Source organism: Oryctolagus cuniculus, chromosome 9 (assembly GCF_964237555.1).
Source record: "Oryctolagus cuniculus chromosome 9, mOryCun1.1, whole genome shotgun sequence".
NCBI classification, from domain to species: Eukaryota; Metazoa; Chordata; class Mammalia; order Lagomorpha; family Leporidae; genus Oryctolagus; species Oryctolagus cuniculus.
Window position 1 is genome coordinate 70,209,674 of NC_091440.1, and position 144,179 is coordinate 70,353,852.

Sequence of the window (144,179 nt, forward strand, 5' to 3'; positions counted from 1 at the left end):
CCTTGTTACTTTGACTTTCACATGTGTCAGAGCTAATTTGATGTCACCATAATTAACTTAGGTCTTCTTGCATAAGTAATCATGTTTATTCTCACCTCTTCGGGCTCAATTCCATAGTCCTGGTTATGTGTCTGTTATCGATGTCTTTTTTTTTTTTTTTGTCTGTCCCTTTCTAGTAGTAGTATCACCTTCTTTTAGATAAATTCTCCTTCTCCCACCCACCCAACTACAAGCTGTTATTTCAGTAAGGCAGGCTGTCTCTTGCCCTCTCCCACCCTCAAGCCGTGGCTATGGTGTTTGCCAAATCCAGAGTCCTTGCCTCGCATTGTTTCAAGTTAGAATCAAGGAACCAGGGAAGCAGGTATTTTTTTGACTAATAATAAACCAGGCATCTACAACTTCCAAGGTGTGGGAGGAGACGACATAGAAAGACAAAAATATTAGAGTCTGAGAAAGACATTATCTTGCATCTGGGACCATTTGCCCCTTGCTCATACCACAGTTAGATTACCTGATCAATAATGTTCTTTATGGCTCATTTAGTTTCTGATTGGGTCTCTGTTATTTGCAAGCAAAGGCTCAATACAATACCTCACCCTGAACTGTCTCAAGCTTTTTGTAGAAGAGGAAGAATAATTATTTAAAACCATTTACTTAATAATTTATATACTTTTCTACTCATAGAACCTGTCTATTTCTACAGTATCTCAAGTGAATATAAATATAGAATCCTTAGAGGAACATCTTGGGGAAGCAATATCCAGGAAATTCAGTGAAATTATTTTACAAAATAATTATGCTTCCATCTTTAACACACCTAGCTGTTTCAGGCTTCCCAGTTTCTCTGGAGATCCAAATAGTGATGTAGTTATTCATTACCATTTAAATATGTCTAGAAGCATTTAGCAGTAAACAGAACTTCTGAGGCTGTGTAGGTAAACTCACCAATTGACATACCAGAACCCAGAGATGTTAAGTCACCTGCCTAGTATCACACAGCGCTATGTCAAACCCCAAACTAGAATCTAGCTCTCTTGACAACTCATTCAGTGGCTGTTTCTATGCACCATATCCACAGCCCTTTTTAAGTCAGATATTAGGGGAGTGGTGGACTTCACTCTTCTTTGAAAAGCATTGAGGCAGGGCTGCCATTGTGCTGCAGTAGACTAAGCCATTGTTTGCAACACAGACATCTCATATTGAAACACCACTTAAAGAGTCCTGCATACTCCGTGTGCAATCCAGCTCCATGCTAATATGCCTGAGAAAGCAGCAGAACATGGCCCAAGTGCTTGGGTCCCTATCACCCAGATGGAATTCTGGGTTCCTGACTTCAGCCTGGCCCAGCCTTGGCTATTGTGGCCATCTGGGGAGTGAACCAGCAGATAGAAGATTTCTGGCTCTCTCTGTGTATCTCTGACACTTTGCCTTTCAAATTAATTAATTAATAGGTATGGGGGGGAATGCATTGTTTCTTTATAAAAAGAAATTGACCTTGACCGAGCACAGATGGTCCTGTAGTTTGGAATGTCACCATTGGGTCACCTAGCAAGAGACTTGCAGGGGAGAGAAGTAACGATTTTTCCTCATCCATCACAAGGTCTAAGGCTCCTGTAACAAAAGACAAATTCACACAAGAAAAGCCAGCAAATGTATGTAATACAAGTTTTTTGTGACATGAAAATCTTGAGAAACGAAGACCTGAAGAAACAGGGAAGCAAGTATTTTTATGAAGAGGCATGCAGAAGTACGCCTGGAAGATAGCAGAGCACGTTCTAGGGAAGATAAACCGAGGGGTACGTAGCAAGGCCCGTCTCCAGTTTCTTTGTGTCCCTGTATCCTCAGAGATGGGGACATTTCATTCCTCCAATATAGGGAAGATGTCTCACCTCTCGAATGCGGGTTTAATGACCTACTGCACAGGAAGGTCAGATAATTCTTTTATGGCCTGCTTCAGAAGGGGAGGTTTGGGAAAACTTCCTGCCCCTGCTGCCTCCTCAAGTGCTGTTGTTTGGGGGTAGGGCTACCTTGAACCCCATCAGACCTCAGAACAGGACCCCCAGACTGACAGACGCAGAGGTGTGGGGTGAGACATTCTGGACCTGGGCTTAATAGAGTCCATGGAGTGTCTTAACTGCTTTTATTTTAAGCTTCCTTATTTATAAACTGAGGTTAATAATAATAATACCTATGCTGGTCTACCTGTCTCCAGAACTTAGCAGGTAGGATCAAAGAAGCAGTGTGTGTAAACATGCCCAGGAGGGGGAAAAGAATATTCTGCAATGGTTTATACATATATACACACACACACACACATACACACACACACACACACACACACACACACATATATATATCTCCTCTTTAGGATTACCAGGCTGTCTCTGTCTAAAATCCTGTTGTGTTTTTTATAAGAACCTGCCATGCTATTCTGAGCCTCACACCTCACCTTTCCTGAAATGCCTTCCCTCCTTCCTTCCTCCTCGTGAGCCCTTCTGCATGCTCCAGGCACAAGGTGCCTGTCTTGTGGGCTTGCCTGTGAGTCCCTTCTGTGGAGTTGGTGGCATACTACTGTATCCTGCTTCCTCTGGCCATTGCTTTGGGTCTCTTTCTGAAACCAGGAGCACCATTTTATATACTCTCTCCTTCCACAGTACCCAATAGCAGTGAGCTGGCAGTAGGTAAAACTTACTGAGCAGCTTAATAATCCCCGAGCCAGCTGCACCTGCTGTTCAGAGCCAACTGTGCACATCAGTTACTAACAGGGGGTTCAGCAGTATCAAGCTGGTAGCTGAAAATTGGCAGAGGTGGAGATATTTTCACCACAGAAGTTGGCCAGTGCTGCAAATGCCCCACCTGCCGCTGCCACCCGACAGCCCACTGTTAACAGCACATCAAGACAACTATATTGCAGGTCTACCACAGAGACACGATCACAGTTCTTGAAATGGGAGCCAGAGCTGGTAAAACTCCAAGCCCAAAGGTAGACTGAGTCTCATTAAGGGTGCCCACATTCAAATGAGATCTCCACTAAGTAAAAAAGCAAAAGCTTCCAGATCTCTCTACTTTAATCTCAGTGACTTCATGTTTACATCAAGAGTATTTAAAAGAGTGATCAGTTTAAGTTCATAACTGATCATAAAGATAGGATTAAGCATCGAAAGGATCACATAAATAAGACCAGTGTCTGCTAATAATATTTGATAGAATGAATTAAAAAGGAGAGAACGATCCAACATGGGAAGTGGGATACACAGCAGACTCATAGAATGACAAATGCCCTAAATAGCACGCTGGCCTCAGAATCAGCCCTTAAGGCATTCAGATCTGGCTAAAAAGCCCATGAGAGTATCTCAGGCATGGAAAGCCAAGTTACTGTGGCAAAAAATGACCTAAATGAAAGATCTCTGTGAGTGAGATCCCAGTGGAAAGAAGGAGCCATCAAAGAAGGAGGTACCTTTCTCTGAAGGGAGGAGAGAACTTCCACTTTGATTATGGCCCTGTCTAAATAAAGTCGGAGTTTGTGAACTCAAGAGGCTTCCATAGTCTTGGGAGCTCATGACAAGAGCCTCAGGCGATTACCAACATCATAAATAAGACTGTCAGTTGTTAAATTAACAACAGGAGTCACTGTGCTCTTGTTCCACATGTAGGACCTCTGTCCTTAATGTGTTGTACTATGAGAATCAATGGTAAAACTAGTCTTCAAACAGTACTTTATACTTTGTGTGTCTGTGTGGGTGCAAACTGTTGAAATCTTTACTTAGTATAAAGTTGATCTTCTCTATATAAAGCTAATTAAAAATGAATCTTAATGAAGAATGGGATGGGAGAAGGAGTAGGAGATGAGTTGGTTTGCATATGGGAGGGTGGGTATGGGGGGAACTGCTATAATTCAAAAGTTGTACTTTGGGAATTTATATTAAATAAAAGTTTTCTGTTAAAAAAAGAGAAAAAAGTATTTAAAAGGCAATAGAAACAGGGAAAACGGGAGATAAGGGTTTTTGCATCATTACTGTGGGGTTTATAGAAATAAACTCTCAGTTAAAAAATTCTTTGAAAATATACTTGAAAAATACAGAGGCCTTACAACACTTTCAACGTGACATACTTAGTTGCAGGCGGAAATATGATTGCAGGGCCTTTGTGTTTAAATCTCAGCATTCATGATATTGAACCTTCTTCTCAGCTTTACTATGAAAGAGTTTTTGTTTGAATGAAGAGGAAGTGTGCACTTATGGAATGTCTCACATTCTGCAAATGGTAGCTTAAGAAAGTGGGAGATCCTGGACACTGACCAGAGGCGATTAGTTTTTTTAATCCCTTTGCTTATTGCTACATAAAATATTGCAGCATTAGAGATCTCTGTGTTAAGAAATAGGATCCATCTAAACCTTATATCCCATGTATGTGAGTAAGTACACTTGTAAAACAATTATTTTCAAAGCATTTGCCTACAATCTCTTAGCACCTTTGGTGGCTGTCACAGCTGCTGAGAGCGGGTAGTGCAGTCTGGGCTGCAGAACACGGGGGCTGGGAGCAGTGAGGCTTCTTTGTCTCTTGGATCTCACCTTTGATCACCGCCTTTGTCTCCTAGATCTTGCATTTGATCCTTCTATGGAGCCAATGCAATTCCTAATCTGCTTTCAGAGAACTCCTGCTATAAAAGAAATGAATGTAAAAGACGGGAAAGGGGGGCCAGGTGTGGCATACCAGGTTAAGCCTCTGCCTAAGTCACCAGCATCCCCTATGCGTGCTGGATCATGTTCCGGCTGTTTCCCTTCCAATCCAGCTCTCTGCTATGGCCTGAGAAAGCAACAGAGGATGGCCCAAGTCCTTGAGCCCTTGCACCCTCATGGGAAACCAAGATAAAGTTCCTGGCTCCTGGCTTTAGCCTGGTCCAGTGCTGGTCCACTGTGGCCATTTGGGGAGTGAATCAGTGGATGGAAGATCTCTCTCTCAATTCTGGCTTTCAAAATAAACAAATAAATCTTACCAAAAAAGGGGAGAGGGGAAGGAAGTCAAAGATGGAAGGGGACACAGAAGAGGAGGAAACAGGAAGTAGAAGGGTTGCGCTTTTGAAACACAAAGCCTGGAAAAGAGACTCAAGGAATCAAATTCTAAAAGCTATGAAACAAAGTAATGAGAGAAATAGAATCCTAATCTGGAAAAAAAAATGTGTGACTTACAACAAATATCAAGCTAGTGACTCGAGAACCTTCTAAAACCTCCTTGATTGTACCAAAGGGCAACCTGGCCTAAGGCATCTTCATGGTCATTGACATCTGTGAAATAAGGGTGGGAGCTGTCAATGCTGAAATGATGAAGAATAACCTTCCAGGAGGAACCCTAGAGCTAGTCTGACCTAGCATTGACTGGTGCAAGTTAAATGCATTCGTTTCATTAAAGCATGCGATGCTCAATTGACTTTTCAAATTCCATGAGACCATGAGAATTCCGGCTCTGCTAGTGAAGCTCTCACTCTTACAGTACCGGTACCAGAGCCTTGTGAGTGTTTTTTATAAAGAGAAATCCATGATGTTTAAAAGAGCAATCATTCGTAGGAAAAATTCCAAAAGGAGCAGTAACATATAATGACGAAAATGCCAAAGATATGAAAAATAAAGACAAGTATTGCAAGACACAATGGCTCTGGATGTTTGCTTTTATGTGACAGATGTTTTTAACCAAAGCTCAGCACTGGCAGTTTGAGTCCACTTCTGATTTCAATTTGTGTTCTATCCCCTTTTCATATGATGTCTACTCATAACATCTGTGAAGGCTCTGAAACCTGAATTTGACAGGAGAAAGTGAATAGGCTGCTTTTGGAGTGCTTCCATTAAGCCCACGTAATAGACTGTTAACAAAAATCTTAAATGGCTATTCTGATCATCAACAGCAATCTTGCACAAATTAAACTAGACCCAAAGGGCCCAGTTAACCTTAAAATGCCTTACAGACATGTAACATAAATTACCCGCCCCCCAACTTTGGAGTAGAAATAGGGTTGTTTAGTATGAGTCAGATGCACATAAAAAGAAGTTAGCATACATGTTAGATTCATAATGACACAGAGACGGGGTTTCATGTTCTCTACCAGGAAACCACACTTGTGTGCATAGAAATTCAGTTAGGCCACAGCCAACCTCCTTGCTTACATGCTAAGTGGGTGCATTGTGAGATGTAGATTTGCACAGAAGAACCAGCTCTCTGATCTGTTCAAGGAGGTCCTAATTGCTGCGGAGGCACGTGAGGAACATGCAGGACCATGTAAGCTGGCATAAATGATAAACTGATGCCGCCGCCGGCAGCCAAGATTAAGCCAGCATTTCTTCAGTTCAAACCCACCTATCAAGAGATGGGTGTAATTTGTGATTTGAAGTATAATTATAGCATGAATCAAGGGGAAAATACTCCTTTAAAAAAATCTGCCTTTCTCTATTTCAGCCAGATCTCCAGAGGTCTGTCCAAATATATTTCCTGAATTTTCGCTCATCTCAAATCCTGACCTGATCTGAACATTTGCTGTAGTCTCTAATTCTCACATGTGTTTGATAGCTTTGCTGAGGCAACTTCCTTCCAGCTGCAGGGAACATGTGATTTCAGCCCAAATCAATAGACGTGAATGAGAAATCCAATTCATGCTAACAAGAAACAATCAGAATTACGAAACTTCACTTTGGTGGGCTTACTCATTTGAGGAACACATGTCCTTTCAACTCTGACACAGCTCTAGTAGATACTCAGACTTGTCAACAACCCAGGACTCTGGTGCCCTCATGGCAAGTTTTTTCATCAGCTAGGAAATGCCTTCTTCTCCCATCAGCTCAGTCACTAGTTCAGAGTCATAGGAAGGGTACATGGCCTGTACTTTACCAAAGTAGCTTTCGCAAAACTGACTTCTTTTCCACATCTCTTGGGGACGTTTGATCCCACTGGACAACCCACCATAGAACCTGATTAGTTCAAGCCAGTGGCAATCCCTATCCACAGAGATTAAACCATGGGTATACACATCATCTGAGGTGGGTTAGGCAGAAGAACTTATATTTCATGCTTCAGCGTAAACCAGGAATCATGTATCCCTCATTGCCACTGACAGCCGCCTTGTGAGCTTGAGATCCAATGAAACTAATGCTGCTTCACCTTTGGGGTCCAGTTATGTAGATAAATGCTCTTGTTGGTTATACCAGCTTCAGTTAGGGATGTTAATTCCTTTCAGTTGAAACTATTCAACTAATTCAAGTAGTCTTACAAGCAATTTGTACTCCCATGTCTCTAAAATTTTTCTAGAGTTCAACCTTCAATCCAAAGAGAGATAGTATACTCAGTATTGTCTCTTTTCCCAGAACTAGAGAATTGTGATGATGCAAGTGTGTGAGCTCTACTCAGTCAGAACAGATTATTTTCCCAAGACAATTCTATGGTCATGCAATGAGATTTTCCTAGCCATCTGCCAAACAGACCCTGTTATGCATTAGAATGCTGGGCTGGTCTCAAGATGGAACTCCCGATACATGAATAAATGTACTTATATAGAAGTATTTATGTACTTTTATTTTATTTGAAAGAAGAGAGAGAAAGAGGAGAGAGAGAGAAAGCGTGCACACAATTCCATCCACTAGTTCACTCCCCAGATGCTAGGGCTGAACCAGGATAATGAAACCAGGAACCCAGGTCCAGATCTCCCGATGGGTGGCAGGGACCCAAGTACTTGAGTCATTATATGTTGCCTTCCACAGTACAGATTGGCAAAAGAAGGGGCGTAGCTGGTACCGGAACCAGGCACTCTGATACAGAAGGCACCCATCTAAGCAGTAACTTTGTCAATGTGCCAACACCCAGCCTAACGTGCTTACATATAAAAGTTGAGTTGAATAACTTTTTGTTTTAGTTTATCCAGTTTACTCCTTCTCTTGTTAGGTGAAATCTAAAATGAGGAAGTGACTTTACTAAGGAAACAACTGAGTCAGGACCGAGCCCAAGGTTTGCGCTCTCATGTTTGAGCCCAGGGTATGCTTGACCTGCTGCCCTGGTTCACTGAACTGTCCGCTCCATCCCAATACCCCTCCCCATGACACATGAGCATCACATAGCATTTTGAAATAAAACTTATGAATAGATAGTCAAGATGTCTGGATTTTTCATGTTTACTGTACTAGCTATTGTGACTGCTATTGATGTTTTCTGAGAAATAAATAGCTCTGGTGCTCAGATGCAGTGAAAACCTATGGGGGCTGGCGCTGTGGTGTAGCAGGTAAAGCCACTGCCTGCAGTACCGGCATCCCATATGGGCACCGGTTCAAGTCTCGGCTGCTCCACTTCCAATCCAGCTCTCTGCTATGGCCTGGAAAAGCAGTGGAAGATGGCCCAAGTCCTTGGGCCCCTGCACCCACGTGGGAGACCTGGAAGAAGCTTCTGGCTCCTGGCTTCGGATCGGCACAGCTCTGGCCATTGTGGCCAACTGGAGAGTGAACCAGCAGATGGAAGACCTCTCTCTCTCTCTCTCTCTCTCTCCCCCTCTTGCTCTCTCTCTCTGCCTCTCCTTCTCTCTCTGTGCAACTCTTTCAAGTAAATAAGTCTTTTAAAAAAAGAGAGAACCTACAGAGAAACAAACCTTTGTCATGGGAATTTCTAAAATTTTTTATTTTTACTTTTAAAATTTTAACTGACTTTTAATTTTTTAAATTTTTTACTTTTAACTTTTAATGTAAAAATTGTATGTAGTTACGTGGTGTCCTGTGATGTTTTGGTACATGTATACGTTGTGTGATGTAAATATCATGGAAAACATACCTTCTCAAGCCTTGAACATTTCTTTACAGTGAAAATGTTCAAAATGAGCTCCAAGTTGAGGTTCAGCATGAGTTGTTTGTTTGACAATGGACATTGCCCATTGCACTTAGGTTTCTTTTCTTATGACTTTTTAAAAAGATTTATTTTATTTGAAAGGCAGAGTTAGAGAGAGGGAGAAGGAGAGAGAGAGCTTCCATCCACTGGTTCACTCCCCAGATGGCCGCAATGGCCAGGCGGAAGCCAGGAGCCAGGAACATCTTCCAAATCTCCCATGTGGAGCAGCTGGGACTCGAACTGGTGCCCATATGAGATGCCTGTGCTGCAAGAGGCGGCTTAACCTGCTGCACACAGCGCCGTTCCCCTTAGATTTCTTTTCTTAAGTGTGTTCTAAAATAATTAAGAGGGATTATTTAACTTAAGAAAACCTATATTTTGGTATAAAAAGCAGAAACAGCATGTTCACCTTTCATTTTAAGCCTAATCTATATGAAGTACTTAACAAGGAAAATTACTGCCAAATAAGCCTTGGAAACATGATTTCCAATATGTCCCTGCCTTACTCACGAGCACACACTGGCTTCTTTGCCCCTTCATCCTCCAGCCTGGAATTCCCTGGCTGATTTTCAAAGCATTCTGTGACCACACATCACCAATTATTCAACTATTTCACTTCATCACCTCCTGCGCTCTCTAAAACATCTGCGCTGAAGCCAGAACCTTCCATTTAGCAACGTGCTCTGGTGCTTGGGGAGGTCGCCCTCGCAGGTTTTAGCGCACATTTAGCCTGCACTGGTGATTGCTCACCTTCAGTGCATCCGGCAGGGCTTGTTAGGAACCCCTCCTTCTTCCCGAGGAGCCCAGCCCCCACTACTCCCCCCTTACCTTCAGTCCTAGGACTGCTGCTGTGGGATCAATCGCTGTGCTTTGTTTTTCTCCTCGTTCCCTGGGTGTAGATCTTTTTGAACTGGATTGCAGAATCCTTAAGAATAAGCAGTGATGCTTCTCTTTCTTGGATTCCTTCTATAAAGTACAGTATGGGATTCCAGAGGCCCCCTACAAATGCTTGATTTTTATGGTTACACAGAAATAATTGGAGCAAGAAAGCAGAGGTTCAAGGGCTGTCCTCCCTTGCTATCCCACCCTTCCCCAGCCTGTGTTGCTGCTGGTCCCCCTCTCCCCCAGAAGAGGCACCTGAGGACTGACAACCGGGCTTTGTTGTTTGTTCTCTGCCTTTCTACGGCTTCTGAGCAGATCAGCTAAGATCTTCAGGGTCCGGCGTTGTGGTGCAGTGGGTTACGCTGCCACTTGCAACACTGACATCTCATATCTGATTGCTGGTTCATGTCTTGGCTGCTCCACTTCCTATCCAGCTCCCTGTTAACACACCTGGGAAGACAGCAGAAGATGACCCAAGTGCTTGGGCCCCTACCACCCACATGGGAGACCCAGATGGAGTTCCAGGCTCCTGGCTTTGGCCTGATCCAGTCCTGGCTACTTTGGTCATTTGGGGAGTGAAGCAGCGGATGGGAGATTCTCTCTCTTCCACTCCCGGTTGCTCCTCTTCCAGTCCAGCTCTCTGCTGTGGCCCTGGGAGTACAGTGGAGGATGGCCCAAGTGCTTGGGCCCTGCACCCGCATGGGAGACCAGATGAAGCAGATGGCTCCTGGCTTTGGATCGGCCGGCACACCAGCCGTAGCGGCCATTTTGGGGGTGAACCAATGGAAGGAAGACCTTTCTCTCTGTCTCTCTCTCTCTCTCACTGTCTAACTCTGCCTGTCAAAATAAAAAAAAAGTTTCAAAGAACATAAATGACATTGATATTGCCTTCTAGTTTTAAGTAGGATAGGACCTAAGCTTTTTCGGCAAAGTCCCTGTCCCAAAATTCCCAGGCAGTTGCGAGTGTCTGCAGAGATACAAAGTTATTTCTAACTTCTAATCTAAATGTCTTCTGGCTCTGTCTCAAGCCTGTTCCCTTTATCACATCCCCAAATGGAAATAGGAACTTTCTATGCTAAAAACAGTTGCCCGTTGGGGCCAGTGCTGTGGTGCAACTGGTTAACGCTCTGGCCCGAAGTGCCGGCATCCCATATGGGTGCCAGTTCGAGACCTGGCTACTCTGCTTCTGATCCAGCTCCCTGCTATGGCCTGGGAAAGCAGTAGAAGATGGCCCAAGTCCTTGGGCCCCTGCACCCACGTGGAAGACCCAGGAGAAGCTCCTGCGTGGAAGATCCAGGAGAAGCTCCTGGCTCCTGGCTTTGGATCAGCACAGCTCTGGCAGTTGTGGCCAATTGGGGAGTGAACCAGTGGGTAGAAAACCTCTCTCTCTTTCTGCCTCTCCTCTCTCTGTGTAACTCTGATTTTCAAATAAAATAATAATAATAAGAAACAGTTGTCTGCATCATGTAACTTTTTTTTTTAATATACTTACCAGCGTGCCTTCTTTACACATCAAGGTCATGGTGCTGTATTTTGTATCTGATCTCAGCTTTACAATGAGTGGCCAGGAGTGGGCGTTCGGCTCAGTGATTAAAGTTGCTGCTTGGGATACCCATATAGCACATCGGAGTGCCTGGTTCAGGTCCTGGCTACTCTGCTTCTGATCCATCGTCTAGCTAACGTGCATCCTGGATAGCAGCAGGTAGCAAGCGGTCCTTGGGCCCTGGTCCGGCCCAGCCCTGGCTATTGAGGTCATTTAGGGAGTAAGCCAGCGGATAGAAGATCTCTCTGTGTCTTTCTTGTCCCTCTTTCAAATAAAACAAAAATACATTTAAAATTTTTTTAAAAAGTCAACCCTTTTAATCATCAAATACACAAAAATACAGATAAATTTTGCCACATTTGATTTAACTATTTTGTTCAAGTCATTAAGATGAGCTACCTTTGTACCATTGTCTGTTCTTTCTCTTAAAGGGTAGTGACTATTCTGAAAGTGGGTGCACATTTTTCCTGGCCATTTTAAAATAACATTTATACATACAGACTTGTGGAGATATATATACACACATATGTATTATGCATGCATATGTTACAGTTATATAAGTTTTTGAGGGTACTTTAAAAAGTTTGTGGAAAAATAGAATGAAAATGTAAGTTTTATTTTGATACAAAATAGAAATACATGCATAGTTTCTCATAATAAGCGCTTTCCATAAACTTTATTATGAATATATATATCATGTATAGTATGCACCATTTTTGAGTGATCATATTCTTTTTTTAAAAAATTTATTTATACATTTTAAAGGCAGAGTAGAGAGAGAGAGAGAGAGGGAATCTTCTCTCTACTGGTTTACTCCCCAAATGGCTGCAACAGTCAGGACTGGGCCAGGTCAAGGCCAGGAGCCTGATACCTGATCTTGGTCTCCCGTGTGAGTGGCAGGGGCCCAGACTCTCGGGCCATCTTTCATTGCTCTCCCAGGCACAACATGGGATGCAGGTGTCACAGGTGACAGCTTACCCCAGTATGCCACAGCCTGGCCCCGAGTGTTCATGTTCTTTACATAAACAGTGTCACAGTACAGGGATCATTCTGGAATTTATTTACATGTAAGAGCATGTTCATAAAATTTCTCCAGTTGACAAAATGAACCTATTTCATTCACTGGCTTTCTACTGTGTAACAATGATATGACTTGCTTCCTCATTTGTCAGTTGATGGGTGTCTGGTTTTCTTCTGTTATAAGCTCCATATCAAACACACAGGTACTCATCAAAGTATGCACAGATTAAAGTTTCTCTAGAATGTATGCTTAGAAATGAAATTGCTGTGGTGTAGGTTATACACTTTTCTATTTTGTAAATTTTCAAAAAAGGTTAATTTAGTCAAATGCATTATTCTTTTCTTCCATAATCTTTACTTTTTGAGTCTTGTCTTCAGATCATAAAAAGGCAGAAATGTGGATCCTCCTTTTCCTTCAGGGTCTCACTGAAAATGTCACATCCTGTGAGTCTCTTCTCTCCACCTGTTTCGCTCTCTGGTCCAGCTCAGCACCCTATTTCAAGATGCTTATCACAATTTATTATTATTTTGATTATTTATGTTAACCTCTATCCTCCCAACCAGACTATAAGCTCCACAAGGACAAGAAACTGTCTGTTTTGTCCTGTGTATTACCTTTGTCATTATTCACTGGACCTAGCACAGTGCCTGGCTCACATGTAGGACTCAACAAATATTTGCTGAGTGAGCGAATGAGTAAGTGAAGCAGTGAGAGAAGAAGACCTGAGGATGAGGAGGCGTCAGCCGGGAGCAGAGGACTCGCAGGAAGTGCTGGATGTGAGTGGAGAGAACTTTCCTGACGAGGGAACCTGTATTAAGTCCTTGAGGGTAGATGGGGTGTGGCCCACTGGGGAAACAGAAAGAAGACCCGAGACTGCAGCGCAGTGACCCGAGGCAGCCAGGAGTCCTCCTGTAGTGGCTGAGAATGTCACACAAAGGAGTCTAGATTTTATTTGAAAGGTTGTTGGAAGCCACTGGAAGGATTTAAGCAAAGAACTAACTTGCTTTGTTCGTGGTTTTAAAACTGTGCTACCCAGGGGCCGGTGTTGTGACACATCAGGTAAACCCACTACCTTGTGATTCTTCCATCCCATATGGGTACCAGTTTGTGTCTCGGCTGCTCCATTTCCAACCCAGCTCTCTGCTCATGGCCTGGAAAAGCAGCAGAAGGGGGCCCGAGTGTTTGGGACCCTGCTACCCACATGGGAGACCCAGATACAGCTCATGACTCCTGGCTTCGGCCTGGCCCAACCCTGGCCATTGTGCCATCTGGAGAGTTAACCAGCAGACGGATGACCTCTTGTGTCTCTCCCTCCCTCTCTGTAACTCTGACTTTAAAATAAATAAAATACATCTTTTATTTTTAAAAAAGAAAAAAAAAACTGTGCTATCCAATATGGTAGTCATTAGCCCTATATGGCTATTTAAATTTAAATGAATTAAAAGTGAAATGAATGATTCAGCTTCTCAAATACGCTACCCACATTCCTTTCCAGTGTTCAAAAGCCACACTTGGCTAATGGCCTCCCGGACAGCACACCTGCATTCCCATCACTGCAGAAGCTCCGCTGGGTAACATTCGAGAAAACTGCATGTGGCTGTGTGGTGACCGGGTTGGAGGGCGCGATTCTAGCCTGCTAGAAAAATCAAACCCATCCAGTGGTGGATCTGAGAACTTTCTGAAGTGTCTAGAACTGCAGTCTTGTTGAAAATGAGTTATGAGTTCTGAAAGGGCAATTTAGCAGTTCAGAAAAGTACAGATGGTCCTACACCTCTGTAATCATGCTGCTTTCTCTCTCTCTCTCTCTCTCTCTCAAGATTGATTGGTTTATCTGAAAGGCACAGTTACAGAGAGAGGAGAGACAGAGAGAGAGATCTTCCATTCTTTGGTTCACTCCCCAGATGGCCACAATGGCCACAACTATGCCTGGCCAAATGCAGGAGCCAGGAATCATGCCATTTTCCAAATATTTTTAGAAACTCTCAACACATTTTGAGATATGGCTCTAAAATTTGCACTGCTTTCCAAAACTAAATATATCTGAAGACTGGTCTGGAGATAATGAACGCAAGTCTATTAGCAAATTTACTAATTTGGATCATGTCTATATATTTATGGAAACATTAAACATTTGTTTACTTGAAGTAAAATCTCTTTAGCCAACTACCATAATATTGGCTTCCTGTCAGAAATGATGCACCCAAATTTCACGTTTTACATTTCGTAGCGATGACCCAGCCCTCACAAAATGTTTATGTAATGGTAACTGCCCAGAAAGCAGGCCATCTTATATATACATTGGATCTGATTAATGACATAATGGTGGTTTCCCCATGTTAAGTCATTAGCCCCAATGTGGTTTTCAGCCTAAATGTGCCCAGAGTTGAAAACAAAGTTCATTGTGTTATCCACATGTTAGGTTGTGGTCAAAATGAGCACCTTGCCTACAGCGATGTTGTCTCAACTGCAGATTGCAATCCATTACTAGACTGTAAAGGCAATTCAGTCAATTTTATCAGTATTGAATAAAAGAGAGAAACCTAGTAGAATAGTACCACAGACATTAACAGTACGTGGAACACAATGTGTGTAGGTGTTACTTGATGAAAACTTTGTTTTAATCATTGTATAATTGCTGAGTCACCTTGAAAAATGTGGTTTTGACTGTGGACTAAATGAAAATATTTTTTAAAACGCTGGGTTTCTTTCAGGTTTTTTGTTTTATTTATTTATTTATTTATTTTTATTTATTTATTTTTTATTTTTTGACAGGCAGAGTGGACAGTGAGAGAGAGAGACAGAGAGAAAGGTCTTCCTTTGCCGTTGGTTCACCCTCCAATGGTCGCCGTGGCCGGCGCGCTGCGCCCGGCGCACCGCACTAATCCGATGGCAGGAGCCAGGTACTTCTCCTGGTCTCCCATGGGGTGCAGGGCCCAAGGACTTGGGCCATCCCCCACTGCACTCCCAGGCCACAGCAGAGAGCTGGACTGGAAGAGGGGCAACCGGAACAGAATCTGGCGCCCCGACCAGGACTCGAACCCGGTGTGCCCGCACCGCAAGGCAGAGGATTAGCCTAGTGAGCCGCGGCGCCGGCCCAGGTTTTTAGTTTTAAGTGCAGTTATTCTTTTGGCCTCAGCCACGTAATGATCAAGGCCCTTGTGTATGCACTGTTGTGCTTTCTTAAAGCTCTTTGTGCAGTGTTTTGTTTTAAAGATTTAGTTTATTTTGAAAGTAGGAGTTATGGTGGTTGGGGGGGGGGGGGTAGACTGAAAGAGAGATCCCCCAACCGCTGGTTCACTCCCCAAATGGCTACAATGGCCAGGACTGGGCCAGGACAAAAAAATGAACCAGGAGCTTTTTCTGGGTCTCCCAAGTGGATGCAGGGGTCCAAGCACTTGGCCTATCTTCTGCTGCTTTCCCAGGCGCATTTGCAGGGAGCTGAATCAGAAGTGGAGCAGCCAGAATTCGAACTGGAGTCTGTATGGAATGCTGGCACCACAGGTGGAAGCTTAACCCACTATGCCACAGCTCATTTTTTTTTTTCTTTTTTAATATGAGAGGCAGAGTGACAGAAAAAGGGACAGACAAAGACAGAGTGACATCTTCCTGCCACTAGTTCACTTTAGAAATGGCTGCAACAGCCAGTGCTGGGCAAGGCCAAAGCCAGGAGCCAGGAGCTCCATTGGGGTTTCCCATGTGGGTGGCAGTACCCGGGCCATCTTCCCCTGATTTCCCAGGTCCATTAGCAGGAAGCTGCATCTGAAGCAGAGTAGCTGGTACTGGAACCGGCCCTCCGATATGGGATGCTTTCACTGGGAGTGGCGGCTTAACCTCCTGAGCCACGACACCGGCCCTGGTCAGTTCTCTGTTGGAACTCATCTTTCCCCCTTCAGTGGCATGCAGGTCTCTTTTGCTGTCCATGAAGCTGCCGTGGCAGCTGCTGCTGTGCAGCCCTTGTCCTGGTGGTTCCTCCCCCTGGGGCACAATGCACTTAGATATTCACACCAGAGGCCTCCCACTCTTCCTTGTGCAAAGTTGACTGCCCTTATGAGGCTCACCCTGACCATTTCAAAATGGCAGCCCTCCTGGTACTCGTGAACCCTTTGTCCCTGCTGTACGTCTTCCCTCCATGGCACTAGCCAGCTACTATCTCAGTTTAGAACTGTTTCATTATGTCTGTTGCTTGCCTGTCAGCTTTTTCTAAATGTAACCTCCAGGAGGGAGGCATCTTTGTGTGTTGTTTACGGATATGACTCAAGCAATGGAACAATGTCTGGCACAGAGCAGGTATCAACGAATAGAACTGCGCCAATTCAGACTGCTCCAGAGATGGGAGGTTGGTGGGGGAAAGAGGCACCGTGCATCAAATATAAATGTACAGAAGTTGCTGTTGCATTCTTAGATCATTTCCTGCCTTTCATCAAAACTTTCCAACTCTTCTTCGAAGCCTCTCTTCTCTTACATTTTCTTGTTACAGGGCACATTCCTCAGTTGGCTCTAGAAGACATTAGAAAAAGAGCTTCTACTAACTTACAGAAATCCAACCCAGAGGAGTATATTGGAAGTTTTAAATGAGCTCTTGTTTACAATTTATAGCCTTAATATCACCAATCTAAGCAAAATCAAAACATGTGCCTCTACTGATCTTATTTGTCCAATATAGGAAATGAAATAGTAAAGGAGATAAGAAAAAAAAATCTTGGGGGGTTGATTGGTCTGTGACATTCAATAAGGAAGAAAGATAGCAGGATGATTGTGATGGGCTCTGAATCTCCTGGAGACACAGTTCAGTGAGGAAAGTGAGCTGCAGCGTTGGCTCCACTGCTGTGGCAGGAGGTTTATGCCCAGGAAACATGGCTTTTTTTCCTGCCTGAAATTGTCCAACATAGTTAAAAAGAGAAGCTACCATCGCACCTAATGAAGACAACAATGCCTTTGTGTATTTCATCCAAAATGATAGCTTGATTAGACCTTGTTAGAAGGAACATGTATGAAGTAACTTCAGTTTTTGAAGAATTTGATTCTTATTAAATAAAACATTTTTGGAAATACTGATAGAAAATCCATTCTGAGTTGTCTGAGGCATGTCATCGTCTTCTGTTGGTTCACGGAAAACACATCTGACTTTAGAAATAACAAAGAAGGCAACTTCAGGTAGGTTGAGGTCACATGAATAGCAAGCAAACAACAAAAAACTCACAGACTCAGCAAGGGATGTCTAAAGATTTGGCCACTCCTTGTAATCACTGTCTTAACCCGTTGCTTATTTATTTAACATACTGTTAGAATTATGTGAAAAACTGAAAGTATTATTATCTTTTTCTTTTATCCCCAAATTTATACCTCCTCTATCCGAAGCTGTATTTATGGTTTGAGCAATTTGAACATAAGTTCAACAGTAAATCTCCCTCCTAATTCATTGTTTAACTCTGAAGCCAGAAATATTGCACCATAGCTTGCTCATACTTCTTATTTTTTTATCTTAACCCACATTTTAAATAAATGGAAATGTCTGAACAGTTCCCGTCCTCATAAAAAATGATAAAGTCTGTTTCATTATAGTCTTGTCATTTTTTAAAAGCAATTTAGTCAACTATTGCCAACGCTATGCAACAAATATTTTCATCTTTGAGGACAGAACAATCCTTTCACATTTTAAATCAATGTTAAGTCTTTTTAAAATCTCTTTGGTTTCTTCCCAACTCCAGAACAAAGGCTGCTTGTCTTGTTATAAATTCTTCACCTCTGGAAATCTTAATAAGAAATACACAAGACTCATTTGCTCTGCCTGGAGGTTTTGATGATGGCATTGAAAAAGTGTACTTCATATTTATGTTAAAAATGGAGAACTGCAGTCACTTTTAGGGGACACTCTTTTATTCATTCAATTATATTCCTGGAGAATTAGAAATATTAGACAAACTATTGAAGAAGAGTAAGTTTTCAAGAATGTTACTCTTGCATGATCAATATAATTACAAGAATAAACATGAACTTGACTTTGCAATACCTCCTCTTTAAATACTGAACCAATATTACTTATTTTTGCTGATGGGCAAAACATTGGGTAAAACTCTCACATTACCAGAAAAAACTGTTAATCTTTGGCAATACATAAGCTACATTTAGCAGTTCCTGTTCCTGTTTTCAAACAATGTGTTACAATGAGCTAGTAAAATATCTTATTACTACTTGAAGGGTCTTTACTGATAAAAGAAAGCAGCAGATATGGACTGCTTTGGTGTTATGAATACTTGCGTATCCCTAAGCATCTCAGTTATAGAGATCATTGGTAAAAGAAATCAGAATTTACCAAAAGAAAACCAGAATGCTATTCTTGAGGAGCACAGGAGGAAATACAGAGTAAAATGAAACTATATTAAAAATATTAATAGAACAATTTTATTTTCTACAAAATATTTATTTTATTTATTTGAAAGGCAGAGTAACAGAGAGAGAGGGAGAAAGAGAGGGAAAAAGATCTTCCATCTGCTGGTTCATTCTCCAAATGGCCACAATGGCTGGGGTTGGGCCATGGTGAAGCCAGAAGCCAGAAACTCCATCCGGGTCTCCATGTGGGTGGCATGGACCCAGTAGTTGGGCCACAGGTGTTAGTAAAATGGCTCAGTCTTACCTATGGTGCGATCTACAACCTGTCACCATCCTAGGGTCTACCCCCGCTGCCATTGCAGGAGGCCAGGTGGCCACATGGCCCAACCACTGGTGTCAAGCTCCATCCCCACCATAATGGGATTTGCTACTCCTACTTCCCTGACCACCCCCAGCAAAGTTTTAAAAGAACCTGTTCCGGAACACGTGGCTCTCTTTCTCTGTCTCCTGATCTCTCTCACTGTCTCCCTCCCTCTCTCTCTCTTCAGCTCTCTCTTACACTCTCCTTCTCTCTCTTTTCCTTCTTTGCCCCTTCCCTCCAGTCTGTTGGGTTTCCCCCAATAAACTCCTTCCCTTACTCCGGTGTTTGCTGTGTTTTGTGGGGCCTTACATTAGGTGCATTAGCAGGGAGCTGGATCAGAAGTGAAGCAGCCAGTACTGGAACTTGGGTTCTTATGATATGATAATGCTGCAAATGGCAGCTTAACCCACTCTGCCACAATGCTGGCCCCACTGAATAATTTTTAGAAAATACATAGAAGTAGAAAGAAGTGATTTAAGGACTATGATGGCCAGATTTTAACCACCAATCTTTCGTTTTTATTATTTTTAGATGTGATAATATTCTCTATACAAGTTTATATCCTGCTTTTGAAAATAAATATTTTAAGTAAAAGTAGTCAACCTTTTAGTATTTCTCAATTTATTAACTTGTTAGGGAAGGCATACTTAGAAAAAAATACACACTTCCAAAGCACTGCACTGTAGAAAATATTAATGATGTATCTAAAAGTAAATTAAGTGAGAATAACTAGGCCATCAAGTTACAGAAATTACATGAAATGTATAGTGATTGCTTAGCTTCCCAAGCAGCAAAATGTGATTATAATTTTCTGATCTGTTTGATCACAGTAGCTTTCAGGTACCAAAATACACACTGGAATTCGAATTGCTTACATTTTGTAGGTACCTTGATTTTATATAATCATGTATCTAATGTTTATAACTGCATATATTTGCAGGCATCCACAGACAACCCAGGTAGAAATGTATCAACACAGTATCAACATGCGTCAGCCCAGGGAGCCAGAAACTCCTCTGCAGTTTGTTACTCAGGCAGCCACTAAGACCAGAAGGTGGGATATTGGAAAGAAACTATAGGATTTGGGGTACAGTTGGGTGATTTGAGAGAGGGTCTGAGGAAGCCAGGATTCACTCTAGGTTGGATGCTGATGGAGAGCAGAACCGTCTTATGATTGGGTAATTCAAGAGCTCATCATCTAAGGGGAGGGAGACAAGAGTGAGACTAAAGCTGTGATTGGTACGGAAGTAGTAGCCCTCATTATAGTCAAGAGATTGGGCTCTTTGGTATTTTGTGGGTGGCATGGTAACCTTGTTTGTATCTGTGCTTAGATAAAATTATGAGGTGACCTTGCTTGGTCTTTATCTTGCTCTCAGTAGCAGCCTTGTCTGAGACTGGTATTCAGTGGGATGGCTGACATCTAAGGGGAACATAACCTGGTCTCGCTGTGAGAGCTGGGCCAGCGTCTGGACGTCAGGGGCTGCTCTGTCCCATCTCCGTAGCTGGAGTCACTCGTATTCGCTAACTGGCAGGTCCCTTGGCAGCCAGGACAAGTCAGCCTCAGGCTGGGCTGGATAAGAAAGCAGAAAGGGAATATTCTCCCTGGAAACCGTGGTTCAGGACTGCTCGTGGGCCCAGTGCTAGCCAGCTGACCATCCGAGGGCTGACTCTCTCTTCCCGTCTCATGCTTGAGGACCGTGTTGCTTTCTCTACTGCCATTACACGAGCTTTTGATCACAAAACCTAAGCAAGATAGTAACTTTTCTCCTGATAAAAATGGTGACAAATGTAGTTTTTATTTCCTTTTGTTTGACAGAAGCATTCTTTTAAAATAATATGTACAAGAATCCTTCTATTATGCTGCTCTGATCACCACTATGCATTGCTGAAAGTCGTTTGTTTCCATCTGGTCCTGGTCCTACTCAGTTCCCTCTTTTTTTTTTTCCTAGGAAATGAACATCTGTTCTTTCTGGCATTTGGAAGATTCTCTCTGATGCCCTATTCAGACAAGCTTGCTGCTTCCTCCTTACTCTTTGGAGAACATCTTCCAGCATCTCTATACCCATTAGTATGACTGGAATGGACCAACATCAAAATTAATTCATGCAATATTTTATGATACACTCAATTTGTTCTTATTACAAAACTTGAGAATACTCCACTATCACTGTCAGTGTGTGTGTTCATACAGCTTTGTCCTAGGCACTGGGACTTTGGGGTGTGGAGATTAAGAGCCTAGCCCCTTGCCAGTGGTGCCCCCACAGGTAGTTACTTGATCTCTCTGAACACTGTGCTCTTTCTGTCTAAAATGTGAGTGGTCATGCTAGCACTTACCCTCTGGGCCGCTGGAAGGTTATTGAGACAATCATAACTAAGGGCTTAGTGCTGTGCTTGGTGCGGTGAACACTCAGAGCCACTCTTGACCTTGGAGGATCGAGGGGTGAATTACTATATGCTCTCTCCCCTCTGAACATTGACCGGCTTCTCTACAAGCCAGCCATTGGAGGCCTCTCCCTTAATCTTTGGGAAGCTTTGGGATGTGGGAAGAGGAGTTCTGAAGAAGGCATTGTCCACGTGAGCTCTGGTGCAGGTGCTGGTGCAGGCTGAGAGGGGAGGGAGAAGAGTGAGACTGGGAGACGGCATGGGAGTCTTGGCATTGACAAGACAATGCCAAGTGCTGGATGGGACAGAGGGCAGCATCATGGGCAGCTCCTTGTGGCCAGAATATGGATGGGGCTTGGAGGGTGGGTGGTGCTGGGGACTATGACTGGAGGGTAGGGACCTGGAGCCAACCTTTATACCACCACAGCACCCCCTTTCAAGAAGCCACTAAAATTATTTTTGGAAAAAATGAAGTGGTCTTAGTCCATTTTATGTGGCTATAACAGAATACCTGAGACCAGGCAATTCACAATGAACAGGAATTTATTGGCCTTGTGGTTCTGGAGTCTGGATGCATCTTTGGGTGCATGCACATTTATACAGTTATAAACAGTCCATATATTTATATAAAGTAAGGGTAACTACAAAATTTGGGCAATGTAGGATTGAGAGGACTCATCTTGCTGAATCCTAACATGGCCAAAGTCCTTTAATAGCCTCAAGTCCTTTAATAATCGTCATCCATCATTCATCAGGGTGGTGCTCTGATGGTCTGAACGCCTCCCAGCATTGTTGCATTGGGGATGAAGTTTCCAACAGGTGCTTTTTGGGAGATATATTAAAACCATAGCAAGGGAGAAGGGAAACTAGAAAAGAGGCAGAGAGTTCACTGTTGGCATTCATAGGTCATGCTGACCGTTGTCCAGGGCAGCCCCGCCTCTCTTATATGATTTCTCCTGCTCCTCATTCCCTTGTCCAATCCTTCTATCACCCCTCTCCATTTTAGAGAACCCATTTTTTTTTATATACACTTGATGCATGGTCTTAAATATGCTTGGATCCTTGTGAACCACAGCATTATTTTATGCATGTTTTTCATTTAACTACATGGCATTCTGCTATCAATCATTTCCTCTGTCTGATTTTCTTTTTTCAATATAAAGTATCCATGTTGCCATAAGCACATGTAGTTTATTACTTCAAACTGTTGCATAGTCCACACATAGCAGACACTGTAGCATTATCACAACAGTTTGGAGCAGCCTAAATACTGCACACTAGGGAATGGTTAAGTACCCTTGTACATCAGTGGTGTGAAGTAGCATTCTTCCAGTAACTATAGCTCTAGATACCATGGGAAACATGTTTATGGCAGACAAAATGTCTTCATACTGTGAAAACAGCTGCATAAAAATACATATTCATATAAGCAAGGACTGGAAAGGAACAGGGGAAGAATGAGAACAGTTTTGTGTGACAGAGCGAGAGACTGCAGGCAAAGCTGCTTCTTCTTCTTCTTTTTTTTTTTTTTTTTTTTGACAGGTAGAGCTACAGACAGTGAGAGAGACAGAGAGAAAGGCCTTCCCTCTGTTGGTTCACTCCCAAAATGGCCAATATAGTTGGCACTGTGCCGATCCGAAGCCAGGAGCCAGGTGCTTCTTCCTGGTCTCTCAAGCGGGTGCAGGGACCCAAGCACTTGGGCCATCCTCTACTGCACTCCTGGGCCAGCAGAGAGCTGGACTGGAAGAGGAGCAACCGGGACTAGAACCCGGCGCCCATATGGGATGCTGGCGCTGCAGGGAGAGGATTAACCAAGTGAGCCACCGCGCCCCGCCCATGAAGCTTCTCTTATAGCTATTAGTATAGGACCATGCTGTGCCTGGGGATTTGCCCTGTACACCATAGCTTTTCCCATAGTACAGTACTGAGGGAGGGAATAGATCTGTTGTTTGGCCCAGAATTGGCACAGGGCACCCCTCCTGAACTGAGAAGGCCTGCTCTCCACCAGGTGTGTCCTGCGATCCATGTTAGTGACATTTATGTCGCCCTATGGGAAACAGGCTTGACATTACAAATCTTTGCAGTAGTCTGGGGCAGATCTACCACTGTCAAATGTTAACTCTTTTCCAGATTAAGCAAGAAAAAGCAAAGTACATAGCAGTCACGCATACCATTCTCCCACTTCTGCAAAAAATAAGACCCATGAACTTGTACTTGCATGGGAGATCTCAAAAAATAGACAAACCATCAACAGTAATTGCCCCTGGGGAGAGGTATTCCAGATCTCAGGTGGGAAGGAGACACACTTTACAGTATAAAAGAAGGATTTTTCTCGTTCATCTTAAAAACCATGTACCAAGCATTACTTTTTCAATTAAAATTTGTTTTAAAAGTTTAACCTCCCCAACCCCAATTTCATGATACTTTTGAAACACTGTTTTTAAAGTGTCATACTTTTTAACTCATTACAAAGAGCTTTCTTAGATATAATCATAGTCCGTGCTCCAAGTTGTTCACCTTTTTGGTGATGAGGACTAACCTGGGTCTGAGGACTGCTGGCAAGTGGGGCACACATTAATCCGACATGAATTTCAACCCACGATGCCACTGACACATCACATTCAAAGAACGAAGGGCCATGTCTAAGTTACTTTAGGATCTGGGTGTGACAACCGCTGTCCTTAACACAGGCTTGCTCTTGTTACCCAAAGCTCCATCCTTGTCAGTGGTGCCAAATCAAAATAACCAGGACAAGGTTTGAGGATAAACAAACGAGAAAGCTTAATCTACAGGTGGATGAGAAGCTAGCAGATCCACATCTCAAGAACCGGCTTCCTGCTGAACCCCCCCCCCCCCCCCCCCCCGCCCAGGCTTTTCAGGAGGTTGCAAAGGAGGTCACACTGCTGAGCGAGGTGCTGAAGCTGAGTACTGCCTATGATGAGTCTGATACCAGGGTTATCCTGGATGCCAGGGCAGCTACTTGGAGATTCCATGGCTTGACTTTATCAGGAGGAAGACACAGCAGGATATTCCGTACAATTAAGTAGCTACGAAACGTTACTTGGCTGAGAGCTGAAAGGGAACAGTATTGAGAGACTCCAGTGTTTCATTAATTAGGAGGCAGCCCACACAGCCTAGAATCCATGCCTTTCGCCTCTTGAATTACTCATACCCCTTTGCATTCTGTTAAAATAATTTCAAATATCGGGCGCAAAGATTACTTTGCAACTGCAGCCGGCTTTCTCAAGGCCAGCTTCTGGAAATCACAAGCAAGCACTGCTTATCTGATGGAACTCTTTGGTCAGTCTCAGGCTCAATGGTGTGCAGTTGTTCAGCACGCAGGAAAAGGAAAAGGAAGACCTATTTGGTCCCGTTACACTGCGGGAGGCGGCGAGCTGCCTCTGCCCTGCGGGCCCCGCCGCCCAGTCGCTGGAGAGCCGCAGGGCAGTCGCCCGCCCGCGGTCAAGGGGCGGAGGGGAGCGCGCGAAGCAGAGCTCCGGGCGCCTCGGCCTGGTTCTCAACTTCCTAGGCGCTCAGCAAGCGGCGGGCTGCACCCGGAAACGCAGCCGCTCGGCCCGTGCCGCCTCCGGGGCCCAGCGCGCGCCACCCGGAACAGCCCCTCCTCCCGCCATTTTCGGCAGCCGCCGAGCTGCGGCCGGCGGGTGCGGGGCCTGGGATGCCGCGAGGGCCTCCGACGAAGCAGGCAGCCATGGCCGCGGGCGTGGACTGCGGGGACGCGGCGGGCGTCCGGCAGCACGTGTTCCTGCTCCCAGGTAAACACGCCCCCGCGCGGAGCGGCGGGGCGGCCGGGCTGCCGGCGGGGCCGGGCTCGCAGGTGCTGCGCTCCCGACCCCCGTGCGCGCCGCCCCGCGCTCCGGCTCCCGCGCGCCGCCGTCCTGGGCGCGGGGCCGAGTTCCTCCCAGGGGACGGCGGGATCTGCATCTCGGCCACACGGCCTAGGCAGGCGCCGTTTGGAGACCCGGAAGCACTGTGGGGCGGCGGGTCCTGGGTCTCGGCCGCTCTGCGTGGCCGCCCCGGGTGTCTGCCCAGGGAGGGGTAACTTGGTGTCCGCCGCTAGGCAGCTGGCCCAGCGACGGGGACCTACTAGATAGGAGCCAGGGGTGCGAGTAGGCCCAGAGTTGCCTTGGAAACAGTCCTGGGACAGGCCTGGGCTGGCCAGGCAGCAGGGAAACGGGAGGAGGGTCGCTGTTGGGCCAAACGCCATTTCTGGAGAGTGATGTTCCCAGGTGGGCCAGAGCCACGTGTTGCAGCCTCCCTGTGGATCTGACCGCTTTGGTGGTGTAGCCGTGGGGAGAAGATGCCCTGTTCGCTGTATCTGGAGTTGAGATACAGGTCCGCAAACGCGGAGTGTTTTTTGCAGCAAATACACTCTGATGGTGATACTGGTCTGGTTTCCCAGGAATGGTAGATTTTGAAAATGGCTACACGGCAGTTAAGAGTAGTTTTTGCTTGTGTGTTTAACTTTCCCTTCTGACTGTAGAGTGGATGAGTTTTGAGCATGCGGTTCACCAGAGGTAGAACTTTCTGAGCCGCTCCTCAAACCTGCTCTTGGGGCCCCGGTCACCAGAGAGTGGATATGCCTGTTTTGGTTGGGAATGCACCCCGTTGTGCCTGGCCTTTTTGCATTGCGGGTCTCTGAGATGCATCCACAATTACTTAGCAGTGGTTGGTTTGTTGGCTGCTTGGTGTTTTTGCAGCTGCTGCTGTTTCCCTGTGAGCATTTGTATTATTCAGTTGTGAATTAGACTGCAAAGAGCATTGTTTTTTTTTTTTTTTTTTTTCCTGAGGTTTTTGGTAGCTACAAGCGCTCATTTCTCTGGGATGTGTTTCCCGAAGTGGCGAGGCTGAATCTGGGTGCTTGCGTGTTCATGTCCAATAGCCTAGTGGTTTTCCACCAGCAGCGCATGGACTTTGGCAGGTTGGCGGGAAAATGGAATGGACGCGTAGGAGACTCACCGTCGCTCCATATCCTCGATGGATGTGCTTCCATGGTAAAACACCTGACGCAGAATTCAGGGTTGGACGGACTTTAGCAACAGGCTGCCTGGGTACATGGGATTCGCTTTTCGTCAGACAAATCCTTTCTTCCAGTTTCGTCACCCCAGTACAATTACTTACATTTGCAGGGTAGAAAAACTACCCATGCTTTCAGAATCCAGTGCGGTTTCTGCGTTATCATTCAGATACCCATAATAGCCGATGATCCTTTCAGTTTCTCAGGTTGTTCTGTTGATTCAGTGTTGATCTGTCTTCACTGAAGTGCGTTTGTGTCCTCCTTGCAGTGAACACAAAAATCTTCAAAAGAATTAAATATTCTTGTGTCCCCAGCGTAGCAGGTTTAGGTTATCGGGTTGTGGGAAGAATTTCAGTCCGTTGGATGAGATGCACTGTGACCTTTAAAAACACTGGAGGTGCAGCTGCTCTTAGGGAACCGATGGGACTGTGTGGCCTGGCCTCCGGATAGCCGGTTCCTGGGCAGTGACAACTTCAGCCGCCTTCCCTCCAGTTCTTCAGGCGGCCTTTACTGCCACCTACAGGCTCTACGAGGACAAACATAGATTAATGGTTAGAGAAGTGCAACAGTGGTTCCGCGAACTTGAGGCACAGCCATCCACCCCATCAGCTTCTCAATCTGTAGTCCTGGGCTGAGGCCTGAGAACGTGCGTTTCTAACGAGGTCACTGCTGCTGCTGGTCTGGGGACTGCCTCTGGGAACCCCGACACTGAGGACCAGCCCTTGAGAGCTAGTATGGGGTATGAAGATGGCCAGACAGAGGTTTGGCTCTCTCTGTGGCCGGCCAGAGTTGACGTGGCCGGGGTAGGAGGCCCATCCTCCCAGATGCACTTGTTATCTTTCCAGCAGATGGGAAGACAGCCCAGTTAGTTATGCATTCAAGAGCAGGGGACTACCTACCCTCACCACTGTGAGGATCACACTGTGGCTTCGGTGAAGTTGGACCCTTAATAAACAAAAAATGCATTATGTAAAACTTTACGAAGTGCAAGGGTACTTCAGAAAGCCTGTGGAACTATGAAATTAGAATACAAGATTTGTTTAGTGTAAATATTTTTTGAAATCCATGCATCATTTTCCCATAATACCATAGAACGAACTTGCTGAAGTACCCTCTTGTTTGGTAGAGACAGCCTGTATTCAGTTTTAGAAAACTTCTGGGTCTGGAGAACTTCTCTCCGTGCACTGGAAAGTGAGTGCATTGTTCAACAGGCCAACAAACTTTTAAGGGATTTATCCATGAGAGAAATGCAAAGCCCCCAACCTTGGGATGGCACTTGTTGCCAATACTTAATTCCCATTACATGACAAGCTGCCTACCACAGCAGTATATTTTATCTCAAAGGATGTATTTAAAAGTTGGATTTAGGTTGCTATGCCTCTCATTTCAATTTGTTTGGAGAAACCGAATATTCCAGAAAAACAAAAGCTGGAACTTGGAAGGGATGCTTGTGGGGTTTTCAGCCTCAGGACGGTGGTTTTCATAGGCAGGTGGAGACAGAACTGCACCCTAATTCAGCACACTCAGCCTGCCTTTGAGTTGGGATGGTCTGAAATGTTTCGAGCATCTGGGGAACATGAGCCTATTTGCAGTATTAGCTACAGAGACCATTAGCGTTTCTGTTTTTTGGGAATATGTTAGAAGTTCCCATTCCTCTTTGTTGCTGTAATAGTATGTGTCACAGTCATATTTTTAATATTCTACAGTCCAGGTTTTGTACACTTAACCAGTTCCACTAAGTTAAGCTGGAGCCTGGTGTAAGGTCAGTAGATCCAGTGAGTATAGGATGGAAGACTGCATTGATTGTTGCCAGGAGCTGATCCATTCACAGGGTTTATCTCCAAAGAGATATTAAAACATTGAGAAACTATACATGTTGTGTGAGGAAAAAAAAAAAACAAACACATAATTTCAGGACCATTAATAAAACTCATTTGTTCCCAGGTAGGCAGATTGAACCATCAGCAATGCTTATCAAGTCCCAAGAGCACACTGGGCTTCAGATAGAATAGTCAATTATGTTGTTTTGCAATAAAGTTATTCCTCTTTATTGCATCATCATAAAAACTATTCTTGGAGGACTGATATTGTGGTACAGTGGGTTAAGCCTTCCCCTGCGATGCCAGCATTCCATATGGGTGCCAGTTCCATTTCTGGTTGCTCCTCTTCTTATCCAGCTCCCTGCTAATGCAGGAAAAGCAGCAGAAGATGGCCCAAGTGCCTACCCCTCATGTAGGAGACCAGGATGGAGTTCCTGGCTCCTGGTTCCTGGCTCTGGCCTGGCTCAGCTCCATCCATTGCAGCCTTTTGGGGAGTGAACAAGTGAATGAAGATCTCTCTCTCCCTCCCAGTATTTACTCCAGTAAATAAACTGGAGTTTATTTACCTTATTGCCTTTCAAGTAAATAACTAAATCTTATTTTTTTAAGAAAAGTCATATTTGTTATTTACTTCTGCAGAGATAGCATCAGTAATGGCCAGTTTCTGGGGGACAATTGGTCACTCCCCAAGGCAGTTAAGAAGCCCAGCTCTGCCTGCATGGACACCTCAGATACTCACACAATGGCAGTTTCTTGCAGGGGGCATCCTGGTGGTCACAAGAAATTGTGTCAGAATTGTCTTTCCGAATGGAATGCAAAAATGGATGTGCAAACATTGCGTGAGTGTATGCTGCAGAACTGCTGCATTTAAGGACTAAAAAACATGAACATAAAAGGAAAAACTAATTTTTCAGCTTAATAATGGAGAAAATGAATGTTGATGTTATTTCTGATTCCATCCGTGTACTTTTTTATAAGTCCCAAAGAAATACCTCTTCTTTGGGGAGAAAAAATAAGTCAACGTCTAAAGTGTATGGAGAGGGAGAGCTGTTCCTGACGGCAGTGACCTCAGCTACCCTCGGGCCGGCACATGATTAACCTCAGAAAGAAAGTTCAAGCAGGCTTCTTCCTGTTTGTCAAAACTGTGCATATGAGGGTACTCCAAAAGTCTAGGGAAATCCAGATTAAAAATTAAATTCCTGGACATGCAAAACAATTTTGAAATGATGCTCCCCCCTCCCCTTCCCCGAATACGTGTTTTCCACAAATTTCTCCAAGAGCCTCATTGGTTTGTGTTTAGAAAGTTCCCCTCCGGCCCACACTGGGACATACAGGGCTTGCTCATTGTGAAGCCTCCACTTCCTCATCCCTGCGGTGGGAGAACAGTACCAGTCTCATGGGTGGGAGAACAGTACCAGTCTCATGGGATTGTTGTGTGCGGGTGCACCCCAAGCTCCTGGCCCCAGGCCTGGGACAGACAGACTGGATAGTCAGTAAACATCTACTGAAGAGTAAATGTCACACATTCTATCCTTTCTCTCTCTTTTTAAATTTTTATTTATTTATTTATTTGAAAGAGTTACAGAGAGAGAGAGAGAGATCTTCCATCTGCTGATTCACTCCCTAGATGGCCACAATGGCTGGGCCTGGGCCAGGAGCCAGGAGCCTGGAGCTTCCTCCTCTATGGGTGGCAGGGCCCCGAGCACTTGGATCATCTTTTGTTGCTTTCCCCAGGCCATTAGCAGTGAGCTGGATCAGAAGTGGAGCTGCCAGGATCTGAACCGGTGCCCATATGGGCTGCTGGCATCGCTGGCAGCAGCTTAACTCACTACGTCACGACGTGAGCCCCTCACATTTTTTTTTTTTTTTGGCAGTGTCTTTGCTTGCATTGCCCTGTTTCTTCCTCTGCCACTGTTATCCAACTTCTACCCTTATTTCAAGGCTGGGTTTAACTTTATTTTCCATAAAGCATAGCCATTTGCTCCATGTCAACTGCTCTTTCTCTGAGCTTTCAACACTTTGTGTCAGCCTGAAACCTTATATACCCTTCTCTACCTTTTCAGCCAGGGCAGATTCTTATTTTCCCTTTCAACGAGTTCAGGGGTCACCACCACCAGGAAGCCTTCCCGCCATGCTTCTCCTGTTACTGTCCCACTTAGTGGTATCTCTTTGCTTATATCTTTCATTATGATTATTCACTTCATTATCATTTTTATATGCAGGTACTTCAAAAAGTTCATGGAAAAATGGAATGGAAAGATAACGCTTATTTTGGTACAAAAAATTTTTAAGTCCATGCATAGTTTTTTCATAATACGCATTTGCTGTGAAAACCCCTTGTATGCATGGATTTCAAATAATATTTTGCAGCAAAAGTAAACTTCCTTTAATTTCATTTTCTACAGACTCTTTGAAGTACCTCCGTATGCACTGAATGCTTAGAGTGTGCCAGGAGCCAGGAGTACCCCGAGGCGTCCTTCCCAAGTAGCGGCTGGCTTCTCTGGGGGGGGGCACTGAACTTTCAGCTTCAGAGCACAGCCTCTCCGGGGGCCTCTGGAAAGCAGAGCACGTCATGTGGCACTTCTGGACGGCTGTTCAGACTTTGATTTCCTTTTCCAGGGATGACTGCTGGCTAAGCTGCAATGGGCCACCCGGTGGAAGGGTAGGAAAGGGATCCAGATCTGCATGGTGTGGTGCCTATTTCATTGTCTGCCCGGGACAACCAGCCTGGAGGCTGCAGGCTGCCTGGGGTCCGAGCAGAGAAGCCTCCCGCAAGGGCCTGTGTCCCAGTAGCACCTACGAAGGCTGGTTCTGGTCATCGGCTATGCCCCCCCCCCATTGTTTTTATTATTTACTGTTTGAGAGATAGACAGACAGACAGCTTCTATCTGCTGGTTCACTCCCCAAATGCCCACAGCAGCCAGGGGATAAGCTGGCTGGAGCCAAGGCCTGGGAACTCAGTCTGGGTCTCTCATGGGAGTGACAGGGCCCCAAGTACTTGAATTGTCACGTGCTGTCTCCCAGGGTCTGTGGTAACCGGAAGCTGGAGGCAGGAGTTGGCACTGGGAATTGAACCCAGGCACTCCTGTCTAAGCCACTAAGCTAAATGCCTCCTCCATCTCGCATTGTTTTCAGATTTTTGTTGTTGTCTTTTTAAATCTGTTTTTGACTAATCTTGATTTCCACATTTTCTTCCAGTGTTTTCTTTAAGAACTTTTTATTAGAACAGTCATACCTACCTTGTATAAACTTCAGTAATAACAAAAGCAGAAGAAGAAAAAAAAAAAACAGAAAGCTTGTCTGTTATCCTGCCATTCAGAAAGAGCGATATTTGAGGCGTTTCCTTTCAGTCTCTGTGTTGGTGTGTATCACAAAATTAATTCCATGTTCTTAAATTTAAAAATTTTTTTTCTATTTCTGCTTTTTCCTGCCTACTCTTGCTACTTATTTACAGTAATGCTAAACACTCAGGGACAGTGGAGTTGCTTGACGGTACTGCGTGGTACTGTTTATTTCTACACTGAATCTGACAGTTATCTAGTGAGCTAGGGGGTTTGGATTTTGATGTGAGCAAAGCCGACAGAGAACTTTTTATGAGTCACGCTCTCGGTGTGGATGAAGTGTGAGTGTCATTGGGGTGCCAGTGTCGTTCACACGGTAGAGGGTGCGTGTGTGGAATGGGTTATCGTTGAAGGTGGATAAAGATGCAAAGTGCAGAAAGGTACAACAGTGGTGAAGACAGAGTCCCATAGCCACCGTGGGCACCAGGGCACAGTAGGACCCGGTGACAGCTGTCCAAGGCAGGTGAAACTTGCCAGCTGACCATAGCCTCTTGCAAACCCCCTGGGTGTGCTTGCCTTAAGTAGGATGCCCGTTTGAATGGTCCCCACATCTGCCTTCGTGTGGAAATGATTAGCATTTTGAAACATGGATTCATGCGTCCGACTTGTGTGTTACAAAAGCTACCTTGAGCTTCTTGGAGCAGGTTCACGTGTTCCCAGAAGGGGCCGGCTGTGCAGTGGGGACGGGGGAGGTGGCTGCTGGTTTGAGTGGGGACATCTGCAGCAGGGCGTCCAGGGTTTCTGACCGCCCAAGTGTTAGCTTCCTCTCCTCAAGCCTGCTTCCTCCTCCATGGCAAACAGGCTGCCCACTGCAGCCAGCCTCAGCTCTCTGGGGCCTGCGGGGAGAGGTCTCATGTCTTCGCTTAGCTCTGGTTCGAAACTTTTCAAGATGGCCTCTGCCAGCCCAGAGCTCTGGCGACAGCGCTTAAACTTCTTGGGAAGGCAAGGCACGTGCTCATTGATGAGGTTAGCGTTCCCAGAAGCTGCTAGCACCAAGGTACTGGAAAAAGGAGGATTTTGCGGCCATCCAGCAGCAGGGAACCAGAGGCCTGGCTGTATTGTAATATCTAAAATCTCAAGAAAGTGAACCGGACCATTTAGGACACACTGTTATGTGAGCACCGGGGTGATGATCTCATCTTTGTTTTATTAAATCTTCTTGATGCCGGAACAGCCTAAAAGTAAAGTGGAGGGTGCTTTGATGTCTGGACTTGCTTTTCCACGTAAGAGAGAATGCGCGTTTGTTCACTTGTGCCAAAAATCAAACGGGGCCACCAGTGCTTCCAAGTTGTAAGAACACGGGGCACAAAGGCGGCCCTCACTCTCGCTCGCTCGCTCGTTCTCTTTCATCTCATGTCTGAGTTTTAAATGATTAGAAAGAATTTGTCTTAACCAAGAGAGGGGATATGAAAGAGCTGCCAAGTTTAAAAAGCTGGTTGACAAATAACTTCATCAGCTGTACAACAGCCTCCGCTACACGGTCCGTGCACGAAAACCAATAGGCCGTGTTGGCTGACTTCACGACTGACTGTTCAATGTTACCGAGTGATTAAATCTGTTGTTTTCATGGATGCTGGGTACCCCAGCCTTTAAACACTGAAATGTCACAGGGAACTGGGATGTGTGTTCAGCCATGTAAATTAACATAGTCCCTAATAGGAAGGTCAACTTTCTTGCCATTGATCAAACTGGAGTTTATTTACTTTGATTTTTTTTAAAAATTATTTATTTGAAAGACAGAGAGACAAATAGTACTCACATTCACGGGTGTATTCTCCAAATGCCTGCAAGGGCCAGGACTGGGCCAGGCCAAAGCAGGGAGCCAGGAGCTTAGTCCAGCACGCCCACATGGGAGGGCAAGGACCCAACTACTTGAGCGTTCCTTGCTGCCTCCCCCAGCGTGTTCATCAGCAGGAGGCTGCACCAGGAGTGGAGCTGGGATTCATACCCAGGCATCTGATGTGGGAAGCAGGTGTTCCAATAAGCATCTCAACGGCTGTGCCAGACACCTGCCCCGCTGTATCTGTTTCTGTTACTAGATGTTTCTCTCATGCACTCTTTGACCCCATCCTTTCTATTTCCGGCCTCCCCAGCAGTGCGGTGTACCCGCTGGATTGAAATGGGGGCACTGACGAGATGCCCCTCCTGCGTCTGAGGCTGGGAGCACAGCACAGGAAAGGGAAGGCAGTTTGAGATGACTGTGCGATGTGCGATAGGGGAACGGTCATTTCAAGATAATGACCGTGCTTCAGAGCTGTGGTCTGTGTTTTCGGAGTTAAGGAGGGTGGAGTGAAGAGTTTCTTTACAGTATCAAAGTTTAAAACGTTGGCCCTGGGACAATACTCGTCTGACTTTAAATTCTGGCTCTACAGTTGACAGCACTGGCCTTCTTCATCCGAAGGAGAGAACACTAACATTGTATTATATAACCCATGGAAAGCACTTACCCAGTGCCTGCGGGGCAGTAAATGGCCAATACATAGGTACATATGAGCTGTTATTTTTAATTTTACATTTGTTGGCCACCGGTATGTTTTCTTTAAAGTTCAAATGTCAGGGAAGTGACAATCAGAGTTTCATTTCTGTTGTTGTTGTCGAGCAGTTTAGATCAGGTTGGTGGACAGAGGGCAGGTTTGCTGTCAGCGTTGATGGAGGCCCGTGGGACACACACTTGGCTCTTCACGGAGAACAGAGAGACCAGACTGCTGGGAGTCAGATTTAAGACCCAGAGCGGCCGGGCATGGGGTGACTGGGAAGTTTAACATACTGTCAGAGCTGACATGGCCAGCAAGACTGATACCTGCTTCTGATTTGCCTGCATTTTTTTTCTGCTTTTGCAAAAGTACTCTTTTAGCCAACATGGCTGTGTTGCCTCATAGGTAAGAAAAAAAGCATCGAAAAGAGAAAGTATAAAGCTTACTCTTGAAAGCAGAGTGTGAAATCTCATTTTTCAGCATGGTTTTGGAAGAAGGTGTTTCACGTGTCTATTTGCTAGATAAGTGAACTTTGGCTCTTTGAGTATCAACACTTGATTTTATCATCTCTAATTGAATTTTTTCTAAAGCTGAGCAACACGTTCATGTTGCCTCCCAAGTGCCAAAAGCTCTGCTGAGTGCTCTACATTATCTTGGATTTTACACATAGAATGCACTGGGTTCTGGCTTTTCCACTAAGACACTCGGGATTCTTTCTTGAAAGACTGATTGTTACACCCTTAGGTAACTCTGTGCTTGGAATTGGTGGCTGTTATATTTTGGTCTTATTATTCCCTTCATGTCCTTACCGTTTTCACAGAATTGAAAGATGGAGAACTGATTCTTAATTGAGTACCTATTATGTGATCTAGGCCCTTTCTCTTAACATTTCATTTCAGTCTAACAAGACCCTGTGCAGTGGTTATCGTTGGGCTGATTTTATGGATGACATAAATGAGGCAGAGAGGTTGTGTACTGTGCCTCGCTCACTGCCGAGTAAGAAGAGGGCCTGGGATTGGAACGGGAGCCTCTCACTCCAGATCCAGTGTGCTGTCTGTGCTGACATCATTGAGGAATGGGCTATACTTAAAAATAGGTTTAAAAATAAAGACCCTTTGCCTCGTTCCCTCTCTTTTCTGATCCTTTTCCATTACCTAAAAACAGGATTTTCTCCTTCCTAATTAATTTAGCTGTTATCCAGGTAAAAGAGTAGAAAGTAGAAAAGGACAGAGCTCCCAAGCCTGGCGGATAAGGAGTGAAGCCATGGGCTAACCCAGAATTTTCTAAATTTAAGAGAAAATTCCTATTCTGGTAGAACCTTTAATTTATAGTCACGTGTAATTTTGTGGCTATACAAGGTATAGACTAAGGAATTTATCAGAGGTGTCAGCAATATGAATTTTTTTTCTCATAGTAAGCTTTCAAAATGCAGTGAGGGTAAATCTCCCAAAAAGTCAGTGCAAACACCGGCAAAGATGGGCAAAATCAATTTTTTTCAGAACTCTTGAAGTTAGCTGAAGACTTCCAACAATCTAAGGGGTGTTGATTCAAGAACAGCTACTGAATCTCATTAGGAACAGTAGGGTTTGTGGCATTGTAATGTGAACTACTCCCACCTCCCTCTCCTCCACTGTGCAGTAGCCCTGCGAACCAGTAGCCTCGCAAGTGCAGGGCACCACAGACTGGTCTGAAGCTCCTCAGAGAGTTCATCTCAGAGCAGTGTCCCTGTTTGACTGGTCTCACAGCTCTCTGGGAAAGTCTCGTTTGTAGGACATTATTTGACCTGATGTGGAGCTCAGAGACTTTTTTCTAAGGGAAAAGCCCTATTCTCAGGGCATTTGTCAGAAACAACCAGTGGCAACTGTTTAAAATTGTGGTTTCTGAGAAGGGGGATACCAGCTGGCCAAAAACTTAAAGGAAAGATATGGGGAGTAAGATATCCAGAGGGGCTTTGAGAAGCTCTAATACACTCCCAGGGAACTAGAAGACTGCTTGATTTGCAGGGCTGCGTGCATGCCCAGGAAAGACCTGAGGGGGCTCAGACTCTCACGTCTGGCTGACCATGGGGCCTGGGAAACAGCACTTAAAAGCTAAGACAGAAGTTTAAAGATCAAAAGTTGAAGGCATGCCCAACACATAAACAGCTGCTTAGCAAACGCTGGGAGAATTACTAGTGCAGTTTTAGCTAACTGTCATGCTAACTGGATAGAGGCCTCTTAGCTGCATACTACAGGGAGTGCAAACTTCACTGAATTAATCCAGGAAGGTCAATAAACCAAGAACAAATCCTGGGGGAATTCAGCAAGGGGAGTCTGATTTCTAGAACTGCCACATTTGTTATTTCATGATCTCAGATGTCCACTTTTCAAAGAAAAAAATATGTATGAGAAACACAGGAAAGTATGGTATTCCTCACATAGACAGACTGTGTGGAAAAGGAGTCAACAGAAACCATCTCTGAGAGGGCTGAGATGTTGGACTTACTCTACAAAGACTTTTTTTTTTTTTAACAATTTATTTATTTATTTGAAAGGTAGAGTTACAGGGTGGGGGCATGGAGAGAGAGAGTGACAGAGACAGAGAGATTGATCTTCCATCCACTGGTTCACTCCCCAAATGGATGCAATGGCTTGGGCTGGGTCACCTCAGGGCTGGGCCAGGTGGAAGCCCTGAGCCTAGGGTCTCGACATAGGTGCAGAAGCCCCAAAACTTGAGCCATCATCCTCTGCTTTCCCAAGTACATAAGCATGGAGCTGAATCGGAGGCAGAGCAGCTGGGACTCAAACCAGTGCTCATAGGGGATATTGGCATTGCAGGCTCTGGCTTAACCTGCTGTGCCATGATGCCAGCCCCTCCGCAAAGATTTTAGCCAACTATTATAAATATAACCAAAGAACTAAAGTAAATCATTTCTGAAGAATGAATAGAAACTATGACAATGAAGTTTTACCAACTAGTATCAATGAAGAGATAGAAATTCTAAAAAATATATAAATTATTACATTGAAAAGTATAATAACTAAAATGAAAAGTTCACTAATGGGCTCAAATGATTTGATCTGGCAGAGGAAAGAATTAGCAGAATTGAAGATGGGTCAGGTAAGATTATACAAGCTGAGGAACAGAGAGAAAAAATAATAAAGACAAATGACCATGGCCTCAGAGTCCTGTGGGATCTCAGCAAGCATGACAATGTACTCGTGAGCAGAATGGGAGTCCCAGAGGAGACGAGAAGGGAGGAGAAAGGGTATCTGAGGAATTAATGTCCAAACATTCCCCAGTTTGATTTTTAAATTCATTAATCTATACATTTGGGGAGTGCAGCAAACTCCAGATAGGATAAACTCAAGTAGAGTATGGCTACATGCATCACAGTCAAGAGCCAAAGACAAAGAATCTTTAAAGCACCAACAGAGAAAGGACTCCTCAGTGAAGTTAGCAGTGACCTGCTCGTCAGGAACCTGGAGGCCAGAAGTGCAGGCGATACCTGTTCAAAGTGCTGAAAGAACAGAACTCTCAAAAAAGAATTCTGTGTCTGTCCAAGTTACCCTTCCAAAATGAGGAGAAAATTAAGACAATCCTACAATTCGAAACTGAGAGGATTCATCCCTAACAGATCTTTTCCATAAAAATCATAAAAGCAGGCCTTCAGGTTGAAAGGAAAAGACTAGATGGGAACTTGAATCTACACAAAGAATAAAGAGCACTGTTAAATATATAGATAACCATAAGAATGCAAGTGTATTTTTTAAAAAATATTTTGTTTATTTATTTGAGAGGTAGACTTGCAGACAGAGTGGGGAGAGACAGAGAAAAGGGTCTTGGGGCTGGCACTGTGGCATAGCAGGTAAAGCCTCCACCTGCAGTGCTGGCATCCCATATGGGCGCCAGTTCAAGGCCTGGCTGCTCCATTTCCAATCCAGCTGTCTACTGTGGCCTGGGAAAGCAGTAGAAGATGCCCCAAGTGCTTGGGCCCTGCACCTACAAGGGAGACCCAGAGGAAGCTCTTGGCTCCTGGCTTCAGATCAGCCCAGCTCTGGCCGTTGTGGTAATTTGGGGAGTGAACCAGCAGATGGAAGACTTCTCTCTCTCTCTCTCTCTCTCACTCTCTCTCTCTCTCTCTCTGTGTGTGTGTGTGTAACTCTGACTTTCAAATAAATAAATTAATCTTTAAAAAATAGAAAAGAATCTGCTGGTCCTTTCCCCAAATGTCCACAATGGCTGGAGCTGGGCTGATCTGAAGCCAGGAGCCAGGAGCTTCCTTCAGGTCTCCCTTGTAGGTGCAAGGCCCAAGCACTTGGGTCATCTTCCACTGCTGAGCCATCTTCTACTGCTGTCCCAGGCCATTCGCAGAGAGCTGGATCGAAAGAGGAGCAGCCGGGACACCAACCAGCATCTGTATAAATCTTTAAAAAATATATGTTAATTGTAATTTCCAGGGCAAGTACTAAGTGAATAACTTCCCCAAAAGCAAAAGAAACAAGGAAACTAAGAAGATACTCTAGAAAATATCCATTTAACACAAAAGAAGGCAGAACAGAGGGAAAAAGACATGGCATATAGAAAGAAAAAAAGAGCTAAATGGCAGACAAAGGCCCAACTGATCAGTAATAACATTAAAGTGTAAATGAATTAAACAGTCCTAATAAAAGGCAGTAATTGGCAGAATGAAGGGGAAACCTGCATGATCCAACTATATATTATCTACAACATACACACTTTAGAGTCAAAGGCACAAACAGGTGGAAAGTAAAAGGAGGGGAAAGACATTCCATATAAGCAGTAACCAAATGAGAGCTGCAATAGCCATACTGAAATCAGATGAAGTAAACTTTAAGATACATGCACAAAACAACTATTATTGTACACGAAGAGGGATATTTTATGATGTATCAGGAAAACATTAACATAATCCAGAAACTACCTGAGCCAAAAACTGACAGAACTAATGGAAAATACAGACAATTGAACAAAAATAGTTGGAGATTTCAAACCCCAGTTTCACTAATGTGTAAAACAACAAGGAAACAGAAGACTTTACCAACACTACAAACCAACTAACCCCAACAGACAAGAATCAAACATTCCACTCAGCAACAGTGGAATACACATTCTTCCAAAGCCAATGTGAACACGATATATGACAGGCTAAAGATACACCAAATATGTCCTCCAAAAACAGTGGAATAAAAATAAGAAGCAATTACAGCCCTTCTAAAAATATCAACAAAGTCAATAAATCTTTAGCTATACAGAAAGAAACAAGACTCAAATTTCTAAATATAGACCAACCTTACAGCAATAAGAAAAAGATGAAGGGAGTGTTGCGAACAACTGTAAACCCACAAAACACATAAAGGGATGAAGTGGACAAATTCCTAGAAAGAAAAACTCCCACAATGACTCAAGAATAAGCTGACAATCTGAATAACTCCACAATGAGTAAAGAGATTAAGTTGCTAAATTAAAAACTTCCTACAGAGAAAAGCCCAGTTTCATTGGTGCATTCTACTAAACATTGAAAGAGTTAACACAATCTTTCATAGACCTTTCACAAAATGGGAAAAGAGGGAATACTTCAAGAAAAGGTAGCTGCAGCCAACATTCCTTATGAACATAGATACAGAAATCCTCAACAAATAGCAAACCAAATCCAGTATAGAGAAAGATTATGTACTGTGATCGAGTGGGATTTATCCTAGGAATGCAAGGTTGGTTCGACATGCCAAAAGTCAAACAATGTAATAGGTCATTTTAATATAATAAAGGACAAAACTTATATAATCGTTTCAATAGTCACAGAGAAAGCATTTAACAAAATCTGACTCCCTTTCATTATAAAACACTCAACAGTGTAGGAATAAAGGTTATCCATGTAAAACCCACAGGTAACATCATGCCAACACATTTCATATGAAACTTTTTTTATGTGAAAAAATGAGAATGTTTCAGATAGATTGGATCAAATAAAATATATTACCAAAATTTATTTTGGGTATTCTTACTGTGACTCCTAGAAACATGTAAATTAAATGCATGTCTCATGTTTGTGGAAAGTCTGTTGGACAATGTAGCTCAGGGGCTTCCAAGACTGATAGATCTGAGTCTTACACCTTGTCCTGGAGGGACCTGGGGATTGAGAACTGAGGTTAGAGCAAGAGGGCTAATGACCTGGGGTGCAGAAGAAGCAAGGAGCATGTAGGGATGTGCTAGATGCATTCTTTAAGGGAAGACAGGAGCTTTGCTTGTTTACAGCTGTATCTTTAATGCCTAGAACAGTGCCTGAACTGGTAACAAAATGAGTAATATTTAAAAAGGTTCAATAATACCAAATGGTATTCAAGTTTTTTTTTCAGCACCCAATACTTACCTAGTCCTGCTATGGAAGTACAGAATCTAGCAAGGCAGTGGAGTGTGGACAGACATGGCTTTTGGTCATCATCCTATCATAAGCTGAGTTTCCAGGATGCTAAAGGGGAACTGGAGGATCTGGGGAATGGTAACTTCCCTTTGTCAGTATGAGTTTGTTGCTGCTGAGTTTTTTGATTACATAAGCAAAATCTTTGCATAATAACTTTTGTTTTCATAATTAGGGAGCTATACTTAGATTTGAAGCCTGCATTTTATGTAAAATCACTTGACTTTCTAATATCAGCTCCTGACTCAAAATTTTTAACATGAACCAATCAAACAAAACTTTTGTGCCAATTCTCTTTTGTTTCCTTTGCTGGAGATTTTAGTTGAATATAATCTCACTTGCGTATTTTTGCTTTCATTGCCTGTGCTTTTGGGGTCATATTAAAAAAAAATCTTCACCCAAGCCAATGTCCTGAACTATTTGCCCAAGGGTTCCTTCTAGTAGTTTCATAGTTTCTTTATTTTTTTTTTTATTTTTATTTTTTGACAGGCAGAGTGGACAGTGAGAGAGAAAGACAGAGAAAAAGGTCTTCCTTTTGCCGTTGGTTCACCCTCCAATGGCCACCGCGGCACTGATCCGATGGCAGGAGCCAGGTACTTATCTTGGTCTCCCATGGGGTGCAGGGCCCAAGGACTTGGGCCATCCTCCACTGCACTCCCTGGCCACAGCAGAGAGCTGGTCTGGAAGAGGGGCAACCGGGACAGAATCTGGCACCCCGACCGGGACTAGAACCTGGTGTGCCGGTGCCGCTAGGCGGAGGATTAGCCTGTTGAGCCGCAGCGCCGGCCTTATTTTTTTTAAAGATTTATTTATTATTATTTTACTTGAAAGTCAGAGTTACACAGAGACAGGAGAGGCAGAGAGAGAGGTCTTCCATCCTCTGGTTCACTCCCCAATTGGCTGCAACGGCCAGAACTGCACTGATCCAGAGCCAGGAGCCAGGAGTTTCTTCTGGGTCTCCCATGCGGATGCTGGGGCCCAAGGACTTGGACCATCCTCTGCTGCTATCCCAGGCCACAGCAGAGAGCTGGATCAGAAGTGGAGCCGCCGGGTCTCGAACCAGCGCCCATATGGGATGCTGGCGCTTCAGGCCAGGGCGTTAACCCACTGCGCCACAGCACTGGCCCCAGTTTCATAGTTTCTGCTCTTACATTTAAGTACCTGGTCCATTTTGAGTTGATTTGTGTGTGGTGAGATGTGTGGGATTCTAGTTTCCTTCTGCATATGGATGTCCAGATTTCCCAGGACCGTTTATTGAAGAGACTACTCTCCCTGATGTATATTGTGGGCACCTTTGTCAGAAGTCAGCTGTGTGTTCTCATTCATACGTACTGTTAAAAAAGTACTGTTAAAAGTAGAAGGAAAAAGTTTGACTCAAGGACAAGAAGTAAACAAGATAAGGAGTTGAGTCTGTACAACCTTGGGTGAACACAGAGGCTATCTGGGGAAGAGAAGGCGCCTTCTGTTCTTCCAAACAATGTTCTAATCAAATTGTGTGGGAATATGGCCCCGGCCAGGCCAGTTCACAGACAACTTTGAAAACATTTGCCTCCGGCTGATTGGCAAGCACTGCTAAGGTTAAGGACAGGTAAGGGGTTACATAAGGGAAGGATATAAGAGTAAGAAGAAAAACAAATGAAGGTGGTATTGATTGCTTCCCGAATGCTACATGCCTTGCCTGTGATGCTTTATTCCGGTGCTGTGGTTGTAAGTTTCTAACGGACGGGAGTCTTTGTAAATAAATCTTATCTTTCTACTTTCAAGGGTATGTGGATGTTTATTCGTGAATCGAGCCTCTAATATTAGAGTCTGTGCACAGCTCTTGGCCATATCACTATCTAGTCAAAACAGTGTGGAAGCTAAAAGATTAGATCTTACAGAATGGTAGAATTGTGGTTACGTAGGCTGGGAAAGGCGGGGTTAGGGATAAGGGACAGGTTGGTTAATGGGTATAATGTTACAAATAGGAAAGATAAGTTCTACAGTTCTATAGCACAGTAGGATAATGATAGTTAATCATTATGTACCCTTCCTTCCTTCCTTCCTTCCTTCCTTCCTTCCTTCCTTCCTTCCTTCCTTCCTTCCTTCCTTCCTTCCTTCCTTCCTTCCTTTCTTTTTACAGGCAGAGTGGACAGTGAGAGAGAGAGACAGAGAAAGGTCTTCCTTTGCCATTGGTTCACCCTCCAATGGCCGCTTGCGGCCGGTGCGCTGTGGCTGGCGCACCACGCTGATCCAAAGGTAGGAGCCAGGTGCTTCTCCTGGTCTCCCATGGGGTGCAGGGCCTAAGCACTTGGGCCATCCTCCACTGCCCTCCCAGGCCACAGCAGAGAGCTGGCCTGGAAGAAGGGCAACCGGGAGTACTGTGCATTTCAAAGTAGCCATAAGAAGGGCCTGTGATTGGAAAAGCAATTTTGATTCACTTGGTGCACCTGACTTGCATACTGGAGTGCCTGGGTTTGAGTCCTGGTTCCACTTCCGATTCCTGCTTCCTTCTAATGTGCACCCTGGAAGGCAGCAGTGATGACTCAAGTAATTGGGTCTCAGCTACCCACGTGGGAAACCTGGATTAAGTTCCTGTCTCCTGGCTTCAGCCTGGGCCAGCCTTAGCTGTTGCAGGCATTTGGGGAATAAAGCAGGCATGGAAGATCTCTACCTTTCTCTTTCTTGTTGCCTTTCAAATAAATAAAATAAATAAGTAAAACATCTTTAAAAGAAGTTCGCAGATTATTGAAAAAAACAGTAGCTGGATTTTGAACATTCGCAACATAACGATGAACATTTGAGTGATGAGTAAACCAATCCCCCTAATATGATCATCAATCATGCATTGTGTATGTGTATCAAAATATCATCCTGTCTCCTGTAAATATGTACAATTTTTATGTATTAATTTAAAAAAAATTTCTGGGGCCTAGGCTTGGCCCAGGAGTTGATGAAGTGAATGCATAATTCCCTTGACTCCTTAGCCATCAAATCAGAGCACTTAAACAGACTCCGTCTGTGATACGTCTTCTGTCGTAAAGTTCTTTCTTATTCTCTTAGCAGCATTTCTTCTTAGCAGTTGTTACATTTGCAATCTACATTTATGTGTATGATTATTTGATTTAAGATCCATCTCTTTGGGGCCAATGTTGGGGCATAATGGGTAAAGCTACCACCTGCAATACTGGCATCTCATATGGGCATCAGTTTGTTTCCTGGCTGCTCCACTTCCAAGCCTGCTCCCTGCAAATGGCCTGGGGAGAGCAGTGGAAGATGTTCCAAGTGGTTGAGACCCTGCTACCCACATGGGAGACCTGGAAGAAGCTTCTGGCTCCTGGCTTCAGCCTGGTCATCTGGGGAGTTAACCAATGGATGAAGATCTCTGTCTCTCCCTCTCTCTCTTTGTAAATAGGACTTTCATATAAATAATAAAGATGTTAAAAAATCTGTCTCTTATTACTGACGCCATAAACAAGAGTGTCAAATTGTTAAGTCAACAACAGGAGTCACTGTGTACTTACTTCTCATGTGGGATCTGTCCTTAGTGTGTTATCCAATGTGAAGTAATGCTATAACTAGTACTGAAACAGTATTTTACACTTTGTGTTTCTGTGTGGGTGCAAACTGATGAAATCTTTACTTAATACATACTGAATTGATCTTCTGTGTATAAAGATAATTGAAAATGAATCTTGATATGAATGGAATGGGAGAGGGAGCGGGAGATGGGAGGGGTGTAGGTGGGAGGGAAGTTATGGGGGGGGAAGCCATTGTAATCCATTAACTGTACTTTGAAAATTTATATTTACTAAATAAAAAATTTAAAAAAAAATCTGTCTCTTCTATGGAACTTCCGTAAACTTCAGATGGGCAGGGGACAGAGTCCATTTTTGCTAGTCAGTGGTTGGTAAGTGGGTAAGTGATGCGGGCCAGAGAGACTGCTTCAGAGTTGCATTGTGTAGTGAAGAAAGGCAAAACAACCTGGATACAGTGTCTCACTTGGAATTCTATGCTGAAAGATTCCATCCAACAACATGTTGTCTGTACACTGTGAAAGCAGATATTTTCCCCACTAAATAGACGTTTTAGTGTTATCTATATTGTATTTCCCAAAGCATATTTCAGAGAACATTGGCATTTGCAGCATAACACATTAATGTCAGTATTTATTTGTAGTTAGTAATTCCAAAAGTTCTTTTAGCTTGACATTTTAGGCTATAGCTAATCCTCTGGATTTACTGCTCTTCATGGGAAAAATAGAAGCATGGCTTTCCTTGGAGAGTTATTAGAAATATACTTTTCAGACTTTTGGCTTTTTAAATTTTTAATTATGTTAAACTCTGGAGGAATGGGAAAGTGGAAGGAGAATGTATAACTCACTAGATGCAAAATGTTCTATTGAAACAAAGGAAGTAAACGTCGGCAGTAATTCACCAAGTGGAAAGTCTACCATGGCAGTGAATCCAGATAAAGTGGTGTGTGGCTGATGTGAAGCCGGCCAGCCCTCCGGGGCCTGGAGACAGAGTGAAGACGTGGGATGCTGGGCAAGGGAGAAACAGCAGGGCACTGGGGGCACCACTGCTTGCTTTTGTCTTTAGGAGGAATTTTCAACCCTGCAGCCGTTATCCTGTACATTCTTTTTACATTCTTATCTGGAGTGAATTACAGAAAGGGAAGTCTTATAAAGATTCTTGAAATTGAATCTGTATGATTCCATTTATGTAAAACTCTCAGAAGGACAAAATTACAGAGCTGCAGAGCAGATTAGTGCTTGCCAGGGGTGAGGGATGGGGCAGAGGGTTCTATCAGCTTTTTGCTTTGTGCATTTTGTAGCTCTGTATTTGTTGCATAAACATTTAGATTTGTTTAGTCCTCTTAGTTAATTGACCCTTCTATCATTGTGAAATGATGGTGTTTTTCCCTGGTGATATCTCTTGTCTGTTATTAGCATAACTGCTTCCTCTTGCCTTTGATTAGTGTTAGCATGTTAAGTGCAGCATATCTCCTTCATTTTACTTTTAATCTGCTTGTATCTTTATTTTTTAAAAAGATTTATTTGAAAGGCAGAGTTACAGAGAGAGAGAGAGAGAGAGAGAGAGAGAGGGAGGGAGATGCAGAGAGAAAGGTCTTCCATCCCCTGCTCCAGTCCCCAAATGGCTGCAATGGCTGGGGCTGGGTCAGGCCAAAGCCAGGAACCTGAAACTCCATCTGGGTCTTCCATATAGGTGGCAGGGGACCAAGCACTTGGATAATCTTCTGCTTTCCCAGGTGCATTAGCTAGGAGCTGGATCAGAACTGGAGCAGCTGGGACTCAAGCAAGTGCTCATATGGAATGCCAGCATGGCAGGTGGTGCCTAAACCTGCTCTGCCACCAGTTCCTCTACTTGTATCTCTAAAATATGTTTACCATAGGTAGCATACAGGTTGTTTTTTTTTTTTTTTAAGAATTATTTATTTAAAAGGCAAAGCGACAGAGAGGGAGAGAGATAGAGATATCGAGATCTTCCATCTGCTGGTTGACTCCCCAGATGGTTGCAATAGCTGGGACTGGCCATGGCCAAGGCCAGGAGCCAAGAACTCTATCCTGGTCTCCCATAGGATAGAGGATCCTAAGTACTTGGACCATCTTCTCTGCCTTTCCGGGAGCATTAGCAGGAAGCTGGATAAAAAGCAGAGAAATGGACTTGAACCAACATTCTGAGTGGAATGCGGCACCCCAAGTGGCAGCTTAACCCACTGCACTACAGTGCTGGCCCCAGAATTTAGTTTTTATCTTTTTTTTTTCCCCAAATCCTGTTTGACAATTTATGCTTTATAATTGGGGTGTTGAGACCATGTACATTGAATGTGATTGCTGTATTAGGCTTGAATTTGTCATATTGCTCTTTACTTCCTATTTGTCTCATCCATTCTTTATGCTTTTACTCTAACTTATTTTTTATTATCTTCAAAGACATGTTTATTATTTATTTAAGAGGCAGAGAGGCAGCATCTTTATTACTTATTTGTTTAAGAGGCAGACGGATGGACAGACAAATCTCTCATCTCCTGGTCCACTCCACAAATGCCAGCAATGGCCAGGACTGGCCATGTTGAAGTTGAGAGCCAGGAACTCAATCCAGGTCTCCTAGGCGGTTGGCAGGAACCCCATTACTTGAGCTATCACCTGCTGCCTCCTAAGGTTTATGTAGGCAGGAAACTGGAGTCGGGCCAGAGCACTGGGTTGAATGCAGGTACTCTGCCCTGAGTCAGGTACGTTTTTTATGATCATATTTCATGTCCTTTGTCATATTGATGACAGTATTTGTTGTTTTGTAATTTGTTTATTATTGACTTATTTAAATGATCAGATCTACCTTAAGTGTTATTATACTTCTTTACATAGTAATAGAAACTTACTACAGTATACTTAAATTTCTCTTCTCCTTGCCTCTATGGCATTGTCATCATGTATTTTATATATATCTGTTATAAACTCCCCCTAAATTGTTTTTATTTAAACATCCAATGACCTTTAAAGACATAATACAAGTCCAATTTATTTACCAGAGTTGCCACTATTCCATGTTGCTAATTTTCTGGTTTAGATTAATATTTTCATATAGAATCACATTCCTTCTGCCAGGAAGAATTCCTTTAGCATCACTTACAGTGTGGGCCTCTTGCTGATTCTTTCCTGCAGCTCTCACAAGTGTTCGCAAAAGTCTGCGTATCATCTTTATTTTTCAGAGGTAGTGTCTCTGGAATTCTGGTGTTTTCTTTTAGTACTTTAAAAATGTTTCTTGGTTGTCTTCTGGCCTGCACGGTTTTCACACAAAAAATTTGCTGTCTTCCTTCTTTGTTCATCTACATGTAATTCGTGTTTTTTTTTCCTTCTTTTGGCTGCTTTTAAGATTTTCTGTTTATTACTGGTTTTGAATTATCACCATGTTTATTTCTTGCTGTCTCTTGTGCTTTGGGTTCATTGAGTTTCTTGGGTGTGTGGGCTTACAGTTTTCATCACACGTAGAAACATTTCAGAAATACTTTCTGCAAATAGTTTTCATATCGCTCTGTTCTCCCTTGTCTTTTGGAAGCTTCGTTACACGTATATTGACATGCTTTAAGTTGTCTCACAGGTCACTGATACTCTTCCTTTTAAATGTTTACACTGTGTTTTCATTCTTTGTTACTGTTGCTTTAAATTCATTAATTTTCTTCTGCCATTAATCCCATCTTACCAGATCTTTAGACATCTGGGTCTTTAAAAAAAAAAATCTTTCAGGTTTCTACTTAACTTTTTTACAAGAGGAATGCTGTTTTTAACACCTTTGTCTGTTAATTCCAATGTATTTGATTAGATGCCAGATTTGAATTACCTTTTTGGGTGATGAATATCCTCCTATTCCTATAAATATTCTTGAACCTCATTCTGGATCACAGTTAAGTTACATGGGGAGAGTTTGATCCTCTGGGGCTTGCTGTGTTAAAATCAATTTGGTGGGACCAGAACAGTGTTTAGTCTAGGGCTAATCATACCTTTTCGAGTTTCTTCGTTACACTCTGTGAATTGTGAGGTTTCGTGGTCTGTCCGGGAATAGGTGCAGTCCAGGCCCCCTTGGGAGGGTCGTGCTGTCCCCTCTCGTCTACTCAAACTGTTCTCTCCCAGGCCTTGGGCGTCTCGTCGCATGCCTGCACGGAGAGGTGCCCTGTGCAGTACGGAAGAGCAGGACCCGCTCCAGGTCTCTAGGGCTGGCAGGACTCTCCGTTGCCTGCCATTCGCCCGCTTCTCCCTTGGCACCGCGCCCAGGAGCCCTTGCAGGGCTGGAAGCGAGGGTGGTCCTGGCTCACCTGCTTGGTCCCACCCCTCAGGATCGGGTCCTGCGAGGCTTGCCGTCCGGTGTCCCGAGTGCATGTTTTGTCTGAGTTTTGGTTGTTTCAGGTGGGAGGGTACGTTGAATTCCTCTTACTCCATCTCAGCTGAGAGTAGAAATCCCAAAATGAGGTTGCTGCTTTCCTTTCGAATATTTGATGTCATTATTAGTTTAACAAAGAATGCTGTATTTTAACCATTTATGAGTAAGCCAATTTCTAACCCTATGTGCCAGATTTAAGTTTATGAAGAGGGGACTGGCGCTGTGTCCTAGCATCCCATATGGGCACCATTTCGAGTTCCGGCTGCTCCACTTCTGATCTAGCTCCCTGCTATGGCCTGGGAAAGCAGTAGAAGATGGCCCAAGTCCCGCGAGGGAGACCCAGAAGAAGCTCCTGGCTCCTGGCTTTAGACAGGCGCAGCTGGGGCCGTTGTGGCCAATTGGGGAGTGAACCAGCAGATGGAAGATCTCTTTGTCTCTTCCTCTCCCTCTCTCTCTCTCGCTCTTTCTCTCTGCCTCTGCCTCTCTGTAACTGCCTTTCAAATAAATAAATATTCAAGTTTATGAAGATCCGCAGTGGAGCAGAGGGCGTGGGGACCACAGAAGAGAGAGGAAAAGTTCCCTTCGTGCCCTGAACATTGTTTTGCTCCTTAGGTAGATTGGGTCTGTGGTCCCTTACTAATCAGATTCCCTCCGTTCCTTGTGGAGAGGGACTCTTTCCAGGAGCCCTCTGTCTGTGTCCTTCAGAATTTGCTGGATTAGCCATAAAATTGACATGGTCTTGGTGTTTTAATTTACATGATTGAAACTTTGACAGTTAAATATGGTAGAGGAAACAGAAGGGGCTAACCTTATTGGATAATAAAATTTAGATGTAATTAATTATTAATTAATACTATTAATTAATTAATAGTAATTAAACTGTTGAAGAACGGATGCTAATATAGGCTGACTAGTGAATTGAAATACTGTTTCCAGACAGACTTATTTTAAATATTTAAATATTCAAATATTTTATATTATTATATATAATATAATATATAATATATGTATATATTATATTATTATATAATATTATAATAATATGTATTATACATATTATTATATACATATTATTATAATATTTATATTTTTATATTATAATATATTATATATATAATATAATATATTATATATATAATTATATAATTATATATATAATTATTATATATATTATATATATAATATATATAATATAATATATTATATATAATATATTATATATATAATAATATATTATATATATAATATAATGTATTATATTATAATTATAATATTATATAATAATATTATAATTATATATATTATATATATAATATATTATATATATATTATATATATAATTATATATATATAATTATATAATATATATATTATATAATAATATATTATATATTTTGATATTTAAATATTAAATATTTAAATATTTTAAATATTTAGTGCACTGAAGTGATGAATATTCAGTAGTGATGCTAGTACAGCTGGCCAACCAACTCACTGAAAAAAAAAAATTCTCATTCGATTCCCTCTCCCTATCTTACACCGAGATATTCCAGATAGGTTAAGGATAACATTTTAAAGTATTATAAGAAAATACAGGCAATTTATGAGGAAGAGAAGACATTTCTAAGTATGACACGAAGTGTTCAACCATACTGCAGAAGTGATTACACAGAGATTTTATATCTTTAATATATTTTATATCTTCCACGTGGTAGGAAAAAATTACAAGTAGAGTTTAAAACAGAGTTAATATCCTTACCCTATGAAGATTCATAGAGTAATAAAAGAAAGAAAAAAAAGGAAGGAAGGAAAGAAGGATACTCCATAAGGAGAACAGGAAAAGGACATGAACAGGTAATAACAGCAGTAAAAATATAAATAATAAAATATTTTTATTTTGAAAATAATCTTTAGAATTATAATAATACAAATTATACCGGTAATATATTTCATTTATTTTACATTTCTTTTTTTAAAGATTTATTTTATCTATTTGAAAGACAGAGTTACAGAGTGAGGAGAGAGAAAGAGAGGTCTTCCTTCCGCTGGTTCACTCTGATCCGAAGTCAGGAGCCAGGAGCTTCTTCCAGGTCTCCCACACAGGTGCAAGGGCCCAGAGACTTGGGCCATTCTCGGATGGTTTTCCAGGCTCATTGGCAAGGAGCTGGGTTGTAAGTAGAGCAGCTAGGACTCGAATTGCTGCCCATATGGGATGATGGCACTGCAGGCCAGGGCTTTCACCTGCCCATGCCACAGCGCCAGCCCTATTTTACATTTCTATTCAATCATGTTAGGTACCTTCAACAGATGAACTAATTTAATCCCTTGAAAAGCAAATATACTAATATCCTTTTGTAAATGACAGTTGAGATAGGAGACTAAGACTCTTGCCCACAGTGACAAAGCTCTTAGCCTAGATTAATACCCAGTCCATCTGACACTACAACACTGCTCTTCATCAGTTCTCAAATAAAAAAATCAACACTATCTGAAATTCTACTTACAGGGAAATTGGTAATTTGCTCAAGATTCACAGTTTGTGATAGTTAAAATTTTTATTTTTTAAATTTTTATTAGGGGGAGAGAGAGAGACTATGAATGTTCCATTTGCTCATTCTCTGCCCAGATGGCTGCAGCATCCACGGTGGGCCAGGCTGAAGCTAAGGTCCAGAAAACCCACTCTGACATCCACAGGGGCGTCAGGGACCAAGTAATTGAGCCATCATCCATTACTTCCCAGGTGCACTAACAGGGCACCAGATCCAAAGCAGAGTAGCTGGGATTGCAACTAGCATTTTGGTATGGGAGCACATGTTCCAAGCTGTGGTTTAAACTGCAGCTTCCTGAGCTAAAAATTTTGGAAAGAAACACCATATATATGTAGAAGAAAGGTAAGCAGAGTAAAGTCAAGCGAGCAGCAAAGCAAATATATTTTAATTTTGCGAATTCACCTTTTCTTTTCAGAACATTTAAAAGATACTTCAAAGAAGATGAAAAATGGGCTCATGTTTATAAAACTGGTTAGCCCGTGTTCAGGTACGTGTCCTTTCCCTCTGGTGATAATAACTGCAAAGTCTTTAAACATTGTGACTGATAAGTATGCAAGAGATCTTCAGATGGTTACAAAAATTGCATATTATGAAAAAGATCATGCGTGGCTTGTAAATTTTTGTGTACCAACATACTTATCTTTTAATTGTTTTTCTGCAAATGTGTTGAAATTCCATTGTATTCTTTTCTCGTGTGTCTTCTTTTCAAATGGCTTTTAAAGTTGAGATGGCAGGTGAATAAAGCAAGCCGATGACATTACTATTCGTTCAATGTAAACATTTTTAAAATTTCTTGTAATTTTAATCCCCAGAACTGTTCAGGCATCAGGATTGCTGGCAAAGCAAAAAAGTAGTGTTTGAATTCTCTCTGAAAGCAGATTAATTTTCTTTGGCCTTTATAAGCCAACTTTTCTTAGAGTAGCTATCCAACATTAGCCTGCATTTATATTCATTTGATGTTATAAAGTAAAATAAACAAGTAGAGTAAAAAAGCAGAAGGCTTCTACTTGACATGCCAAGATTTTGATTAGTTTTATTTTTTGACTGTACTTTCCTTATTTGTTCCCATCAAGAAATAGTACATTTTTTCCTGTCAGAGAATTTTTTATTAAAAGTATTGTATATTGAAGAGATTCATATTTTATTGGCAAACAGTTTTATTTTAACTATATACAGTGCGTTTTCTGTTTTGTCTTCTAAAGTTTTTCAAGGCAACATATTAAAAATACGCTCTATGTGGTGACATGGGTGGTGCTCTTGTTCCGCTAATTGATAAGGTTTGGAGTAACACCTCATATGTGGCACATTGCAGCATTCCCCTGGTGACTGTAATACTGAACAGTGCAAGTGTAGGCGTGCCGCTGTGTTTATTTGTTGCTGTAGAGGCATAAACACAAGCAATGAAAGGAGAAAAGAAGGCTTGACTTTCCCTACTGTTCTTTTCCTCATTATGAAATGGAATGCACTCGATCAGCCATATTATTTGAAACTTGGTTTTGCCTAAGACAGGGTTGAGGTGAGAAATAGTTCTTCAAGAAAATTTTAGTTGGCGGTAAAGTTTCTAGGGCATTTCACACAAATATAGGTCCAGGGGAAAATCAGCCACCGTGTACTTCTAAAATTCCTCTTTCAATTTTCATATGTAATGGAAGAATAAATGTTTTTTGTCACATTGGCAGTGAAAAACTAAAGTCTAATATTTGGTGGGCACTTGCTATATGCCCAGTATTGTTTAAGGAGATATATATATTCTGTCCTGAAATCCTTAGAAAAATGCAGGTAGGTCTGGTATTGCCTGCCTTTTACAGATGAGGAAACATGAAGGTTTATGTAACTTTCCCAAAGGCACGAGTGATAGAGATAAGGTTCAGTCATAGGGCCCTTGACTCCAGAGATTGTGCTGTAGTTGGGGGGAAAAATCTGTGGGCTGCAGAGAGAAAAGGTGCTGGTGTGCGTGGGCTCCTGCCACTCCCGCGTCCTCCCCGCCCCCATGGCTACGAACAGGCAAGCCCTCCAGTGTGGCCCTGGTGGCTTAAAGCTGTGCCTTTTTCTCTCGCGTTGGCCTTTTCCCCAAGTGTGGGGAGCCACATGCTGCCTTGGAGACAGGGCCCCGCGTGCCAGCTCAGATCATCCGGCTGCACCATTAGGTCTTGCCTGCATAGGAGTGAGCTTTCCCTCCCGATTTGATGGTGGACTTGAAGAGAGGCCTTGTAGCAGTTAAGATAAATGACTCGCACTTTTGAATTCTTTGGTTTAAGTTCAGTGAGGATTGTAGAGCTGGAAAACAAGCATGTGTATAATAGCTCTAAGCTTTCCTTGGAGTCAGTTTGTACAGTGTGTATTTATGTATGTTTATGTTCCTATTAGGAGCATTCCTCAGAGCGCTTGGGTAGTCTTTAGATCTGTGTGTGTGTGTGTGTGTGTGTGTGTGTGTGCGTACACGCCCGCAAGTGCAAGTGCATGATAGAGAAAACCTACAAATAAAAACCAGATTTGTTTTAACAGGGGAAGGAGCCATGTACTTGTTCAATATGAGTCTGCAGCAGCTGTTTGAAATCAAAGTCTTCAAGGAGAAACACCATTCTTGGTTTATAAATGAATCAGTTCAATCAGGTGAGTGACTAATAGTGTATATTTCCATTAACTAAACACACAGTCCGGTTTCTTCATCCTTCACACATGGAGCTATGGGAGTGTCCACTGGTTTGGAGTCCCGTCAGGGGTTTAGCTGTCCTTGGAATCAGAGCAGGGTTTAATCAAGAAAAAAGGGAGTGATAATTTGAGTACTGAGTTTAGGTCACCACCTGTGTGTCTTTGATGGTAGGAAATTTTAAACTGACGTCTCTCGTTGGCCTCCTAAGACACGAGCAAATCTTCAGTCAGAAGTTAGATGGGCCGGTGCCGCGGCTCACCAGGCTAATCCTCCGCCTTGCGGCGCCAGCACACCGGGTTCTAGTCCCGGTCGGGGCGCCAGATTCTGTCCCGGTTGCCCCTCTTCCAGGCCAGCTCTCTGCTGTGGCCAGGGAGTGCAGTGGAGGATGGCCCAAGTTCTTGGGCCCTGCACCCCATGGGAGACCAGGATAAGTACCTGGCTCCTGCCATCAGATCAGCGCAGTGCGCCAGCCGCAGCTTGCCGGCTGCGGCGCCCATTGGAGGGTGAACCAACGGCAAAAGGAAGACCTTTCTCTCTGTCTCTCTCTCTCACTGTCCACTCTGCCTGTCAAAAAAAATAAAAGAAAAAGAAAAAAAGAAGTTAGATGATCTTTGGGCCATTTTGTTGACTAGGGACCATTTCTTTAAGGATCTTCAAGCTTTTAATATCTTATTTTCTTGAAACTGGATACTGATATAGCTTCTAAGGTACACTAGAAAATATAACAAAGGGCTGTTTTGCTGCTTTGCCGTGTGCATTTCTTCCTCCCCTGGCCCCCACTAAATTTCTAGACTCAGCTGGGAGAAGGATAGGGTGAAACCCCGTTCTTCTCAGGTTCCGGGGCTTGCTGAGTCCAGGTGGTGAGCAGGTGTTGGAGGTCTCCCACGTGCCTTCCACCCACGCCCTCATTGTTTCCAGCAAGTGCTTTCTGTGTCTCCCTAAGCCTTCTGCTTTCTGTTGGCTCTGTGTGTCACCACACTGTTCTAAGACATTTCAGGAGAAGGGTTTATTGCTTATGATGAATTTTATGTACATTTATGCATGAGAAATGTGCAGGGGTTCTCAGTCCCCAAATGCAGTGGCAGCCTGGGTGTAGCCTGGAAGGTGGGAAGCATAGATTTCATTTTCATCCTTGCTGCCATATGCTTGTGCCCATTGGCAGTCTGTGAGTCACAGCTTCTGTTGTGATGTACTTGTGATTGGTGTAGCTAGACAGACACAGAAATATCCAGATTGAAACTGGAAAACATTGGGAGGCTGTGATTGATCATTTGTCTCAGTTGGTACCTGCATTTTTGAAAAACAGAATTTCATTTTTAGAGGAGTTTTAGACTCACAGCAAAAGTACCTACCTATCTTTCAGCATTGTCTTCTGTTTAATTAATCTGTAAGAAAGAACTGTTTTTTTTCTTTTTCCCAAAGAAACCTTTTATTTAAAGGATACAAACTTCATGCATTTCATAAGTACAACTTTAGGAATATAGTGATTCTTCCCACCATACGCACCCTCCCATCCCTCTTCCTCCTCCTCCCTCCCATTCCCAGTCCCATTCTCCACTAAGATCCACTTGAAAGAATTGTTTTTTGGCCGGCGCCGTGGCTCACTAGGCTAATCCTCCGCCTTGCGGCGCCGGCACACCGGGTTCTAGTCCCAGTCCGGGTGCCAGATTCTGTCCCGGTTGCCCCTCTTCCAGGCCAGCTCTCTGCTGTGGCCCGGGAGTGCAGTGGAGGATGGCCCAGGTACTTGGGCCCCTGCACCCACGTGGGAGACCAGGAGGAAGCACCTGGCTCCTGCCATCGGATCAGCGTGGTGCGCCGGCCGCAGTGCACTGGCTGTGGTGGCCATTGGAGGGTGAACCAACGGCAAAGGAAGACCTTTCTCTCTGTCTCTCTATCACTATCCATTCTGCCTGTAAAAAAAAAAAAAAAAAAAAAAAAAGAATTGTTTTTAAGAATAGCCACCAGGCTATTGTTTTCAGAGCTAGAAAATTGTTCCTAATTTCTGAACATAATGCATGCCTCCTTTAAAATGAACTTTAAGCTCCTGATAGTTATTTCCATAAGCTTTTAAAAAATAAACAAGTAAAATCTTAATGTGAAATTACTTCTTTTTGTTTGTTTACTGTGAAGTGCACACTTATATAAAATACTTTAGGGTGAACATTTCTTGGCTGTAAACTTGGTTGCTCTCTTAGAGAATGAAGTTATCTGGGTTCCAGGAATTCCCACAAATCCAAGGATGCTTGAGTCCCTTGTATAAAATGGCAGGGGCCTGCATTGTGGTGTAGTGGTTTGTAAGGCAGCTGTTTGTGACACCAGTGTCCCGTATGGGCACCGGTTCAGATCCTGGCTGCTCCACTTCCAATCCAGCTCTCTGCTATTGTGTCTAGGAAAGCTCCTGCACTCTTGTGGGAGACCTGGAAGAAGCTCCTGGCTCCTGGCTTCAGCCTGGCCCAGCCCCAGCCATTGCAGCCACTGGGGAGTGAAACAGCAGGTGGAATATCTCTCTCTCTCTCTCTCTCTCTCTCTCTCTCTCTCTCTCTGTAACTCTGCTTTTCTGGTAAATAAAATAAATCTTTAAAAGAAAAAAAAAGCATAGTGGGCTGGCACCATGGCTAACTTGGTTAATCCTCCGCCTGTGACGCCGGCATCCCATATGGGCACCGGGTTCTGGTCCTGGTTGCTCTTCTTCCAGTCCAGCTCTCTGCTGTGGCCCGGGAGGGCAGTGGAGGATGGCCCAGGTACTTGGGCCCCTGCACCCACGTGGGAGACCAGGAGGAAGCACCTGGCTCCTGGCTTCGGATTGGCGCAGGGCCGGCCGTAGCAGCCATTTGGGGAGTGAACCAATGGAAGGAAGACCTTTCTCTCTGTCTCTCTCTCTCACTGTCTATAACTCTACCTGTCAAAAAAAAAAAAAAAAAAAAAAAACCATAGTATGCACATATAGCCTGTATGCATCCTTGCGTAGACTTTCCATCTCTCGATTGCCTAATCCAATGTAAATTCTATATAAGTGGTAGTTATTCAGGAACTTCAAAAAGTTAATGGGAAATAGAAGTTAAAAGATAAGTTTGGGGGGAGTGTTTGGCAGAGCAGTTAAAGATACCACTTGGCATGTTGCATCCCATCTCAGAGCACTCGGGTTCAAGTCTTGGGTCCACTTCTGATTCCAACTCGCTGCTAGTGTGCACCCTGGGAGGTAGCAGGTGAAGGCTCCAGTGGTTGGGTCCCTGTCACCACCTGGAAGATACAGATTGAGGGCAGTCCTCTGGCCTAGCCTGACTCAGTCCCAGGTTGTGAATATTTGGGGAGTGAATCAGCAGGTAGAAGAACTCTCTGTCTCTGTCTCTCTGCCTTTCAAATAAAATGAAAATAAATTAAAAAAAAATTTAAAGGTGTTTAAAATTTTTAAAATTTAAAAGGTGTCAAAACCCATGCGTAATTTTTTCATAATAGGCTTTTTTTTTTTTTTTTTTTTTTGACAAGCAGAGTGGACAGTGAGAGAGAGAGACAGAGAGAAAGGTCTTCCTTTTTCCATTGGATCACCTTCCAATGGCCGCTGCAGCCGGTGCACTGCATTGATCTGAAGCCAGGAGCCAGGTGCTTCTCCTGGTCTCCCATGTGGATGCAGAGCCCAAGCACTTGGGCCATCCTCCACTGCCCTCCTGGGCCACAGCAGATAGCTGGACTGGAAGAGGAGTGACAGGGACTAGAACCCGGTGTTCCGGCGCTGCAGGCAGAGGATTAGCCTATTGAGCCGCGGCGCCGGCCCATAATAGGCATTTTTGATAAACAATTTTTAACTATTTATTTATTTGAAAGGCAGAATTACAGAGAGAGAGAGAGATCTTCTATCTGCTGGGTCACTCCTCAAGTGGCCACAACTGCTGGGGCAGGCCAGAAGAAAGCAGCCTAGAACTCCATCCAGGTCTCCCACGTGGGTGGCAGGAGACCAAGCACTTGCACCATCTTCTACTGCCTTCCAGGTGCATTAGCAGGGAGACGGATCGGAAGTGGAGCACCTAGAACCCAAACCAGTGCTCATATGGGATTCTGGCATCACAGGCAGGGATTCAATCCACAGGACCACAACACCAGCTCCTTCCGTAAACATTCTGAAGATCCCTTGTGTAGCATATTATATAGAGAATAATAACAAGAAAAAAATGTCTATACATTCAGTAGAGATCTAAGTTTTTTCCTAATATTTTGAATCTGTGGTTGGTTGAACCCATGGATGAGTATCCCTGGGATATGCAAGGCCAACTGTGCATGCGTTTCCTGGAACCAAATAATAGGCTTTGGAGGAAGTGAAAGGATCGCTTGTCTTTCCTTTTTTTGAGAATCTCCCTTGTTTCACTTCCGTGGGCAGAGAGTCTCGGTGCTTGGAGGGGAGATCCGTAGAGGAAGGAGAAGTGGGGAGCAGGCAGGCTGCTTTGATTTGCCTTTTCCCCGGCAGCCTGGAGAGCCGTCTGCGTCGTGCTGCAGTTTTGTGCTTGCGTTTGCTCGGTCATGTCAGGCGTACGCTGGCCTCTGCCTTATTCCTCCAGGGTGGAGCTTGGGGTGGCGTCCCTGGTGATTACCAACCCATGGGCTTTGAGTCACTGGGCCCACACACCAAGGTCGGAGCTCCATACAGAGAGAATGGTACTGCTTTCCATATCTTCATCCTCAAAAGCACGGGACGTCGCATTGTGTTGTTATTTTGTAGATAGATTCACGATAGATTCATGCCGTACAGGCTTCCTATTGTTGGCCTGGATCACCTTCTCTGCTTCCTCCAACCCCTGCTGTTTTGAGAGGTGGGAGGAGGCTTTGTAAAAATGATTTCTAAGGAAGAAGTGAGGAAGGTAAAGATCAATTTCCTTTTGAAAATTTTTATTTACTAATTAGAGAGAGTGAGACAGTGCTCTCATCTGCAGGTTTACTTCCCAGATACCAGCAATGGCTGGGGCTGGGCCAGGGCCATAGCCAGGAGCCAGGAACACAATCCAGGTGCCCCATGTTGGTGCCAGGGACCCAACTACTTGAACCATTACCACTGCCTCCCAGGATCTGCATTGGCTGCAAGTTAGAGTCGGAAGCCAGAGCTGTACTGAAACTGGTCACCCCTGTATGGATTACAGGCAGATTAACCAGTGTTAATTGCTAGACCAAATGCCTGCTCTCTGTAGATCTTGGCTTGTTCTCCCCATCCAGGAATTTAATGTGCTTGGCGTGATATTGTTGTAGGTGGGCGTACTGGGTAAAATTGATCAGGTTTGTGAGCTGGAAGACCACACCTTCACCACGCCCCTGTGTGACCTCATGCCCCTACCAGACCACACCTGTGTGCCCATCTGCCAATCAGACTAATTAACCACTCCCCTTTGGAAGTGGATTAAAGGCCTGAGACATGGTGGGCCCAGCCCCTTTTGCCCTCTTTTGCCGTTATAGCCCTTTGCTGCCCCACGCCTTCAGGGCACCCATGCTCTCTGCCTGTGCTCTGCTGCCTGGGATAAGCTGTTAACAGCTGCTCAAAACGCTTGCTGCACGTGGCTTTTGGCCTGCTCTCTGCTTGGTATGGATTCCAATTTAATTTCCAGACTTTCCCATCTCCCTTAGATTAGACTAACACCCTCACTCTCCTATGCATTTCTCTCACTAAATAAAAAGCTTAAAACTTACCACACTGGGGCCGGAGCCGTGGCTCACTTGGTTAATCCTCTGCCTGCGGTGCCAGCATCCCAAAGGGGCACTGGGTTCTAGTCCCAGTTGTTCCTCCTCCAGTCCAGCTCTCTGCTGTGGCCCGGGAAGGCAGTGAAGGATGGCCCAAGTGCTTGGGCCCTGCACCCGCATGGGAGACCAAAGCGGAGTGGGGCTGGTTCCTGGTTTCGGATCAGCACAACATGCCAGCTGTAGCAGCCATTTGGAGGTGAGCCAACGAGACCTTTCTCTCTGCCTCTCTCTCTCACTGTCTAACACTGCCTAATTAAAAAAAAAAAAAAAAAAAAAGACTTACCACACTGCCTGGTTTATTTGTACCAGTATTCAGAATTCTATTCTGAATATGAGGCAAGAGCCCACATGGCTTATTAATATTTCAAATTATTAATAAGCAAACCGGTAACATAATCTCAAGCTGTTCTGTCTTTTGAGTCATGTAGAAGCAGAGGCCTATACCTGAAGACGTTCTGAATTTTGGATTCCACATATACTCATGTTTGTCACCACGTGGTTTTCACATTGAGATTCAAATGAAATAACCAAGTTGTCTTGCCAAACCATTTAATTCCCGTGTCCTCTTTTAACACGCAGGAGGTCTTCTCCACTTTGCCACACCTGTGGACCCCCTGTTTCTGCTGCTCCACTACCTCATGAAAACCGATAAAGAGGTGAGTTTCCCAGTTGGGGATTTACAGTGAGTAGCCTGAATGGACTCTTGTTTGCTTGACCCTCTCTTCTCTCCTTTGAATCCTCCAAATGTACACTCTGCACTGCAGATTTAACTGGGTGATTGCAGACCCGGCACCCCGGGTGCTTGTGGGTCGGAGCCTGAGGAACCTCGCTTCAGTCTTGACCTCGGTTGGCACCGGCAGGCCCCTGAGCTGCCCAGCTGCCCTGAGTGGACTCCCGTGCTGTGTTCCTCACTGATTGACAAGGCCTCACCATGACAACGTTTGCTTTCCAGCCCTCCTTGGATTGGAATACCAAACAAATGCTGAGAAACTGACCAACCCTCCCGCCACCCCCCTAAAAAAGACAAGAATGACCCCAGGACTTAGGAGAAGAAAGATTTATCTCCGGGTGAGAAAGACTATGAAAGAAGTAAACTGGGGCGTGTCTGCTAAAAGCTGCTTAAGGTGCAGCCTCTAGTTGCGAGTTAAGAAATTCCAGATGAATGCAATTTACCTTTGTGACATGAAGAGTTTATGACTAGTAGTCGTAATAGTAATCGGCCCAGCTAGAGGTGCTAGGACAATTTGGGCTTCAAGATACTTTGTCACTTAAAATTATTGAAGGTTTCCCAGAGCTGTGTTCCTGTGTGTTCTGTCAATATGGACTCTATTTTAACTGAGAGGGAACAGGCATTCAGCCTAGTGGTTAAGATGCCTGCATCTCGTGTAAGAATCCTTGGTTCTGATTCCTGGCCCCTGCTTTTGGCTCCAGCTTCCTGCTAATGCAGACCCTCGGAGGCAGTGGTGATGGCTGAAGTAGTTGTGTCCCTGCCACCCACATAGGAGATCTGGATTTCCTGGTTCTTGCTTCCAGCCCTAGCCCAGCTCCCACTGTTGTGGACATCTGGGGATCTCCCTCCCTCTCTCTGTCTCACAATTTCAAAAAACAATACCCAGACATTTAAAAATACTCTTTTTTAAAGTGCAAATCATAACCCTGTTGCATGTTAATATAAATAGCACATTTTTAATGCAATGACAACATTTAATGAGGCATGTGGCCTTGTTTTACATTTGTGAACATCCCTTTACAGTCTGGCTTAATAGAAGACAGCTTGTTGCTTCAACCTGGTTCTGTACTCTGTTTCTCTATATTGTTTTGGTAGAAGTATGTGAAGAATGTGTGGCCTCATACAGATATGTAGTTACAAAAGGGGGGAATAGTACAACAGCTTTTTCAGGTAATTGTGGAGTTCTTCTTCAAAACTCAGCAAGGGGTGGTTTTTTTAATAGGTTACTTGCAAGGTGGAATTGGCAACCTGGTCAATGCACTTTGCATGCTCTGTTACATTGAAGTCCATTGGTCTTACTTGTCCTAAGGATAGATCTTGGGGGCCAGTGTTGTGGCTCTGTGGGTTGAGCCGCTGCCTGCAGAAGCTGGCATCCCTCTGCTTCCAAGCCAGCTCCCTGCCAATGGACCTGGGAATGCATTCCAAGAACGGCCCAACTCCCTGGGCCCCTGCATCCATGAGAGAGACTTTGGTGGAGTTTTAGGCTCCTGGTTTCAGCCTGCCCAACCTCGGCCGTTGTAGTCATTTAAGAAGTGAACTAGCAGAGAGAAGATCTCTCTGTCTCTCCCTCTATCACTTTTCCTTTCAAATAAATAAAATAAACCTAAAAAAATAAGCATTTCTTATTATCCACTTATGGTTTTGTAGCATCACATATTGATCATTTGGAAAATACTGGTTTACTCTTCCAGATGTTAATGCAACTCACCCTGCACACACATATAAACCCTCTGTTAATATCACCTTTGATTTTGTCAGAAAGTTCTATACGTTGGGAAGCTATTATAGAGGCAAATATACATTTTCTACACTTCTGATTTTTGCTTGGAAGCTCAAATATTACCATTGGCTATAAGTACTGTCCATAGTTCCTCCCCTCATTCACATCTGCCCAGTACCCAAGGCTGAATGCCTATCATTCGTAGAGGATTTTTCAAGTGAAATTTATAGCCGGGAGAAAGCACCCAGGTCGGCTTGCCACCCAGTCACCCAGTCACCTAGTCACCCACGTGCTTCCCCTTAAAGTGAGCCGTGTGCCTTGGCATGGGGCAAAAGTGCTTTAGCCACACACTCACCACACAGGCTTATTCTTCCTTCTAGGATTTGCTTAGGATATTCTTAAGTGAAACAGGCATTTTTTTTAGCTGCATGTACATGGTGTTGAAGAATGCTGTGACAGACGGCCTGATACCAGTTGTGCACTGGTGCGTTTGAGTCATCTGTGCAAATGCCAACACCATGGAAAGACAAATAGCTTCTTGGCATGGTTAGGAAAATAATTCTGAGCTTGGGGAACCCCTGAAAGGGTAAGGAGGACCCTGAAGATCCCATCAACCACAATTTGAAAACCTTTGAATTGTTAAGAAATAGGTGTTAAACTCTTTAGAAGAGTCTGCCTTTAATTCAATTAAAGTTGCAGTAAATATTGATGGTAACAAAACTGACTTAAAACTCCAGGTCGTGTTCTCAGTTGGTGCTGCTTAGCTGCTTTATCTCTCCTCCTTTTCTACCCTCTGTCCTTTCCTGAGAGTCAGGGGTGTTTTATTCCTGAGTTTAATCATGGTTCCCATTGCCTGGAAGCTGCAGACAGACTGGTACCCGATGCATCTATAGGAAACCAAAATGGGCATTGTCACCCACAGGAAGCCTTGGCAGCTTGCGGGGAGGAAGCTGAGAACGTCAGTTGGCTCTCATATGTGGCATTTTCTAGGACAAATTATCAGAGGAAGCCGTCAGCCAGCCTCGCTGCACAGATGGATGGACATTAACCCTCCTTCCACTCTTTGGTGATGTTTCCCCATCGCCCATTGGGACCATTGAGTCTTGGGGACTGACCTCACTGAGGCCCTCCGGGAACCTCTGGGGTGCTCCGGCAAGGTCAAGTTGACAGCCGCAGAATGGAGCAGAAATACCACTCAGGGAGGTGGCTGGTATCCATATGAAACCATGGTAATCTGCCTTCTCCAACGCTAGAAATGGCCTTTAGAGTGACACATGAGGTGTTTATCTGTTTCCTTCCCTACGCTTCAGACACAATCATTTCCTATTTGGTAAAAATATTGGCATACACTTTCGAAATTTGAACTGCTCTTTTTGAATCACAAGATGTATTTTAACATCTGTAAAAATAACTCTTCTTTCCAGCTATCCCAAATATTATTAATTTTATCTTTAAAGCAAGCTGTTTATTGCACTTCCACAAGGAAGTGTTTTCTTTGCCATACAGATGTATATGGCAAAGAAAACAAGAATGAAACACTAGTTATTTATGCAAGTATTTTATCCCGTGACTCATATGATCTACATATAAGTGGAATGTTGTTTTAAAATAGTGAAACAGGGTTGGGCATTGATGCAGCTGTTAAGATGCCACTTGGTGCACGCACGTTCTGTGTCACAGCACCTGGGGTTAAGCCACAGCTCTGCCACTGATTCCAGCATCTGCCAGGCCACACTCCGGGGAGCAGCAGTGATGTTCAAGTACCTGGGCCCCTCGCACCCCGGGAGACCCAGATTGGGGTTTCCAGCTCTGGGCTTCAGCCTGGCCCAGCCTCAGCTGTTGCAGGCATTTGACACATGAATCAGTGGGTGGGAGATGTCTGTCTGCCTCTGTCTCTTTCCCACTTTGTCTCTCTGCCTTTCAAATAAACAAAATAAGTGAATAAAAAAACTAAAAAAAAAAAACACGAAATGTTTTAAATATTGGTAGATCATGGAAGAAAATAGATTTAAGGTTGGAATCTGAAGACAGTAAGGCTTGGGAAATGTGTGATTTGAAGGAACAAATAGACATGAAACGGAGACATTCCTTTCCGCTTGTTGCTGTAACAGAAAGTCTGATGAGCTGTCACACGCACTGCCCCATGAATAAGATAGCACCCCTCAAACCAAAGAATGCTGCATTTTTCACAAAGAGAGCTGACCAGCTGCAGTTTTTCTGTCTTAAAAAGGAGCTGTCACTGAGACAGAAAAGGAGGGTGAGCTAAATAAAGTGGGCCGTGGTCAGAACCCTACATCTGTCACAGAGTCCGGTGTCCCCAAGGCAGCTCTGCTTCTCCCTACTATGGCTAAGGTTAAGAATGGCTAAACCTGTGTGCGAAGAGTGAGGATCTGGAATCTTAGCTGGCCTCACCCAGCGACAGCCAGGCCTCGTAAGCTTCCCTGGCAGCCTGCTTTAGCCTGGCTGCAGCTTCGCTGGCCTTCCAGCTGTCTTGTCTTTTAGTCTGCTCTCGAGTTGGGCACGTTGTCAGTCAGCTCTGGCAGGAGTAGATTCGTGTGTTACATTTCTCGTTCTCTGGTGGGCGTTTCTCTCTGCAGCCTTGGAGTGAGGACAGCGGGGGGAAAGAACATTCTCACCCAGTCTGGCCTTGTTCCAGGCTTGTGGGCTGGGTGGCACTCTTGCAGTGTGACCACGGCAGTTCTTCAAATGGAGCGGCCAGACCAGCCCCAGGCAGGGTCTGTGGTTTCTAGAGCTTTTCTGGAATGGTATCCCTGAGTAGACGCACTGCTTGCAACCCTTGTGCTCACCCACGCTTCCTGGGGTGCAGGGAGGTCAGTTCTAGCGCCTGCCCCAGTTCAGGGATCCCTTAGATGGGAAGCAGCTCCAGGCTAAGTGGGAAGGGCCAGCCATGGGGAACGTGCCTGTTTCCCTCCTTTGCACGTCTGAGTTTGTTGATGGAATGCCTATGTTCTGACCGACCAAAGTGTTTTTTTTTCCCAGGGGAAGTTTCAGCCCCTAGATCAAGTTGTGGTAGATGACGTGTATCCAGATTGTGTCTTGTTGCTGAAGCTTCCTGCACTTGAGAAGCAACTTCGCCACGTGACAGAGGAAAAAGGTACGGTCGGCGGGCCATTGGATTCAGGCCACGGCTGGGAGGAGGGCTGTGCGGTGCTCTGAGGATGTGGCTGGGTTAGGCTGCCTGACCCTGATGCTTATTCGGTGTCATCCAGACTGGCTTTCGCTTGCCAGCACTGTTCCTCCATCGCATTGGGTTGTTCAGCGTCTAGACCTGCAACTGGTGCCGTCTGGTGGCCTCTGTCCCTAGGGGTAGGAGTCTCAGGTGTGGCTTTAGTCTCGGTTCCTCTCCTCGGGACTAGTTCTGTGACTTGGAGCAAGTCACTTAGCTGCCTTCTGCCGCAGATTTCACATTTGTGTGCTGACGTGAGGCGTATACTTGAGTATGAATGGAGGGCCGGCTGACGTAAGACGCCAATGTTGAACACCAGCACTGGGCTGTGGGGACACTTACAGTAGATGCTGCCCTTTCCCGCAGTTTGTTTCAAGAATCACGGGGCTCAGGACAAGCAGGGCAGTGTAATGGAGGTGAACCCTGGATTTTCTGGGGCTCTACAGGACAGGCCTGGGTTAGGTGGAAGATGTGGGTGGGGAGCATTGTGTAGCTTTCCTGGGGGAAATGACCCCTAAGTGGAGTCCCGAGGGGACGTGGAGTTATGGAGAGGTTTGTCATGTTTAGAAAATTCCAAGGAGTTCGGTGTAGCCAGAGTGTAGGATACTGGCAAGGAATGAGGTAAGACTACAGGGTGAGGGTCTAGATGGGAAAGGGTTTTCTATGCATTTGGATCTGACCTAAAGAATGTAGTATGCCTAGGAAGCTTTGTGTAGGACAGTGCTGTAGCATGAGGAGGCCAAGGCCAGGTCCAAAAAGGGCTGTTGCAATGATCTAGACTGGAGAGCACAAGACCTTGATCTTAGGTGGTAGAAACAGAAGGAAGACAAAACTTAAAGGGGGTTTCAACCACAGCAGGTGGATCGGTGGCATCAGGGAGAAGCAGGCAGCAAGAACGACTTCCAGGCTTATGCCTTGGTGCACAGAAAGTGCAGTGGTGGCTTCCTGGAGTCAGGAAACATGGGCCCGAGGAGCAGCTTGGGGAGTGAAGAGGTGAGTGTTGTGTGTACTCACTTGAATCTCGAGGAAAGGCAGTGAGACAGTGTGTAGGATTGTGTCTCGGCAGGCTAGGAACACTATACAAACTGAGCATCGGTGTCTAAAAACCTCGTTGGAGTAGTTTCAGGGCTAATACCCAACATAGCATGGGTCAAAGATGGTGCGGCCAAGTATGACAGTCCTGGGACCCAGGAGAGTGGTGATTCCAAGAAGTGCAGGCCCCTGGTGGCAAGGGGAGCCTCTCACTGACTCGCTGGCTTCGTTTCCTGTGGAGGGCTCCCCTGATTCTCACAGAGCCCCCCTGGGAGTTGCAGTTTGGATCTCAGGGGTGTGTGCTGCCAAGGTTTTATCAAAGCAGCCCCATTGAAGACATTCCTGATCTGGATGTGACAGGAAACAGCGATCTTGTGGGTGACAAACGGAGTAGCCTGTGAAAGTGGGAAAGTGAAGTGATAAAGCATCATTACAAGGCATGTCAGTTTTTTGTCAATTTAACACAAGTTGAAAATGCAATTAATTTATTGTCCAGAACTCTGCCATTAACTGTGTATGATCATTCAGCTTAGAGCAGAACTCAGACACCCAGATTCTGACGCTGTGCAAATGGCTGTATGTCTGTTCACTGTCCGTGTCTCTGGGCAGAATCTCTTCTCCTTCCCAGTATGCGCCGAGCCCCTGACCACTTACTGTATAATTACATGAACTTGTGTCCTCATCTCTTTCCGTCCTCAACATTGGCTGACTGTTGGAAGATCTGCACTTCTGTTTTCAAATTACGTTATCAACATTGAAATACCAGGATCTAAAATCCTGGGCCACAAATTTTTCATCTTTTTTTGTTTTACATGATAGTAAGGCCAAACAAAGTATTTCAGATTAAATTCCGTACAGTAAAACATTGGGCAGCTTTGTCATGAAATTCTTCCCTTAACCAACTGCAGCCGATAAATCTTGAAATAAGGGAAGGTTTAAAAACAAAACCAGAAAATTTTCAAGAGGGGAATAAATGGAGTAAAAAGATTATTTATGCCTCATCCTTAAAAAGGCCTGTTTGTCGAAATTCACATGAGTCATTCCAGTCACTTGCTGTGCTTTTTTTTTTTTTTTAACCCAACACAGAATTGTGGGAAGTGTTTTTCTTTATGTAAGGTGTGTGTGCACAGTCAGTGTACTGAGATTGGCGGCTTCCTCCCTGGAGATCTGCAGGGCGATGCTCAGCATTCTGAAGTTTGCAGCTGGCTGTTAGAGCCTGTCAGAGTGGATATGTGGAAGACACGCACCCTAGCACAGCAAGACTGGACGTCCACTGTTTAATCCTTGCAGTGATGTCCTTTGGTTGTTATTCTTAGGACGTGCATCTTGTACATGCGAGGAATCCAAAGCTGAGAGAGTTTGAGTCACTTGACCTACATTACAGAACTTGAAGTGGTAGAGTTCCCATGCCGGTGGGATACCAATAAGATACTCTGTTAGAGTTTTTAAGGGGATGGTTCAGGTCAAAATAGAAACCTACCTTTCTGTGAATCATATTTATCCCCTCTAGTTTCCTTTTCTCTGGTGAAAAACAAGGAGACAGAAGATGGTAGAGAGATAGCTGAGAGGACAGGCAGTGTTCATCGCTGTGCCCAACCTCCTGGCATTTTCAGCACCCGTCCCCCATGTGACCTGTCGTGAGGATGTAGGCTGCTGGATTGGAATTTGGATTACTGTCCATTTCTAAATTAGTATTTGGGGTCATCCTCTATAATTGACCTACGGATTTTTCAAGGATTATATATTTATTTGTTTGAAAGAGGGAAGGGAAGACAGAGACACAGGGAGAGAGCGCGCTCATCCCCTCAGTCACTCCCTAAATGCCCACAACAGCTGGGGCCGGAACAGGCTGAAGCCTGGACCCCAGAACTCCATCTGGGCCTCTTCATGTGGGTGGCAGAGACTCAGGCACTTGAGCCATGACCTGCTGCCTCCTAGGGTACACATTAGCAGGAAGCTGGAATCGGGAGTGGAGCCAGGATTCAAACCCAAGCACTCCAGTGTAAGGTACAAGCATCCTGAGTGGCGTCTGAACCACTGTGCCAGACACCTACCCCTGCTTCTAGATTTCTTTACAAAAGAGAGAGCGAAGACCACTGATGCTTGGTCAGGTAGTTTCTATGACAGGGAGCAAAGGTGAAGAAGACAGCGATTTTCTGTGACTTCCACCCTCTCCACACACACACTTGCGCAGAAAGAACAAGGCCTGAAACACTCAAAGGCCCCAGACAGCTAGTTTGACGTTAAAACTTGCCTGCCGTCCCAAGTGTTTGTGGCATTAAAGATCTGCTTAAGTCTTCTACGTTTGTGGGAGCTTTCTCCTCTTGCCTTCTCCCTGATGAGTAGACCCAGCCACAGTTATTTGTACCCGGAATGATGATGGCTGTGACCTTAGCCCTGCCTGCTTTATTAGTGATGGAAATGATGTGTCTCTGTTTGCTAGCTCTGGGGCCCAGAGCTTGTGTCTTGCCAAAGAAGCTCACGTTCAGTGGTGAGATGACACGGGAAGGGACTAATAAAGGGTCCTGAACTCCATCTTGAATGTAACACTCTGTTTCATATTGCAAGCCAAAGCTGCGCTGGGCTGTCTGATGTGATTAACAGGAAGAACCAGGAAAACTTACCTGATTAAAATATCCCAAGTACACTTGCCAAGTTTCTGTCCCCAGGAGGCAGGGGGAAAAAAAGAGACCATATGAGTTTCTCGGTTATGGAAAACATTGAGAAAGTAGAAGTGAAAATGTGCTCTAGGCAGTTTGTTCAACAATACATCAGGGAAATTCAAGTTTGTGAACTGATTACCCAATGGCTGAACATGTTATTTAATTGTGAACTCACTTTTATTCCATCTTTATTTTGTAAACCCAATCTTTCCAGATGTTTGAGACCAGTTTTATAGGCACCAGACACATAAGGGAAAAAACCTTTCCAGCATATGGACATATTATCTAGCTGACTAACTCTCCAAATATTACATTTAGGACACAGATGAACAGGCAGTGGTACTTTTCATAATTATGGGTAGTGAACATTTTAAACCTTCTTGGCTTTTTTAAATTTTTGAATTTGAAAATTAAGCAGTGGGCATACACCGGGCCCTTGTGTAGCATTTGGGGACATAGTGATTGTCTTGTCCAGGGAAGGTTTAATATATAAATGCATTTATAATTTTAAAACTTCCTAGGAAGAAAGCGCCAGGATCAGTTGACTTCACTGGTGAATTTTATTGTACTTCAAGGGAGAAATATTATTCAAAGAAATAATACTTGTTCAAACTCTTATATGAAATAGATGAGGATGGAATTTTTTGAAACCAGAATTGCCAGTACCCAAATCAGTGTTAGAAACAGAAAACTAGATCAGTACTCCCTATGATCAAGGATTGAAAAATCCTTAATAAAATACTAAAAAATCAAGTATATAAAGATCAAAAATATAAAACACAGTTAGACTTTGTTACAGGTACATAAAATAGGTTAAGCACTAGAAAACAAATTAGTAAAATTCATCATATTTACATACTACCAAGAAAACCTGTATGATTATCTCAGTAGATATAGACAGGGCATTTGACAAAATTTGAACATAATATAAGTTCTCAGCAAATTAGGAATTGAAGGGGAACTTCCTCAGTCTGCTAAAGGAAGTTATGGCAAACTACAACTAACATCATCTGCATTTTAAGGCTGAACATATGTTTTCCCTAAGATTGGGTAACAGACAAGGATATAGCAGATTCATTAAGACAAGAAGGAAAAAAAAAACCATATAGATTGGAAAGCCAATACTAAAATTGTCTGTATTCATAGATAATATTGTTAAAAAGTCCAAAGGAATCTTAAAAAATAAAAAGTTACTAAAACTAATAAGTAAAGTTTTAGGACACATGATCAATAAACAAATAGCAACTATATTTCTGAATATCAACAGTGAACAACTGGATAATGGAATAATAACATCCATTTATACTGTCATCAGAAATCATGAAGCTCTGGTGATAAATGTGACACAGTATGCACAAGACCAGTATATTGAACATTACAGAAAACTTTTAGAGAAATTAAAGAAACATTAAATGAATGGGGAAGTATACCATGTTCATAGATTCGAATATTAAATACTGTTAAGATGTTTATTTTCTCCAATTGCCCTATAGGATCAATGTAATGCTTAAGAAGCTTTTTAATTTATTTTTTGGTAGAAACTTACTGGCATAGAATGTTTATGACCATCTAAAGGCCCTATAATATAACCAAAACACTTTCAAAAAACAAATTTAGAGAATTTATACAAAGTGTGATTTAAGGAACTACTATAAAGCTGCAATAATGAAGAAAATATGGTATCGTATAAGGATAAATATATAAATAAATGGAACAGAAAAGAGAATCTGGAGATGAATTCACACATAAGTTTAACTGATTTTTTTAAGGTGTCAAGATAATTCAGTGGGATAGAGGATAATCTTTTCAACAAATCTTGATTCAAGAATTAGATAGCCCTATGAAAAAATAATGAACATTGATCCTCATCTCCTGTTCACAGAAAAATTAGCTCAAAATTGATCACTTGGAAACCACTGGACTTCTAGAGGAAAACATAAAGTCTTTGTGACCTTGGGTGTAGACAAACATTTCTTAGGACACAAAGACCACTAACCATGGATTATAAATTGCATTTCATTCAAATTAATATCTTCAGTTTCTAAAAGACATCATTAAGAAAAAGGTTAGGATTTGTGGGAGAACTGGAACTCATTTATCCGACTGGTGGAACCATGAAATAGTACAACTATGTGACACTTTCTTACCACTCAGCCGCTCCACTCCTAGGTATTTACTCAAGACTTAGGAAAACACATCCATGCAAAGACCTGGGCAAGAACGTTCAAAGCACCCTTTCTGGTTGTTGTTTTTTGTTGTTGTTGTTGTTGTTTTTATAGTAGCAAGTTTTAAAAATAAGCCCCATTCCGGAAACAACCTAAAATTTTTTAGTAGGTGGTTGAGTAAACAAATGTATGTATCTATATGGAGAATCCTGCTTCACAATCAAAGGAGGGAACTATTGTTAGCTGCAATGAAATGGATGAGTCTCACAGGAATTTTGTTGAGTAAAACAAGATAGGCACAGAAAAGAGTGCACCTGTATGATTCCATTCCTGTGGGGTTCCAGAATAAAGCAAGAACTAAATTGGTGATGGTATCTCAGGGATTATCTGAGGTCTGGGTAGGGGTGGGAGATTGGCTATGTGAGGGCTCACAGGAACTTGTGGAGGTGATGGTCATATGCCTGCATACATTTCTCCAAATTCCTCAAATTGTGCGCTTAACATGAATATAGTAGCATATGAACATGGTATGCAAATGAAGCTGAACTTTGGAAAATGATGTAGCCCTAGAAGCTAGGCCTCCTGATTTCTGATTCCTAACAGTGTTTTATTTTCTTCTTACCTCCACCACTACCCCCTCTCCCCCACGCCCCAAACCGAGAAAATGTCAGGTTCTTTTCACTCCTCACTTCCCACCTCCCATAGGATGGGGTGATGGCCTGCATGAGGCAAAGCAGGAGTACCTTCTCAGGATTCAGGCCTGGCTAACCCAGAGGATGGCTTGGGAGGAAAACACAGTTTAATCTTAGACTCACTGAACCTCAGCTCAGAGCTTTGTAGGGCTCTCACTTGGGTTTATTTAGTCTTTTTTGAATGAGGTCATTAAGAGGAAGGTACCGTTGGCCTTGAAGGAGGGAGCTGCATAGCTGGGAAGAGTTAGAGAAATCATCAGAGCTTTAGAAACAGAAAGAAAGCAGCTTTGTGTGTGTCATGCTGGATTGGTTGTTTTGCACGAAAATGGGGGTGATGGGAATATTGAGGAAGGTGTAGGCCTCACTGATGTTAGTAAAATGAACCTCACACCCACAGCTTTGAGTCAGCTCAGGCGGGAATCCCAGTGCTCCTGTTGGACTGCCCTGTGACTTTGGACAATTTCCTTAAAGTCCCTCAAACCTAAGCCGGGCACAACTAATGGTTTTCACTTGAGGTCCATTCAGTGAGAAAATGTACACAGAGAACTCAGCACAGGCCTGAATAAACATTCATTTCTGAGGGGGACCTGTTACAAATTGCGATTTTCATCGTTTTTTCTTATTTAATGTTAAGTGCTGGCTGTGTGGCTGGAGTTGTGCTATAGGCTTGGTCTGGATTGTCTCATTGCACGCTCAATGTAGCCCTCAGAGACAGGCTTCAGGAGTGAGATTTCCCAAGGTGCCAGTGCGTGCTGCACTGTGCATGGGCTCCGTGTGTGCTCTCCGCCTCTGTGAGAGATCTTGTTCAAGAGGGTTAGGGGCGGCCTGCCCAAGGCGCTCAGGAAGCAACACTGCAGTGGATTGTGCACATCCTTGCAGAGCACTTGTGGGTACAGGCGAGAGAGAAGTGAGCCATAGGCTCAGGGCGGGATTTCTTAGGAGAGACTTGCACACTGAGGTTTTTATAGATTCTCTGCCTCGGACAATGAATGGAACTTCTAATTAGCCATTCCACAGCATACATCTTTTTTAATGATTGCTTTGGGCTTTTAAAGTTCCCCTGATTTGTGCAGAGGGTGGGACATTGCTTCTGGAGAAATTGAGTCCAGTCTTAGTGGCCTTACTTCTCGGGTGGGCTGTCTGCCCAGGTGGCTGGAGAGAGGAAATTCTCACACCTCTGACAGCAGGCCGTGTGCAGCTAGCTGTCCCTCGTTATTCCAGCTGTGTCCCACTCCACCCTGTCCCATCTTGCCCACCATGTTGATGACCACAGCCTAAAACAGGGAGGAAGAGCAGAGATGACTGGGGGCCTCCCAGCCCCTCTCCCTTGCAGACCATTTAACATAGTGCAAGCACTGGATAAGCGCTTTCCATTCCCACCCCTGCGTGCCCTCAGCACTCACAGGTGGTGAGTGTGCGCAAGGCTGCAGGGTCTCCAGTCATCATAGTGGAGCTCCTGCCGCCGAGGGGGCCTCGCCAGCATTCCTGGCCCACAGCCTCCTGCCCACCCTGCAGATCTGGGCCTCCCTCATCAACTTTCCACCCTGCTGGGCAGCCCTACAGAGCTCTCAGGCTGTCAGCCCCTCAGCTGCTGGAGTCACACAAATCAGCACGTAGACTGGGGTGAGGATTAAGGGAGTGGGAGAGCAGGGTCCTGGCCCTGTCTGTGTGATGGGTGCAGGGGTGGAGTGAGTGCTTACCAGAGCTTACACAGAGTAATAGCAGCGTCTGGCTCAAGCCAGACAGATCAGACGTCTGGGGGCCTGCCCTGCTGTGGGGGTCATAAGTCTTAACCCAGAGGTCTTTTCCAAGGTCCTGGGATGGTGGTTCGGTAACTGCTGTGCACGCTAATGTCCTGCATTGGGAAACTGCTGGCAGTCCTAGCCCCGAGCCCACAAAGGCGATTCCAGCCTTGTTCCAGTGTTCCTGTTGTGGAAGCCTGGGCCCAACACCAGGTGGTGGGAGAAGGAGGAGGTGGGAGTTGAATCCGGCCACCCTCACCCCGAAACTCCCTTAATGGAGTGAGTTAATCTTTAAAAGGAGCTGACTTGCAGCCGGGGTGGGCACAGGAATGGCAAGCCATGGATCGACTGGGGCCTGGCTAAGGGAGCATCCACGCTGCAGGGGCTCAGTTTCAGTCCCGCTGGACAGCCAGAGAGGACTGGGAGTGTGAGATCACCAGGAGTCCAAGGCAGTGGACTAGCAGCCTGCTGAATCTGTACTCAGTGAATATGTAAATGAACTGTTCGGGTCCCTTGGGCGGGCATTTGGGGGGCAGTGGGTAAGCCACCTCTTGAGTACCTGCGTTCAGAGTCCCTGCTCAGTTCTCCGTTCCAGCCTCCCCCTAATGCAGCCCACCGAGAGGCAGCAGGTGATGGTCCCCACCACCCAGCTGGGAGGCCAGGGTTGAGTTTCTGCCTCCTGGCTTCCGCCCTCTGGCTGTTATGGGCATTTGGGGACTGACCAAGCAGAAGAGAGCTTTCTTTCTCTTGAAGTAAAGTTTCAAAAAAAGAAACTCCTGCGTGGAGGGAGCAGCTGGGGTGGAAGTGCCACCCTGCTGCTTGCACAGAGAGGAGACCTGGCGATGGCAAGTGTGACAGAGGACACCGTGGCTTCAGGACCCGGGGAGTAAAGCTGAGTGGGTTGTGCGGGGGGAAGTGTTACTTATCACAGGTGAGACTTTATCCCCAGTAAGGGCCAGGTTGAGCCTGCCATAAATCCGAACTCCCCTGAAATGGCTGCGGTTCTGTTGGTACTACATTTAAAGGCAGATCTATCTTTTCTTTTATGCTCCATTAGCCCCACGGGGACAGTACAGAACAGTCAACAGGAACCCTCCTCCTCCACCCCAATGTGTGCAGTGAATATCATAGGCCCCAGTGTTGTTTCAGTTTTTGATTTCTGATTTTATTTTAGCAAGGAATTCTTTCACTGAAAATATTGAGGTAAATTTAAAATTAGAGAAATGGAAGTCGCTTAGCATGTCTGTTTGATGAATTTGGAGAACTACTTTTTTCTATGGATCTTTGTGTACGTTGAGGGTTTTCTTAAATTCCTACTCAGTTAGTGGTTGGATGATTCCAGAGGTCTCTTGAGTTTTATACATTGAAGTTTCTTTTATTTTTTAAGATTTATTTATTTATTTAAAAGGCAGAGTCACAGAGAGGCAGAGGCAGTGAGAGAGACAGAAGTCTTCCATCTGCTAGTTCACTCCCCAGATGGCCACAACATCCCGAGCTGTGCTAATCCAGAGCCAGGAGCCAGGACCCAGGAGCCAGGAGCTTCTTCCTGGTCTCCCACGTGGGTGCAGGGGCCCCAGGACTTGGGCCGTCTTCTACTGCTTTCCCAGGACATAGCAGAGAGCTGGATCAGGAGTAGAGCAGCCAGGACTCAAACTGGTGCCCATATGGAATGCTGGCGCTTGTAGACCCGGGCTTTACCTCACTGCGTGACAGCGCCAACCCCGTATACATTGAGTTTTTCAAGAACATAAACTATTATGAAATGTTCTTAAATTGTGAACTTTTATATGATATAACCTTAGAAGTTTGTTTTTTGTTTAACCTGCTTACTGAGTCTTTTTTTTTCCTTTTAATTTCATCCAGAAATTGACAACAAGAAATATTATAAGTATAGCAAAGAGAAGACATTAAAGTGGCTGGAAAAAAAGGTACGGTACCACTGTAGTGCCTTTTAGTAAAAGAAAAAGCTTCATGCTCCTTAAAGATTTTTGGAGAGGGCAGTAAGTCTGAATCCAGACATCATCCCGCAGAAAGAGGAAAGCGCAGTGACAGCCTGGGCTAAGGAGAAGCCAGCCATCAGCTTTCTGCCCTCCCCAGCGGTGTGTCTGGACTTAGCTTAAGGATGGCTTTTGACCTGCACCCTCCATCTCCCCGAGCCTATCACTGAATAAAAAAGAATTCTTGTTTCTTGCTATTTGGTGGTATAGAGTTGAGTCTCCCGAGCCAGACGATGTCAGGCCTTTTGCTGTTTGCTGCCGACAGTCCTGCCCGTGTCCCCTCGGGTGACGTGTCTCACGCACAGCCCACCGGGCATCAGGGGCAGACGACGTTTGGGCTTAGGGGAGCCATGTCCCGCTCTCAGTGTCCACGTGCTGAAGAGGGGTCATCCTCCAGGGAGGCCGTCACTGTGTCTTAGTGAAACGAAGCATTTTAACTTGGTATTAGATCTGGAACAGTGTTTCTGCAGTTGACGTGCTAGGTCGCAACCAGTATTTCTCTTGGAATGAAATGGATTAGCATAGGACAGAATGTACTCAAACATGGCACAGAAGAAGGACAAGTAGTCAGTATGGCTCCGTGAAGCATAACTTAATATATAAAAAGTCTGTGAAAAGTGGGATTAAATGATAAAAATATTGTACAATCTGTACATTCTTTCCTTGTAATACATATTTTCCACAAACTTACTCAAGACCCCAAATATTTCTTACTATTGCTCATAGTTTGAAAAGAAACACAACGTTGTAAGCTCCTGGTCTAAGAATATCAGAGACTTTCCCATTGATTAAGAAATCCCACTAAACGAACTCTATTAATAACAAGCTTTTTATGAGATCGGTGTGCACCGGTCCTTATATTATACAAGTTTCCTGAGATTCTCTTCTATCGAAAATGTGAAAACCGTATTTGTTTGTCATTTCATTTTACCAGCCACATGGGGAGCCTGGGAACCTGAAAATGGAGCCTTTGAAATTAGTTGGGCTGCTCAGGCACAGAGTAGTGAAAAGACTTAAAAGGTGCCATCGTGTTTGACTTTTCATGTCCTTTTCACATCTGCGGTGGTAGTAGTCTGTGTATGTGAAGAACGAGGGTAAATGGTGAGCAAAATCTTGGCCCTTGGATTTTTGCTCTTAGCAAATGAAATGACATGATTAGCAGAGGGAAATTTATACTTATCATGTTTCCTAGGAAGTGAGAAGTATATATATTTATTATCTATTTTGTTCAAACAATTACTGCATATAAACTTTGTGCCAGGTTTTATTCAAAGGGCTTGATAGATTGTAATTCATTAAATCCTCACAACAATCCTTAGAGGCAAATACTGTGAGGTTACTCTACAAAGTTCTTGGAACAGTGAACTTAAAATGTAAGCCCATTTTGGTGCAAATATTTTTTTTAAATCATGCATAGGTTTTTTTTTTTCTTCTTCTTCTTCTTCTTTTTTTTTTTTTTTTTTTTGACAGGCAGAGTTAGACAGTGAGAGAGAGAGACAGAGAGAAAGGTCTTCCTTCCATTGGTTCACCCCCCAAATGGCCGCTATAGCCGGCGCTGCACTGATCCGAAGCCAGGAGCCAGGTGCTTCCTTCTGGTCTCCCATACGGGTGCAGGGCCCAAGCACTTGGGCCATCCTCCACTGCCTTCCTGGGCCACAGCAGAGAGCTGGACTGGAAGAGGAGCAACCGGGACAGAATCCAGCACCCCAACCAGGACTAGAACCCGGAGTACCGGCGCTGCAGGTGGAGGATTAGCCTAGTGAGCCATGGCGCTGGCCATGCATAGGTTTTCCATAACACACATTTTCCATGAACTTTTTGAAGAACCCCTGTATACATGGATTCCAAAAGTTTCTGCTCTGAAGTTAATTTATCCTTTCATTACATTTCTCCACGAGCATTTTGAAGTACCATTCACGCCCTTTTCTGAAAGAGAGGATCACTAAGTGTTCTGTGATCACAGAACAAACCTAAGCAAGCAACCCGACTCAGAGGCCACGCAAGCCTCAGAAATTCACGTGTTGACATCATCCAGAAATGTCATTGCTGCTCAGCCTCTCCAAACATGCAGCCCCCTCTCCTCTTCTGGTATCTAGTGAAGACAGTGTAGGTTCTCAAAAAGAAACAGATTGAGGGCCATTGGGAAAGTCCTGGATTTTGAAAGTTAAGTTGAAAATACAGGTTGAACCTGCCTTCCCCAAAACGCTTGGGAGGGGAGTGTTTGGGATTTGGGATTTTTTCAGATTTTGAAATGTTATAATATACATAATGAGATCCTGGGGATGGGACCCGAGTCTAGATATCAGATTCCCTTCTGTTTCATATGCACCTTATAAACATAACCTCAAGGTTATTTTATACATTTTTGAATGTATCTTTCTGTGGACTCTGACTTGTTACATGACACCAGGGGTGGAATTTTCCATTTTGGAATATCATGTCAGGATTCAGAAAGCTTCAAGTTTTGGATTTTTTTTTTTATAACCTATACCATGATTTTCCCCAATTGGTTACTTAACAGGTTAATCAAACTAAGGCTGCATTAAAAACCAATAACGTGAATGTTGGTAACCGGGTACAATCAACTGCATTTTTCTCTGGAGACCAGGTTGCCAGTGACAACGAAGGTAAGTAAATCATTTCATCGCATTGATTCTTTTTTTTTTTTTTTTTTTTTGACAGGCAGAGTGGACAGTGAGAGAGAGAGAGAGACAGAGAGAAAGGTCTTCCTTTGCCGTTGGTTCACCCTCCAATGGCCGCCGTGGCTGGTGCACCACGCTGATCTGAAGGCAGGAGCCAGGTACTTATCCTGGTCTCCCATGGGGTGCAGGGCCCGAGTACTTGGGCCATCCTCCACTGCACTCCCGGGCCACAGCAGAGAGCTGGCCTGGAAGAGGGGCAACCGGGACAGGATCCGGCCCCCCGACTGGGACTAGAACCCGGTGTGCCAGCGCCACAAGGCGGAGGATTAGCCTAGTGAGCTGGGGCACGGGCCGGCATTGATTCTTATCTAGAGTTAAGTTGATTGCGTGTGAATGCTTGGGATTTAAAAAATCTTTGTCACAGATGTTTCACATTCTTGCCCATGTACTCACAGATCTTGGGAAAATGGGCATGTTAGTGCAGAATCAGAAGCTAATTCCACCATGGATCACTGTGTCACTGCCAGTTGACTCACTCCTTCAGCAGGTGGTTATTTCACACTAATAGTGATCAAACTCCAACAGCCCTGGCTGTTTGTGGAGAATGTGTTAGGCACAGGCCCTCTGCTAAGTTGCCAGTGTCCAGACATTATCTCATTGGAGCCTCCCACCGAGTCTCCTGAGTCAAGGTTCTATCCCAAGTGACACACCAGTAAATGACAAAGCCGAGCGCGCGACCGGCGGAGCCTGTTTTGACTCTGCGGCCCACTCCCCTCTCCATCTTGTGCTGTTCCAATGGCTGCAGCTCTGTGCATCTTATTCCCAAGGAGCGCATTTCCTAAGCTAACTCTCAGTGTTTGATTTTAGTCAATGAAGTCACTTGCCAGTTTTTTTCTTTTAGTTTATTAAGGGACATTGTTTTGCTTTTCCAGGATAGTATTCTATTAAATATTTTTTATATGTATAGTTTTTTTAAAAAGTTATATACGGCACTTAGGACCCACAAATTGTGGGACAGAAATTATCCTGATTTTAAACTCCACTTCAGTGTCCCCTTGTTGTGGATAAACAACCCTGTAATATCTGGTTGTAGGCATTAAAAAAGTGAAAATGACCAACAGTGGCCTATTTGTGATTGACAGGCATGTAGGCAGAGTCTGGTTGGCCGCGATCTAAGGTGAAACACTTCACACATGCGCAGAACTGGCTACTGCCAGTCAGGGAGTGGGGAAGGGCACCTTGCCGCTCAGAGATTCTCAGCCGCCCTTGCCTTTAGTTGGCTGTAACACGGGAAGAGGAGGGCTGAGTCACGTTAGGGCGAGGGAGCGAGGGAGGGATAAATGGGTCAATACAACCAGAGATTCTGTTTTTAAAGCAGGAAAGGGATGTTGGCAGTTATGTGGACAGACTCATTTTAAAAATGGAGAAGTGTGGTTTTTCATTTTCCAAGAGGAAGATCGCTTACCCTGGCTGGTCAGCAAGGCCTGTGGCTCTGAGACCAGTGCTTTCCCCATGTTCTACCTGCGATGGAACTTCAAGAAGTTCATAGGAAGTGGAATTAAAAGAAAAGTTTGTTTTGGTCAAAATTGCCTTTAGTTGGTGTCAGAGCTGCATTTTATTTTATTTTTTTTAAACATTGATTTATTTGAAAGGCAGAGTTACAGAGAGGCAGAGATGTACAGAGGTCTTCCATCCACTGGTTCACGCCCCAGGTGGCCACAATGGCCTGTACTGGGCCAGGAGCTTCATCTGAATCTCCCATATTGGTGGCAGGGGCCCAGACACTTGGTCCATCTTCCACTGCTTTTCCCAGGCCTTTAGCAAGGAGCTGGAGCGGATGTGGAGCAACCAGGACTCGAACTGATGGCCATACTGGCATCACAGGTGGCGGTTTTACCTGCCATGCCACAATGCCAGCCCCTCCCGGCTGCATTAAATACTGAGACTGTAGATGCTTTAGAATTGATGATTATGCATTCTGCTCAGTTTTGTTGTTGTTGTTCGTTTGGGAGAATCTATATAATGTTCAGGATTCTTATAAAGCCAAGTAGAGACATTACTATGTAATACCTTATTTCTCTTAAATGATCATACTCATTTATTCTGTATTGAAGCTCACTCAGACCACAATAGTTTTACAAACCACATGAGTATTTCCTGTTGCTACAGTGAATTTTGAACGTTATTTGCAGGGACCTCAAGGATGAGCACATGGGTTTCTGTGATTACTCTCATTTAGTGGGTATCTACTGTGGTTACATCTTCTTGTCATATCTTTGACTTCATCCTGATATTTCCTTACCAATCCTGTCACCCTGCTCCTCTAAAAGATAGGTATTCTTATGCTCATTTTACAAATACAGAGACAGAGGCTAGAGCTTCAGTGAATTCCTTAATGCCACACACAGAGCCGGAGTTTGAACTCAGGTCAATTTGACTGTGAAACCACCATCATCATTACTCATTTTTTTTTTTCCACTCTCCATTCTGTTTCTTTCAGAGGATTATCTTCGTTATGCCCATGGTCTGGTATCTGATTACATCCCTAAAGAATTAAGTGATGACTTAGCTAAATACTTGAAGTAAGTGCTATTCATTCAGTGCCTTTGTACGTCTTGATTTCTTCAGCAGTGGGGTTTCTGCATGGCTTATCCTGTCCCTGTTTGTGATAACAGGTCATTCCTGACTTAGTTGGTGTACTCCACTCTGGTTTGGAGGTGATTTTTTTCATGAGTATTGATTGGAATGAGTTGACTTGGTGGAAGCCAATTGCAGGAAGCAATGAGTTTTGGGACTGAGATTATTGCTTTGTGTAATTTTAGAAGATAAGCTTAAAATTTTACCTGCAATGAGACTTACTTAGCTTGATTCTTTGGGATAATTTTAAGAAAAAGAAAGGTTGGAAGGCAAGTAGATAGTCTGTAGAATGTGTATGAAAATTATGATTCAGGCTTTGTATCTTTTTTTAACAGATTTATTTTATTTATTTGAAAGACAGAGTTATAGAGAGAGGTAGAGACAGAGAGAGAGGTTTTCCATCTGCCGGTTCACTCCCGAAATGGCCGCAACAGCTGGAGCTGTGCCAATCCACAGCCAGTAGCCAGGAGCTTCTTCCGGGTCTCCCACATGGGTGCAAGGGCCCAAGGACTTGGGCCATCTTCTGCTGCTATCCCAGGCTATAGCAGAGAGCTGGATCAGAAGAGGAGCAGCCAGGACTAGAAACGGTGCCCATATGGGATGCCGGCACTTCAGGCCAGGGCGTTAACCCACTGCACCACAGCGCTGGCCCTGCTTTGTACCATTCTTAATATTATCAGATAAAGTGAAACCCTGTGTCCTTGAGGGATGGAAGAAGAGTTTTAAGTATGACTTCTTGTGTATCTCTTCCTTTATAAAGATCTTAAATATAATACAAACACTTTATTTTACTTTATTTTTTAAAGATTGATTGATTTATTTTAAAGAGTTTGAGGGGAGGAGAAATGCAAAGAGAAGAAATCTTCCATTTGCTGGTTCACTCCCCAGCTGGCTACAATGGCAAGGACTGGACCAGGCGAAAGCCAGGAGCCAGGGGTTTCTTCCAGGTCTTCCATTACGGTGGCAGGGACTCAATCACTTGAGTCATCTTCCACTGTTTTTCCCAGGCCGTTAGCAGGGAGCTGCATTGGAAGTGGAGCAGCTGGAACTTGAATCAGCTGGGATGCTGGTGTTGCAGGTGGTGGCTTTACCCATCACCCCACAATGCCAGCCCCAATATTTTACTTTTATTGAAGCGTTTATTTTCTAGAGTTTAGCAGTTGTTAGGATTTTATGTGTGTGATGATGTGTAACTTTTATTAAAATCTCAATTAGAGTCTTGTATTCCTCTGAGCAATAATATAGTTGCGGTTTTTAGCAACTTCCTTAGATCCTGCTTGCCTTTTTTTTTTTTTTTTTTTGATCAGTGTCTATTTCTTATGCATTTTTGTGGATACAGTGTAAAAAGCAGAAGTAGCTGGTTTTTATAGTAGTGTTGAAAACCTACTCTACATTAATATTCATACCTTTCTGCTTAATATTTCCCTGGGTTTCTTTTATTTTTTAATATTTATTTTATTTACTTGAAAGGCAGAGTTACAGAGAAAAGGAGGGAGGTCGGGGGGGGGGGGAGAGAGAGAGAGAGAGAGAGAGAGAAAGTAAGAGATCCATCTTTCATTTTTCTGTTTCATTCCCTACATGGCTACAATGGCCAGGGTTGGGCCAGGCCGAAGCCAAGCACCTGCAACTCCATCTGGGTCTCCCACATGAGTGGCAGGGTCCCAAGAACTTGGGCCATCTTCCACTGCTTTCCCAGGTACATTAGCAGGGAGCTGGATCAGAAGTGGAGCAGCCAATGTGAACAGGTGCTCACAGGGGATGCTGATATCATAGGCCATGGCTTACCCCTTTGGCCCACAATGCTGGCCCCATTCCCTGGATTTCTTACTGCTTATGCAATTAGACACTGTCTTTACATTCTGTTCTTTGTTGAGATTCTTTTCTTTCCACTGAAAATTTTCAAGTTTTGATTAAAGATTTTGGGAGAAAGATATGCCAATTAAATATCTCTCTCTCTCTCTCTCTCTCTCTCTTTCTCTCTTTTAAAGATTTATTTATTTATTTGAAAGGCAGAGTTAGAGAGAGACAGAGTCAGAGACTGAAAGCAAGATGTTCCATTAGCTGGTGCACTCCCCAAATGGCTGCAATGGCTTGAGCTGGGCCATTCTGAAGCCAGAACCTGGAACTTTTTCCAGGTCTCGCACACGGGGCAGGGCCCAAGCAGGTGGGCCATCTTCTGCTGGTTTTCCAGGCACATTAGCAGGAAGCTGGATGGAAGTAGAGCAGCTGGGATTTGAACTAGTGCCCATATGAGATGCTGGCACCTTAGCCACCTGCTATACCACAGCGCCGGCCCCTAAAGTTCTCTTAACGGAAGAAAAGATGAAGTGTAGCTTTTTGTCAACTGCTAAAACAGTTTTCACTTTTAAATATAGACTAACATCTTTATTTATGAAGAAAATGTACTCCAGTGCCAACATGCAAATTTACCCAAGCCAAAGAAAACTGATTCCATTTCAACAGTGGGTTCTAATTTTATTTTTTAGTTTCAGAAAATTCTGATACAAAAAGTTAAGTTATGAAATGAAGATTGGTTCATGTAGAAAAATTGTGTTCTTCACACTGAAGTGATTGAGCAGTAACATGTATGGAGGGACAGTTTTAGAATGAAAAGTGGGACTTACTAAATCTTGAGTTGGCCTGGTCTTTCTGTTTGCTTGTCTCTAAAAAACCATGACTGCAATTCTTATTTTTACCTTCCTCAGGCTTCCAGAACCTCCAGCTCCATTGCCAAACCCTCCATCAAAGGTAAGAAACTGTGACGAAGAGATCTTTGGGGGACTTGGAAAAATATTAAACTTTGACCGCATACTAATGAAGGGATAAAAGTGGCCTTGATGAAATAGAAAAACAGGAACTGAGACAAACAGTTCCAGAAACAGTCGTGGGAAATGGGGGAGTAAACTGGTTCACAGAGAAAGCAGTTAGATACTACTCAGAGATACAGGCGACAGAACATCCTGTTATGTACATAAGCCCCCTCCTCTGTGCTTGCTCAAGCTTAACAAAGAAACCGCAAGGACATCAGGCACGTAGCCACCCGTTTCTCTTCCTCAATGACCCCCCCCAACATACCCTTTCAACCTAGTACTTTTCCACTGACAATACTTCCCTACCCGCTCCCAAACTGCCATATTAGGTCAATTGCTGAGAATTATCCAATGAGCTATTTACACCAAGTAGAATGTTAATCTATGATAATTGTGTGGCTTTTCGCTTTAAATACTGCGTGTAATCGGGGCTCGGGGCTCCTCTCTTTCTCACTGCTTGTGGCAGCAGAGGGCCCATTTGCGCAAATGAAATAAAACTGCCTCTTGCTTTTTGCATCGCCTGGTCTGGAGTCTGTGTTTCTGGGGTCATCACAAAAGGGCACCACTTTTGGGGTCCTTCATTTGGGGGCTCGTCCGGGAATTGGGAGACCCCAGACTCCCACACTCCATCGGCCTGACGGAGGTAAGTTTGTTTACTTGTATATTATTGTAATTGTGGTTTGTACTGTTTGTCCTTGTCTGCCAGGGAGACGTGGAATCCCTCCTGGGGCGCCTGTGCAGGCTCAGTATTGGACCAGTCGGGGAGACAGACATGTCCTGAGACCCCTGGTCCCACCCTGGAGGACGCTCCAGTGGTGGTCTGGGAAGAGGGGAAAGAGAGCATTTCCCTTCTTCCAGGGGAGAGTCTGGCCAGACGGCCGCTCCCATCTGAAATTTTAGTTTCGGTTTTGTCTCGGTCTGTTGCCGCGCAGCTTGTGATTTGTGTTCTGTGTGTCGCTGTTTTTGTCGTTCTTTATTTCTTACTGTCTCCCCCATCTGTCGTCCTGGGGCAACAATTAACAACACCTTTGAGCCTGACTCTAGGACACTGGAAGGAGGTTTGAGAGATCGCCCGCAGGTTGTTGATGGAAGTCCGCAAAAAGGAGTGGGTGGCGCTTTGCACCTCCGAGTGGCCCACCTTCGGTGTCGGGTGGCCGAAGGACGGAACCTTTAACCTTGACTTAATTTTGCAGGTTAAAGACCAAGTCTGCCGTAAGGGTGGAGGGGGACATCCAGACCAAGTGCCATATATCACAGTGTGGGAAGACTTGACCCGGAAGCCCCCGCTTTGGGTTAAACCTTTCCTCGCACATGGAGACATCAAAGACCGTCAGCAGAAAGAGAAGGAGGAAGTTGGTGGGGGTCCCAGGCCTCCCCCGCTTCCCTCCTCAACTCCCCTGATCCCCGCTCCAGCAGGAACCCCAGTGCAAGGTCCCCCGCCAACCTCCGATCTCTATCCCCTAAAGGAACTTCAACCACCGAAAACAACATGTCCACCCGTCCTTTCGGGTGGACAGGAGGACCTCCTCCTTTTGGATCCCCCACCGCCATACAACCATCCGGCATTGAGGGAGGTGCCTTCCTCTGCCCCGTCCCCGGACTCAACGGTCCAAGAATCAAGGGGACCACAACCCACTTCCCTACGAGACCCATCACCACCAAATACTCACCTGCGCCTTCGCCGAGAGCAAAGGGAAGGGGGGGATTATTGGGCATCCCAGGCATTCCCATTGCGTTCGGTGTGGGGGGAGTTTCAGTATTGGCCATTCTCTGCATCAGATCTCTACAACTGGAAAACCCACAACCCCCCATTTTCTCAGGACCCTCAGGCCCTCACAGGTCTGATTGAGTCGATTCTGTTAACCCTCCAACCCACTTGGGATGACTGTCAGCAGCTCTTACAAGCCCTCCTGACCACGGAAGAGCGGCAGCGGGTTTTCACAGAAGCCCGCAAAAATGTGCTGGGGGATGACGGCCGTCCCACTCAGCTACCTAACGAGATTGATGAGGTGTTCCCGCTGACTCGACCAAATTGGGACTTCAATACGGCAGCGGGTAGGGAGCGACTCCGTCTCTATCGCCAGGTTCTCCTGACAGGTCTCCGGGGGGCAGGAAGACGCCCCACCAATTTGGCCAAGGTACGTGCGATTGTGCAGGGTAGTGAGGAAACTCCGGCAGGATTTTTAGAAAGGTTAATGGAAGGATACAGAATGTATACTCCCTTTGACCCACAGGCCCCTGACCGGCAGGCCGACATAATCATGTCATTCATTGGACAATCGGCCCCGGACATCCGCACAAGATTACAAAGGTTGGAAGGCCTGCAGGGATATACACTCCCCGACTTGGTGAAGGAGGCAGAAAAGATTTATAACAAAAGAGAAACTAAAGAAGAAAGGGAAGAAAGAGTACGTAGGGAACAGGATCAAAGGGATAGGAAAAGGGATAAACAATTAGTAAAGGTCCTGGCCACCATAGTTGCAGGGTCAAAAACAGGACGAGACAAGGGCAGGCAAGACAGGGACCAGGGAGACAAACGGAGACCGAGAGTGGAACGAGACCAGTGCGCCTATTGTAAAGAAAGAGGACATTGGGCCAGGGACTGTCCGAACAAGGGACGGCCAAGACCCCAGCAGAGAACCGCTCCGGTCCTTTCATTGGAAGACGACGAATAGGGCCAGGAGCCTCCCCCTGAGCCCCGGGTAACCCTGAAAGTGGGAGGCCGACCAGTCACCTTTCTGGTCAACACTGGAGCCCAGCATTCTGTTCTTACCACAGCTGAGGGCCCTCCAGTTCTAAGACATCATGGGTCCAGGGGGCCACCGGAGGAAAACTGTACAAATGGACTACTGAGCGTAAGGTTGACCTGGCAACAGGGCGGGTCACGCATTCGTTCTTACTAGTGCCGGACTGCCCATACCCCCTGCTGGGAAGGGATCTGCTCTCAAAGGTTGGGGCCCAGATCCCAAGACAGGGGAGCCACAGTAGTCGGCCCCGCAGGCCAACCCCTCCATGTGTTGACCCTTCGGCTGGAAGACGAACACCGCCTTCATGAGTGCCCCCTACCAGCTCAGTCCCAAGTAACATCTGAATGGCTTACTAAATTCCCCCAGTCTTGGGCAGAGATGGGAGGAGTAGGGTTGGCTGTCCGACAGCCCCCGGTGATAGTAAGCCTGAAGCCCACGGCCGCTCCCGTATCTATCCACCAATACCTTATGGCTACGGAGGCAAAGGTTGGAATTCGGCCACACATACAGAGACTAATAAAACTGGGCATATTAAGACCTTGTCAGTCACCTTGGAATACACCTTTGTTACCAATCAAAAAGCCTGGCTCCAATGACTACAGGCCAGTGCAAGACCTACGGGAAGTAAACCGTAGGGCTGAGGACATTCACCCTACGGTCCCTAACCCGTATAACCTGCTGAGCACCCTGCCCCCGACCCGAACTTGGTATACGGTGCTTGACTTGAAAGATGCCTTCTTTTGCCTAAGACTGAGTCCCCAGAGTCAACCTCTCTTTGCCTTCGAGTGGAAAGACCCAGAGACTGGGTTTTCGGGACAACTAACGTGGACCAGGCTTCCCCAAGGGTTCAAGAACTCCCCTACACTGTTTGATGAAGCCCTACACCAGGACTTGGCGGATTTCCGGGTAAGCCACCCAGAGTTAACTCTCCTACAATACGTGGATGACCTGTTGTTAGCTGCAGAGACTGAGCAGGGTTGCACCAAAGGTACGGAGGCCCTACTCCATAGGCTGGGAGAGTTAGGATACAGGGCTTCCGCGAAGAAGGCCCAACTTTGCACCCAACGCGTGACCTACCTGGGTTACGTATTGGAGGGGGGTCGGAGGTGGCTGACTGAGGAACGTAAAAAGGCCGTAGCGCTCATCCTGCCGCCTAAAAATGCTCACCACCTCAGGAAGTTCTTGGGCAGCACCGGCTTCTGCCGCCTCTGGATACCGGGTTTTGCGGAGATGGCAGCGTCCCTGTACCCCCTTAACCAGGACAAATTCCCCGTTCATCTGGGGAAGGGAACAACAATTAGCATTTGACAAGATAAAACGAGCCCTCTTGGAGGCTCCTGCATTAAGCCTCCCGGACCCCGCTAAGCCCTTTACCCTCTATGTGGATGAGAAAGGGGGAATGGCAAAGGGTGTCTTAACTCAGAATTTGGGGCCCTGGAAAAGACCTGTGGCGTGCTTTTCAAAGAAACTGGACAGTGTCGCCTCGGAGTGGCCCCCTTGCCTCCGCATGATTGCGGCTGTGGCCGTCTTGGTGAAAGACTCGGACAAATTGACTCTGGGGCAACCACTCACCATAGTGGCACCCCACGCCATCGAGGCCGTCATCCGCCAACCGCCAGACAGATGGCTCTCGAATGCCAGGATCACCCACTACCAGGCCATGTTGCTCAACCCTGAACGGATCCGGTATGGGACTGCTGCCTCGCTCAATCCGGCCACCCTGCTTCCTGAGCCGGGGTCTGAATCACAAGTCGACCACGACTGCCACCAAGTGTTAGCCGAAGTGCACGGGACCCAAGAGGACCTGACCGATCTACCCCTGCCAAACGCAGTCACCTGGTATACGGACGGGAGCAGCTTCTTGCACTAAGGCCCGGCTTAGAGCCTTGCAATTGATCCAGAGGCATGTGTGGAAACCGCTGGCGGCGGTGTATCAGTCCAAGAGCCCTGCAGTACCTCACCCCTTCCAGACAGGGGACTCGGTCTACGTTCGTAGACACCAGACTAAGACCCTTGAACCGCGCTGGAAAGGGCCCTACACCGTACTACTGACAGCGCCAACAGCAGTGAAAGTGGACGGAATCGCGGCTTGGGTTCACGCCTCTCACATCAAAAAGGCATCAGAAAAGGAGGAGAGTTCGGCCAAGGACACAAGTGAACCATCGAGATGGAAACTCCAGCGCACTCAAAACCCCCTCAAGATAAGACTTCTAAAAGCTGCCTAATGTTTGTAATCATTAACCCGTTGCTTGTATTGCTTATGATTCACCCTAGTCTCACCCTATCCAGCTCGTCCCTCCCTAACCCCCATGGGCCGCAAAAGCTCACTTGGGAAGTGGTCTCCCCTTCGGGTAGTGTGGCCTGGTCAACCAGCGACACTCGAGTACCAGGAATGTGGTGGCCTTCTCTCCACCCAGACGTATGCCAAATAGTCCTGGGGCTAGATACCTGGGATCTACCCAATCAGGACGCCGTACCCCACCCCTCCACAGTTCCGGAGCCCTTCCTTTATCCCCCAGGAAGCACCACCACCATGGGGGCGGGATGTAGATATCGAGTTCGGAGATGCCGACTACGTCAACTTGAATTCTATGTGTGCCCCAAGGATGGTAGAAGACAGGATCAGATCTTCCGGTGCGGAGGGCCGGAGTCCCTATATTGTAAGGCTTGGGGGTGCGAAACTATGGGGGCGGCACACTGGGGGCCTTCCTCTGGGATTGGATTACTGTACAGCATAACTTCACTCCTGAGGACTCAGGTCAGTGTTCACTCCTCCTCCCAGTGAGTCGGGGGTCCACTTCCCCATGTGCAAGCTCCCCTACGTGCAATCCCCTTAATATTACCTTTACCACCTCAGGAAAGCAATACGCAACGCTGTCCAGTTGGATAAAAGGGAGAATCTGGGGTTTGCACTATTATGTTTCTGGTACAGATTTTGGGGTTTGGTTCAAAATTAGACTAAGAATCACCTCTCCCGACCCCCTACTGGTAGGGCCCAACAGGGCTCTGGCCCCTGCCTACCGACCTCCCCTGCCTGAGATGACCAAGCAGCCGACTTCTAAGGGAACAGGCTCACCGGCGCCGACCTCTATGAGGACAGGCTCACCGGTTCCCCTCACAAGCCTACCTGCAGGGGAGAGAGCAATGTTGCTAATACGAGGCGCCTTTTCGGCATTGAATCTGTCTCACCCTAACCTGACCAACCCCTGCTGGTTATGCTTGTCCGCAAGCCCGCCCTACTATGAGGGAGTAGCTGTCGTTGGAACCTTCAATACCTCCTCGTCCCACCAGCAGTGCCCTGCCGTTAAACCCCTGATAACTTTGGCGGAGGTCTCAGGGAGGAGATCCTGTGTCGGGGACCCACCCTCGGCCTACCGGCGCCTCTGCAACACCACTGCCAACTCCTCCCTGGTGGACCGGAATTCGTACCTGGTGCCACCCCCCCGGAACCTGGTGGGCATGCTCTCGCGGCCTCGCTCCCTGTGTGTCCACCACTGTTCTCAACGGGACCGGGGATTTCTGTGTCCTGGTGGCACTCGTCCCGAAGGTAATTTACCACCCAGAAAGCACACTCGAGGAGCGGTACGACAGCACTATAACCAGGTTCCGTAGGGAACCGGCCTCCGTGACCCTAGCAGTGCTACTGAGCTTTGGGGTAGCGGCCGCTGGGCTGGGCACAGGGACGGCCGCCTTAACCCAAGGAAACAGCAGACTAGCGATCCTTCAACAGGCGGTGGACGCGGACATCATGGAGATAGAACAGAACCTCCAACGACTACAAGAGTCCCTCACCTCCCTCTCAGAGGTAGTAATCCAAAATCGCAGGGGCTTGGACCTGTTGTTTCTAAAAGAAGGAGGGTTATGTGCTGCTCTCAAAGAAGAATGCTGCTTCTATATAGACCACTCCGGGGTAGTAAAAGATTCTTTAGCCAAACTAAGAGAGCGGCTGGAAAAGAGACGACGAGAAAGGGAACAGACTCAGAGCTGGTTTGAGGGATGGTATAACAGGTTACCCTGGTTGACAGCCTTGCTCTCCACCATAGTGGGCCCCCTTATTATCTTAATCCTAATTCTGACCTTCGGGCCATGCATTATAAACCGATTACTCTAGTTTGTTAGGGACAGGCTGTCCACCGTGCAGGCATTAGTCCTCACGCAGCAGTACCAAGCCCTGGCCACCAGTGACCGTATTGAAACCCCTCACCAACAGCTTTAACAGTAACAGGTACACAATTTTAGGATTAAAATTAGCTCAAGGAGAAAACGGGGGAATGAAGGGATAAAAGTGGCCTTGATAAAATAGAAAAACAGGAACTGAGACAAACAGTTCCAGAAACAGTCATGGGAAATGGGGGAGTAAACTGGTTCACAGAGAAAGCAGTTAGATACTACTCAGAGATACGGGCGACAGAACATCCTGTTATGTACATAAGCCCCCTCCCCTGTGCTTGCTCAAGCTTAACAAAGAAACCGCAAGGACATCAGGCACGTAGCCACCCATTTCTCTTCCTCAACGACCCCCCCCCACATACCTTTTCGACCTAGTACTTTTCCACTGACAATACTTCCCTACCCGCTCCCAAACTGCCATATTAGGTCAATTGCTGAGAATTATCCAATGAGCTATTTACACCAAGTAGAATGTTAATCTATGATAATTGTGTGGCTTTTCGCTTTAAATACTGCGTGTAATCGGGGCTCGGGGCTCCTCTCTTTCTCACTGCTTGTGGCAGCAGAGGGCCCATTTGCGCAAATGAAATAAAACTGCCTCTTGCTTTTTGCATCGCCTGGTCTGGAGTCTGTTTCTGGGGTCGTCACAAAAGGGCACCACTTTTGGGGTCCTTCACTAAATCCATCTCGCATGGAGTGATGCTGTGTGGAATATAGATTATACTGGGCTCTCCATCCCTAGTTTTTTTTTTTTTTTTTTTTTTCCCCTGTGGAATTTTACCTGAATGGTAAATAAAGTGCTGTGAAAACCAAGTTGGTTTTAGCAAGACACCTCTATGAAAATGTTGCAGATACATGGTTAAAATGAAATCATCTATAGTTAGCTGGATCAATCAACTTTATTAATTTCTAGAAATACTCTGTGTGTAACTAAAACTCATTTTGCCAAATCTAGCTGCCACTGGGACAAGGATGCAAGGAACAAGATTTTTGTGACACAGAGTCCTTTGAGCAAGGATGACCTTTTTTTTTCCCTGAATTTGAAATGATATCAGAATTTGTCTTATTAGTTTATATATTTATTATTTTATGTATTTGAGAGGCAGAGAGACAGACACACAGACAGAGAGAGAGAGAGAGATCAAGCTCCCATTTGCTGGTTCATTCCCCAAGTGCCTGAAATGGCTGTGGTTAGACTGGATCAGTGCCTTCTCCAGGTCTCCCACGTAGGCGGCAGGAACCCAGTTACGTGAGCCATCACTGAAGCCATAGGAAGCTGGAGTCAGGAGCTAGAGCCAGAGACTGAACTCAGATACTGTGATACGGGACACACGTGTCCTAACCACTAGGCTAGCCACCTGCCCCAGTGATGAACAAATTAATCTGTAACTTTTATCTGTTAGGGGAAATCCCATGTCTCCCCCAGAGACTCTCAGACTGCTACCCACCATTCCTCTACAGCTCGTGTTTGTCTCCCAGACCTGGGGAGCAGAGAAGCCACTCATACCCACACTTGGCTGCAGACTGTGGCGTCCCTCAGGCCAGCCCACATCAGATGGACAGGGACACACACAGATGGACAGCTCCCAGCTTATCAGGGAGAGGCCCTGAGCACCTGCCACATTCGAGGATATTAAACAGTTTTGCAGCCCCTCCATTCATTCCTTGGCCTTCAAGGTGGCCAGCAGGTTCAGGATTTTTCATCTCATGTCCTATTTGGAGGTCGGGGTGGCTCCAGAATATCCATGACTTTGCTTTTCAGAAAGGACTGAAGATGAAAAGGGCATCATTGTTAGTGGTGGAGGAAGGGACACGTTCAGTGTTTACTGTCCTGAGGAACAGCTCTGAGCTCCTGAGTCAGTTGCTATGAGATCCAAGAAAGGCCATTCCAGGCCAGACACACGCTTCTTCCTGTCCAGCAGTTAATCGCGGCTAGTACTTCCAGGGGACACAGAGAGGCAGAGTTGTCTTGCTGTACCTAAGAGGGTAGGCACTGTGGAATGGCTTTTCTTACTTCTCTCTCTCTGCAAATTAAGCACATTTCTTTCTCCCGTACATCGGTCTTCCTTGGTAGCTTGCAGATCATTCACAAATTGGTCTAAAGCTCTTCTTGAAGGCTTCATAAAGCCTTGGGTACCTTCTGGAGTGATGCACTTCTAAGCTTATTATCTACCCCAGTTTTCTCATTTTATTTCCAGAATGTAAGTCATGTGTGATTTTGTCACTGATGATTTAGCTCAAGGGTCAGCAAACTTTTTCGACAAAGCCCAGGTAGTAAATATTTGAAACTTCCTGAAGCCAGCAGATGCGCAGCTCTGCTGTGTGCAGAAGCAGCCACAGGCGATACATACAGGAGTCAGCGTAGCCAGGCTCCAGCAGAACTTCACTTATAAAGACAAGCAGCCAGCTGGATTTGACCCATGAGCCGCAGTTGCCAAGCTCAGATTTAGATCTGAGCCAGGTCCTCCTGAGTCTCGGCCTCATCTGCTGCCTTGTTTTCCCCACTCCTTGACGGTCATCCCCTGGGGTGTGTCTTCCTGGGGTTCTGGTGTGTCCATTACCGGGTGTACTGTATCATGTACTACAGTTTCAACAAGCATAGGGCATGTCTTCTGCACGCTCTCCTGGGTGTGCCCAGGATTTGATGGATTTTTGCAGTTGTGCGCTTGTTGTGTTAAAGAAATCAAATACATCCCTGCAGCCGTTAAGTCCCTCTGTAGCTGGATTGTGGCTGATAGCATGGAGCCTGTCATCCCTACCGTGTATTGCATTTTTTTAAACTACTATCATGTGTCTGTCTTTGTTGAAGCTCAGTTTTCAACCCTCATCCCTTGCGTCTTTCGTATTTGGCACGGTCAGCCAGCAGAGCTAAGCACAACCAGGGGACTGGAGGTGTTCCCAAGTTCCTGCTTGCAGGTCATTTATAACAAGAAGAGCAGGCCCAGCGTTAATCCCTGTGGTGCGCTGCTGTCTCTTCTCCTCCTTCCAGAACAGGACCCGTGCACTCAGAACCACCGGCACTGTCTTTCTGAACCACTTATCTGTCTCTGCAGAAACATTCCCCACACCCATAGGATGTGGTCTTTTAAACAAACGCACGTTTCAGTCAGTGCTCCAGTCCTGATATTTGTGAGTGCGTTCAACAGTGTGCTGGGAATGCGTAAAAACAAGTTAGGTGCGGAATCCACCACAGCCGTTGTCTTTTGTTTTCTATGAGCACTTATAACTGATGTCTGGTTTGGTTGTGAGCGATTAAGACACCTGAACAAGTCAGTCCTCTTAGCCGATGTTCTGTATTCATATGCGAGTACCTTTCATCTTTTTTTTTTTTTTTTATGTTTTGTTTACTTGTTTGAAAGGCAGAGAGACAGAGAGAGATAGACAGAGGCAGATCTCCCATCTACTGACTGATTCCCCAAATGCCTGCTGAGCCATCAGGGCTAAGCCAGGCCAAAGCCAGAAACCCAGAATTCCATCCAGCTCTCTCATGTGGCTGGCAGGGACCCAGGTACTTGCACCATCAACTGCTGCCTCCAGGGTGTGCATTAGCAGGAAGCTGGATCAGAAGCAGAGCAGGGACGCAAACCCAGGAACTCGGACATGGGATGTGGGCTAAGAGTTCTACTCTCCTGGATGAAAATACCCTTCTAATAAAAATGCACATCCCCATACACTCTTTGCTGTCTTAGTGGAAATAAGTAAGTTAAGAAAGTTGTATGTATACATACACTTTATGCTGGTAGGGAGTTTGTGTTTGATGAACTAGTCTTTTTTCTTTTGACAATTCATGTCCTGGGTGTTGCTATCTGGTCATAAGGATGTTTTCCCACATTATGTGATATATGCCCAGGATGCCTCTCTGTTTTCTGGAGCAAAGAAGTTCAAGACATGTATTTTTATCCCCTTGTGCTATGTGGGTGGCGGCCTCTCACCAACTCCACTGGGTCTTTGTGTAGCAGAAGGGAGGGCATGATAAGTGAAGCTGGGAATGAAAATGTGTTTCCCAGCTTTGGGTCTTGCCAACCCATCATTTCCACAAAGACCTTGAAGATCCATAAAATACTGCTTGTGCTCACTGTACAGCCAGTTCTTTGTTTTAACCAGCAAGACCTAGTGGCCCTGATGTTGTACTTATTACTGATTAGGTATGGCATGATAATTTTGCATTATTTAATTGAGAGTAGAACTACAGACAGTAAGAAGGAGAGACAGAGAGAAAGGTCTTCTCCACTGGCTCACTCTCCAAATGGCCACAACAGCTGGAGCTGAGCAGATCTGAAGCCAAGAGCCAGGACCTTACCCTGGGTCTCCCATGCAGGTGCAGGGGCCCAAGCACCTGGGCTATCTTCCACTGCTCTCCCAGGCCATAGCAGAGAGCTGGATTAAAAGAGGAGCAGCTGGGACTAGAACCGGTGCCCATATGGAATTCCAGCACCGCAAGTGGAGGATTAACCCACTGTGCCACAGCGCCAGCCCCACAGTTAGCTCTTGACAAGATTCTCACATTCATTGGTTCAGAGTGCTCAGAGGAAAGGTGAAAGTATGCCATGATGGTTTGACGTAGCTGCATTGGGCCCACCAGAAAGAGAGCTTGTATAAAAATAACAGTCACACCCCACAGCCTCTCTGGTGACTAAGCTATGCTCTGTGCCTCCCTCTCCTGACTGCTCACTGTGCGAGGTTACTCTCCTGTGGGTGAAATAAAATCGTGAATTAAAAGGAGGTAAGAACATGAAGCTATACAAAGATGGCAATGATAGAATAATGCTGTCCATCTCTTCATAAGTGGATGTAAACCAGCTTAGGAGATAAATGAAGCTAGGGGTTCCAGCTGAACACCTGCCCCACCTTAGAGGGAATTCTTTGGCTTCAGTGGTCTTGTATTTACCCATGGATTGGCCTTGAAGTCAGCAGTCACCTGGATGCTTGCCATCCTTGATAGAAAACCTGTGGTTCTGCGAGTGTCGCTGGATGAGCTGAGGGGCCGGGTCGTGTGCCAGCCCAGCCACAGCCCACCATGGAGGCTGCTTCTCAGAAGTGCCATGTGGCTTCCTTCCCCACACAACCTGCTAAGCATAAAAGTACACTGGCAGAAAGTCATCCCAGTGCAGCTCTGCGCTTCATGCAGCCTCTGTGTGGGGCTAAATTACACATTTTTTGTGAATGCATTGATGTGTCATGGTAACATTTGACAGCACTTCACTGCTCTAACATTGCAGAAAATAAAGTTATCAGATGAGCCTGTAGAAGCAAAAGAAGATTACACTAAGTTTAACACTAAAGATCCGAAGACTGAAAAGGTATGTGTGTCCAGGTGGAGGCATCCTGCAGACTCGGTGGGTGGTGCTACATGACTGTCCGGCAACAGTGTGCACTTGGTTGTGTGATTGCAGTTTTGACCATGAAGAGGTACTCACTGACCTTTTTATGAGTTAGTTCATACTTGTGCATGACAATGAAAATGTTGAGTAGTTAAGACTTTTCATGAATCAAAGGCAATCAATACACTTAGCAAGACTGGGCTCAAACTTTGCTAGGTATAATAGAGAGACAGGATGGGAGGAGTTTCTATGAGTAATATTTTGTTAACCCTACTGCCCAGAATCTTCCTGAGAAATATGAAAATAAAAAGATTAATAATTCTACCATTTAGTAATCATGCCAGCAAATATTCTTATAATATTTCTTACCAAATTTATCTTATTTATGTAATATGAACACATGGAACTTTTAAAATTGACATCATAGTATCTATATAGCTTTTGGTTCTGCCCTCTTCACTTAGCTTTATGTTGGGCAGTGTCCACATGTCATAATATTCCTCAGTCATGTGTGTTATTTTATTTCATCATATGGAATATTATATAATCACGTATTATTAATTATCACATTATTTTGGACATAAAGGATTCTTCTGGTTTTTTTACTTGTTTTAATGACATTATAACCATTCTGTGGTCTGCATCTTTGATTATTCCATTAGACACAATTTAGAACTAAAAAGTGAGAATTTAGAGAATAAACTGTTTCATAAGATTGAAATACATATAGCTAAAGGGCTTTCCAAAAAGGTACTTAAAATTTGTGCCCCCAAACATTGTTACCAATGGTATTGTCATGCATTCTTAATAACATTGATTATTGTTTTTACTCATTCAATTATAGCCTGTCAAAATTGTATTTAACTGGAAAATTAGTTTTTCTTTCAACTTTTCTAATGCTTATTGCTCTTTTCCATTTTTGCAAACTCTCAGTTCATGTCCCTTGCCTGTTTTTATGTTGAAATACCATTTTTCCTGTCGATTCATAAAGACCATTCTAAATGAAGGCTAGCAGCACTTCGTGATATATACAGGGTATAAATAATTTTGCAGTATGTTTTTGGCCTTTCCTTTTGATTTTTCTGACAGCTTTAAATTTTTCAGAGATTCTTTTTCTTTGTGCTTTCCCTGTTTTTTTGTTTTGAATGCTTGTCAAGGCCTTGCTCATCCCAAGAAAGTGTAACTTCCACCTAGACTTTAACACTACTTACTCCCTGTAGAACTTAATGTATTTTAAAAATATTGCCCTCCAACCTATGTGTAATCTATTGGGCATGTGACATCAGACGATAATCCGAGTTAAGGTTTGTCTGACTGGCTGGTTCTCTCAGTGCTCTGGAAACAGAGACATTTTGAATTTCTCTGAGAGAGATCTTCCTGGCCCCCTTCATGGCAACGCTCCCTCCCTTTGCATCTCCTTGGGCACAACACCAGTGAGAGAAGAGAAGCCTAATAGCATGTCGGTGACAGCATGAGAGGCAAGATTCCAGGAACCATGGACCCAGCCCTTAAAAGATGCTTTGCATAAACCTCTCTTTGGTAGCTCCTGGGGAGACAGGTGATTTTTTTTTTCTTCTTTGCTGATTCCCATGATTTGTGTTTCTTGGGAACAAGTTGTGAGACCTCAAAGTAAAATCAGCTGCTATTGTACCATCCTCTTTACCTCTTTTACCTTTTGATAAGATGTAAAAAAAAAAAAATGCAGCAACCAGGAAGAAAAACTGCAGAGTTATTTGGACTTAGCTTTTTGGAAAATATTTCTTTGTTGAAAGAAAAATAGTACAGCCATCCTGCTGGCCCATGATGCTTTGCAGAACAGAGCATCTTCTGAATATAATAGAGTTGTCCTTGATTTCCCATAGAGCGAATGAATAAAATGAGATGGTAAATTGGTGTGAATTATTCATCAAGTGGTAGTACAAGGCTGTAATTCCTCCCTGTGACAATTGCTGCCTGCGGCAGTTCCATTGTCTGTGTTATTGCACTTAATGCACCCTCCAGAATTAGCGGCCTGCGAGCAGACCATTGGGTGTGACATTGCACTCCTTGGAAGGCGGCAGTTTGGTCTTAACACATTCTGTCTCCTAGGTCTGTATTCTGAATAGAAATCAGAGCTGTTTTTCTCCCGATGCAGCATGGTAGAAGCTGGTCGCTTACCTCCCTCAGTGAACCGCCAGACTCGCCCAGTCTTGTTTGGTTTGCAAGTATGATTTATAAATGCTTACATTCGTAACGATATTTTCTTCTCTTATTTTCATTAACAGAAAAATAGCAAAATGACCGCAGCTCAGAAGGCTTTGGCTAAAGTTGACAAGAGTGGAATGAAAAGTATTGAGTCCTTCTTTGGTGCAAAAAGTAAAAAAAAAAAATGAAAGATTTGGAACTTTGAAAATGAAAGCTAGCACAAGTACTTGCTTTTCAAATGCTCCATTTTCGTCTGCCTCAATGCCACTGTACTTCCTGACTTTAGGCACTATCTTTTGGGGGAAAAAAAAAAAAAAACAAAAACCAAAGCCGGCAGTTTTCAGGTTTCATTGAACACTTTATTTTTGTATTTCTGAACAAAATATGGGAATGTCATTGTGTAAATCCACAGCTGTGGCCTTTGGAGTATCATTTGCTGTAGTGAAAAGTGATCAAGTGAGTACGTTAACGTACGGCTTCACAGTTTCCTTAATAAACTGACCTGTGACAGTGATTGAGTGCGTGCCTGTGACTTCGTGCAGCTTCACCACACAGTAGCTGTAGCAGTGTGCTTTTCAGCACAGTGAGACAAAGTGGCTAGCGAAATTGTTGGATGCATTGCTTTTTAAAAGACTTTAGGTTTCAGAAATCTTTTTTTCAATGGAGCCAGCGCTGTGGCAAAGAGGGTAAAGCCACTGCCTGCAGTGGCATCCCATATAGGCACCAGTTTGAGCCCTGGCTGTTCCACTTCCAATCCAGCTCTCTGCTATGGTCTCAGAAAGCAATAGAAGATGGCCCAACCCATATGGGATGCCAGCACTACAGGTGACAGCTTACCTACCATGCCACAGCGCGGGCCCCACTAATGGAGTCTTGCACTCTGAATAAGTTCCAGTCTCTCTTGATGCCACCTGTTAATGTTGAATGTTATCTTTGCATATAAGAGGAAAAAAGGTACTTTTCTGAAGTTTTAATTCACACTTCCTTTTTAGTAATGATATTGAGCATTTTTTCATGTTTACTCATCAATTGTCATCTTACAGAGAATTGTCTGTGTGCATTGTTAAATTATGAGAGTATCAGTATTTTTCTTATTGACCAAAAATATTCTATAGCTTAAGGATGTTCATTTGTGTCTACTGTGTTTCTTGTAATTTTCTTTTCTTGGTTTGTCATTTGCCTTTCATTTTGTTTGTCATCTTTTGACATGGAGATGTTGTTATTTTTTTAAGAGGACGCACACACACACACTTTTTTTAACCTTCACATAGATGTTGCACTTGGACGCTCCTCTTTAGAGGAAATCTAATTACTATATTTTCTTCTAATTTAAAAAATTTTTTATTTATCTTATTAGAGAGAGAGAGAGAGAGCGCCTCCCTATGCACTGGTTCATTCCTTAGATGCCCACATCAGCCTGAGCCAGGCCAAGGTCTGGAGCCAGGAACTCAATCCAGGTCTCCCACGTGGGTGGCAGGAAGCCTATCCCTTGTCATAGTGTGCTGTCATCAGGAGCAGGGCTGGGACTTGAACCCAGGAACTCCAGTGTCATGCAGTAGCTTAACTGCTGCACCAAACACCTGCCCCCTCTTTTTTTTGTTGTTGTTGTTTACATTTGGTTACTTTAATAGTCTAGAGAATTTATGTTTAAATATGTTCTGATATAAAACTAATTTGATTATTTTCTCACCAGTTTCTTTTTTCATTTGAGCTGTAGGATTATTTTGTCAACTTCCCAGAGCAACTTCCAATGGGATTTTTCATTGTTACACCCAGTTATTTGGAGAAAGCAGACACCTTTATAAAATTCATTGTTCTCGTTCAGGCATATAACACTTATTTTGCTTACTCTATGCTTACTCAAACCCCCTCACCATGTTCCCTGATGTCGGTTCTTTACCTGCATGGGGTTTTAGATACCTCATTTTAGGAGTATATCTAAGGAGTTTTGTGGTTCTTAATGGAACTTATTTTTCAATTGTGTCTACTAACTGGCCATTGTATAGTAAAGGCTTAAATTTTTTATATAGTTATCTTTTATTTAAAAAGAGATTGATTTATTTGAGAGGCAGAGTTACAGAGAGCGAGAGAGAGAGATCTTCCATTTGCTGGTTCACTCCCCAAATGGCCACAACAGCTCATCCAGGTCTCCCACATGGTTGGCAGGGCTCCAAACATCTGGGCCATCTTCCACGGCTTTCCTAGGCATATTAGCAGGGAGCTAGATTTGAAGTGGAGCAGCTAGGACTTAACCTGGTGCCCATGTGGGATGCTGGCATTGCAGGCAGTGAATCAACTTGCCATACCATAGCACCGGCCCCTATAGTTATCTATTAAATAATGAATTTACTATACTTCATTAACCTAAAATACTTCCATTTTATTTACCTGGATTTTTTTCAATACATACTGAGGTACATAATGTTCTAAAAATTGTATGCAGTTCTTTCCAATAATTATTCCTCTTTTATATTGATGCAAACGCTTGAATATTCAGAACAGTGTTAAGGAGTAGCGATAGTCATCTTTATCTAATTTGTGATTTTATTTATTTCTTTTCACTTTATCTGAAAGACGGGAAGACAGAGGCAGACAGACAGAAGATCTTCCATTAACTGCAATATACCTGCAAATGCCTGCAATAGTTAGGACTGGGTCAGGGCAAAGCCAGAATCCTAGAACTCAGACCCAACTTCTCCACGGGTGACAGGGTCCTGAGTGAGCTTTCATTGGTTGCCTCCCAGGGTGTGCATTAACAGGAAGCTGGATCAGAAGCAGAGGAACTGGGACTTGAACAGGGACTACAATATGGGATAGAGTCACCTCAAGTCTCATCTTAACACCTGTGCCAAACATCCCCCCCGCCAACTTGTGATTTTATTGATGTGCTTTACCATTAATTTCTAAAACTGGCTGTTGTTAAAATGATCAAGAATATTCATCTTTGATGTTTCCTTTTATAATTAGTTCTCTTAAAATTTAACTGGTAATTGATGTTGGTTGGCTTTAGATGTATTTTTTGCATCCATTGAGGTGACTATTAAGTTTTTTAATTGGGAAAGAAAATGTATTTATTTGAAAGCTGCAGTTAAGGAAACAGAGATAATTTTCAGTTACTGCTTCATTCCCCAAATGGCTGCAACTGCCAGAGCTGGGACAGGCCGAAGCCAGGAGCTTAAACTCCGTCTGGGTTTCTTACATGAATGCACAAGCACTTGGCCATCTTCCATTGCTTTCCCAGGGTTATTCGCAGGGAGTGGAATGGGAAGTAGAGGAGCTGGGACTTGAACCAGCACTCGTGCTGACCCTGACTGTAGAGTTTTTACCATTACTAAACCATACTAGAGTTCTGACAGTGAATCCTACCTGCCTGCAGATACAGGAAAGCACAGCAGATGCCTCACCCTTGCTTTAGTCTTTGTCCAATCTGGTTTCCAGAGCTTTTATTTTGTTTTTTGTTGTTGTTGTTGTTTTTTGTTTGTTTGTTTGTTTGTTTTGCATCTGTATTCCAAAGCAATGTTACCGCTAGATTTTTCACAAAGTGTAGAATTGTGCTATCTTTTCCATGTTTCCCAGTGTTCTGAAAGGGTTAAATTTGCATAAGAACATTTTATTTCTGGAAAATTTATATCTAAAACTCTTACTGGAGCCTCTTGTTATAGTTTTTTTTTTTTTTTTAAATCTGGAAGAATTTCTTAGCTGTTCGTTGTCTTGACATTTTTTGAGTACAGGCATGTTGATTGGTAGATAGTTCTCTCTTTAGTTTGCTTAATGCTTCCGTCAGATTAAATTTCAGTTACACAGTGTGGGCACCCTCAGAGGTAATATGTTTTCCTCAGTGCCTGACATCAGCAGTCAATGTGTTCCAATACCAGGGATGATCCTTTGGTCACACAAGTTGACCCTGCTAATTATTATTTGTTACCTTTGCAATTAATAGGTACTTTGTGGGAAAATGTTCTCATGTTCTATTTCTCATTGAATGTTCACCCAAATAGTGTTGAGATGTGCTGCTGATTTTTCTGGCTCTACCATTCTGTATTTATCAGTTGGTCTTGTTCTTTAGTGAAGTTGATCTTGTTTTCCCTTCTCCACTTATTTGTTTGTTTATGAATTTATGTCAGGATGGGCTTATAGATTTTCATTTCATCTGGTGGGTTACATTACCTTATTATATTTACTATTTATTTTGATGCTCATATTGTCCCAGAAGGGCCCATGGGAGACGCTTCAGACTGCCTCCTGTTCCTTTTTTGATATGTTTCACAATTTTTTAATACTTCCTTATACTTCTGCAGCAAGGTTTTCCAAACTCGTCTTGTACTTTCCCTGCTAAAGCCCTGAAGTTGGGAGTGGGTGCTCCCTACCATCTGTAGGTGAGCCTCAGAGGACCTGAAAGAGGTCAGATAACTGGCTTCTGTGAAGGGCTTCCGTGACTGGAGACTTCTCATTACCTCATTTGCATCTCTCCTGAACCAGTCAGGCTCTGCCAACTCCTTAACTGGCTCACCATGAGAAAACTGCAAGCTCCCCAACTGGCTTATACTGAATGCTTCACTTGCATCTGCCCTGTCCGTACTCAGAACCTCTTCCCCTTCATAGCTCCTGAAAATCCCTAGCAGTCAGCACTCACTGGCCCCCACCTTCAGGGAACCATCTCAGTGCTGCTGGGGTTTTTCACCTTCATCTTTGCTTTCTCTTTCACTTACTCTTTTGCTTAATAAACTTCCTTCACTTTGCTCATGCTTCCTTGTCCACATTCCTCATTCTTCATGGATGCGAGACAAAGAACCAGGGCGAAAAAATAATTGTCATCTAAAAGAGCTGGAGCATTTCAAAAATTTGATGGGAAGCAAAATCTGCAACATTTCTTGGGGTCGAGACACCAGCCCGAGCAAATAGAACTACAGACTCCTGCAACAAGATCAACCTCTTTTCTCAAGGGTCCCTGGTTCATTTTAGTGTAGAACAGTGTTGAGAAACCAAGATTAGGCTCTAGGTCTGTATGCTATTGTGTCATTGCTTAGTGGCCAAAGCTGGACAGTTGTGTGTGGTTATATGTGTATGATTTGTACATGAACTCCTAAATCCATACCAGGATTTCTAACTATCCATCTGTGTGTGTGTTGAGAAAGTTTTCTTCTATTATTTGTACAGAGAGTTATTTTCAATAGTTACTGAATTTTGTCAATTAATTCTTTTACATTTTTTGAAATGATCATGGAGTTTTCTTTACTAAAGGAATATCTTTTAATATTTGAGTTATGAGCCGGCACCGTGGCTCAATAGGCTAATCCTCCACCTTGCGGCGCCGGCACACCGGGTTCTAGTCCCGGTCGGGGCACCGGATTCTGTCCCTGTTGCCCCTCTTCCAGGCCAGCTCTCTGCTATGGCCAGGGAGTGGCAGTGGAGGATGGCCCAGGTGCTTGGGCCCTGCACCCCATGGGAGACCAGGAAAAGCACCTGGATCCTGGCTCCTGCCATCGGATCAGCGCGATGCGCCGGCTGCAGCGGCGGCCATTGGAGGGTGAACCAACGGCAAAGGAAGACCTTTCTCTCTGTCTCTCTCTCACTGTCCACTCTGCCTATCAAAAAAATATATATATATATATTTGAGTTATAATTTCTTGAATATTAAACTATGCTTTTGTGGGATATGCTGTACTTGGTCATAGTGTGTTATTTTCATATAAGTGAGGGAGCTTCAAAAGATTTGTGAAAAATTCACATTATCTCTTAATTCCATTATCCATGAATCTCTATTATCTTTTTTAAAGTATCAGCACATTTACCTTTTTTTAAGATTGATTTTATTTATTTGAAAAGCAGAGTTACAGAGAGAAAGGGAGAGACATACACACACGGAGATCTTCTATCTGGTGATTCACTCCTCAGATAGCCACAACAGCTGGGACTGGGTCAGGCTGAAGCCAGGTGTCAGGTGCTTCTGGATCTCCTGTGTGGATTCAGGGGCCCATCTTCCACTGCTTTCTCAGGTGCACTAGCAGGGCGCTGGATAGGAACTGGCGCCCATATGGGATGCTGGCACTGCAAGTGGTGGCTTAACCCACTATGCGACAGCGCTGGCCCCTTCCATTATCTTTTATTTCCATTTTGTATAGTATTGTATAGTATTAAGTTTTAATTCCTAATATTTTGTTAAAGATTTTTGTTCATGAGGGGCATTAACCTATAGTTTACTTGTAATGATTTTGTCTGATTTTTACTATCAGTAAAATTGGCCCTATAAAATAAGTTGAGAAATAATCTTTCATAACCTTTTTCTGCAGTTTATAAGGGATGGGTTTTATTTCTTCCCTATATGCTGGGCAGAATTCACCAGTGAAGCTATTTGGGCCTCAAATTTCTTTCTGGAAAAGTTTTTTCTTTACCATTTCAATTCCTTTAATAGATAAGAAACCGTTCTAGGGGCCAGTGCTGTGGCATAGCAAGTTAAGCCACTGCCTGCAGTGCTGGCATCCCATATGGGTGCTGGTTCATGTCCCGGCTGCTCTGCTTCCAGTCCAGCTCCCTGCTGGTGTGCCTGGGAAAGCAGCAGAAGTTGGCCCAGGTCCCTGGGCCCCTGCTGCCCACATGGGAGACCCAGAAGCAGCTCTGGCTCCTGGCTTCAGCCTAGCCCAGCCCTGGCAGTTGTGGCCATTTGGAAAGTGAACCAGCAGATGGAAGATCGTGTCTCTGTGTCTCCTTTCTCTGTGACTCTGCCTTTCAAATAAATAAATAAATTTTAAAAACATAAATAAATAAACTGTTATAATGTTGTTTCCTTTGTGCCAGCTTTAGTGGTTTGTCTTTGAAGAATTGTGTCTGTTTCTTCTAGGTATACCCAACTTCTTGGTATAAATTGCTCATATTTTTATTATCCCTTTGATGTCTGTAGGTCTTTAGTGAGGTTTCCTCTTTCGTACCTGATATTGGTCATTTGTGTCTTTTTGTTTGTTTTCTGGATTAGTGCAGATAAAGGTTTATCAATTTGTTTCATCTTTTTAAAGGACCATTGCCTTCTGGCTTGTATAATTTCCAATGAAACGTCTATGATAATCCTTAAATTTCTTCCATTTTTATATTATGTCTACCTGGCTTCTTTTAAGATATTTTTTGCTTTCTTACTAGTTTTCAGCACGTTGACCATGATCTGTTGATGTGGTTTTCTTTGTTTTGATCTTGTTGGGAGGTCAGTTAAGCTTCTTGAATCTTTAGGTTTATAATTTTCCTCAAATTTGGAAAACTTTTAGCCAAGATTTCGCAATAGTTTTCCCCTCTCTTCTCATGCCCTCAGTTTCTGGCACTCCAATTGTGTGTGTACCAGGCCTCTTGATAGTCCTGACACTGAATTCCTGTTCTTTTAGATTGCTCCTCCTGCTGTAGTTCCAGTTTATTTTGATTGGTAGCATTTCATTTGCTGGTAACCTTAATTAGTGTATTTTTATTTCAAATTCTACAATTTTTAGTTCTGCATGTTTTTATTGTATTCTTTTTAAATGTTTTATGAAATTCCTATTCATTCTGTTTGTATATTTAAATACAGAAATGGACTAGCAGGACTCAAGGCATCCCAGCCACTGGGCCAAATGCCCACCCCAACATGTTTGCTTTTGCGTGGCCTTTGGAGGCTATGTAAGCCCACAGCCTGTGTTACTGAAGGTTGAGAATATGTGCTCTCAAGGATTGTGAAATTCCTGTCTTCCCAGAAGCTTTAAATAGGGCCCACATCACAATTCAGCCGCAGGTTACGTGGGAATTAGGAAATTGGCTGCTCTGTTTTCTTGCCTGTTTGACTTCACCTTTGATTCCGAGCTGCAGAACCTAATCTCACTTGCCATGTGCAACATTAACTAAGAGTTAAATAGAAATCGGAAAAGGAAACACCAAAGGTGTTACACATGCCCCCTGTTTTTTTGGCGAGTATATTAGGAACATAGCCTAATTAGGAAAATGGCCTTATTAATACACATACACCTAGTCACACAAAGGTACTTCAAAAAATTGTGGAAAATGGAATTAAAAGGTAAGTTCGTTTGGGAACCAAAAACTTTGAAAGCTATGCATGGTTGTTTCCTAATAGTCACTCCCCTTCAACTTAGTAAAGATCCCTTGTATGTATACACGTATGTAAATACATATCTGTCTTAGCCTTTTAAATTTTTTAAGAAATTTCAAGCTAGAGAGTCTTTAGACTCTTTTGTACCAAAAAACAGAATAACTACTGAAATCCTTTGGCCTTCGGCTTCTCTTATTTACATCATTTTTCCTTTTGATTAATATGCTAGTTTGGGAAAACCACAAAATATTTCTGCAAACTATAAACCCACTTGGATACACACACACAAAAGCCTCTACCTTTTTCATCCAACCATACACATTTCTGAACATGACCAGCGTTCTGTTTTTGTACCTCTAATTCATCTTCTGTTTAAATTTTCCTCATGCTCTCAGCTCTTGGGCCTTTTGTCTTTCAAGGCTTAATACTTCTCTTGCTGTGCGCCCCTAAGAAGAGTCTCCTCCATCAGGTTGAATGTCACGTGGTCCACTGGGTTTGGGGTTGCGTGTGTTTTGTAGTGGACTGAAGTCCATTCCCAGAACCAGATTTCTCTTCTCTGGGGCCTTAGCTAGACGCAAAGCACTCTGGAAGTGAGAAAGGCATGCATACTCATAGACTGACTGAGTGGTGTGTTTAGTTTGCATGCAAACCTATGATAGCAGTAAGCAGATAGGTTAATCCTTGAAAAGATGAATGAAGAGGAAAAGGGATTTCCAGTGATCAACCATATTTCAGCTCAAAAAGGACTGATTAGTTCCAAGGAGCTGAATTGTTCCTGGTTGCCATCCCACTCCTGCCATAACTTGGTAAGCCACGCACAGGGCACCTGCATTGTTGGCCCACAGTCGCCTTGTGCCTATGGGGTGGGAATGGACCATCGGGTCCTTTTGTGTCCTGCAGCTGCAGTCACTGGCCCTCAGGGCCTCTCCCCTCCCCCTTTACACGTGGAAGGACAGTACCTGCAGTGTTAGCATTCACGGAGTCCTGACCACGCACCAGGCACTCCTCTAACCTCTATAGATGAATTATCTCCTCGATTTGGCTGGAAAGACATACACCAACATGCTCACACTGGCTATTGTGGTGTCTGGTGTGTGTGTGTGTGTGTGTGTGTGTGATTACTTTTGAATGGAAAGAAATACAAAGCACAATTATCAAAAAGTAATAACCAACACTGGCTTTGCAACTTTCTAAGCAGCTTTCACGTGAATTTGTGTGTCTAATCTTGCCAGAAACCACATGGCACAAATAGTATTATTTATCCCATTTTACAGTTGAAGAAGGTAAGATCAGCTCATTTGTCCAGTGTCACACAACCAACAAATAACTGAGCTAGAACTTGGACTCGGGACCTGTGACTCCCAAACCCCACCACACCAGTTTCCCCTTCACTTTTGCTACTTCCTGGGAGCGGCCCCATCACCAGCCTGGAAGGACGGCCTCTCCCCACACCTTAGGGATGGACTTTCTCAGCAAGCTGACCAGCCTGACCAGCCACCTCGTATCACACGGCATCTCCTGAATGCCCTTTCTCTGGGACCAGTCCAAAAGGCAGTGACCTCTGGCCTCTGGCTGCATCTGGCTGTGAACACCATCCTGGGACAAGAGGAGGGGCATCCTCTTAGTGTGCTAGGATGGTGCCCCACTGCCCTCAGCTCCATCTGACTCATGGAAGCAACTATGGGATTTTTACTGGTTTTTATACAAGGAGACTGAAAAACTCCTCCAGTGTATTCACTCCCTGGGACCATCAGAGTAACCAGAGGCTCTCCTGTGTTTATGTTTGTGGGACTTAATGGTGTCTGCAACAATCTCGTGGCAATATTTAAGTCCATCTCCAGGTAGCCCACGCGGTGGGTGGCATCCCTGTTTTACCCATGGCCCGAGTGAGGTCCTACATGGCAGAGCTGGGCACCCTCCCTTCCCACCCACTCAGGTCCAGGCCTCCTCCTTGCCTGCTTACCCAGGCTCCTATTCACACAACTCTCTGTGTTGCTTGTGGCTACTTATCCTTAAGGAATCTCTTCATTTTCTTTTTTTTTTCTTCTTCTTTTTTTTTTTTTTTTTTTTTTTTTACAGAAGATCAGTTTAGTATACATTAAGTAAAGCTTTCAACAGTTTGCACCCCCATAGAAACACAGAGTGAAATATACTGTTTGAGTACTCGTTATAGCATTAAGTCTCAATGTACAGCACGCTAAGGACAGAGATCCTACATGAGGAGTAAGTGCACAGTGACTCCTGTTGTTGACTTTACAAATTGACACTCTTGTTTATGGCCTCAGTAATCTCCCCATGCTCCAGTCATGAGTTACCAAGGCTATGGAAGCCCCTTGAGTTCTCCGACTCTTATCTTGTTTAGACAAGGTCATAGTCAAAGTGGAGGTTCTCTCCTCCCTTCAGAGAAAGGTACCTCCTTCTTTGAAGACCTGTTCTTTCCACTGGGATCTCACAGAGATCTTTCATTTAAATGTGTGTTTTTTTTTTTTTTCCTGAGTGTTTTGGCTTTCCATGCCTGAAATACTCTCATGGGCTTTTCAGCCAGATCGGAATGCCTTTAGGGCTGATTCTGAGGCCAGAGTGCTGTTTAGGACATCCGCCATTCTATGAGTCTGCTGAGTATCTCGCTTCCCATGTTGGATCACTCTCCCCTTTATTTATTCTATCGGTTAGTATTAGCAGGTACTAGACTTGTTTATGTGCTCCCTTTGACTCTTAGTCCTTTCATTATGATCAATTGTGAACTGAAATTGATCACTTGGACTAGTGAGATGGCATTGGTACATGCCACCTTGATGGGATTGAATTGGAGTCCCCTGGTATGTTTCTAACTCTACCATTTGGGGCAAGTCAGCCTGAGCATGTCCCAAATTGTACATCTCTTCCCTCTCTTATTCCCACTCTTATGTTTAACAGGGATCACATTTCAGTTAAATTTCAACACTTAAGAATAACTGTGTATTAATTACAGAATTAAACCAGTCATATTAAGTAGAACAGACAAAAAAAACTACTAAGAGGGATAATGTATTAAGTTGTTCATTAACAGTCAGGGCTATGCTGATCAAAAAGAAGAAGAAATGATCAATTCCCAACTTGACTCTCACTGGGATTAAACATGACAATAGGTCTGATCTGATTTCATCATCATTTAAAAAATCATCTATTATTTTTCACTTTATGTTTCTGTGTGGGAGCAAACTGTTGAAATCCTTACTTAATGTATGCTAAACTGATCTTCTGTATATAAAGAGAATCGAAAATGAATCTTGCTGTGAATGGAAGGGGAGAGGGAGTGGGAGAGGGGAGGGTTGCGGGTGGGAGGGACGTTATGAGGGGGAAGCCATTGTAATCCATAAGCTGTACTTTGGAAATTTATATTCATTAAATAAAAGTTAAAAAAAAAAGGAATCTCTTCATTGCAAATTTTATTTTAAGAAAGGCAAAACGACATTGATTCTGTTTCATCACCTCCCTCTATTCCTAATGAATTCTGCGGGTCCGCTTGTCCTCAGTAGTGCAAGCCAGAATGAAAGGAAAGCTGCTGGTTTGCGGTGCATGTGCACGCCACGTCTTTAATTCAGCAGTCAGCTTTTTAGCGTTTACTGGACTTTCGTTAATAAGTGTTGCTTTGATGGTCTCACGCTAATGAAGCCTGTCTGTAGGGGAGAAGGCACCAAATGAGGTTTACAGAGGAGGCTGAGCTCTCCACACATGCTGAAGGAACTGTTGCTGTACACTTACCAGGACACTTCAGAAGTTTATGGGAAGTGGAATGCAGAGAGAACTTTATTTCAGGGCAAAAAAAAAAAAAAAAAAAAAAGTTGAAATCCAGGTATATGAGAGGTCTTCAAGTTCATGAAAAATTTAAACTGAAGAGCCGGCGCCGTGGCTCAATAGGCTAATCCTCCACCTTGCGGCGCCGGCACACCGGGTTCTAGTCCCGGTTGGGGCACCGGATTCTGTCCCGGTCGCCCCTCTTCCAGGCCAGCTCTCTGCTATGGCCAGGGAGTGCAGTGGAGGATGGCCCAGGTGCTTGGGCCCTGCACCCCATGGGAGACCAGGAAAAGCACCTGGCTCCTGGCTCCTGCCAGGATCAGCGCGGTGCGCCGGCTGCAGCGGCGGCCATTGGAGGGTGAACCAACGGCAAAGGAAGACCTTTCTCTCTCTGTCTCTCTCTCACTGTCCACTCTGCCTGTCAAAAAAAAAAAAAAAAATTTAAACTGAAAAAATTGGGCACAGATTTCCATAATTTTTGCACTGAAATGAACATGTATTTTAATTCCATTTTCCACAAATTTTTCGAAGGACCCTTGTCTGTTTTAATCCGAATATGTGTGAAATTAAAACAAAGCCCAGGAATAAGGTTAGGTTCACTTCAAAAGGACGTGCCAAGTGCCAGCTGGTGCCAAACATTGCACAGCCTGGGAGTGAAGCAGTCACAGGACAGACAAAAGCCCCAGCCCTGGCAAGGTTTCCGTTATTGGTGGGCCCACGGCTGGCAGGTGAGACGGGGCTAGGCTGGGGAAGAGGCTGAGCGGGGAGGGACAGCCTTCTGGGAAGGGTGTAGTCAGAGGGCCTCAAGTCCCTGTAATGCGCACTAAGGTGGAGAAACTGGCTTGCCATCGCCACAGTTTTAGGTGACTTCGAGTTCCAGAATAAATTATTTTTAATGTTGTGCCTATTAAGAGAGCAACTCACAGTAATTAAACTTGGTCAGTTGCGTTCTCCAGGGTGAGATCAAGGGCTACCTCTTCCACCAGCAAATCAATGCTTACCTATTTCATGACTCAAGAGACTCTATACAGTTTTTTTTTTGTTTGTTTTTTAAGGATCCACCTTTTTTAAAAAGGAAGAAAAGGAAAGGAAACAGAAGAAAGTGGTTTAAGAATTACTCATCTCAGAACTTTTTTCTTGCATTTCTTGTATTTTTTTTTCTCTGAAATGATAGCTTTTTTTCCTCACTAACGCCCTACCATGGCGTTGTATCTCACTCCCTTTGAACACTGGAAGAAAAACACACGTCTTGGCCTGCTGTCCAGGAGCCTGGTGTCAGCCCAGGATGAGATGTCAGGAGGGCCACGGAGGCAGCCCCTTCCTCCCCCGAGGCCTTCTCCTAGCACAGAGGTGCACACTGCCCGCTCGCAGGACCACGCCAGCCAGGTGTGCTCTCCTGGTGCCGAAGCTGCGGGCGGCGCTGGGGATCAGGTGCCTTCTCTGCTCGCCCCCACACAACCCGTGTTTTCCTTTCCTCTCTAGATGGCAGCACAAAGACAGAAAAGGAACAAGTGAAGGCGGCTCCACCCAAGGCTTGGCTGCTGCCCCTGCATTGTCAGACATTGCAAAAGCACTAAGACTTTCTCTTCTGCGCTTTCTGGAAAATCACCAAGCACCAAAAAGTACATTTTCAAGACCTACGCGTGCACACTTATCTATCTGGTCAACATTGGGAGTCTGTGTGGTCTGGAGCCTGACCGTGACACTACCCGTTATCTGAGGAATTCAAACCACATCACCTCTGCCCTGGATCATCTTCCCATAAAAGTGTGGATTATTCCCATACAGTGCTTCAGATATGAAGGTTCCTCGTGAGATTTGGCCATATTGGTTGGTTCTGCTTGGGTCAAATTAGCACATCTTAGTTGTGTATGTGGTGACCTCAGCACTCGCACTGAAAGCTTTGGTGAACTAAGTTTCAACCCTTACTTTAAAAACTTGCAAAAAGGCCTGACCTTTCTTTACTCCTTATCAACTTGGCAGCTTCTGGTTCATAGCAGTACCTAATCATGTGCACTTTATGATCTGGAGTTATAAACATGGCTTCATGTTTTACAGATTTGTCCGCTATGTGTATTCTTATTATTTTTTAGAGGGCATAAGATATAAAGGAAAGTTGGAAGTCAATGCCAAAAAGTAATTTAGTTGGGAATGCGGGTATATAGTGTGTTTTGGAGGCAGTGGAGGTTTTGTGCAAAAATCTGAAGGGGAATGGATGTGTAGCCTAGGAATTAAGGTGCTCATGTCCCACATGGGGGTGGCTGGGTTCAGTTCCCAATTCCAACACCCGACTCCAACTCCCAACCAATGCAGGCTCTGGGAGACAGCAGTGATGACCCAATTAGTTGGGTTCCTGTCACTCATGTGGGAGACTGAATACAGTCGCCCACTGCCAGCTTTGGCCTCACCCCCAGCCATTGTGGGCATTTGAGGAGTGAACTGGCAGATGGGAGCTTGCTCTCTCTCTCTCTCTATCTGCCTTCCAATTAAATAAACCAAAAAAGTGGTGTGGTTTTTTTTTAACTTTCAACATTTAAATACAAATAAAAGTCGGAGTGTTTGAGCAGGCTCGCTTCACTTGACTCGCAGGAGGAATGGGCTGACTGCCTCTCGGCTGATCTTCCTCATTCCAGCTGGGACCCCAGACCTCTTCTCCAGAAAATCATATTGTTTCTGAATCTCCGACTCCATCGGGTAAGTAGAACCTAATGTAGGAGGCAGTATCTGGTTTTCCATACTTGCTTCCACACATGGAGAGTCTTGATAACTTCAAGGGACTTTCAGTAGTTCTGAGCTGCTACAGCAGAGGTGCGTCTTCCTCTCCCCAAATCCAACTCTACAGTCAGTTGTAGACTTCTGGATGTGTGAGTATTGCAGGCTTCCAGCAGGGGGCGCTCTGCACAAACGGTCTCGGAAATTCAGGCCATGTTTGTAGGGATCCAGAGTCTGACCCAGAGGCTGCCGCTGTGGCATAGCAGGTTAAGCTGCCACTTAGACCCCAGCATTCCATCTAGGAGTCCTGGTTTGAGTCTGGGCTGCTCCGCTTCCAGTCCACCTCCCTGCTAATGTGCCTGGGAAAGCAGCAGATGATGGCTCAAGTACTTGGGTCCCTACCATGCACTTGAGAGACCCAGATGAGGCTCCTGGCTCCTACCTTTGGCCTGGCCTAACCCTGGCTGTTGCAGCTGTTTGAGAGGTGAACCAGTGGGTGGTAGATTTCTCCCTCTCTCTCTCTGGCTCTCCCTTTCTGTCACTCTGCCTTTTGAATAAAAAATACATTCTCAAAAAAAAAAAAAAAGGGTCTGACCCACTAGTATGCAAGTATGCATAGATTTCAAAAATTTTTGCACTGAAATATTCTTTTAATTTCATTTTCCATGAACTTCTAAAAATATTTACTTTTACAGATTTGAGAGGCAGAGAAGAGAGAGAGAGAGCCCATCCACTGGTTCACTCTCCCAAATGTCTGTAACAGCTAGTGCTGAGCCAGGCTGAACCTGCGAGCCCAGACCTCAATCTGAGTATCCCATGTGGGTGGCAAGGACTCAAGTACTTGAGCCATCACCTCCCGCCTCCCAGGGTCTGCATTAGCAGGAAGCTGTATCAGAACCAGAGCTGAGACTGAAACCCAGGTACAACAATATGAGATGTGGGCGTCCCAAGCAGTGTCTTAACTGCTATGCCACACGCTTCCCCCTCCACCAACTTTCTGAAGTACCTTTGTCTTTCCACAGTTGTGGAATTAAAGTGGCTATTTCTGTCGTCTTCCTAGGAAATCCCAAGCACTGTCCCCGGAGATTAGTGCCAGCCCTAGAGTGTTCCTGCAGAGGGGTTTGGTGGCCTGGAGCAGACGGGTTAGCCTCCCAGCACCTGCTAGTGCAGTGGCTGTCAGGTTACAAGGGGCGCCCAAGACCTATCTCTTCCTCCTCCAGCAAAGACACACCCTGGGAGAGCTCTGAGAGCCACCCTCCACCCCCCGCGCCCCAGTTTGTGAAAGATGTGGTGCTGTGCTTCTGGTCCTTCCACTGGCTCCCCTGAACAACTGTGGCTCTGGCCTTCCGCTTCGCTCTCTCCCCCACCCTCCACACACACCCCAAAGCCATGGACACTGGTGATGCTCAGGCTGTCACTAGAAACTTCTCTCTTACCTGTGCCCAGGCTCACCTTCCATTGGCCTCTGAACTTCGAAGGGCTCTACTGGCCCTTCAAATCCAACACACTGAAAACTACAGAAATTCATGGGATTTTTTTCTGTGTACAAGTAATTCAGGATACAGTCCCACAAAAAAGAGAGAAAGCAAAAGCAACCCCCACCACCTATCACCAGCTGAGCTCCGCTGGTGACTGTCGCCTGGGCCCTCTGTTAGGTCCTTTTCTGTAATACGAGTCCCAGCATCCAGCCGCTGTCCTGTCTCTAGCTGACAGCCCAGCAGCCACTGCTCACACATCCACTTCCTCGTTTCCTCTATACATCCCATCCCTCAGCAATGCCTCATGAGAAACCCAAAGGAAAACAGGTCAACAGCTGTCATGCCCCTGAACTCCAGATAAGCCCTTTCTCTCTGCACACGCACTGCCCCGACACAAAGGCTGTCTCCCAGCTGGGCCACTGGATCTCTTGAGGGTGGAGACCTTGACTCAGGGACATGCCCGCCCGGCAGGTTGTGTGCATCCTGCACTCAGATGGACAGCCCTGGCTGTCAAGGGCTTTGAGGAAGCAGGCGTGCTCAGAGCTGGAGTGGAGGCAGGAAAAGGACATTCCTGGTGAGAACATAAAAAGTGTGCAACTTCTGGAAGCCGACCTGGAATTGAATACCAGAAGCCTGAACATGCTGCAATCTCTTTGCCTCAGCAATACCCACTGCTAGAACTAGACGCTTAGGAAATCGTAAATGTGTGCCAAGATTAAGCTGCAAGAATATTTATTGTGGGACTTTAAATAGTTAATAATCAAGGAAAAAAACCAATGGGGAGGGGCTGAGGGAAATTAAAATTTAACATTAAAAGTACAATAATCTCCTATTTACCTCCCTGTTTTAGAAATTTTCCATGTACCATTATTCATTAATAAAAATGCTCCATTGATTAATTCATACCATTAAGCCCTAAAATTTTGTTCTCATAAGAATATAACTCTTGGCCGGCGCCGCGGCTCACTAGGCTAATCCTCCGCCTTGCAGCGCCAGCACACCGGGTTCTAGTCCCGATCGGGGTGCCGGATTCTGTCCCGGTTGCTCCTCTTCCAGTCCAGCTCTCTGCTGTGGCCCGGGAGTGCAGTGGAGGATGACCCAAGTCCTTGGACCCTGCAGCCCATGGGAGACCAGGAGAAGTAACTGGCTCCTGCCATCGGATCAGCGCAGTGCACCAGCCACAGCACGCCGGCCACAGCAGCCACTGGGGGTGAACCAACGGCAAAGGAAGACCTTTCTCTCTGTCTCTCTCACTCTCCACTCTGCCTGTCAAGAAAAATAAATAAATAAATAAATAAATAAATAAATATAAAAAGAATGTAACTCTTAAAAAATGTTTGTGTCCCTTGGTAAACTTCTTGGAGGAAGAATCACTTTATGTATGTTTCATTGTCCTTTGCAGTGTTTGATAAGGAAGCAAGGCCAGTAAGCAAATAGGAGTCTTCTGTCCCCACACCTGAAGGACTGCAGATCCTTACTATTCGAATCCTGAACTTCCTTTAATCAGTCAAAAATACAAGAGTATTTTTAAAATGTCCATGGAAAATTGAATTAAAAATAATTCAGGGGACCTGCGCTGTGGCTTAGCGGGTAAAGCCGCCACCTGCAGTGCTGGCATCCCATATCGGCGCCGGTTTGAGACCCGGCTGCTCCATTTCTGATCCAGCTCTCTGCTATGGCCTGGGAAACCAGTAGAGGATGGCCCAAGTCCTTGGGCCCCTGCACCCACGTGGGAGACCCGGAAGAAGCTCCTGGCTCCTGGCTTCGGATCGGTGTAGCTCCAACCAATGTGACCATCTGGGGAGTGAACCATCGGATGGAAGACCTCTCTCTCTCTCTCTCTCTCTGCCTCTCCTCTCTCTGTGTAACTATGACTTTCAAGTAAAATAAGTAAATCTTAAAAATAATTCAGGTGCAAAACATTTTGAAGTCTATGCATAGTTTTTCATAATATGCATTTTCCATGAATTTTTTGAAGGATTTTATTTATTTGAGAGGCAGAGCTACAGAGAGAGAGACAGAGAGAAAGTCTTCCATCGAGTAGTTTATTCCCCAAACGGCTGCAATGCCCAGAGCTGGGCAGATCTGAAGCCTGGAGCCAAGAAGCTGCTTCTTTGGCTCTCCCACGTGGGTGCAGGGGCCCAAGCACCTGGCCCATCTTCCACTGCTTTCCCAGGCACAATAGCAGGGAGCTGGATCGGAAGAAGAGCCCCTATGGGATGCTGGCACTGCAGGCAGAGGCTTAGCCTACTATGCCACAGCGCCAACCCATTCCGTGAGTTTTTGATGACTCCTCATATGCATGGATTTCAAAATGTTTGCAGCAAAATAAGCTGATTTTTAAATTTCATTATCCATGAACTTTTTAGAGTATCCTCATATATGATTTGCAGATTGTGTGTTGGGACATGCAATGATGCTGAAATTAATTTTGCTTTGAAGATTTCCTATTGACCCAGAAAATAATTGCAAATGCTCTGGAATATCTCAAAACCCAGACTGAGAATTACTGTTCCTGTCTACAACACTGAGGCGAGAGAGGGAAGCAAACGACTCATGTCTCAGTCGCTGGCACAGAGCCTGCACGTCTGTTTCTCTGGCATGCAGTAACCAAACTGCTCAACTTCACAGCAAAAACTGTGGCGCGTCCGTTCCTGAGTCCTGAGCCCTAGCAGTTGGTTTTTGAAAATAAAAACTGAACGAATTATTCTTCTCTTGTTAATGGCTTTAAAGTTATTTAGACCACCTCTAGAAATACATAAAATTATCTGAGCATGGGGCCTGCGTTACAGCACAGCCAGTTAAGCCACCACCTGCAGCTGTGGTATCCCATGTTGGAGGGCTGCTTCAGGTCCTGGAGCTCCGCTCATGAGCTCCCTGCTCATGCACCTGAGAAGGCAGTGCAACATGGCCAAGTACCTGGACCATTGCTACCCAACTCCGGGACCTGGATAGCATTCCAGGCTCCTGGCTTCCGCCTGGCCCAGCCCCAGCTATTGTGGCCATTTGGGGAGTGAACCAGTGGATGAAAGATCTTTCTGTCTCTTCCTCTCTTTCTATCATTCTGCCTTTCAACTAAATACAATAAACCCTTTTTAAAAAAAAAAAAAAAGTATGGGATCCTAACTCAAGGTTGCACTTCTCCCTTACATCTCACATAATTTAATAATAATAAATTGAGTTATAAAACTTTGATAATGATAAGGGAATTTTAGGAGATTGAAGCTTTTTTTTTTTTTTTTTTTTTTTTTTTGGTATCAGGGTTGCCAAAAGAGGTTAGACAGCGAAAGGTTTTATGTCGGAAAGGCGGATTTTGTGACACAGTAAGTAGATTATACCAGATTCCACAGATTTCCTTCCTCATCGATTTCCCACATAGGCTGTAGCTCTACCTCCTCTCTCTGCAGCCACACCCCCGTCCAGACCCGCAGTCGTGCCAGTCGTACCCTGGCTACCTGCCTCTTAGACGTGCTGTTTCCTCAGCTGGAATGCTCTGAGCTTCTCACATCTGATCTTCCCCGGGCACCAGAGGGAAGCCTTGGGAAGCCTCCCATCACTTCTGGGCTGGCCCAGATCTTTCAGTCACAGCGGGCACGGTGCCCTTGACCGCTCCTTCATGGAACTATCACAGGTTTGTAGGCCTAATAGCTAGATAAGGGCTTTATCTCCCCGATTCCACAGAGCTCCATGAAGGCAGAGACCACTGCAGCCAACTGTCTGTAGAAAGGGTGGACAGCCAGGCTGAGATGCTCTTCTTAGAAAGAGCTGCTTCAGGCCGGCGCTGTGGGGTAGTGGGCTAAGCCTCTGCCTGTGGCACTGGGATTCCATATGGGCCCGGTTCAAGTCCCGGCTGCTCCTCTTCCAATCCAGCTCTCTGCTATGGCCTGGGAAAACAGTGGAGAATGGCCCAAGTCCTTGGGCCCCTGCACCTGCGTGGGAGACCGGGAGGAAGCTCCTGGCTCCTGGCTTCGGATAGGCCCAGCTCCGGCCGTTGTGGCCATTTGGGGAGTGAACCAGTGGATGGAAGATCTCTCTCTCTCTCTGCCTCTGCCTCTCTCTAACTCTGCCTTTCAAATAAGTAAGTCTAAAAAGAAAGGAAGGAATGAAGGAATGAAGGAATGAAGGCGGGAGGGAGGGAGGGAGGGAAGGAAGGAAGGAAGGAAGGAAGGAAGGCCTGCAAGGCGGGGGTCTGGGCCTTGCCAGGTAAACCCGTCCTTACACTGGTAGGATCCCAGCGGCTTGCTGTGCCTCATCTGCTGGTGTAGGCAATGCGGTTGATTCTGAACACCTGCTTTCCTTCTGCGGCTCTGGAATTTTGGCACAGCAGAGGGTGTCTGGGTGACCGGCCTCCACGGATGGCCTCAGCCTTGGCATCTGTAATGGACTTCCCTAGACGGAAACTTCACAGGTGCGGTGCCGCTTTCTCATTGCTGGGGTGACCCCTCCTCAGAAGGAGAGAGTGGCAGGAAACCTGCCTGCAGATTTCTCCAGGCTCTGGCCTGGGTCTTTTTTCCCTTCAGGTCTGGCCATGTATCTTTAAGGCTTAGCTGGGAATACAGCAAGATGCCAATTCCTGTGAGTGCTTGCAGCAAATACTCAAACGTGAGTATGTCTGTGTCTTGGGGACCCTCGACACACCATTGTATCCCCAGAACCTTGCAGTCAGTGACGTTTATTGAGTGACATACTACATATTCTTTGTGAACAAGAAAATGACCTAGCTCTAGGGCTACAGCTAAGTCTATCTTGCAAAAACTCTTGGAAGAATAAAGAAATATTATAATCTAGCAACCGTATCTCACTGACCCAAATAGAAAATGCAGCCTATAAAAATGCAGAACTAAAAGTGATTCAGGAAATTTAGCATGGTTGAAGCCTGATAGAATGTATTTTCTTTTTTCTCTTTTAAGGATTTATTTATTTGAAAAGCAGAGTTAAATGTAAAGAGAGGAAGAGAGAGAGAGAGAGAGAGAGAGAGAGAGAGAGAGAGATCTATTGTGATTCACTCCCCAAGTGTGCACAACAGCCAGGCCTGGGCCAGACTGAAGCCATTGGCCAGGAGGTTCTTCTGGGTCTCCCACGTGGGTGCAGGGCCCCAAAGTACTTGAGCCATCTGATGCTGCTTTCCTAGGCTCATCAGTAGGGAGCTGGGTAGGGAGTGGAGCAGCCGGGACTTGAACCAGCATCCGTAGGCCGGCCCCTGGAATGTTTTTCTTATGATCGTGCATTGGCTGTATATGAAGTGGCCAGGGGCAGAGATGAGGGGGTGGGCTTCCCATCTTCCCCAGATGCCGTCTCCCTGACTTTGCTGCCTCTCCCTCCCCACAGCTTCTTGTTTCATGGGCCCATCCATTCCTGTGTAATGACGCCTGTCAGGGGAGCAAGGGTTTCTCCAACTTGGCTGCATGTCAGGAATCACCCGGACAGCTCTGAGAGATGCTGTCGCCAGGCCCCACGGAAACTGCCCCTTAATCGGGTTTCCTCTTCCATGCCCAAACGCACAAGCCTCCTGCTGTATTTCCCAGGTCCTTTCCTGCCCTATGTTTTAACAATAAATCTGGCCCTAGAGGTTGGACCACATCTGTTAGTGTTCTTGTTTTCTTAGAAAAGCTATTTAGGGCTTGGTTGCTGCTATCTCTGGTCTAGGGTGTGGTCTGGGCACAAGGGTGTCGACATGCAGCCCATCCTGACACCCCCTCCCTCTTCTCTTCCTCCCTGACCCCACCTCTGACAGTTTCATGACCCCCACCTCTGACAGTTTCACAAGGTCTATGAGTCCACAAAGGTCCATTTATTCTTATTTTTGAAACAATTCTTAAAAATTTTTTTTCTGGTTTCCCAGCTCACAACCAATCAGTAGGCACACTGATAAGGAAAAGCAATAACCTCTTTTGCCTAACAGCACAAGAAGACTGGAGCAACCCAACAAGCAGGTGGAACTCAAATCCATGCAAATCAGGGCTCTTGCTCACAGGGTCACTCCTGAGGACATGGCTGTAGTGCAGAGCAGCATCATGCAGGCGAACATTATTTTATGTTTGTGTGTTTTCATTTTTGTTTGGGAGGTGGGTGGGAGAGAGAAACTGCTCCTATTTGCTTGTTCACACCCAGATGCCCACACGGCCACGAATGGGCCAAGGATAGAGCCAGGAACTTGGAACACCTGGGAAGTGGGAACCCAATGACTGGAGTTATCACCTCCGCTTCCCAGGCCCTGCATTGGCAGGAAGCTGGAGTTAGGACCTGCAGCTGGGAATCAAACCCTGGCACTCTGGGGTAGGATGCTATGCTAAATTCCTGCTTTCAAGAGAGCATTATTTTTATTTTTGTTCACTTATTATATTTATTTAGCTCACTTCCCCAAATGTCCAACACCCCCCAGGCTGGGTCAGGCCAAAGCTAGGAGCTGGGAACTTAATCCTGGTGTCCCACATGGATGGCAGGGACCTAAGAACTTGAGCCATCACCTGCTACCTCCCAGGGTACACATTATTAGCAGGACGTTGATATCAGGAGTGGAGCTGGGACTCAAATCCTGACACTCCAATATGGATGAGGGCATCCCAAGGAGCAACTTAACCTCTAGGCCACAAACTCCCAGAGCATTGTTTATCAATGGCCAGTAGCTACATCACAGCTGCCCGCCAGAAATATACATTTGATTCCACTTGACATATAAGATAAAGTTAAGTAATTTATTTTGACTATTTGGTAACTGGTCATGATTGTGAAGAGGACACATTTGTCGTTTACTGTATTTGGGAAGCTCCTCCCTTCGGTAAATGTAAATCCATCCATCTGCCATTGCTAACCCATCTCTGAGCAAGACAGCTGACTACGGGATGCATCAGCCGTCCTTGGCGGAGCTGTGACTGATCTTTCCTTTGTAGCACCAGTTGGCTGCTCAGGAAATGGAATATTTGGAGCCAGGATTCCTGGGAGCTGTGGGTACTTAGGTGGGTGCAGTGAGGCCGTTCAGGTCTTGAAGCCAGACAGAGGAGTTTGGAAATACAAGTTCTCAAGCAGACTAGAAGGACTATGGGAAGGGAGCTACCGGCAGCCAGTTATGGACGGGAGGCTCCGTGGAGAAGCTAGGCCTGAGCTCGACGGGGATTCAGGCAGATGTGGTCTGAGACAGGGGCCACGGGGCTGAGGGGAGTCCACAGCGCACACATTTGCTGCACGGCACACCTGCCCGTTTGCGGGCATCAGAAGCAGTGGGGGTTCAGGAAGGAGCTGGTCTCAATGCTGTGAGTTCGTGGAGAACTTCTCTGGGCCGTAATTTCACTTTTCTCTGCCTGGCGCTTTAGTCTAAAGGTGGCATAGTGAAAATTCCAAGGTAAGCTGTGGTCGGAACCACAGGGCTGGCTAAGCGACCTGTGGGACAGTGCTTGTCCGGGGCCTTGGGGCGGGACAGGCCCAGGCAGGGCAAGTGTGAAGTCCGAGACTTCATTTACCCAGGTGTGAAGAAAGGTGTGAGCTTTCCACTGTTAACAAGCAAAGCAGAGGCCACTGATGGCCAAATGGAAACCAGCCGTTCACTGCTCATTCCCCCTCCCCGCCCCAGCCCCAGTTAATACTTTTCAACACAAGCACTCCCCTTCCCAAAGCATAAGGACTGGCTGCAGGAAGTCGGCCCCTCCTTTGCCCTGCTGATAGGTTTATAAAAGCCAAGGAAATAAAAAAATGTGAAAAGAACTTTGTAGAAAATAAAATTTTAGGAAATGCATTTTTTTTAAAATAGGAAAGTTACTTGCATTGATTTCATTGGTGAACCACAGCAAATGATCAAAATGTAGCAGCTTTTTTTGTTAATGTGAAGAAAAGCACCAATTGATTCTCATTTGCTCTGTCTTCTTTGTAAGATACGACCTGAGTAAAGATTCCTTGGGTTTTCCAAGATGTCTAGTTGGTCTGTCTTTAAAATAGAGGGGGTGGGCATTTAGGCTAATGGCTAAGATGCAATTTGGGAGCCAGCGCTGTGGCACAGCGGATTAATGGCTTGGCCTGAAGCAGCGGCATTCCATATGGACACTGGCTCGAGACCCGGAGGCTCCACTCCCAATCCAGCTTTCTGCTATGGCCTAGGAAAGCAGTAGAAGATGGCCCAAGTGCTTGGGCCCCTGCACCCACGTGGGAGACTGGAAGGAAGCTCTTGGCTCCTGGCTTCGGATCGGCGCAGCTCCGGCCGTTGTGGCCAACTGGGGAGTGAACCAGGGGGTTGAAGACCTCTCTTTCTTTCTCTGCCTCTCTTCTCTCTGTGTAACTCTGACTTTCAAATAAATAAATAACACATCAGAGTCCTGGCTCTCCGGCCCCCAGTTCTAGCTTCCTACTAATGCAGACCCTGTGAGGCGGCGGTGATGGCTCATGTGACTGGGCTCCGCAACACCCATGTGGGAGGCCTGGATTAAGTGCCAAGCTCCTGGCTTCAGCCTGAACCCCGCAGCCCCACCCACCATAGGCATCTGAGGAGCAAACCACGGGATGGGAGCTCTCTGCCTTTGTCTCCGGCTAACTCTCACTTAGTAACAAGAATGAAAGATGATTGACCTGAAATTATTTTGTTAAGTGTTCAGCAAATGAACATCCCCTTGTTGGGAGTCGAACTTCTGGATCACAGGATCCAGCAGACTGAACACAGTTGCCCTTAGCACAGCCTGGGTTTGATCACCATGAATTAATAGCAGAGGTGATCTAGTTATTCCGATTGAATTCAAAATACTGATCAGAGGTAATCAGTATGAGGAGTATTAAAGCGTCTTGTTTTTAAATAATTGCTATGGAAACGTGATGGAGGGCAAGGGGCAGAGGCAGTAGTGGCTAGGAAAATGAACACTAACTATAGCCTGCAGATAGGACCAGCCTGCGCGCCTCGGTAGGTTGCTGTGGGAAGGAAGCCAGGAAGGTCCAACATTCCCATCCTGGCTCTGCCTTCTTGAAGTCCCCTATCCTCTTACAGCCTCTTGTCCATGACCCTGAACGGAGTGGATAATAAAACCTTCTCCCAGGAATATTAACATAGATGAAGTTGTCAGCATAGAACCAGGCACATACGTTATAGTTTCTCAAGACAAATTAGTTTACTTTCACTTCAAGCCCCCCAAAGTTTCTCCTAGTACCCGAGGGACCCCTACACCTAGATTCCACCATCAGTGATTCACCTCTTGGAGTTAAACCTCAGGTTGTCAACTCTGCCTGAAGGCTTTAGGCATCCTCTCATCAAGCCTTTTCATTGGAAAGATGAGGTCCAGAGAGATTAGATGTCCTGCCCAAGCGATAAGCTAAGAAAAGACCCGGACACTCTAAAGCCACCTGGAGGCTGTGAAATATCTTGTGTGCTGGAAAGTGGATCCCATATTGTTTTTCTGTAAAAGATTTTCAAAATTAGGTGCCTTCAATCCTTTAGGCTGTTCACACTGAAATATTAACATTTTCCTTTGTGGTCTGATGGTGGACATGAGAAGTCAGTTTTTGCCCATCTCTTCTTTGAAATCATCCAAAACAAAACGAAACTAAGAAATGAAAATAAGAAAATAAAGAAAAATAAGAAATGAGAACAAACATTGTATTTTCAGCAACATGAACAATAATACAAGGGCTACAAGAAAGCAAAGGAACGTGTAGGGGAAGGCGAGAGGAAGGGAGTGTGGCTGCAGGGGTCAGACCGCGTCAGCAAAAGCACATCTGTACACGTGGAGGTGTGAGGTGAGAAACAGAATCTACACTTTGTGTCTACAACAAAGGGAACAAATGTACACACCAGGACAGCAAGAACTCTCCCAATTTAGCTGTGCAAAGCAGAGGCGATGGGATCTTTAAAAGTCACACATGTGCGCCACACTCGCCAGGAAAGCAACCTTGGCAGCACCAGGAAAGAAGAGGGGCATTGTTCCTCGAGAAAGGCCAGTGTGAGTTGTTTTTATCAGCTGGGGGGCAATAAACCTAAAACTCACTCACAAAACTGGATTATTAAAAACAAATTCCTAGCAGACTGAGAGATGGCAAATATTTGGTCCAAGAAAAACTCGTCTTCCTCGAAGATGAGAAATCAACAAGAACCAACCCAAGTTATTTAAAAGACACAAAACCTAAAACAAGGGAAAGGTCAGGGAAAGTAAATGGCAGACAGAAGGTTGCCAAAGAGCAGGTGAAAAATAGTAAAAGGTATTCAGCTACAAACACAAAATACTTAATGAAACTCTGTGCCCAAAGCAGAGATGTCGGAGTCCACAGGAGTTAACAGAAAGAAAAGAGATGATGGGCCAGCACCGCGGCTCACTAGGCTAATCCTCCACCTGCGGTGCTGGCACCCCGGGTTCTAGTTCCTGCTGGGGTGCCGGATTCTGTCCCGGTTGCTCCTCTTCCAGTCCAGCTCTCTGCTGTGGCCCAGGAGTGCAGTGGAGGATGGCCCAGGTGCTTGGGCCCTGCACCTGCATGGGAGACCAGGAGAAGCACCTGGCTCCTGGCTTCGGATCGGCGCAGTGCTGGCCATAGTGGCCATTTGGGGAGTGAACCAATGAAAGGAAGACCTTTCTCTCTGTCTCTCTCTCTCACTGTCTATAACTCTACCTGTCAAATAAAATAAATAAATAAATAAAAATAAAAAAGAATACAATGGGACAAAGTAGAATTTGTTTAGAATACAAAGATGCTTCAGTGTGAGGAAGTTTATTTATGTCAGTTCACCGTATCAGTGATTACTATGGCTTGGATGTGGTTGCTCCCCCAAGTTTCATGTGTTGGGAGCTTGGTCCTCAGGTTAATAATGTCATGACAGCATGGAAGCTTTAAACGGCGAGGCCTACTGGGAAGTCCTTAGGTCACTGAGGAAAAGATCGTGGGACCCCAGTCTCTGGTTTCAATATGTGACCTCTGGGGCCGGCGCTGTGGCGTAGTAGGTAAAACCGACACCTGCTGTGCCAGCATCCCATAAGGGTGCCAATTTCAGTCCTGGCTGCTCCACTTCTGGTCCAGTTCTCTGCTGTGGCCTGGAAAAGCAATAGAAGATGGCCCAAGCCCTTGGGCCCCTGCACCCGCATGGGAAACTTGGAAGAAGCTTCTGGCTCCTGGCTTCAGATCTGTGCAGCTCTGGCCATTGCGGCCATCTGGGGAGTGAAACATCAGACGGAAGACCTCTCTCTCTCTCTCTCTCTCTCTCTCTCTCTGCCTCTCCTACTCTCTCTGTGTAACTCTGACTTTCAAATAAATGAGTAAATCTTAAAAAAAAAAAAAACAAAAAACAAAAAAAAAAAACATGATCTCATCCTCCTACAGGTTCTCCTGCCATCTTCAGTCAAGTCTGCACCTGAGCCATGCTGAGGCTGGCATCATGGCCTTGAATCTCCAGAACTATGAGATTCAATAAACTCCTTTTATTTATAAAGTTAGCCTGCCCCAGGTATTTTGTAACATAAAATGGACTAGTGCAGTGATCAATGAAAGATATTCATGTCCTTGGATCCTCAAAATACACAGTGCAATTCAACTTCCATGATTGATCTAAAAAGTATTCAATAAAGTTGAAATAGATATATATTTTCTAGCATGTACCAAATTGAAAGACAATATTATGTTCATTGGAGAAATACCATTAGAGTCCACGTTAAAGCCAGAAGGGATCAACATGTGGTGCAATGGCTTAGGCCACTGATTGCAATGCTGGTATCTCAAATGGCTCCACTTCTGCTAATGGGGCTGAGAAGGTAGTGAAAGATGGCCAAGTGCTTGGGCCCCTGCCACCCACAGGAAACCCACATGAAGTTCCAGGCTCCTGGCTTCAGCCTGGCCCAGCCCTGGCTGTCAAAGCCATTTGTAGAGTGAATCAGTGGATGGAAGGTCTCTCTCTCTGTCTCTCTCATAGTCTCTCCCTCTCTCTCTGTAACCCTGCTTTTCAAATAAAATAAATAAATCTTAAAAAAAAATCCAGAAGTAAAATAAGAATATTCTAAACAGAGAGAAAATAGGCATATAAAAATTGAAAAGAAATAAAATTTTCATTATTGGCACGTTATATGTTCATATACTTAAATACTCAAAGGGATAATATGAAAAGGATTGTGAAAATAAGAATTCAGTAAAATGGCTTAATATAAATATATAAATATCAAAAACTTTCATACATTCAAACAACTCTGGGTAAGATGATGTAGTGGAAGAAAAGACCATTTTTAAGCTTGCAAGAACAACAAAAAGTTTAAATAACCAGGAATAAATCTAAGAAATGGTCCATATCTATATGAAGAAACTTAATTCTTAAAAGCACCAATCAGCCTTAATAAAAGCAAAGTCATATCACGTTCTTAAATAAAAGGAATGAACAGGAGAAGGATGTCACACCTCCCTAAGTCAATCTTTGTAATTCCAATTAATACTGTATTATCAGGATACTTTTGTAACCCAAGATGCTGATACTGAAATTCATATGACAAAATAAATTAGGAAAACTATTCATCAAAACTCTTTTTTAAATGGCATTAGAGATACCATAGCCATCTTAGATATTAAAATATATTTTAAAGGTTAGAAAAAATAAAAGAATGTGGTATTAAGTAAATATATAGATAAGGAATCCATATAGAAATGACAGAGACCTAAATGCATAATAAACTGTAGTGTAGATAAGATTAGTGTTCCAAATGGTAAAAAGATGGATTAATTCAATAAATGATTAGAAGAAAATTAAATAGCAATTTAAAAAATAAAGTTAGAATCATAACACATACTTCAGGACGAATTCCACATGGATCAAATATTAAATGTTAAAAGCATAAAGGTAATAAAAATATAGAAGGCTTAAAATAAAGTTCTACGTGGCAAAAATCAACATAAGCAAAACCCAAGGACAAAGTACCTGGAAAAAAACATGCAGTCACAAAACTAATTTTCTAGAAATTGAAAAGTAAAAGAATAAGCTAGTATAAAAATGAGCAAGAAGATGGACACTTAGAATGGAGGGAAATACACCCAATTGCAAATGTACTTGTCATTTGACTCACTCCAGTTCTGGGAATCTATACCCACACTAAAACCAGGTATATGTCTGTACAAAATGATATATTGCCAAGATTATTCATTACGTCACTGGTTGAAATACCACAAGATTGGAAACAGCTTGAATACTTATCTGGAAGAGGCTAATTAAATAAATAATGATGTATGGGAGTATCTGAAAAATTCTGTCAAAAAATGGACTTTAAAGGATGAGTTTACTTGGGTAGGAATTTTAAAAATGCATACATGCGGTTTTCTGGTGAACGGGCTGGCATGGTGAAATGGCTGGAAACTGGCTGAGTCTCTACACACAGCCAACTTGGGCTTCCTCACTCTGTGGTGGTGTCAGAGGGCTCAGTCAGACTTCTCTGCAGACGTCTATGGCTGCCTCAAGAGCAAATGTTCCAGGTGGCAGAGGTGGGAGCAGACACCCCTCAAACTGCCTGCAACTGCTGTGGCCTCACTGCGCTGCATCTGCTGTTCGGTCACTAAGGCCAGCAGGTATTCCAGGGAAGGGCAGCTAGACTCTCTCCCCCGAAGTGGGAAGAGGAGCCAAGCGTAGGGACTCTTTCACTTGCTACATAATGAAAATCTGCAGGGTTGCAGAAAGAGAAGGAAGCTGTGTGTGTGCTGACTAGGCAGGACATCAGGTTTTATGGTTAAGAGAACAAAGTTGAGTGCAGAGCAGTGTAAACATTGTAGCATCTTTTGTGTAAGAGAGGTAGGAGTGGGGAATAAAATTACCCATGTGTGTTGACTTCTTTTTTTTTAAGACTTCATTTATTTATTTGAGAGGTAGAGTTACAGAGAGAGGGAGAGACAAAGAGAGGTCTTCCATTTGCTGGTTCACTCCCCACATGGCCACAATAGCGAGAGCTGAGCCAATCTGAAGCCAGGAGCTTCTTCCAGGTCTCCCATGTGGGTACAGGGGCCCAAGCACTTAGGCCATCTTCTGCTGCTTTCCCAGGCCGTAGAGGGATTGGAAGAGAAGCAGCCAGGACTCGAACCGGTGCCCATGGGGATGCCAGCGCCACAGGCGGAGGCTTAGCCTACTACGTCACACCACCAGCTTCTATGTTCACAAAGAGAACGTAAACAAGCAACAGAAGTGGCTACCACTCGGGAGAGCAAGGAGAGAAAGGAACAGAGGTAGGAATGTGTGTTGGTCAGCTTTTCCTTACTTTGACTGAAGTCCCTCAAGGGGGGCTTTCTGGGAGACCAGAGGTTCCTTTTTCCTTACTGTTTGGAGGTGCACGGTTCAAGGTGGGGCAGCTCCCTTAGTCTGCCACGTGGTGGAGGCAGGCCTGGGCGGAGCACAGGCGGAGGCTGGATCACATGGTGAGCCAGGAGTGGAGAGAGACACAGGGGCACACTTGGCTGATGTAACCAACCCGCTCTGGAGCACTGGCCTCCTAGGACACGTCCCCGGGGACCTGAGGATTTCCCACCAGGCCCACATCTCAGAAGCCACCATAGACCAAGTCTCCACTCTGAATGCGTCAACCTTAGGAAGCTTTGGGGTTAAAACGTCTGCATGAGGCTGGGGCACTAAGTCCTGTTCAAACCATAGCAGAGGAAGACATCTTAGTATGTGCCTTCCACGTTGTTTTGACTTTTGCAATAAAATTAAAACAAAGTAAACACTCAAAGAGCTTGTACATTTCTGCAGGGGGAGCAGGGATGGGGCCTGTGTTTTTGGTTCTATTGCTTTCCAAGTCTTTACATTTTGTCATCACAATAATAATAACCTAAAAAGTGTTCCATTCAGCCATGTTTGGTTACAACTAATGGCCCCCACAGCTTATATTACCTACAAATCAACTGACACCTGTGTGCTTGCCTGAGGGTATGGAGAAAAATATATTTTCCTTCATTATCAAACCCAAACTCCCTTATACTATGTAAATGTTGAAATTGTAAATGTAAAATGTTGAAATTGTCAAAATGGAAAATCAGACAGTGGTGTGCTGATCCGTGAAAGCCATTTGTTACCCATTTAGGAGTTTTGCAGGCTTTTTTAAAAAACAAAACAAAAAACACTGGTAGCTTAAAAATCACTCATTGGGTTGGAGCTGGCTCTGTGGCATAGCCGGTAAAGCCACTGCCTGTGCCGCTGGCATCCATATGGGTGCTAGTTCGATCCGCTTCTGATCCAGCTCCCTGCTAAGGCCTGGGAAAAGAAACAGAAGATGGTCCAAGTCCCCAAGCCCCAGCACCCACATGGGAGACCCAGAAGAAACTCCTAGCTCCTGGCTTCGGCCTGGCCCAACCCCAGCCATTGTGACCATCTGGGGAGTGAACCAAGGGATGGAAGATCTCTGTCTCTCCCTCTCTCTCTCTGTAACTCTGGCTTTCAGATAAAGAAATATATCTTTTAAAAAAATTAGTCATGGGGACTAACACAAATACATGAACAAATTGAATCATTTCTGATAGCAGTGAATGCTATGGGTGAAAAACACAGGGAAATGTGGTGCAGAAGGGCGTGGATGGAGTGCTTGCTTAGCCGGGTGATCAGGCGGCAAGATGGGTTAGAAAATCATTGACTTTGTCCATGAGATTTCCACTTTTTCTAGTTTTCTAAAAATCTTCACACATCTGGGCCCTTTAAAGATTTTTTTTCATTAATAGCACTATGTGCTTTGCAAATGTTCTCTCTCTGATCATCCTAGCAACTTTTCCAAGTAGGCACTGTGATGGCTTCCCTTCTACACCCAGGGCCCAGAGGTGGAAAATGCTTTGCACAAACCTGTGAGCCAAACTCCAAGCTTATGGACTTGGCTTCAGGGCCGCCCACGTCTGCTTGTTGCTGAAAACCCAGCACGCTGGATTATTTGGAGAAGTGAGGAAAGCCAAGGGAAGAGAAGTCAGCTCACTGACCATTCTAGTTCCTAAGACGACCACTATGAACATTCTCATCCAAATCAGGCGCTCCACGCAGTAGACCCAAGCTCTGGGACTCACCTCCCCAAGCGACTGTGGCTCCCTCTGAAATGACTTTTTTCACAGATATGAAGCATGCAATCTGATAAGTTCCACATGTGTTTCGTATCTGACCTGTCTGGTGTGTGTTTTATTCTTCTTCTAATAAATCACATGGTGTCTGAAAGTTCACATTGCCTGTGATCGGAGGCTTTATGTGTTTCATCAACCTGATTAATGGAAAGCATTGCTGCTCTGTGGCCACCCTACTGATTTATCTGTTCTCTCTCGGTCAGACATGTGCTTTACTTTTTTTACCATGCTTAGGTATCCATGGTGATATGCAATGTAGTCACCTATGTAGTCACAATGAATAAGTTACCTGAAAGGCTGGTTAGTATCCAAACACACACATAGGCATATGTTCGGAAAACCTAAATCAAAATCAATTTTGAGGGGCCAGAGTTGTGGCGTAGCAGATAAAGCTGCCATCTGCAGTGCTGGCATCCCATATGGGCTCCAGTTCACGTCCTGGCTGCTCCACTTCTGATCCAGCTCCCTGATAATGGCCTGGGAAGACGTTGGAGGATGGCCAAGTGCTTGGGCCCCTGCCACTCACCTGGGAGACCCGGAAGAAGCTCCTGACTCCTGGCTTTGGTCTGGCCCGGCCCTGGCCGTTGCAGCCATTTGGGATATGAACCAGCAGTTGGAAGATTTCTCTTTCTCTGTCTTTCCCCCTCTCTGTTCTGATTGTGCCAATCACAATCATTATGAAAAACTCACACTTATAATACCATTATAATATTTTCAAATAAATGTGCAACAAAGAATACAAAGCAAAACCAAGTCCTTTGAATAGTCTTTTTTTAAAAAAATATGTATCATAAGTTGATGGCCAAAAAGCTTTGGAATGGTTTTCTGAATGATTTTCTATATTTATGAAGTTAAAATGACTATGTGGAGCCAGTGCTGTGGCATAGCAGGTAAAGCTGCTGCCCACAGTGCCAGCATCCCATATGGACGCCAGTTCGAGTCCCAGCTGCTCCACTGCTAATGCACCTGAGGAAGCAGTAGAAGATGGCCCGAGTCCTTGGGCCCCTGCACCCACGTGAGAGACCCAGAAGAAGCTCTTGGCTCCTGGCTTCAGATTGGCCCAGCTCTGGCCATTGCGGCCATTTGGGAAGTGAACCAGCAGATGAAAGACCTCTCTCTATCTCTCTGTGTCCTCTCTCTCTGTAATTCTGACTTTCGAATAAATAAAAAAACCTTTAATAAAATATGACTAACATGTGTATATATTTGTATTTTTGATGTTCATTAACTACAGGCAAATTAGTAGACACTTTAGATTTGTGTGGTTAATACATCATTGCCCGGGGCCGGAGCTGTGGTGCAGCAGGTTAACACCCTAGCCTGAAGCGCAGGCATCCTCTATGGGCGCCTGTTCGAGACCCGGCTGCTTCACTTCCGATTCAGCTCTGTGCTATGGTCTGGGAAAGCAGTAGAAGATGGCCCAAGTCCTTGGGTCCCTGCACCCACATGGGAGACCCAGAGGAAGTTCCTGGCTCCTGGCTTCCGATCAGCGCAGCTGCAGCCATTGAGGCCAACTGGGGAGTGAACCAGTGGATAGAAGACCTCTCTCTCTCTCTCTCTCTCTCTGTCTGTCTTTCCTCTCTCTGTGTAACTCTGACTTTCAAATAAATAAATAAATCTTTCAAAAAACACATAATGTTCAGCAGTTGTGCTTCTTAAACTTCAAAATGGCACTTACTGAATCTGGGAAAGTTTAGTTTGCAAACTGATCTTTTTTGTGACATGCTGAATCAAAAATATTTTAGACTTGTAAAGAACTTGTAATGCCAACCTTAAGTAACTTTATTTGTGAAAAATTACTATATGCTAAAAATGAAACACAAGCATTAACCAAATGATTGATGTTAGCTATGACATACATTTGAAGGGATATTAGCTTCAATTTTAATTCTTGATTTTTTTAAATTATTTTACTCATTTCCTTTTCTCCAAGATTTCTCCCTTCATCCTTAGCATCGTGTCTCTATGGACCAGGAGTGATTTCAGTTGGCTGGTCCCTGAGATCCTGTGTAACTCCACACACAGCATGAGCTTCCTGCTGTTCTGTCTCCCGAGTGACCTACTGGGGGAGCTGTGACTTGGCCTATATTGTGTTTGTCATTAGTGTTTGTAATCCTTTATAATTTAGGTGTTGAAGAGGAGTGTAGGAAAATGGAAACTTTCCTTCTGGAGCTTCAATAATCGAATCAGTTGAAATAAATTGACAATAGATTCACAAGAGAAAGGACATACACATTTATTAACATGCACATAAACCAAACAAAATACAAAACTCAAAGAACAGCCAGATGGTTGGAGCTTAAATATCCTCTTCCCATGAAGAGGAAAGTGAGGCTTAGGCAGTTTTAGGGGAGAATAAATGATTTTTCGGGGAGATGAATGGGCTGAAGAATACAAGTTGACCTGGGAAACATTCCCATGGGCTCTAGATGTGATATTTGACTTTCCGTGTCTCCCTCTGTGGTATGTGTTTAATTTTCTTTCCTTAGTGAAATTTCCATAAGAAGATGGAAGGCGATTGTGCTCCTCTTTGGCAGATTTAGCCCTTAAGAAGGTAAGGGACCTTCAGAGAGAAGATCCAGCATTCGCTGGTCCCCAAGTGCCTTTAATTTAGAAATAGCGTACCAAGGCACCCTTTCTGAGGAGTTTGATTCTCTGAGTTCTCTGTTTCCCCAGCCTTGGATGGGTCAGACGAGTCATTATGGATGCATGCTGTTGGGGGAGACTGGTGTTTGCCAGACATTAGCAAATTAGCAGACAGTTTGTCTTGTGACACCACCAGTTTTGTTTGATTAATGTATTATCTGTACCACAGGGCCTCACGGGCTCTCCAAATGGCATTGTTGATCTGAGAAAGCATTAGACTCCTAGGTAAAGCTGTTTCATTTATTTACTGTATCATATGCTTCATTAAAAAATAGTTTTTCTGTGAGATAAAACGTCCTCCCTTTTGTTCAGTTCTGATTGGCATCACCTTGGGTGTATATTCCTGGGTAGGGGCTGCTCATGTTCAGACAGACCCCCGCCCCTGCCCCGGGTTTCCTCATAACAGGAAAGAGCAAGTAGTTGGGGGCACCTGACTCTGGAAAAATAAACTAATTTAAACCCAGTGTTGGACACATTGAGTGATGAATATTACTGCATGTTTCAGGCTTCAAATTAACCATCTGTTCCAACAGCTGGGTATTTTAAGGAGAATTTAAGTTTTAACTTTTGTGTCAGTCTCTCCTGTCTAGTTTACTCCAACTGCCTGCGTCTGACATGAGGGCACTTCATATAGGTGTGTGAGTGAGCAGGTGTCTTGCTTCCCAGGATCTGTTGAAACACAAAACGGAGCTCAAGTCAGTGGCTCAGAGCTAAGGTCAGAGTTGGTCTGCAAGCCAGTCCTTTGGCTTAGTTTTCCGTTTCCTCTGAAATGTGGAGAATCCCAACACTGACTTCATTCAGGCCAGAATGGAGAGGGCTTAGCTGGGTGCCTGACCCCTAAGGAGGGTCAACCGATAGTAGCCACGCAGACCGTGACGTCAACACCACCGTTTCCAGCAGGAGCGCCTAGGGAGTTACTAATGAGACAGGGATCTTCACAATGTGTGTGGGATATGTGTATTATGAAAAAAGTATGCATGGATTGCAAAATGTTTCTTGCACCAAAATAAATTAATCCTTTAATTTCATTTTCCACAAGTTTTTTGAAGTTCCCTGATCACAGAGGATGGAGACGTAACTTGGCTGCATCAGGGGGCCCTCAGCTAGCTCCCACCCTCCCCTCCCCCTGGTGCCAACTGCAGCGCCCTGGGAAGGGGAAACAAAATGAGTTAAAAATCCTCTGAAACTTTGCATTTGGAAACCAGAAAGCAGATGCCCAGAGCAGCCTCTGCCTGTGTCTCAATGCAAGTTACAATCGATTTTCTAATACCGCCTTTGCGTGGATGCATTAAGCAGTTCGTTGACATATCATTATCACATTTTGAAGTTAAACAGCCACAGCATCTATGAGCCCTCCTCACACAGTTAATTATTCCTGAATTTTTGCGCGCTCTTGAAACATATTCTAGTTATTTCACGGTCCCCTGGGAGCACTGGCTGCCTTTGTGCCCTAGACATGGCCAGTGGTGTAAAACCTCTGCATCTGTCAGATTGCTCCATGTGGAGCATAATTGCCTGATTTCCATTTGAAAGTACAGCCCTGACATCAAAACGACAGGGACCCACCAATGATAACAATGGGTTGCTGACACCTCCAAGGGGAGAGGGGCGAGGGGGGCGCAGTGCGGGAATAAATAGGGGTGCCAAAGAGCACTCGCCATGGTGGGGAGCAGCTCTGAATTTACAGCTGCAGACGGAGTGTTCCTCCTCGGGAACAAAACCCAACAGAAAGAATAAAGAGAAAGCAGCCGGTGGATTAGCATGGGCGTGAGCGTGCTGGAGCCAGATGGCTGGCTTTGGAGAGCCAGGGTCCCTCTTGCTTGCAGTCACCAGCCCCACAGACAGCAAGCCGGCTCCGAGGGGAGGGAAATGAGCTCATTCCACCGCCAGGCACACAATTCGTCTTCTTTCTCTCATATACAACTGAGCTGCAGGAAAGTTGGAAAAGAGAGAGAGGGCAAGAAAGAAGGGGCGCTGGGGTGGCTGGAAAGAATGAGCACCCAGGGAAGGGTGAGGTGCCAGGCTGGGGCCAGGCTGCAGCACTCAAATGGCCATGCAGGGGGATGCCACGTGCAGAGAGAAGGCGGCAGAGGGGCCCCTAGCGTTTTTTTAATGCGTCCACTGACTTCCACGAAGGTCACCTCCATGGTCCGACTTTCCCAAAGGACTTGGTGTGTAAAAGGTCAAGAGGAAGGGCAGGGCTGCTTGGAGACGCCCTGGGGTTAAGCTCAGGGCCCACATGCGGAGGGACAGTGGGCATCATCTTCAAGATCTCACTAATGAGTGAGCCCGCCTCCCTCCATGGGATGGAGGCCAGTAGATTTGTCAGTGTTTGGCCTGTGAACCAGCCATCTGCTTGGATCCATATCTGCCATGCCCCAGACAGGTGCCCTGGGGGGAAGGAGCTGGAGTGGACAGTGGGGAGTTTGGAGAGAAGCACTCTCACAGGTAACAGGCACCTAGCAGGTTGTGAGTGTGGGAGTGCTTCTTTCCTACAGGGTGTGAAGGCTGAGGACGGTCAGCCTGCACTCACACTGCCTGCCGTGCTTGGGAAAGCATTTGCTGCTCATGAATGAGTTTATTATCTGGAGTGACAGCCAGCCGTTCCGCTGCTGGTCATCGGGCAGACCGGAGGATGCTGATGGCCAGCACAACATTTGCACATGTGTGCAGAGGAGTGGGCATCCCACACAGCAGCCTCCTGGCCATGCTCACACACCCCCAGCTTAGCACAACACCGCCACGGCCCCCAACCCAGAGAAGCAGCTCCAAGGAAAAAATGAAAGCACTCTTGGGTTGCTGTGGGCTCACGGAGCACTGCCTCTGCCTGGCTAGGTTTCCCCGGGCACAGGCAATCTGCCTCCAGCAGTGTTTACTCTAAAGAATAAATAGCAGGCTCCCAAATCCAGGGAGATGCGGTTATTCAGAGACAGCTGGAAATGATTATTAAAATCACAACAAACACGGAGCAAAGTCCTCTCTGTTTCCAGGCAGAATTGGGACACCTGCTCCCCAAATTCTGGCATCTTAGGTAGAACTGAGCACGAAGCTGGCAGGTTCTGACAGGGCCAAGGAAGCGAAGCAAGCTGCCAGCTGGGAGCAGAGACCACAGGCTCCGCGTTTCTCCTTCCAAAAGTAAAGCAGGGGTGGGTGCGGGGGTGTAGCAGGTTAAGCCGCCACTCGGGAAGCCTGTACTCCGTATCAGAGTGCCTGGTTCAAGTCCCCGGCTACTCCACACTTCCAGTCCAATTTCCTGCCAATGCACCTGGGAGGTAGCTGGTGATGGCCCATGTACGTGTCCTTACCACCCGTATGGGAGACCCAGATGAAGTTCCTGGCCCCTGGCTTCAGCCTGGCCTAGTCCTGTATCATTGGGGGTATTTGGGGAGTGAATTAGTAGATGAGATCTCTCTCTCTCTCTCTCTCTCTCTCTCTCTCTCTCTCGCCTTGGCTTTCAAATCAATAAATAAATCCTTTTCAAAAAAGATTTATTTATTTGAAAGGCAAGGCGAAGTTACAGAGGCAGAGGCAGAGAGAGAGAGAGGTCTTCCATCCACTGGTTCACTCCCCAAATAGCCACAATGGCCGGAGCTGTGCTGATCCAAAGCCAGGAGCCTGGAGCTTCTTCCAGGTCTCCCACACTGGTGCAGGGGCCCAAGGACTTGGGGCATTCTCCACTGTTTTCCCAGGCCATAGCAGACAGCTAGATGGAAGTGGAGCAGCTGGGATTTGAACCAATGCCCATATGAGATGCTGGTACTGCAGGCAGCAGCTTTACCCACTACACCACAGCACCAGCTCCAACTTTTTATTTTGTTTTATTTTATTTTAAATTTTATTTGTTATAGAAATTTCATGTATTTCATATACACAGATTTAGGAACATAGTGACACTTCCCTTCCCTCCCCCACATCCATACTCTAACCCTTCTTCCTCCTCCCTCTCCCATTCTCACTCTTAATTTTTACAAAGATCTATTTTCAGTTTACTTAATGATCATAAAGTTAACTCTACACTAAGTAAAACAGTTCAACAAATAGTGTGAAAAAAATCACTGTTTCTCAATGGAAGAGACAAGGGATGTAAACACTCATCAAATCTCAAAATGTCCATTTCACTCCAATACATTACGTTTCAGGTACTATAATAGTTACCTTGGCTCAGGGAAAACATATAATATCTGTTTTCTTATTTCACCAAGTATAGGCCAGAGATGAGGCACAGTGGATTAAGCTGCTGCCTGCAATGCCAGCATCCATATGGGTGCCGGTTCAAGTCCTGGCTGCTCCACTTTCAATCCAGGTCTCTCCTTGTGGCCTATAAAAGCAACAGAAAATGGCCCAAGTGCTTGGGCCCCTACACCCACAGGAAGACCCAGATGAAGCTCCTGGCTCCTGGCTTTGGTCAGGTCCAGCCCAACCAGTTGTTGTGGCCACATCGGGGGAGAACCAGTAGATGAAAGATCTCTTTCTCTGTCTCTGCCTCCCCCTCCTCCGTAACTGTACCTTTCAAACAAGTAAAAATAAATCTTTAAAAAAATAAAAAGTGAAAGCAAAGAGTTTTTGCAAGTGTCAGTAACTCCTCATGACAACTCTAGGGGGCAGGATCTCTGCTATCCCTATTTTACACAAAGGAGCCCGGCACACACACGGGTCTAGTGACTTTGTGAATGACACATAGCTGGTAAGGGGTAGAGCTGGGCCTGGCTCCCATGGCCACACCTCCAAGCTGCCCTGCCTCTCCTGCTGGTGTGTCGAGACTGGGCGCCAGGCAGCCTGCCTCAGCTACTCACTGGCAGTGTGAACCTCTGCGAGTTCCCACCTCCTCGCTTTCAACCAGGAACTAGAAGAGCTGAGAGTTTCCATCCACTGATTCACTCCCGAAGTGGCTGCAATAGCCAGGGCTGGGTCAGGCCAGAGCCAGCAGCCTAGGAGTCCCCCGAAGAACTTGAGCCATCATCCACTGCTTTGCCAGGCCTTTCAGACAGCTGGGTCGGAAGCAGAGCAGCTGGGACTCCGACTTGGGGTGCTGCCATCCGAAGTGGCAGCTTAACCGTTGCGCCACAGCACGGGCCTCCTAACCCACCCGTAGCTGGTGAAGTTGAGATGCTGAGACATCACGTGGTGGAGCCGGAATGTGTTTTCTTGCCTCTGTATGTTGGGGTCAGCATAACCTGAGCTTACCGTGCCCTGCTGCACAGTGCCCCCACCTGCCCATTGCTAGACACAGCAGGGAGGGCGCCATCTAGGAAGACTGGAGCAAGGAATTCAACGCCCATCACCTTCTCTACCTGACTTGGACCTGGGATGGGCTGGGGACAGGGTCAGGTCCATGTCCCCTGGAACCGCTGAAAGGGAATTCATCTCTCTTGGGACCAGAAAGGCACCTTATGTGTGCTCTGAAGACTTTCTCAACGATCGAAGGTTTATTTTCTCCCCATCAACAAATGCAGAAACATGACCCAGAGACGACTTCCACCCTCCTCCCAGTGCAAGGGCCCCTGAGGACGTCCCCAGTGGCACAGGGCATTTCTGTGCCGGAGCAGCAGAGGAGCCGGCCCAGGGCCTGGGTGTCTGGCTGCACACGGCCCTGTCTCCGTATCTGTCCGAGCTCTGGCCTTCCACTGATTTTCACATTTTCCCCTCCATTTTACTTTCAGGAACTCTCCGGGGAATGCAGGTTTTGTTCTGTTGCTTTACAGAATTCCCAGAGCTGGGAATGAAAATGACTTCCTTTCCCAACCCCTGGCTGAGTGCTTTCACAAAAAATCTCTGTGTTGTGAGCTGATGGTTAAACTACAGAGTCTGGGTCCCTCCTCCCCCATCTCCTCCTCCTCCTCCTCTCTCCCTTTTCCTCTCTCTCCCTCTCACAACCAGGTAAAATGAGAAAATTCACACAAGCTTCCAAGGCCAAGGTGTCCTCTGAAGTCAGCCCCTGGGGCTCTTGTTCCTAAGGGAAGGTTTAGAGGAAGTGTCCCCGTGAGAGCAGGAAGCCTTCCTTCTCGATAGAGGAAAACAGAGACAGGTCCCACGGCCAGGCTGCCACCTAGGGAACAAATACAACCCAAGGCTCGAAGTTCAGGGGCTGGCTTTGAACCAAGAGCAGAAAAGCACATTTTCCAAACTTATCAGGATTGTGTTTCTAGATTCTCAAAGGGACGATGAAGCAGAGACACAGCTGAAAATGTTCTGAGTTGAGGACTGAAGCTATTTTTCCTTGTCACCATAGAATTAAGGGGGCGGGGGCGAGGCGGGAGATCTAATCCCACTGGATTGGCAGCAGGTGTGAGCCCATCTGACGCTGCAACAAGGCAGAGGGAGAGCACAAGCTGCCGGCATGGACAAGACTCTCCTCTCAGAGGGTTCCATCTGAGCCAGGCCCCAGGGAACAGAGTGCTGACCCCTCAGGCGTCCTCTCCTTCTCGGCCCGGGAAGGCTGCCTTCGCCGCCAAGGCCAAGGACGCCCATGCCGGCCCCTGCCTTGTGAGGCTCCACACCGCGTCATCTCGTCATCACCAGTCACGCCACAGACCTGACTCACCTCGTCGTGCTACTGCCCCCACCTTGCAGGCCTGGGGCTGCCTGGGAGTTCAGAGCAGTGACGTCATGCAGGTTGGCGTTCAGACCCCGCGCTGCTACTGCTCCTCACGTGGCCATGAAGGCATTGCTTCATCTCCCTGAGCCTCCCGTCTCCTCCTCTGCAGATTCAGGGATGAACAATCATAGCTACCTCCCAGAGTTCGTCTGATCCTTAAATTCTCTGTCAAGGGGGCTGACTCCACGCCCCACACCAAGCCTCGACTCGGATGTGCCGATTAGGATTTCCAAGGGTGGGAGGGAGGCCAGGGAGAAGGCCTGGAAAAGAAACCACCTCTGGGACGGTGAGCCCAGACAGGACGGGGAGTAGGAAGAAAGGCGGATGGAGGCCAGCCCCACCTCCCCGTGCTCTGCCTGCCGTCTGGCTTGGAAAGGTCGCTGTCTGAGCTTTGAAGCCATCTATCACTCCGCTTGCCTTATCTTCAAATCATTATTCCAGAGACACTCAAGTTGCAAGAAGCTCGTGTTTTAGAGCTGAGACACACACACACACACACACACACACACACACACACACATCTATCTAGTGCTCTAGAAAGCAGAAGTCTCGAGGGCCTGTCTTCAGCTCTGCTCCCCAGGGAATGGATGGCTTCTTTCACCATTAGGGGCTGTTAGCACCTCACGTTTCTTCTCACCCACAACCAGTTACTGGTTTTGCTTTAAGATCCTGAGAGCTATGGGTAGTCTTCTGCAGAGCCAGGTAGACTGAGACCGGCTCACTTGCTTACATGCCGCTCGTTAAGGAACACAGGTGATGCCACTTGTGATGCACGTGGACCGCTGTCCCTGGCTCTCACCTGCATCTCAGGACAACAGAGAGGGTTCTGGAGCGCAGAAGGAGGGCTGGAAGTTTCTGGGCGGGGGGCAACCAGGACCTGGAGCAAGTTCATGTGGGGTGTGCAGCTCATGCATAAGTGGAGCTAATCTAACGCAGAGTCGAGATTCAGAAAACTCAAATGAAGCATTTTGGTGGGTGGGGCCAAACCACAGTTGGCTGAGTACAGAAGTCATTGGTTACAGATTCATTCCATTGCCATGGCCCAGCCTCATTCTGTGTCCCTTTCACAAAACATGGGATCATGTTCAGCAATATTTTATGCGTTCTGGACATTGTTACTTATTCAGATATGAGGGGTTTTGTTTTTCGTTAATTCTCTACTAATTTTATTACTTTCCGTAACCCTCCTCCCTTTCGTTTTGAACTGTAGTTTACTTCAGGATTTGATTTCTTTTAGATATAAGCATTCTTACAATTTTAAAAGGAATGACAATTTCCAAAAGCAGAAACACACAGCTTAAATGATAAAGATAGTGTGTCTGAAAGGTTTGGGCTTGGTTTGGGTTTCGTGTCACAGAGAACAAAGGAAAAGCAGTTGACTACCGATAAAGTGCAGTTTTTCTGTGGAGAAAACCTGGCCACCTGCCTCTACATCCATTACTGCTCGTCTCAGTAAAGATGGAGCTCAAACATCTAATGTCTGTTGTGCCTCAGTTTCTCTGGTTGTCAAAGGATACCAAACAGCACATCTGTCTCCCGCTCAACTTGTAGAAATGGTGCCAAGTCAGTGAGAGAAAAATCTCCATGAAATAGCACTGTGGTCACAAAACTTGTTTCGTGCCTTTATCATTTTCTCTAGAGCTGGGGTTGATCCGAGTAAAAACGGAAATGGAGCTAGCCGGAGCTGGAACTGCTGAAGCCGAGGGGGGATACAGGGAAGTCTGTAACTAATCATCTCCACCTGGGAGCAGCCGGGTGCCCCCCGCTTCCAGAGAGCAGATTTCTTTGGAACCAGGTGAGGAATCTGTTTTCCGGCTGAAATTCTCACGAGGAATTTGGAAGGACTGTAATGCTAACAATGATATTCCACAGAACTCTTAGCAATCACTCTATTCCACAGTCTTTCCTGGAGTTCTTTTTTCCTTCTGATTTCTCTCTGCAAAAAATGTTAAACTTGGCCGGCGCTGTGGTTCACTAGGCTAATCCTCCGCCTAAGGCGCCGGTGCACCGGGTTCTAGTCCCAGTCGGGGCTCCGGATTCTGTTCCGGTTGCCCCTCTTCCAGGCCAGCTCTCTGCTGTGGCCCGGGAGTGCAGTGGAGGATGGCCCAAGTGCTTGGGCCCTGCACCCCATGGGAGACCAGGAGAAGTACCTGGCTCCTGGCTTCGGATCAGCACGATGCGCCAGCTGCAGCGCACCGCTAGAGCGGCCACTGGGGGGTGGACCAACGGCAAAGGAAGACCTTTCTCTCTGTCTCTCTCACTGTCTACTCTGCCTGTCAAAAAAAAATGTTAAACTGAACTGTTCTTGATTCATCCTTTCCTCGAGCCTGCCCACCGTCATTTTCTCACTTGTGCCTCCCGGGGTCTCATCTCCTCATTTCCACTCTCATCTCCCTTAAACTGGCTCGCCTCATTCTTCTTTTCTCTCCATGAAAAAACATTTCCTGATCAACAGGGGAAGAAACATGACCAAGTAGGGTTGTAGTAGCTAAAAGAACGGAGATACTACATGAAGAGGGGAACAGGCTAAACATGACTCCATCATCGTGAGCCTGTGCTCACAATGTCAGACAAGACTTGCTCAGCACGGAGTTGTGAGAGTCTCAGAATTCCCACACGTGGATGTTTGACCTTTTACCCCGATCTAACTGCACCATCCAGATGGCAGAGGGGTCTCGTTTGCCTGAGATGAATTCTCATCCATCATATCCATCATCCCTCGATCATGCTGCTCATGATCCCCAAGGACTGCCCGTTAGGCGCATCAGTGCTCACTATTAGGCACAGCTGGGAGATGTAGCAGTCTGGTTCATTACATTTTCCGATTAACTGAGAATGACAGTGTACATCAGCCATGGATTTCTGACATCATGACACCTGGGACAATCTAAACTCCAAAGCTAAGTTGAACCAGTGTCGGCTTTCTTGGAAAACTCAGAGGAAACATCAGGACTCACGTAGTGTTGGGATCATGACAGATGTGTTGTGATGAGCAGATGTCAGAGATAATTGGGATTTCTGTTTGGTACAATGTAATTGTGATTTTCTTTTGGGGGGTATGTAATAGCACAAATCACATAGAAAAGAAGAGTACTGTGTCAACCACCTGATGTCATGTAAAACCTCCCCCCTCTGTTTTAAAGTCTGTTTAAGGGGCCAGCATTGTGGTATGGTGGGTAAAGTCACTATATATCAGAAAGTGAGAATTTCTAGAAAAACATTTCTAAGGAAGGATTTTAAAATAATTTTTTTAAAAAGTACCAATTTTACTTTTTAAATATTTATTTATTTGAAAGGCAGAATTACAGAGAGGCAGAAGCAGAGAGAGATCTTCCATCCACTTGTTCACTCCCCAAATGACTGCAACGGCAGGAGCTTAGTCAATATGAAGCCAAGAGTCAGAAGCTTCTTCCAGTTCTCCCATGTAGGTGCAGGGGTCCAAGGATGTGGACCATCTTCCACTGCTTTTCCAGGAGCATTAGCAGGGATCTGGATTGGAAATGGAGCAGCCAGGACTTGAACCAGCTCCCAAATAGGATGTCAGCACTGCAGGATGCAGCTTTACCCACTACACTACAGCACCAGCCCCTTAAAATAAATGTTATATGGGCCAGTGTTATGGTGTATCAGGTTAAGCTGCCACCTGGGATGCCAGCATCCCATATAGGCGCAGGTTTGAGTCCCAGCTGCTCCACTTCTGATCCAGCTCCCTGCTAATACACCTGGGAAAAGTAGCAGAGGATGACCTAAGTTCATGGGCCCCTGCACCCAGGTGGAAGACCCAGAAGAAGCTCCAGGCTCCTGACTTTGGCCTGGCCCAGCTGTGGCTGTTGTGGCCATTTGGGAAGTGAACCAGCAGGTGGAAGATTTCTCTCTCTGTCTCTTCCTCTCTCTCTCTCTAACTCTGCCTTTCAAATAAAAATAAATGAAAAAAAAAAAAAAAAAACCCACAACCTTGAAGGACCACATCTTGGTTTAAACTCTGAGTCTCTGCGACTGAGGCTGAGGGTTTGGCAGGAGCATGAAGTTAGCCCAGTCTTCTTTGTGGTCTCGAGGCACTGCACCACCACCAGAAGGCCCGCCCCCACCCCCTTGCTGGCTGGCCCCCGTCTACCCTGCCGGGTCCTGGCTTTACGCTGCATGGCTCCACTCCTCCCCGCCCCCACCCCCACCCCCACTTGCTTCCATCTCCATTGTTTTCCAAGGCATTTACAGGTTCTGGGAGAGGGAAAGGAGCCACGAACCTCATTCCAGAACTGAGATTCTGGGGCGGAATCCCTGCCAGCGGAAGTGGAAGTCTGTCCTAGTGACACAAAGGCTGCAGGGAGTCTCCAGGATGTGGGGAGGGGCTGCCATTTTGGAATCGCCCCCAGTTGCTTCCTGTTTCTATCGGTGGGCGTAAGAAGCCATGCCATGGAGGAAATAGCTCTCCAGCTTCCGGAAGCCCCCAGTTCTCCAGAGATCAGAGCAGATCCTTGCCTGTGCCTGATCTGCCATCCACTGTTCGTCCTCTAAGAGGCTTTCCAAATCCTCAGGGTGCCTGCCAGCATCACTCGTGCTCACTGTTGGCACTGAACCCCTGGCAGGAAGCTACTGCACTGGCTTCTCCGGTCCCAGTCGTTTAATGTTCCTCGTCTGTGCTATATCTTCTGTTTGAATATCCGGGGTGCCTCTTACAGCCGTGCACCCGGACCCAGACGTTTGTTAAGCCTCAAGTGATGAAGCAGCTGGCGCAGCCACACTGGCGTCTTCAGGCAATAAGCACACTCCCGTGGCAACCCTGTGAAGACGTCTTCCTCTCCCCCCTGCATTCAGGATGAGGAAAATGACTTGACGAGGTCTTGCCTCATGGGACACAGCTGGTCACCAAGTGCCAGGACTTGAATGCAGCCCTGGGGATTCTGATTGCCGTTTAATGCTTGTCTGTCATGGTGGTGGTTCCCAAACCTGCTGGCTCATCAGAATCCCCTGCAAAGCAGCTTGACAAAGTGGAGTTGCAGATTCACCTCTAGACCCGCTACGTGGCTCCCACCCCTCCCATGGCCTCCCTTGCTCTGATGGTGTGACTTCCGGTCTGTGATACCACAGGTGACATGTGACCTTAGAGGGCAGCTCTAACACTGAGCATCTCAGGTTTATGCAGTAATAGCCTCCTTGTTTGTGAAGAACTCATTTCGCCTCCCGGGATCATGCTCCTACAGGACCCTTCTG

At 45.2% G+C, this 144,179-nt stretch overlaps 1 protein-coding gene across 3 annotated transcripts; it reads left to right on the forward strand.

The window, feature by feature from the left end:
* The first annotated feature begins 24,749 nt into the window (after positions 1-24,749).
* Positions 24,750-111,588, forward strand: RNASEH2B (ribonuclease H2 subunit B). 3 transcript variants are annotated; one of them, XM_017350301.3, is made up of 11 exons: positions 24,750-25,142; positions 51,299-51,370; positions 53,389-53,496; positions 59,834-59,910; positions 64,705-64,819; positions 75,049-75,113; positions 77,704-77,809; positions 80,325-80,406; positions 83,167-83,209; positions 95,408-95,488; positions 97,774-98,207. In XM_017350301.3, the coding sequence occupies exons 1-11, from the start codon at positions 25,046-25,048 to the stop codon at positions 97,879-97,881; spliced, it is 954 nt and encodes a 317-aa protein (XP_017205790.2). In that variant the 5' UTR covers positions 24,750-25,045; the 3' UTR covers positions 97,882-98,207. The 3 variants fall into 3 exon arrangements, with proteins under 3 accessions (XP_017205790.2, XP_017205792.2, XP_008272082.3); XM_017350303.3 differs by lacking the exons at positions 95,408-95,488; positions 97,774-98,207 and adding an exon at positions 111,012-111,588; XM_008273860.4 differs by lacking the exons at positions 95,408-95,488; positions 97,774-98,207 and adding an exon at positions 84,465-90,798.
* Positions 111,589-144,179: the final 32,591 nt, after the last annotated feature.

Coding starts and splice junctions, on each gene's coding strand:
- RNASEH2B (XM_008273860.4), top strand. CDS start 25,046: ATGCCGCGAGGGCCTCCGACGAAGCAGGCAGCCATGGCCGCGGGCGTG. Junction 25,143..51,298: donor GCACGTGTTCCTGCTCCCAG/GTAAACACGCCC, acceptor TTTTCTTTTCAG/AACATTTAAAAGATACTTCA. Junction 51,371..53,388: donor ACTGGTTAGCCCGTGTTCAG/GTACGTGTCCTT, acceptor TTGTTTTAACAG/GGGAAGGAGCCATGTACTTG.